The following is a 144,179-nucleotide window of genomic DNA, read 5'->3' as shown; positions in this document are numbered from 1 at the left end:
ATTCTTGGTACACAACGGCTTGAGGGCGTTTTCATCGCACGATCTTCCATAATAATGCAAATGTACTCTTTTATATAAAATCACCACTGCACTGACTATACATCTCTTTGTAACACAACAAAATTATGGAACACTTCTTGGGTGGGAACAGTGATAATCATCATCCAGATTTACATTTTCTATTCTTTATCTTAACTCTAAAATGAATACAAATATTTTTTTCTTCTTTTTCTTCGAAACATTCTATATAAAACCATCTGAATAATAAACTTAAATCAAATACTAGTTAAAAACAATATTTCATTTTGCAAAGACACTCTCTCAATATTATGGCATAATCCTGAAACAGAACTTTCTTATTCTTCTACTCTAGGCAACAATATTCTAACAAATATATTCATTTTAGATATTTTAATCGATTCTATTACAGTAACAAAAGAACTTAACTGAACAATCTAGCAGTGGATTGTGATATAGCTTTTTTAATATACACATTCATGTTCTGGTCTATATCTGTTTTGTGAGACTTTTACACTTCACAACAGCAGGTGTGTGCCGTGTGGCAGCTGTAAAAATGTTACTTCAAATCAGTGTTGTTTTATTTTGGTCGTTTGAGATCATTGATTCCAACACTTTTCAGTAACGCTAAAGCCGGTGCTAGGGGTGTTTATGATGTTGCACTGTATCATTATCAATCATTTACGGACTCAATCTTACCGAGTTTGTAAAAATGCCTCCGAGAATCACATTCTTTATCAAGAATTTTCTTTTTTTCTTTCAAATGCAATTTTAAATTTACGAAGGGCCATAAAACTAAACTCCATGATCAGATTTTGATGATATATAATGAGTACAAAACACTTGTACTGAGTTTTATCACAATTCAATGTAAAATTTTCCTCAAAATGGTAATCGAAATCCAGTGCTATGAAATAGATTATTAATAACATGTACACTATATCACTTACAAGTTTACATGATAATACAAACAATTATACAATTACACAATATTCAGTTACAACACAAACTACAACAATAGAGAAAGTAAGTGCAACTTTACAATACATTACAACAAAATGCTTGTTTCAACACTCTAAGAGTAAATGCCGCCATACATTATGTATTATTTATCTACATTTTACATGTTCCTTCTTCTACACCTCTTTTCCGAGAAAGCCATGAAGCATTTATAATTTGTTATAAATGCACTAAATCTAATTTCCGTCCGTTCTACCTTTAGTGTTTGTATAAGCTCAAGAATATATATGCTGTTATAGGTATTTTATAATTCCCGAGTCCCAAGCACAAACTCCCGGAACATATTCATCGCCCTAATGATTTAACTATTCGGCAGGATAACGCCCTGATAAAAAGTCATTGACTCTTCGTCTCATAGCACAGAATAAGAACAAAATTGTGTTGTTTAAGGGCATGATCCTTAACGTTATAAGATGCAAACTTTATTGAGATGAGAACCGTGCATAGGTAAGAAAACACACTTAATCTTTCCCAAATATGAAGACAACATTGCTTTTTGATATTTTTTGTTGTTTGCCTTAAAATGGTGTTTTTTAAAACACTTGTCTTGCGAAGGTATGAATGTCTAGTCAGATGTGAAAGTGTTGTTGACAAATGGTTATAGTAATAGTAATTCGCAATATTGTTGTTTTTCAAAGGTTTCTGATAGAAACACGCAGTAACGTTTCTTGTGTCATAACATAGCGCACGCTTATTCATTTTGCCATTCACTATCTTTATCCATCAGTTATTAGTAAGTAAAGGTCATTGATTCATCCAAACATTCTGAAAAAGGCATTTGTTATTTGGAAACATCATGAACTCCCATATTGACTATACCGTAGAGAAGGAAGCTGTGTTTTTTATATTATATCATATTATGTATTAACACAATCAGTAGTTTTATGTTCAATGTCTTGTCCATATGTATTTAAGATGATGTAAATCAGACGAGATTTTCCGTTAATATTAAATGTACGTTCCAGAATAAGGAAAGTGTAATTCCGTTTAAGTAAGAAATCAATAGCAAAATAATCTTGCTAGAAAAATCAAACAACAAATTCACTGTGTGTGGCCGCTCTGTGTTTGAACACTTCTTCGTACTGTAAGTGAGGTTAATGATGTATGTGCGGACTCCATCACCCTCTTAAACTCATTCCTGAACAAAGACCCTGTCAAACAATAAAGGAGAAAATTTAGGCTGTAGTTACTCCAATACATACACCTCATAATCACGCTTGATAGTTGGTACTTCGCTAAGGTATGCTCATCAACAGTTTTGCCTAAGTCAATCACGTTTAAGTAAACACCATAAGGGACAGTTGTCACAAGGAAAACGGTGCAGATGGTGAAAAACATTTTGTAATTAGATTTATTTCTAGACGGCTGCCGGGTCATGTCGACTACAACTCCTTCACTGCTGTGTTGCACACGACGAAGTGCCCTTCTACTCTTAATCAAAGAAACTGCTACAATGACGTTTCCTAAAACAATGAGTGCAAAGGGTACAATAGAGCCGATGATAAGAAGCAGTTTTCTCCATACGAGGTTATAGAATTCTAAATACTTGCCTGGACGCAAAGAGCACATTTGAATAAGTTTCATACGTGTCACATTATTTCCCGAAATGTTAACCCGTCTTTCCATTAAGACACGGCCGTAAATTAAATGCCCGTTTAGTAACATGACGATTATAACCAAAGAAATACAGATAATAACTGCATTTCTAGATGTCATCCTAGGTTTGGCTATAAATGGAAATAATGTGACAAAAGCTCTTTCAGCTGTGATCAAAACAATGGTCCAGTTAGAAGTCATTCCAGACGTGTGCACTATCCATCCAGTAACTAGGCAACTGAAGGAAGACGCTGTCCTCGTATCAATACCAAACACAGCATTGACGGTTTTATTCAAAGATGCCGAACATAGCAAAGTTGTATCACACACAGCCAAGATAATGAAATATACGGATGTTGATTTCTTACGAAGTTTACGCGTGGAAAATATAATCAAACTAAGAATGTTTCCTAAAACACCCATAACAATTAAAGTTATTGGAACGAGTTTCCAAATCCAAGAGGCTATGTTACACTCTAAATAGCCTGATTGTCCACATTGAAAGAAAACAAGGTTGTCGTTTGTAATCTTCGGCATTATGAATTCAAAGCTAATGTGTTGTTAGATGTTACTAAATTGTCAACGAGAAAAACGAATTATTGTTTGTTCTGAAAGTTTACTTATAATGTATAGAAACAGATAAAATCTCTTAACATCTATGGCAAGGAATGTATAAGAGCCCTCTTATATCTTGCCATCCTTACTTTTTCCAATAATTTTTGTAACGTAGGAGAATATTCTGAAATCGGCAAATTTTAAATACTATATTGCACTAAACTCTCAGCATGTTTTCAGTAAAAAACAAAGTATTTCTTTATTTGATGCACATTAATGCGGAAATCAAAAATCATTCAAAGTGAATATTCTTCGCAAATTTATCACAGTTTTAATTCTAAAATAATTTATTTCATAACATTTATCTTGGTGCCGAATCAATGCAACTTTTTACAGTTTAGTTTAATGTTGTTAGTGTAAAAACTATGTAAATATTTTCTCTCCCTTATTCGTAAGTTATCATCAACTGAATCATTTGGGAAAATATTTTAGAAAATAAAATTGTCATGTGATTTCATTTGGGAAATCCACTTGACACTGAATTGAAGTGAAAACGATAGTCGCCCAAAAATTACCTGCACCTGCTTTTACAACACTCTTTACACGTGTACATATATGCCCGCCAAAGTAGAAAACAGGCAAAAAGACTTGAAGCAAATATTTGTAACACATATTTTGCATGTTTAGACCAGTTTACAATATTACTTTTATAAGTGCGTGTATATTTTCCCAAGAAATGTGATATAAGAAAATAATAGTCATTTATCATAATAAATTTTCAGAATCTAAATTCCTATACCTATGTATACATGTGTATAGAATGCATCTACCTGTTACTTGCAGGTACCAAATCATTTATAATTTCACGACAACAATGAAATGACGTGGATAAGCACATAGTTCTGACAATCATAATAATTTACAAATGCTCAATGATGCACAGTTAGACATTTTTACATACCATTATATGTTATTTTGGTTTTTGGTTGATATATGTGGATATAATACCTGCCAAGACCGGCTCGGGCGATATTTTATCCTCGCAGGTAATATGTCCAAATATATCACTCAAAAACCAAAATAATAATTTTATTACCCTCCCCCAGCCGAGTACGACGATTTTAAAATAAATCAATTTGCTATTTTAAACGTCAAGAAAAGATTCCCTTCAAGGCAAAATGACGTCATCGGAGCGCAAAATCGAATCGAATGCGCATCGTCACAGCGCATATAGTTCACAACGTGGGGTATCCAAAGAGAATATTTGATGTGTATATTACCCGTCTTTGTACAGACTCAATCAAACCGAGTCTGCAATTCTTCTGTTATTTTGTTGTGATTATTGCTTCCGAGGGATCACTTTGTTTCCGGAATTTTGTACTTCACAACAGCAGGTGTCAAGTGCCGTGTGGCAGCTGTAAAAAGTTGCCCCGTACTTCACTTCAGTGTTGTTATATTTTCTGGTCCTTCGGGATCATTGATGCCAGCACTATTAAGTGTTGAGAATTGAGTACCGCTCAAGCCGGTGCTAGGAGGCGTGAGGGATGTTGCACTTAATCATTTTCCCTCATGTACAGACTCAATCAAACCAGGTCTGCAATTCTTCAGTTATTTTGTTGTGATTAATGCTTCCGAGGGATCACTTTGTTTCCGGAATTTTGCTAGGTAATATCAATTTCCTTCGGCGGATCAATATCCAATCAAAAATACGGAAAAAATCTTGAAAGGTAATAAAACAATATATAACAGTATATAAACATGTACTAATTGATATATGAATTTACTTATTTAGGTGGACCATTACCTGATAAATTGTTATAATTTTACTCGTCAACTTCTAGAATTACATTACTACATGTATTTGTTTACATGTTAAGTTATTTTAAGAGAAGCTAAGAGCGAAATTTATCCGCATCCATTCTGTGTATTCTTACTGTGTTATAGTTCCTCTCCGATAAGATATGATTGTTAATTTTATTAACGAACCTGGCGCCGGATGAATATATTTGTCTGTCAAACATAACGTATCATAGTACATTATTTCAGGACATTCCTACCACCTTGATTAAACTTTTTAAAGTGAGAGTTTGATCAACGTTGTTGGGAAAATTTGTTATATATTTCAAAAGGTTGAATATCTTAATGCCGATCGAACATAATTGATAATCACAAATATATGTTTCAATAATCTTATAGCTTCCTTATGTCTTTCATTTTCAGCAAGGAAAAACATTGTTTAACAATGTTTAAATAACGGAATAATAGTATGTTAGATGCTTATAATTGCTAGGAAAAGTGCTGAATGTGAAATAATTTGTTATAAATAAGCAAAATAAAAACAAAGTGGCATTTTGACTTTCATACAAAATACTTAATCACTATAACTGTATTAAAAACCACGGCTTCAAGGTCTTTTTATGTCCAAAGAGCTGTGATAGTTAAAACTTCTATAAGAGCCTTTCACACGTTTTACATAGAATTCACCAGGTATTTCTTGAATATAAAAACACTTTATAATGATTCAAAGACTATCATGATACATATATAGTAAAAGATAAAATTAATGTCGAGATTTAAAGTAGCTGGGGCAGTGACAAAACATTTGGAGCATCCCTCGTAAATTTCCGTATTGAATAAACAACCATTTGCTAACCACTTTGAACCAACAAGTAACTTCTATATCAACCATCGATTTCCAATAGCAACCAGTAACCATATCATGACTTTTAAAGCAACCATTGACTCTGCATAACTAAAAGTGACCTCTACATCAATGCTTAATCTTCCTTAGCAGCGAGGGACATTTTACTTGTAAACTTTAACAGATCTGAACTTTGATATTACAGCAACAGTTGATCTTCCCTAACAACTAGGGTCAGTTTACCTGTAAACTTAATGCAGATTTGAACTAAGATATCAATCAGGTGACACATATTTTGAAATAATTCCTGCTTATTATTCATAGTTGTCAATATTTATTGTTCATTGTCATGTAGCGCCTTCATATTCAAGTGTGTTATATAGGAGACACTATGGTCCCTTTGTTTTTATTTAAGTTTTCTATTATACTGACTTTCAGCCACAGGAAATCGTTTTCTTTAGGTCAGATTTCTTTATTGTAACATGGCCGGCAATAAGCTGAAGAAGTGCAGGGAAAACCGTATGATTTAATGGGACATCAGGTGTTTGTACGAATATGTAATGTTTACAAGTATGAACATTATTATAGACACTGACACTGCATTCTTTCCTTAAGAAAATGAACTGTTTCATAAGTGTCGAGGATAAAAGTCATTTCGGTATTTGCATTTCAAAAAAGGTATATGTAAATCCTGTGATCAGCAGAACATTTCAGTGAAAGGAGGGGGGGGGGGTAATCCTCTTTGGGGATATTTTGCGTAACATTTTGCCGGACAATCCTATATAACAAGATCAATTTAATATGTCACGCATGTTATTCTAGAAAATTCGCATCTATAGCATGAATACTCAAATTTAAGGTTGGTTTAGTGGTCATTTCTTATTATGTAAGGCTATGGGAAAATTAGTACAGTAGTCTGACCTATCTGACCTACACGATAATGCAAACATTATGAGGTGGTCACGACTTTAAGTGACGCTGGACGAGTCATTTGTTGGTGACATAAAATTCAGGTATTTCAGTGTACATAGATTTTCAAAAAAATATATATATATATTATAAAACAAAAAAAATTGTTGTTTTTATTTTACACTTTGAGATCATCTGTTTTTTAGTTTTTAGTGTTAGAAATAATTTCTAAATCTCTAAACCTCTAATGTCTTAGTCTGCCATATTGTTATAGTTCTCCTCCATATCTCTTAAAATATTTTAAAGAAAGAAAAACATTGCTTAACACATCCTGTCCACCATTTCGTCAAATGACTTTTAATACATTATTAACTATGTGATCAAATCAACAACCTCTAAAATAATTACACCCTTGAACTTCTGCATACTTCAAATAACAATTCATAATCATCTTATTTGTCGTTGGTAGTGAAATAAACAACACACAATAATGTTGTTTTTAATGAGGCATGGAAAGCGTATATCGTCTAAATCAATAAATAGTTATACAAACTTTTTACCATTATACATGAAGTATCATCGATAGACATAGATTGTGACTAAGTCCGTCCGTTCTGTTCTGGTTGTTCATTTCTGCTTGTTACATATTTAGTTTACCAAATCAGATGTTCATCGTGTAATTATAGCTTTTTTGGGTGCAATTTAAGTTGCACTTTTATAATACATCTAATTACTAAATATAACTAAAACTATGTTTGGTTATTTGTATATAGACTAGTAAAAGAAATAATGACGTCAAAATTGAATGTAGCCGGGGCAGTGACAAAACATTTGGATCATCCCACGTAAATTACCATACTGAATATAAAAGTTTCTATACATGAGTGATGTATTTATTATCGGAAACTTAGTATTTCTTTATAAGGCAGTAGTCGGAAGGTATGTATTTTTGGCGGCAATAGTGCACGAGTTTCTTGTAATTAGTACAGCGGGCATTCGAGGTTTATTTGTCAAGCCGTTAAGATGTGACATTTCCGAAAATATTGAAATATTTTCGATTATATAATACAGAAAGTTTCTTTTTCAGCATTATGTACAGCTCGGAGCAAAGTAAACATGTGTCTTTATACGCAAAATAAATAATATCAATGGACTTTCAAAATCGATGAGGCATTTTCATTTAATTCCGTTTTGATTCACTGTGAATTATTTTGTTTCCTTTTTCCATTATGTCATAAAATTTAAGACCACTGAATTTGGGTTTTATGTCAGGTAGGTTCGAAGGAGCCGCTGGTCTTGAGCCTGGATTCATCATTCAACAATTCCCCCCCCCCTTCCCACGTTGGAGTAGGGTTGGGTATCCCGCTCGCAGCAACCTGACTTTTCGAACATTTTCAAAAACTTCTGTTTTTACAAAACTCTCTTTGAAAGTTTATATTTCTTTATACAAGTATTTGGCATATTTTAACAGATGAATTTGCTTAGAAAATTTATTACTATAAGTCATATGGAAGCTTTTTTGGACGTTTGTCTTAACAAAAATTGATATGTAGATTTATATTCAGAATGTTGTCTTTGTTGGTTGGGAAAATAAACGGTTAGTGGAGACGGCTTACAAATACTCACTCTAGTCTCTTTAAACTCTGTGTTGTGTTGTTTATTATTTCAAAGGTGTATTATTAAAGAATGTAAATGATTTATGTTCGTTTGAGTGTAACGAATAAGAGCATAACTTTGTATAAACTAAGATAGATTTAAAAACTTGAATTGTTACCAATAAGATATAACCTAGACGGATATATGTACAACCGCAGACTCGGATATAAAATGTTTGCACATTTCTGCTTTGTAGGAATTGTTTTTTGTATTAAGAATGCGGCTTGTGATTCAGGTAATGTTGAGCCGGGTCAATGTGTGTCGAGATTTGATTATGATTATAAAGTGCTGGAGAAATTATCTCAGTTTGAAAGAGAAATTAAGGAGCTAAAGCAAAAGGACATGTGTGAAGGTTGGTCATCATTTTTCATTTTATTCACAAATCTTATTATAAAATGTATAAGTTGTATCAGCATTTCATTTCTTTAGTTTTGGATACGCATATGATCAAGCAATCCTCACGTTGTAATTATACCTTTATTTTTCAGACTTGTTTAGATGACAGGTGTCAAGTGTCGTGCAACAGCTGCAAAAAGTTGCCCGGTGTTGCTATATTTTTCTGGTCCTTCGGGACCATTGATTCCAACACTTTTTAGTATTGCTCAAGCCAGTGCTAGGCGACGAGAGGGACGTTGTACCTTTTAATTACATCTGATTTACAGACTCATTCAATCCGAGACTGTAAATTGTCGTGTAATTTTGTTGTCACACTTTATTCAGACTTTTAGTTCAAATTACAATTTTGCTATTGTTTGAACTAGATCCATACCTTTCGATATATATCGATGTGTCATAAAATTTCCATTGATCGTCTGCCATTCAAAACTTGTTTTAGAGTGTACAGAAGATCTACAGATGGTAGAACGATGGAAATAACATAAATAATGAAAATCCCATTACGTGTTTGATTTAGCCTGTTCATGGCAGATTTTTTTCACGATTCCAGCACCGGCTTATTCCGCTACCTGATTTCAATAATCTGCCGAAAGGATCTGTTTTCCTATAATCTATGTATTTGTTTTTATTCTAGATAGTCAAAAGGTTGCGTTTATGGCACAGCTATCAGGTACGCTCATTAACCCGGCAGTGAATACTGTAGTTGTTTTTGATAGAGTCAGTACAAATGCTGGAAATGGATACAATTCTGGATCAGGAATGTTTGTCGCCCCAGTGAAAGGCTTATACAGCATACATCTAGTTGCAAGCTCAAGATCAAAAGCAACAACCAATTATGTAAGTTTGAGACATCATGGTTTTTTACAGTCTTAAAAATGATGCTTGCCTTTACATTATGCCTTTTTCGATGACTATAATATACAGTATAGAATGTAAAGAAAATTGTTAAGGACAGGAAGTTTCTTTTTTTCTTTTGTTCAATATTTTTTGCCCGTTTAAATTGTTAATAAGCAGTCCTTCGCAACTATCTTAAACATTAAAACTTAAATTGCTTTTATAACAAGGGTATACAACACAGTTTTTGTAACAAATACTACACTGACAGCATATGTTTCATTCGTACTATATCAGATAATTATTGTATATCTAAAATCGAATGAACATATGTTTCTTTTTAGCTTCATCTGTACATTATGCACAATTCCTCTCAAGTTGGTTATATTTTCCTTGACCAGAATTCTGACTACTCACTGATGAGATCAACCGCTATCATACTTCAACTTAGCATTGGCGACACGGTGTTTGTTAAGATCGGAAACACAGGAGCAAGGGGCCACCTGGTAGGCTGTTGTTTCCATACGGTTTTCAGTGGATTTTTAATCAATTGACGTTTTCTCGATTATAAGCAATCAAACAGACTATGTCACAATACAGACTATTGTAAGATGTAATACAAAGTTGTTGACGAATATGCTTCAATTAAGAAAAATAATATGAAATATAAACGTGGAAAAACTGTGCCCTATAAGAGCTTAATTTGCAAACAACTCTGCGTTTGAGAAATACCTTATGGTATAATTGATTTCTGACAGCAAAAAGTAATTGATACATAACATTCATGGAAACAATCAATATTCAATTGGAGTAATAGTCGTTTTGTTTAGAATAATTAGAATAAAACTTTTTTTATGATTTACCAATAAAACTCACTAAAAACAGAAACTCATTTATTTTTTCTCAGGACCACCGTTAGTTAAAACCTTTTTATGTTTTTGAGAGCATTACTGATTTATCCGTGAACATTTTATTTGATAATTTCACAGTTCTACCGTTCTACCTTTAGTGTTTGTATAAGCTCAAGGATATATGCTGCTATAGGTATATTTTAATTCCCGAGTCCCAAGCTCAAATTCCCTGAAAATATTCATCGCTTCAATGAGTTTACTATTCGGCAGGATAACGCCCTGATAAAGTCACTTACTCTTTGTCTCATAGCATGGAAAATAGAACAAAATTGTGTGTAATGACTTGGATGTTGAATGACATGATCCTTAACGTTATTAGATGCAAACTTTATTGAGAAGAGAACCGTGGAGATGGTAATAGAACACACTAAATCTGTCCCAAATATGAAGACAACATTGTCTTTTTGATATATCGTTTGTTGTTTGCTTAAAATAGTGTTTTTATAAAACACTTGTCTTGCGAAGGTATGAATGTCTAGTCAGATGTGAAAGTGTTGTTGACAAATTGTTATAGTAATAGTTATTCGCCATCTTGTTGCTTTTGAAAGGTTTCTGATAGATACACGCAGTAACGTTTCTTATGTCATATCATAGCTCACGCTTATTCATTTTGGCATTCACTATCTTTATCCGTCATTCATGAGTAAGTAAATGTCATTTATTCATCCGAACATTCTGAAAAGCCATTTGTTATTTGAAAATATTATGAACTCCCATATTGACTTTACCGTAGAGAAGGAAACTGTGTGTTTTAATATTATATCATATTATGTATTAATACAATAAGTAGTTTAATGTTCAATGTCTTTTCCATATTATGTTTTTAAGATGATATAAATATCAGACGAGATTTTCCATTAATCTTGAATGTACGTTACAGAATAAGGACATTTTAATTCCGTTTAAGTAAGAAAACAATAGCAAAACAAATCTTGCTAGAAGAATCAAACAACAAATTCACTGTGTGTGGTCGCTCCGCGTTGGAACACCACTTCGTACTGTAAGTGAGGTTAATGATGTAAGTGGGGACGCCATCACCCTCTTAAACTCATTCCTGAACAAAGACCCTGTCAAACAATAAAGGAGAAAATTTAGACTGTAGTTACTCCAATATACAACTCACGATCACGCTAAATAGTTGGTACTTCGCTAAGGTATGCTCATCAACAGTTTTGCCTAACTCAATCACGTTTAAGTAAACACCATAAGGGACAGTTGTCACAAGGAAAACGGTGCAGAGGGTGAAAAACATTTTGTAATTAGATTTATTTCTAGACGGCTGCCGGGTCATGTCGACAACAACTCCTTCACTGCTGTGTTGCACACGACGAAGTGCTCTTCTACTCTTTATCAAGGAAATTGCTACAATGACGTTTCCTAAAACAATGAGTGCAAAGGGTACAATAGAGCCGATGATAAGAAGCAGTTTTCTCCATACGAAGTTATAGAATTCTAAATACTTCCCTGGACGCAAAGAACACATTTGGATAAGTTTCATACGTGTCACATTATTTCCTGCAATGTTAACCCGTCTTTCCATTAAGACACGGCCGTAAATTAAATGTCCGTTTAGTAACATGACGATTATTACCAAAGTGATACAGATAATTACTGCATTTCTAGATGTCATCCTAGGTTTGGCTATAAATGGAAATAATGTGACAAAAGCTCTTTCAGCTGTGATCAAAACAATGGTCCAGTTAGAAGTCATTCCAGACGTGTGCACTATCCATCCAGTAACTAAGCAACTGAAAGAAGACGCCGTCCTCGTATCAATACTAAACACGGCCTTGACGGTTTTATTCAAAGATGCCGAACATAACAATGTTGTGTCACACACAGATAAGACAATGAAATACACGCATGTTGATTTCTAACGAAGTTTACGCGTGAAAAATATAATCAAACTAAGAATGTTTCCTAAAACACCAATAACAATTAAAGTAATTGGAACGAGTTTCCAAATCCAAGAGGCTATGTAGCACTCTAAAAAGCCTGATTGTCCACATTGAAAGCAAACAAGGTTGTCGTTCGTAAGCTTCGGCATTATGAATTCAAAGCTAATGTGTTGTTAGATGTTACTAAATTGTCAACAAGTTAAAAAAATATTGTTTGTTCTGAAAGTGTTATAGAAACGGAACCAAAATCTCTTAACATTTACGGCAAGGAATGAGAGCCCTTTTATATCTTACCATTCTTACTTTTTTTCCAATAGTTTTTGTAACATAGGAGAAATACTCTCAAATCGGAAAATATTTAATACTATATTGTACTAAACTCTCAGAATGTTTTCAGTAAAGGATAAATTATTTTGTTTAATTTGATATACATTAATGCGGCAATGAAACATTATTCAAGTTATTATTCTTCGCCCATTAATCACAGTTAAAATCATTTTTTACTATTGAAAAAGACCAAAAAACTGAAAACAGTTTTAATTCAAGTATGTTTATGTAAATGCATTTTCTTTTCCCACTTCGTACTTTATCATCAACTGAATCAGTTGGAAAAAAAGATTATGGGAAATCAAATGATTATGTACGTCCTTTTGGAAAATCCATTTGATGTTGAATTGAAGTGGAAACAATAAATGCCCAAAACATACCTGCACCTGATTCTACAAGTCACTTTATACATGTACACTTAACACATGTACATATATGCCTACCACCGGCAAAATGTTAGCAGTAGCAGTAGCAACATTATGAAACGCAAAGTTCGCAGTAGTAGAAGCAAAGCTGTAGCAGTAGCAAAATTATAAAACGTGAACTTTGCAGAAGCACACCAGTAGCAGTAGCAAAATGATAAAACGTGAAATTAGCAGAAGCAGTAGCTCACTAGTGACAGTAGCAAAATTATAACTAATTTAAAACATGAAAACATGAAAAGTAGCACAGCAGTAGCATTAGCAAAATTATAAAACGTGGAAATGGCAGTAGCAGGAGCAAAAATATGAAAAGTGAAATTAGCAGTAGCACAACAGTAGCAGTAGCACAGCAGTAGCAGTAGCAAAATTATTAAACGTGACATTGGCAGTAGCACAGCAGTAGCATTAGCAAAATGATGAAATGTGAATTTTGCAGTAGCAGTAGCAAAATTATTAAACGTGAAATTGGCAGTTTACTACATCCAGTTTGTGATTCTAAATTGTTAAAGACCGTGTATGTTGTAATTGACATTACGCAGCCTGTCAATCAAGTTGGCAGGGGTGTTACAGATAAACCAATCGGCGATCGTTATCAGTTTCACGCTAAGATGTCTGAGAAGTCCGCCATTTTTCTTAGACAAGCGTTTTGTATAAGACAATGGTGCAGCAGTATTTATATTGAAATTATCAATTTCCTGGTTGGGGACCACCAAAACCGGACAACCACCAAACCCGGACGGTCCCGAAAATGCCTAATTTAGTATTTTCTTTGTTCAATGGTTGTAAGTCACTTTTTTATCAACAATAAATGCATGTTTTTTTCTAAAATTAAGTAAATAAATTTATTTCAATCTCCGTAAAAGGTAATATTTTAATGTCTATTTCAAGAATGTTGACGTTGAAATTTGGGGGTCAAGAAAGAAATGCCTGACCTCATATACCAGCCATAATCATTCGCAGAGTAAACAATAGAATATCCAAAACTTCAGCATTTGTTGCTGAAATATTGTACATCATGTTAAAAATCAAAAATAAAAACACCCAAGCTTTTTATCATGGTACTGTAGTGTAGACAATTTAGGTAATTTTGATACCCTCCTTGTCAAGCCTCAAATATAAGTGTCAATACAATCAGAAATAAACAAACTAGTGTGTTAGTAAGGAGAAGAACCTAGCTGAACTGTGTCAAATTTTAATATCTCTAGGTTTAAAATTTTAAAATCTGTACGGAAAAATGTTCAAAAAGTGTCCGGTTGATGGTCCCCAACCAGTAAAGCTATTTAAACGGTTTATCTAAGTTACGAAATATCCTGACATATTAACAGATGGAGTCAGTTCATTTTACAAAAACAAAACTATTAGTAACTTTCTATATATGAAGATAATAAGTTATATAGCAGGTACGAAAGTTAAAACTGGCTATACCACATTCCATTAAACAAGGAAAAAGTTTAAACAAATACTCTATTCCTTCCTTCATTACAATTATGTCAATTCATAATCACATAATATATTAAAAGGTCTCAGAATATCGTGTCAAAATCCTGCAGTAGAAAGAAAAACTTGCAAATATAATGAGAGAATATGTAATAAATATTTTAGGTGAAGTTATCCTATCTAAATATTTCTATTAAAGCTATATGAATTAAGATTAAATATTAAGATACATCTGCTTCAATAACACCTTATCTGATAACAGTTTTAATTTAAAGCCGAGGTCTGGTATATTCGAAACTTATTTTGAAGTGAATAATATTGTGTTTTATCACGAAAATATCTAATGTACAAATATACATATAATCATATATCATACAACAAAGTTACGCATGGGCAATTTTCTCATTTAATTTTGACAATTTATGCACAAATGCATTACATACGTATAAGTGATTTCGCACATAAAACCACAAAACCATTTGTTAATGTTACTGTTTCATTGATATAATTTTACTTTTATATGTTCCGCTACATCAATTTTAACTATCTTTGAATTTGTACACTAAAATGATATTTTGTCAGTAACATCTTCCTTGAAGTCAGCGAGATATATAACAAGATCTTTGCCTAACGTTTTATTCATCATTAATGCGTGAATGCAGTTATTTATTACTTTTTTGAATACCATAATACATTGAACTATTCAATAAAAGCATTACAATTTTATATATACCAAATTATATAACATACATTCATTAGTCACTTAAGCGGCATGACAGTTTCGCGTAAACGTCGGCACTGTCTTTTGTCTAAGGTTCTGAATGACCGTGTCACGTAAATTAGTGGGCGGAGCAATCTCTGTTCTGGCGTAATGTCAATTAAGGTTGTTACCAATCAGTAGTCTATGATTAATGAGGGTCCATCCGCGAGTAAGGGCACACAATGTAGCTTCCGCTGCCGATTACGGACCCCGGACATGTCACCAGTCAGGCCCTTAAAGAGTTAATTTCAAATTACAATGTGGTGATAATTCACCTCCATGCAATTTCCACGGAGTATTAGCCATATATATGAATTTTGACCCAAAAGAAGGTCACTGTACGGCGGTCAATGAGAACCTAAATGTACAGTAACCTGCGGCAAATTGAAAGGGTAGCTCTTTCAAGAGCTGTTGGTGCCAGCAAAAGGTCTGCCGTTTAAGCCGTCTAACCGTGCTAGGGGCTCACGCACCCTAGCACACCATCCTCGTCGACCCAAAGCCTACTTTGTAGGGTTACTCCCCTCGGCTTTAGTCAGGACATCGGCAGCTGATACGCAGCACAAGTTCCGATCATTTTCGCCGTCCCCAGTGTCGATGCCTGTGTCTTCTCAACAACGTACAGGTACCGAGGGGAAGAGAGAAGTTGTTACCACATTTAAGTAAATTTATTTTACATGTATATAACTATGCATCTAAAACAATTTTCTAAACATCAAAGAATATGTAGCATATGTACTGTAAATAGTTGTCCACATTATATGTAATCAGTTAAATATATGCATTCCTTTCTTATTGAAAAAATTGAATTAGACTTAACTTTTAAATTAACTTTCTGATTACCTCTCTTTATTAACATGAAATGTAAATTCGGTAATATGTTAACAAATAATGTTTTTTTGAACTTACAATATTGATAAATCTTCATTTGAGCATTATATTTATGATATGAAACCATAAGAAAATGAGTTACAGGATCTTTAATTTCTTTTGTAGTTGATGTTGAATAACAAAATATGTACACTTAAAATCCTCATATTGTGGAAGTTGTAATACGTGTGAAATTTAATTGTTGAAAATATATTATTCATGTCACTGTTCAGCTATTTCTGTGCTATGCTACGGCCACTACTACTACTGCATTGCTATTGCTACTGATGCACTTCTACTACTACTACTGCCACTGTCACTGACACCATTACTGTCACTACCACTAATACTGCCACAGCCACTCCACTGCTTCTGCCATTGCCACTGCTTCTGCTACTGCTTCCCCATACAGGTACTGTTACTGCCATTGCTATTGCTACTGCTTTGTTTTTGCAACTACTACTGTCACTGCTAATCAAAATGCCACTGCCACTGCTATTGCTTCTGCTACTGCCACTGCCACTGTCACGTCTACTACTAATTACTTCTACTGCCACTGCTACTGCCACTGCTACTACTAATTACTGCTACTGCCACTGCTACTGTTACTGCCACTGCTACTGCTACTTCTGTGCTATTGCTACTGTTGTGCTGTTGCTCTTGACACTGGTACTGCCACTGCTACTGATGTGCTATTGCTACTGCTGTGATTTTGCTACTGCTACTGCCACTGCTATTAATACTGTCACTGCTACTGTCAACGTCACTGCTACTTCTACTGCAAATGCTGCTGCTGCGCTACTGCTACTGCTGTGCTACTGCTACTGCCAACTTCACGTTTAATAACTTTGCTACTGCTGTGTTACTGCTTACTTCATGTTTCCTTCTGCTGCTACTGCTTCTGCCTACTTCTCATACATACCAAAGAAGGAAATAGGCAAAAAGAATTTAAGCAAATAATGTAACATATCTTTTGCATTCCTAGACAAGTTTACAACTTTATATTATCAAAATATGTTTCAAAAGATTTCGTGAAAGAAAGATTTATGATCATTTTGAAAATAAATTTTGAGAATCTTAATTCCTTTACCTATGTAAACATGTCTGCCTACCAAATATACTACTCAACTTTTGCTAAGCAACATATGTTTGAATGTGATTTTTTTTGGGATAATTTTATTAACCCCTTGCAAAAGGTTTTAAATGTTAATTTACTGTTTTATCAATTCAGCTGAAGGACGAATTTAACCCTATATAAGGTATGGAAAGCGTTTAACGTCTGAATCAATAAACAGTTATGCAAGCTTTTTACCATTATAGTAACATCACTGATTAATTCCGTCCGTTCTGTTCGGGTCGTTCATTTCTGTTTGTTAGATTCTTAGTTTACAATATCAGTATCATTTTATGTTCACCGTGTAAATATATTTTTTTGTTATAACACATACATTACTTTGTCCCAGAAGATGTTAACTATTTTTTAGATCGTCGACATTGAGTGCAATTTAAAGTTGAACTTTTATTATACATCTAATTATACATCTAATTGCTAAATATAACTAAAATTATGTTTGTTATTTGTATATGGTAAATGAAAAATTGACGTCGAGATAAAATGTAGCCGGGGCTGTGACAAAACATATGGATCATCCCTCGTAAATTACCGTGCTGAATATAAAACGTTCTATACATAAGTGGTTTGTATAAACTACGATAGATTTAACAACTTGAATTGTTACCAAAACGATATAACCTAGACGGATATATGTACAACCACAGAATCGGATATAAAATGTTTGCACATTTCTGCTTTGTAGGAATTGTTTTTTGTATTAAGAATGCGGCTTGTGATTTAGGTAATGTTGAGCCGGTTCAATGTGTGTCGAGATTTGATTATAATTATAAAGTGCTGGAGAAATTATCTCAGTTTGAAAGAGAAATTAAGGAGCTAAAACAAATGAAAATGTTTGAAGGTTGGTCATCATTTTTTATTCACAAATCTTATTATAAAATGTATAAGATGTATCAGCATTTCATTTCTTTAGTTTTGGAGTACGCATATGATCAAGCAAGCCTCACGTTATAATTATACTTTTATTTTTCAGACTTGTTTAGATGACAGGTGTCAAGTGTCGTGCAACAGCTGGTGTTGCTATATTTTTCTGGTCCTTCGGGACCATTGATTCCAACACTTTTTAGAGTTAAAATTGAGTATTGCTCAAGCCAGTGCTAGGCGATGAGAGGGACGTTGTACCTTTTCATTATATTTGATGTACAGACTCATTCAATCCGAGTCTGTAAATTTTCGTGTAATTTTGTTGTCACACTTCATTCAGAATTTTAGTTCAAATTACAATTTTGCTATTGTTTGAACTAGATACATACCTATCGATTTATATCGATGTGTCATAAAATTTCCATTGATCGTCTGCCATTCAAAACTTTTTTTAGAGTGTACAGAAGATCTACAGATTTTAGAACGATGGCAATAACATAAATAACGAAAATCCCATTACGTGTTTGATTTAGACTGTTTATTGCAGACATATGTCACGATTCCAGCACCGGCTTAGTCTGATTTCAATAATCTGCCGAAAGGATCTGTTTTCCTATAATCTATGTATTTGCTTTATTCTAGATAGTCAAAAGGTTGCGTTTATTGCACAGCTATCAGTTTCTCTCATTAACCCGGCAGTGAATACTGTAGTTGTTTTTGATAGAGTCAGTACAAATGCTGGAAATGGATACAATTCTGGATCAGGGATGTTTGTCGCCCCAGTGAATGGCTTATACAGCATACATCTAGTTGCAAGCTCAAGATCAAAAGCAACAACCAATTATGTAAGTTAGAGACATCATGGTTTTTTACAGTCTTATAAAATGATGCTTGCCTTTACATTATGCCTTTTTCGATGACTATCATATACAGTATAGAATGTAAAGAAAATTGTTAAGAACAGGAAGTTTCTTTTTTTTCTTTTGTTCAATATATTTTGCCCGTTTAAATTGTTAATAAGCAGTCCTTCGAAACTTTCTTAAACATTAAAACTTAAATTGCTTTTATAACAAGGGTATACAACACAGTTTTTGTAACAAATACTACACTTACAGCATATGTTTCATTCGTACTATATCAGATAGTTATTGTATATCTAAAATCAAATAAACAATGAATTTCAATGTAATGTTTCTTTTTAGCTTCATCTATACATCATGCACAATTCCTCTCAAGTTGGTTATATTTTCCTTGACCAGAATTCCGACTACTCACTGATGAGATCAACCGCTATCATACTTCAACTTAGCATTGGCGACACGGTGTTTGTTAAGATCGGAAACAAAGGAGCAAGGGGCCACCTGGAAGGCTGTTGTTTCCATACGGTTTTCAGTGGATTTTTAATCAATTGACGTCTTCTCGATTATAAGCAATCATACGGACTATGTCACAATACAGACTAAAGTATTGTTAGATGTTATACAAAGTTGTTGACGAATATGCTTCAATTAAGAAAAATAATATGAAATATAAACGTGGAAAAACTGTGCCCTATAAGAGCTTCATTTGCAAACAACTCCGTGTTTGAGAAATACCTTATGGTATTTTTGATTTCTGACAGCATGGATTTTTCAATAATCAGCAAAAAGTAATTGATACATAACATTCATGGAAACAATCAATAAACAATTGGAGTAATCGTCGTTTTGTTTAAAATAATTAGAATAAAACTTTTTTATGATTTACCAATAAAACTCACTGGAAACAGAAACTCATTTATTTTTTCTCAGGACCACCGTTAGTTAAAACCTTTTAATGTTACTGAGAGCATTACTGATTTATCCGTGAATATAATATTTGATAATTTCACATTGAAAACAAAGATGTAGATAATGTTATCTATGTATCTTGTGAAAATTATCAAATTAAATATAATTTCACACTTTTCAAAGAAAAAACTCATTTCTAAAGATTTTTCCCATGTGGTACCTGGCTTTTATCTTTGCAGACAAATCCAACATTATCAGGGTTGTTTACAGCAAAGGAAATTTAAAATTCATAAATAACTTAAATTTCAAACGAATTGAAATATGAAACTTACATTAATTCATTCAATTTACCAGTCACCAAATATCGTCTCTAATTTTTCATTTTATTGTAACAGTCTGCAAATTGCCCTCCCATCATTATGGAATAAGGCAATACTGCTCTTTATGTTATTTGATTTTTTTTTAAGAATATGGTCTCCAGTTAATTTGTGTTTATTGAACCAGAGGGATTTGTCCTTTAGTGAATTCTGAGGTAACAAATCACTTCGCAAATTAAATGAAGAACACTATTTGAAAGTAAATCAATCATATTGTTTTGTAACACCTATAAAATATACAAAACTGAATAAATTTTATAATCAATATTGTTGTAAGAAAAATAAAAGATTGTTCTTGTAGGACCATGGTTTGTGTTTTTACTTTCATCAATATGATCTTGAACATACTTAGTTTCAGTATTTCTGCTTGAATACAGTTTTATTGTCCTAAGAATATGTTGTGTGCCTATATAATTTGTATCAATACGCAAGAGTATAACCCTTTTTTTCATTCTATTATGTTCCCCACCTGCAAACACACTTAAGGTCATATTCTGCTTTTCATTGAATGACATGTATAGTCATGTTGATCGTTTCATGTTCACGGTATTATGAACTAATATGAGTACTACGATAATAAAAGATTATGCTTCAACAGGTGCTTATAGGCGTTGCTAGTTGATTGCACTCACAATTACATCGCTAGTTTTGTCGAAATCTCAGCGATGGGATGCCACATAAATAATATCATATTATATTTCATTAATCGTTATGGAAATAACACCAAGTAGGAGAAAATTGCATGATATCTAAAGCAGCTTTATGTAGTACAACATACTTAGTATTCGAAATACAAAACTTGCCAGATGTCTCTATTGTATTTAAGGTCGGTTTTATTTCCTTCTATGAACAAGATATGGAGGATCTTTTGTATAATAACTTAAGACAAGATATAAAGTTATAAACAGGGTAATATACTGAAGAGCATTTGAGCATGGAGAGAATGTTCGCTTCGTTTCAATTAGCGTTTGAAAGGTCAATTTACGATATATAAACATAGTTATGTTTCTTAAAATCCAAACAATAATTTTTGCATCAAATATATAGCTTTATACACTTTAACAGAAGGTTCTGATGTCAAGTCACAAATCTAGTTCTAAATGCCCCCCCCCCCCATCTTTCTCGAGCCGTTTTTCGGGACTCTGTAGACGTTAAAACACGAAAAAATATACGTTTATTCTATAAAATGGTTGGTACGTTTTGTTATCATTTGCCAAATATCTGATATGCATGATCACTTTTTTATAAGTGAATAAAGATCTTCCACGTACCAGTCATTTTAAAACCATATATTACATGACATTTGCGCGGAGGAAGGTAGTCTAGTACAGGTGTAACTCTCCAGGAACGATGGTTAGGAAACTACCCGCCTATATGACTGAAATACTGTTGGAAAAAGGCGTAAAAATGAAACAAACAAACAAACAAACAAACATGACATTTGTGCTATGCTGCTTTGTACTTTATTGTGTCTAACAGCATTTCTACACAGACAAAATGCACTAATCTGTTTTGCTTTGGCAATATGATTACCACCTGTTATATTATAATATTTCTCTCTTGCTCACGTTTGTTTGTATATTATGCAACGAAGGAATTTGTTTATTACTCAACCTCATTTTGAATTTTTTTCATGTAGGGCTAAAATGATAAAGTTTGTCTGTTTGACCGACTAAAGATAATTGAGCATAAAACCGTAATTTATGCAGTTCATTGCACTATTGTAAAATAAAGTCATATAATTTAATCTCAGGAGGACCTATTTCGCAAAATTAGCTTATTCCAGTATCAATTGATGACTTAATGGGAAAGACTGTTTTCATCTTAGTCATAATCACAATTCATAGCAACAATTCTGATTGTATTACAAAATAAAATAAAAGACAATAGATAAGATGAAGAATTGATAACAAAATAATAATTTGGTGTTTATCTTTATATTTTAATCACGTTATTTTGTCAGGTATCATGTATTTTAGTATTTTTACATACAAATTTAAACTTTTGTGCCTATAATATGATCTATACACGGAGCAGGTATCTAAAATGTCAACAAAATAAGAAAGAAAAAAGCGTGAAGCAAGCTCGCTATCGTATATCGATTAGAGCACTGTAACACCGCACTTTGGGGTCAAACGCACTTTGGGGTCCGACCCCAAAGTGCGTTAAACTTCGCACCGCACTTTGGGGTCAAACGCACTTTGGGGTCAAAATCGAGAAATTGACCCCAAAGTGCGTTAATTTGCTACATATCAACGCACTTTGGGTTCCAGAGGTCTAAAGGTGTAATCTGAGTTCTGCTTAAATACTGAGAACTGACTTATTTTCGATCTTCGATATTGAAATATTTGAGGTGGAATTCAAGATGGCGGTCAATACTTTGATGATGCTAAAGTGATAAAAGTTTCATTAATTTTACCACTTAAAATATCCAATAATAATAATAATTTGTTCATATAACAAAATTACGGTGGCATAAAAGTGACATTTGCATTTATTTTTATTTAAGTTTTGCATACATATTTTTATTTAAGTTTTGCAAACATATTTTTTTCAGATTTGCATTCATATTTTTTTTTTTGAGCTTTGCATTCATATTTTATTAAAGTTTTTCGTACATTTTTTATTTTGGTTTTTCGTACATATTTTAGCCAATCAAAACAGCCTTTACATCTCATAACAGCCCATAGTTGAGTATAAAACTAGCACAGTAGTTTGGTCACATTTTGGCCCATTTTTTGGAATCGGCCCAGTCGTTTTTGGCCGCGCAAGTCTGGTTTCGGCCGACCTTTTACGGCCCATTTTTTAAATCATATGTATTTTATATTATTAGTGTATTTTTTTTTAAGATTAATATCTACTATTATATTAGTGTCTATTTGGAAAGGGCTGTTGATTGGTGAATGAATATGCACCACTCAACCCCACCCCCTGAGTATAGCGGGGGAGGTGCATTGACTTTAAACCAAGCCGACCACTGGTAAAATCTTCGCCCTGAGGGGGATATTCAGATAATAACATTCCTGCCTTATGCCCCGGAACAGCGCAGACATCACACGATTCTTTTTTTTTAACCCGCACTCCCCCGGGGGCAAGGGAAGTGGTTACAAATGACTGGTGTATTACAATAATGCACAATAAAAGATCTAAATAGGTCCTTATATTCCACTGATTTAGAAAAAAAATATATATATATATACATGTATATACATGTACATGTATATATCAGAGACATAGATAATATCTATGTCTCTGTATATATACATGTATATACTAAAAAAGTGTTATCTCCAAAAATGAAAATGTTGGTATTTACAAATGGCGTTTGCAAATGGGTACTGTAAATTACAGACGGCGAAGTGTTTGAAAATGGTGTTTTACAAATGGCGTAATTATCCAAACCTCTACTTTGCCAATGGCGTCATGTAAAATTATGAACGAAAAAAAGTAAAAAACAAAGCAAAATAAAATATGTACCAAAAACTCAAATAAAATATGTATGCAAAACTAAAATAAAATATGTATTCAAAACTTAAAAAGAATATGTATGCAAAACTAAAAAAAAGTATGTATTCAAAACTAAAAAATAATGTATGACAAACAAAAAAAAAAAAAAAAATATGTACGAAAAAAAAAAAAAAAGTATCAAAAAAAAAAAAAAATGCAAATGTCACTTTTTTGCCACCGTTCAAAATATTTTAGTACAGAAATCGTCTATTCCTAAAGTTTAAAGATGCTGCGAAAAATATCCCGTTCTGTCAGTCATTTACTTGAAAACTTTTGGTGCAATGTTGAGCTCCATTTTAGATATGTAAGGAATGAAATGAAATGCAGTATATATTTTTCCCCCTACGTAACAACCGTTCGCCATATACTTTTTTAATGGGAAATCTTACATACTTCTTTAGAAAGATGAATTTTTATAATGTTAAAATAATGGTATCAGAGACATGTAAGATGCTTGTTACCTGAACAAAGTAGCGATAAATGTGAAATTATTTGTCATTAAAGTAGTCAAAACAATGTAGTATTTGACTTCCATAATTATAAAACATGTAAACTACTTATCACTATAACAGTACTGTACTCATCATTGTCAAAAAGCAACAGATGAAAAAGATGGTTCAGGTAATTGGCCAATGTGTATTTTTTTGATAATATAAAAGAACATCAAAATAAAAAAGCTGAAGAAAAACAAATAAAAGCATAATGGGCCTTTAAAATGTTATTTTTAAACCTCGGGGAGATCGAGACCCAACATATCCCCTCTATACCCCCAGTGAGAATTTTACATTATTCTGAAGCTCGCTCTTAATGTGCGACTACTTAAATAGTTGATATTTTTGACTGCCTGTACGGACTACTACTTAAAGCCGCATCTTCACCTAGTCAAGTTTCTAATGTGTCACATTTAGCTAAATGTTTGGCTATTTTAAAATATTATCAAGCAAATTTTTTAATGAAATGTCTTACTAAGATTACCCAGAATTTATACCTTTGTCTATGCAAAGGCTATCATATTTCTGTAAAATGTGTAAATAACAAACGGGAAAATGATGCATTTAGCTAAAAACAATGGAGTTAATGAAAGGTGTACATTATTTTAAAATAAATGGAAAAATTTAGAAAAAACATATTTTAAGCTTAATGCTGCATGCCTCCAGATGAGTCAAAATATTTCAATAAAATCAAACTTGAGAAATATGTACTACGATTATAGGAAATGTAAAATGATTCAAGATTCAAGTAATATTTTACATGTTATGTGCGGTTTCAATATTTACAACTATATTCCTACTGCGTTACTAACGCATTAAGGGCTATTTATGCATATATTGACAACTTTTTGGTAATTTACGTAAGTTATAAATGCCATTGATAATGTGAAAATTGCTTCCTTTTGGTTATTCCACAATATTATACATTCAAATGAATTTTCAAAATTTTCATGAAAATTAGCGTGAATCTGGAGGCGTGCTGCATTGATACAAATTCTTTTTTTTGGTGATTTATTTTGTGAAAGTTCTTCACTTACTAATCAAGACCATTTAAATCCCTATTGATTTAGGGCACATGTTTTGTGTCTATTTAATACCTTGATTTTTGTTTACCATTGGCTTTGACTACACTATATAATTTAAAACATAATGAACATAAATTTTCTCTGACCCCAAAGTGCGGTCGTTTGCCTGATGTTGAAAAATGCATATGTACCTGTTTAACGCACTTTGGGGTCGAAATTGGACCCCAAAGTGCGTAACGCACTATGGGGTCCGACCCCAAAGTGCGTAACGCACTTTGGGGTTCGACCCCAAAGTGCGTTTGACCCCAAAGTGCGGTGTTACAGAGCACGATTCTTTCGAGATTATCGTCAAGCGAATTTCAACAAGGGGATTACAATACACACTGTAATACACACAACACAATAACAGATACATTAAAGAAGAACAATATTTTGTATTTGCCGCTACAAACCGTTTTCTTTCAATATAATGCAGCCGGCGTACCCAGGGAGCACACTACCAATAACAACAAGCGTTAGGTTGTTGTCTCCTTAGGCAACTGAGAAGCTACAAGATGTCAAACATATTAAAAAACAAGCGAAAACCGTAGATAGTGTAGAAATCAAAGCACAGAAGGCACTGAATTTGTTTGGGTCTCAGAATGTCAGAAAGGTAAAGGTTGTGTATAGTGCCACCAATGCTTTCCAGCATTTTAATTGGCTATAAGACTAATTGCAACACTGATATAAGATCCAATGTTTATTTGACTTACACAATTTGAAAAAAAATGAGTTGCCTTTACTGGGATTTGAACTCCAGACCTTTCGTTTCCTAAGCAAGCGCGCAAACCCCGCGACCAGGGTGGATTGACATGGTAATGGCCTGAAGAAAACCGTATTATTCTAGTTAGGGTTTGTAACGACGCTAACTGTTGTTTAACACTTGTGTAAATAATCATGGCGCTTTCTATAAGCATGTATATCTATAAAGAATAAAACAATATTAGAAATCTTCGACCATTCGGGTATTATTTTGCTTGAAAATTAATCCGCTTGTCATGTGATCTCCAATAAATTTTTCGGCCTAAGTGTTACATATAAAGGGAAGTAACCGCTTAAAAAAGCGGACTACTTTCGGCACTTGCAATTAACAGCATTAGAGTCTGAAATTTCGCTACCGTTATTTGTTTGGTCTGACGACCCAAACAAATAAAAACAACTGGTAAATTTGATAGATTCTAAGGTTGTTAATTTGAAAACAAAAATTTAATATATAAACACTTGATCACACGATCAACTGACACCAAAAAGTTCTGTGACTTTCTTACAAAAAATAATAAGAGAATTAAATCGGATATAGTTTCTCAGAAAAATGAGCATTTGCATTTTTTTTAAAAAGATGTTAACATTTTCTTCTTAACTTGTACATTATCTTTATTATTTTGTCGGAAAGAAGAATAATAAAATCAAGAATTATGTATTCAGCAATGAATAGAAATGATCATTTTACATCTTTTATGAATGTTTATAAATCTGTAAATAGTTTCCAGATTTTCTTGAGATTTTACACTTCAAAGTGACATACATATTCTCTAACATTGTTAATCTCTGTTTCTGTATTTTCTTACATTCAAACAAATAACCTATCAAGACTGACATACTCTGCATTTAAAAACGAGGCAATTAAACTTTTTCTTTGATCGTTTATTAGTCTCTTATTTTGAACTTTAATACAAATCATTATGTAACCAAGTGATATTCTTTAGGTTTTTTGTTATTTTCTAAGAAAGACTACTCAGTGGACCATGTTTGATTTTATTCTAAACTTTGCATGATTATGTCCCTTTGACCAGTTATCCATGACGTTTCCCTGGTCACCTGAAGTCTCAGAAGTTGCTTCTGTCGGATATGGGTACACATAATTTTTTCTTTGATTTGTTTTGAATTTTGATACAAACACAATATGAAACCAACTGAGATTCTTTAAGTTTACTGTTATTTTTCAAGAAGGACCATTCTGTGGACCATGTTTGATTTTATTCTTAACTGTGCGTGATTGTGTCCCTTTGACCAGTTATCCATTACGTTTCCCTTGTCACCTGAAGTCTTAGAAGTTGTTGAAATTTCTGACATGTATATGTGTTTTACTTACTTTAGATGAATATTTAAATATTTAGCATTGGGTAATTTGTAAGAATAATCAATACGAGTATTTTATACTTTCTAATCCTAATTGATTATGACATTTTACATAATTAAACGTACGGAGGTATTTTGCTCATGGTAATTGTACTAATTTTTTTGCAAGTTTGCTATAAGGAAAAACAAACATGTAGTACGTTTGTTATTAAAGTGATATTATGATCATATTTTCACTGTCTCAATTGACAGCATATTTCTAATGATTGATGTTATTATGATGATTGATTAACAATTGATATTGATTTTTAACTAAAGTGAAAATATCCCTAAAATATAAAAAAAGACTGCCCCAATTTTTATATAAATTGAGCGATACAGGTTAATTCTGATAGATATTTACAGACAGTTCCTTGGGCTATGTGAGTTATTTATCTTTCGTGTGAAATAAATACAACATTGAAAGGCATTATGGAAAATGTAAAGTTATATTGACTCTTACTTGTCTATTCACTATATACACTTGGATGGACAAATATCAGTTTAACAGCCTTTGATTGTATTGCCTTTGTACAGCTTTAAATTATAAAGGAATTTTTAACCCTTACAAGGAAATATTGACTGGGAAAGGATTGAATAAAAACTATATGGTTTTGCTCTTACACCAATTATTTGATGCATTTAAATTATGTTAATCTATAATTTTGAATTGAGCTTGCTACTGTTTTAAAGTTTGGTTATACTTTCTGTTATTCTTGAACTGATTTAATTGTTTGCTGCCATTTATATAAAAATGTAAATACAAGTAAAAAGAAACAAATACACAGTTATAAGGACATCCGAATCATCAGTGTTCTATAATTAAGACTCTTAAGAAGTACAGGACGATAGTTAAGCGTGTCATATAGTTCTATCTATCCTTCGTTGTCCTACATAACTTACCTTATACCTTTGGTCCTGATGACATAAATCAAAATCAAGAGTTCATTGTGATTATTTGTAACCGTGACATGTTATCATTATTGTCATATCACAAATATCTCTGGACTTTGAAACTTAACTTTCGTGATTAATATGACTGTACCTTATATAATAATATTGTAAATTTGTTGCACCAATGTTATATAGATAACGTTTTTGACATGAAAATGTGCCCTTTTAATGTATCCTTATTTGCATACTTTACACGATGTTAAAAGCCAAGCAAAACGTACTATTAAGGCAAGTGTCATTGCGTGCCGGCAGTTTTATGTCAGAATTATTTTTTTACTTCAAAAATTTCAGTTTGATAATTTTTTTATATAATTTTGTTGTTCTTTTTTTCAGTTCGTATAAAAATGTCGTCTGGTTTCATACAATATTTGACTTAATCTCTTGTATTCTTTTTAAATAGATAAAGTAGATAGCAAAATTTAACATTTTCTTTTCAGGAACATTGGCAAGATCACTAGTACTGTAAATAAGTTACAGTTCACCGGAAAAAAACATATTAGAGCAAAGATCAATCATCGATAAAAGCTTGAACATATTGATTCTAAGTAGGATCAACGTTACATGACGCCAAAAGTTTTGGGCTGGAAATGTTAAATCTCGCTACTGTATCTTTACAGAAAAGGGCGATACAAGACATTTAGTACGATTTGCATGACACTATGTGTTATTTTAAGTGACCCAAACAGGACGCCGTACATTTAAGCTATAATATAACTTTGACAACACTAACTCCCTGTGCAAGACATTTGACGGCCATTATAGTGGTAACTTTAAATGGCCATTTCAATTGCCAAGATTAAATTTTTCAGTTGGTCTCCAACTTAATCGGATTCAGCATACCCTAAATAGGTAAAATATACCAAGATTTTGTACTACAAAATGCCTCTAGCATCTCAAAGAGGGCAAATTTCTCAAAATCAGTCATTTCTACCTCACATCTTATTATGACAGATTAACATAATACATGTATATTGTTATTTTAATCTTATATAGCCTTATATAGGGATGATACCAATTAATATATTCGAAATATGCAGATCGTATAATGATAGACTGATAACATATAAAAACACATTGACATCATATATTGTTCAGTTGAATTCACTTAAGGAATCTTCCACATACTATATTCATGAGTGTAGATTGTATAAAGAAAAGTTGGTTCAGTATATTGCTATTTAGGCATAACAACGTTCAGTTTTATCATTATTAGACAGTCAAGGTTTTCCATACTTACGCATTTTAAGTGAGTATATGGATAAGCTAAAGTCAAGCAACTTATCAAGTTTATAGTCCGCATTTATCTTAATGCGTAAATATTTGAACCAAGTGATAACAACGAAATCCGTACTAACAGGTGGTCAGCACGACACATCCGTATTGCTGAGGTCATGTACGCTTGTGTTTAAGTTAATTAATTGAGATCTAGATCGAGCAATGAATTATTTCCCTCTCTTCAACAAGCGTAATGTTGTGAATCGAGTACATCGCCGGTCATGTATCTTTTTTTCAGTAAATCCAATATGCAGAGATCGGCAGCCAGACTAATGCCTACGTCACATTACAAGCGGGGACCGGCCGATATAGAGGGATTGGTGGGACACCGTTGATAATTTGAGATCGGAGAGAAACATTTCAATCATGTCCGGGAAGAAGTAGGCGGTCATTCTCCCTCTGTGGTCAGTTAGGTATTCGGACGGTTTCCGAAGGGTACTCGCCCGGCCACCCGGTGAAAACCCTTGGCGTCTTTTGTCTGGACACCGGTCGATATTCTAAAGGTACCCGGCAGACTACCGTACAATAAATGTCCAGTTGCCTTCCGTTATCTGGCCTGTTTGCAACAATCGTACGGTGACGGTGAAGTATACGTGCGATATCTGGTCGGCTGTCGGACGGTATTTGTATGGCATGCTATCCCATTTTCCGGCCGTTATTCACACCCCCACTTTTGTTGGCAATTTTTCTTGCCTTCTTCTCCTCTGATTTCTCCCCATCCCTCTTTTACTTTCTGTTTTGGAAGGTATATTACACTCTGAAATCAAAGTTTTCCATAAAATATTGTATATGAAACTCGAAAACTTTTTTAAACCTCCATGGACGTGTGTGAAAACTGAGAGAATATATAGAGGATATTTGTTTAGTTCAGTGTAAGATCGGAATATATTTCACCGAGTGAGCACCAAAAGGTATATTTCACGAGTGGCGCAGCCACGAGTGAAATATGAACTTTTGGTGTTCACAAGGTGAAATATATTTCGATCTTACACTAAACTAAACAAATTTTCTTTTTATTATATGCAAAAAAACCTTTTAAAAAGACATTAAACCTAATACTGAATGAAAAGTGCGCCAAAAAATAATACAACGTGACGTCATTTACGACGTCACGTCATTTAGTTTGTTCCCAGTACTATGCACGCTGGTATTTCACTGAAATAAAGTAAGGGTTTAAATTCAAAACAGTGAAATTATCAGTTTTATATCACTGATATATTTCTATAAACCACAGAAAAGCATGTAATATTGTGTGTAATTGAGTTTCTAAATACTCGCCATCAGTTGCCCGTATAGGCGAGTCCTCCAAAAGAGTATTAGATCTAGTCGTTCTAGATGTTGGAGATCAGCGCAAGATACAGATAGCAAGGTGACAAATTTCAGAAAAATGTGGAAAACAAGATCAATTAGGAAGGCGGCGTTCAATGAACGCAACCCCGACACTATCTAGCAACACAGGATGACCAACGTCAAAGAGCCAAGCAGGACCACAAACAATCTTCTCCTTTTTTACCTATCCAAGTGTTTAAGCACTCATACAGGGGACCTCGCTTAAATGTCTCGTCTGAAAGATTACTAGTAATTTAAGTTGGTCATCCCGGAAATCGAACCCACAATGTACAGATTACAAGGCTAGCGATTTAACCGATTCAGCTCTGCACGCTGGGTAATGAAGAATGATTGTGTTATTTATGATTTATCCTTAGGACGTTGGCTTTAAGCCAACTTGAATATACATACCAGAGTACAGTTCAGCCACCGCATCGTTCCTGGACAGTCTGTCAAGCAGTTAAACAGTAATAATCTCTTTCACTTTCGCAAGGTACTGATAACATCTGTACAACGAAAATGAACCTCCACCGTCGTCCGAGAATTGAACACGGGTCAAAGGCTTTACCTGCCTTAAGGTCTGTTTAATAACCCCAACGCTATCCTTTCGGAAATTTTAGGATCATACATGCGACGTACTGCGTCCATCCAGGTCAGTTACCTGCCGAGACGCCTTCGGTGACCGCTCAGATACTGCTCGGAAAACTGGAGGAATATTTGGCGTCCGGGAAGTAAAAATTCTAACCGGTATGTAACCGATAACAAAAGATGTCCGGCCGGGTATCGGATGGTATTTTACCGTGTCTGTTACGTTGCGCTGGCGATGTACCGGATGCCGGAAGAAAATAACTCTGCATCAAAATTCTCCGATTACCCGTACGGTGCCCCACCGGTCACTTGACACCGGAGGGTCACCGGCCGGAGACCTTTAACAAAATTGGCAATTTCAGCCCGTTCAGACATCTGTAATCCATCCAAAGTCAAGAATAGACACTGAAATGAATGACGGTTTGGATGAAATATTAGTTTAAAATAATATAAGTTTCCAAGAAAATTAACACACCTTACATACAATTTATTCATTTCGTATAAAGAAGTACAAAACAATCCATTGCAGCATGCCATTTACTTGCTCAAAGCCCAGGGGGGTCGTTAAGAATAAACCCAATGCCATTATTTAATGGTTGCACATTTAAAAGTTCAATCACACTAAATATGAAATAATAATACTTTTATACATACAAGTGTATTATCATGTTACAATTAACGTAAGTAATAAAAATGATATGAATAAAAATTATCATAATAAAAATACCACTATATAAATGTCTTTTTGTTATTATGTGTTCTTTCTTTTTAAAGTTTATATTTCTATATAATTCCTACCAAAATGAAGTTACGTCAAAGATTATAACGGATATTGACTGTTAAGTACCAATATTTATTATCATCATGTGCTTACTTTTTTACTAAGAATCTCAACATACTTGATACGTTAATAATCACTTGAAATCATAGATAATCATCCCAAGTTTTAACTGCCATTAAAGACGTTAATGCACGGCCAAGTGTATCAAAGATTGTAATACATGGCAGAAGAGTGCCGAAAGGTGATAATCAACCCTGACTAAATAATGCCCATTATGTCCATTCATTTTGAAGGCCGATTATCACCTTCCGGCTCTCTTCTGCCCTGTATTAACCTCTTATTATTGCAAGTTTTCTTCCTTTTAATGTATACCAATGAGCGCAGTTTTTATGCTGAAATATATATTAAAAAGGGCCAATAACTGACAAATTATATAACTACTTAATACGAATGTGTAGTAGAGTTGCCATTGAAAGTATCTAAAGTTAATTGTCACTCCTGGAAGTGTCTGGTTATTTCGAGACTTTCAAATATCGTTGAAATTCAATTAAAGATTTTTTACCATTATTTTTGGGAAATGTCTCAAATATCATCGAAACTCAATTAAAGAATCTTTTAAATAATTCTACACATGATTTGACTATTCTCGCATTTTATTGCACTACCTGATTTGGAATGTGTCTCATCGTCATCACTCTCATTTTTATTTTCAAGATTTTTGGTGATTTCGTCTTTTTCTGGGTTATTCGCTGTTTTATTCATATTAGATTTTGTCTCCTCCCGTGATAGGCTTTTAAGATCGTTACTGTCTCTAAGGAAGTTGTGAAATAATTCTTCTCCAAATATTATGTTCACATTCTTCTTTCCCCTAAGGCTTTCAAACAGCTTGACATTTTTGTAACTTACGTCGATAACATTTTCTAGCTTTTTGTAACGTCCAGAGTCACCTAATTTAAGTTTTGAAGACAAATGTGGACTGTTGTCGTGAACAATGATTACTAGGACTTTCTCAAATATACTTTCTGAAACATACAAAAATAAATGAATAATTACAAAAAAAACACCCAAAACAAGGCACCATGTTTGGAAACTTTGCACTTTAAAGTGATTTCTAAACTGTTTACTTGGACTTGGCTGGGTTGAATGCGATTTATTTTGGTTTTATTGGCGACGGAATGCTTCGTTTTGTCGTTATTATGAACAATTAATGCCATGGCGTGTTAATTAATTTTATTTTGATTCCTAAAAACAAGAAAATAAATGTGTTATTATATTTGTATTTAAACAAAATGTGCATTGTGATATTGATTTTTATTGTCATACTTAAAGACAAATTTCTTTGTGGTCTATATTGGTTGGAATGCACTGGAATTTTCATTTTTTGTTTAGATTTTTTTTTCTGATCTTCACTATTTATTCATTTGGGGGGGATTATGCATTATTCATTGTTTTGTTTTAAAACAGTAACAAATAAAAGCGTAAGACTAGCTGCTGGAAAAGTGCTGGTATATTGTTATATCATACATGATTTTATTATTTGATTATAAATGAAAAATTGAGTAATATTGATACAACAATTTGCATATTAGCATTTTCAGTATTTCACCGTCAAAATATAATTTATATAATTTTCACTGCAGTGCAACATATTTCCGTATCTTCACCTGTGTTTCAAACCACTCAATCACAATTAATCCCATATTAATAGAGAAATGTTTAATATCCCTGTATACTACTATTCTTTTAAAATTAAGTAATATTGAATAATACAAATAACATACATGTATTATGTTTTCCTTATGTTCACCGTAAAAATGTTTATATCATTTTCACTGCAGTGCAACATATTGTCCATATTTTCACTTGTGTTTCATATCACTAAATGACAACTAATCCCATATTTAAAGAGAAATGTTTAATTTCCCTTTATTTTACTGCCCTCTTCATATTATATTATAATTATTATATCATATCATATTATATTATATTGTATTATAGGTGGTTGAATCCCCTAAGAAACAGACAGTTGTCAAGTAAACAAATATCTGTCATCAAGTTTTAATTTAACAAACTAGGCAGAATCCTCTGATATTCGTAGAAAATATGACAACACAAAATAAATATGAAAACGTGTTTTTTTATTGTGTCGCCTTGAAAAAGGCGACATATAGGGGTTACTTTTGTCGGCGGTGTCGGCGTCGTTGTCGTCGTCGGCGGCGTCGTTGTCGGCGTCGTAGTCGTTGTCGGCGTCCCCTAAAGCTTTTCCGGAGCATAAGTCAGTCATTATCAGTTGGATTGACTTCAAACTTGATATGCATGCTTCTTATAATGACCCGAAGTGCAGTGCACAAGAACGGGTACTCTGCACTTCTTATTTTTTGAGTTATTGCTCTTTGATAATTTTCGTACTTTATTTTTGTCCAGGCCATTTCTCATAAATTACAAAAGCTTTAGACTTGAAACTTAATAGGATGATAGATCTTATAGATAAGAAGTGCAGTGCACAGAGACTGCTTCTCTGCATTTCTTATTTTTTGAGTTTTTGCCCTTTGTTGATTTTCAAATTTCATTTTGTCGTGGCCATTTCTCTTAAACTATATTGTTCACAAGGCGACACATCCGACTCGCGGAGTTCTAGTTGTTGATTATGTTTTTTATTTGTATGAATAATGTTAGTGATAGAACTTTTTTGTGGAGGTATGTGCATGAACGAATCAGATCTTCAAGTCAAACAGAAACAAGTTAGAAAAATTGTCGGGCCCAGATCTTGATTTTTTCCCAGTGTTGTTGACGGTTCAAGTTCTTCATTCCGTTTACATTGTCTAATAGTTTATCTAAAAGTTTAGCCCTAGATATATTTATATTGATACATGACAAATTATTTGGCTTAGGCTTTTATAGTTTTCAATATTAAAACTGTTGTCTGATCTACTTTTAAACTATGTCATTTTAGGAATATCTTCGGGCTATATCTTCTAATTCTAAAATTTTGTTTGCAAGTGACTACAGTTCATTCAGTTGTTCCCATGCGTTCATTTACTTACCTCTCATAGAAATATAATGCCGTGTAGCAAGGCAGCCGGAATATATAATGACCAAGATCATGCCAAATAAACCTTGAAATACCCTTTATTTTAATACTATACATAAAATATTCAAAATATTTTTGTTAACTTAAAACTGGTAGGATATCAAAATGCAACAGACGTCGCTGTACACATTGTTTAAAAACAGTTGAATCTTAAATTCATTTACAAGTACCAGCAACACATCTTGTTATGACATAAGGTATTATATGACATGTAAATCATCTGATGTAATAAACTCCATTATATGTAAAAATATCCAAAACAGTGCTGGGCAAACTAGTCAACAATGTTCCGAACATATGAATAGTCATAGTCTTTATATAAAGCATTATCCTGAAACCACTGCAATGTTTTTGAACATTTAAATACCAATGGACTTGGCTTGCCCGGCTATAGACTACAGGTACATAATTATGTAAAAGGAAATCAAATAAAAAAAAGAAAATATATAGATTTCTATGCCTATCAGTGTCATTTCTAGTTGGACGCCGCCATTTTCGATGTTATTCAAAAATAAAAGGTTGGGTATTCTGATAACGGAACAATCGCAACTTTTAGGCTTAATAATAATCATCGAGGTGTTCCGAGTGAAAACGGAAGCGGTGCATCAAATACTGAATTACACCTTTAAAACGGAATTTGTAAAATAAAAATAACCAATTTTTTCTGAATTTGCCGTACATAGGAATTGACTACTTTCAAATTATTTGTCAATTACTCAAAGTGATTTTAGCTCGACTATTCGCAGAATATTCGAGCTAATGTAGTCACTTATTTGTCCGCGTCGGCGTCCCTGTGGTTAAGTTTTTGCGTGTAAACTGGTATCTCCATAACAACTGAAGGGAATGAATTGAAACTTCACACACTTGTTCTCTGTGATTATCTAACATGATTGGCACAAGTCGCATAACTCTGATTTGCTTTTTTGCATAATTAGGCCCCTTTTTCGACTTAGAAATTCTTGGTTAAGTTTTTGCGTGTAAGTGGTTTTTTCCATAACTACTGACGGGAATGGATTGAAACTTCATACAATTGTTCTCTGTGATTTTCTAAGATTGTGGGCACAAGTCCCATAACTCTAATTTGCTGTTTTGCATAATTATGCCCCAAATTTTCGACTTGGAAATTATTGGTTAATTTTTGCGTGTAAGCTGGTATCTCCATGATTACTAAAGGGAAATGGATTAAAACTTAACACACTTGTTCTCTGTGATTATCTTAGATGGTTTGCACAAGTTCCATAACTCTGATTGCTTTTATGCATAATTAGGCCCCTTTTTCGACTTAGAAATTCTTGGTTAATCTTTGCGTGTCAGCAAGTATTTCCATAACTACTGATGGGAATGGAATGAAATTTTACACACTTGTTCTCTGTGATTATCTAACATGATCGGCACAAGTCCCATACCTCTGATTTTTTTTCATAATTATGCACCCTTTTCGACGTAGAAATTCTAGGTAAAGTTTTTGCTTGTAAGCTGGTATCTCCATAACTACTGAAGGGTTTGTGCCCCTTTTTTTTTGGAACAATTTTATGCATTTATAACAATAAAGCAGTGATAAGCTCGACAAAACATCTTAAAAACAAGCCTTTGTACCTTTTTCGGACAATGTTATGTATTCATATAGGTAAGCATTATTATACTTAATGAAACACACTTGTGACAACTTTTCGAATGGTCGAGCGTTACTGTCCTCCGACAGTCCTTGTTGTATATATCTTAGTCAGTTTTACTTGTGTTTTTACTAAACGTTATACATAAAGTATTAAGATTTTAGCAGGGTATTATTTCTATATTTTCTATAATGCGCGCTAACATTTGTGCATGATCACTATTGGACTATAGGTGATACGCGTTCAATGATGACATAAGCCATCCACAAAGTTTTGCTACTGTTCCAGTAAATTGGACTTCATATTCAAGTACAATAAATTTTAATGATATTCGTCTTCATTTATTATTATTACTAACAACAGATAAAAGAAAACAAACTTGGATGGATTGATACATTCGCGAATAAAAAAATTCAGCAAAATTATCAATTGAATCTTGCTATTTTTATTTAAAAAAAAACAACAAGGAGTCAAGTTAAGTATCAATAGGTCACAGTGTACTGAAGTAATTGAGACGAAGCAGAAATTTTTTTTGTAAGCAAGTGACCTTGATTTTGCTCCTAGATATCTAAGTAGCCATCCCAAGCTGCATCGTAATATAAGCTACCAACACAGCAAGTTTTGGTGTCAATAGATCTCAGCAAATTGAAGAATCTATATGGAAACTGAATTTTTATTTTTGGCAAAGTTGACCTTGATTTTGTGCACAGACACCTAGGGAGCATTTCCGTGTTTTGTCTTAATATAAGCCGCACACATACTAAATTTGGTGTCAGAAAGTCGAATGAAACTTAAGTTATAATGCAGACTTAATTTCTTTCTTAAGCAAAAGTGACATTGATCACAGACAGACATTTGATAGCAAACCCGAGTTCATCTTGATTTAAGCTACCCACACATCAAACTTACTGTGTATAGTTCACAGATAATTCAAGGAAATTGAATTTCTATTTTCAGCAACAGAGACTTTGACCTTAATCATAGTCAAGTGGGTAGTTATCCCAGGAGTGCTTTGATAAACGTTACCTATAAATCAAGTTTGGTGTCAACAGGTAAAAGCAAACTAAAGTTATTGAGCGGGAACTTATTCAAAATTGAAGCAAAACTGACCTTGACCTTTATCACAGAATATAATATGATAAACAAGATCGACAAGGAAAGGCGGCATTCAATGAACGCAGCCCCCACCCGACCCAGCGGCAAGGAGCCCAGGAGGACCCCAAAGAAAAACAGGACAGGGCACAAGGCAGAGCACGGGCAGGCAAACCACTTCTTCAGAATACATATTTAGTAACTGATAAGGAACTAAACGAAAACAAATAAATGATTTAATATAAGGCCCATAATGTCAAAAGGCACAAGGGAAGGGGACATGAGACACGGGGAAGGGGGGGGGATAAAATAAATAAAAACTAGGGACAAAGGGAAGATACTTACCGTAGGCGAGAAACAACAAGAGACACGAGCAAAAGTGTCACTAAAACAGTATAAAACAACATAGACATACATCTGAGGAACACAGAGGGGCGCCGCCTTGGAACGGTCAGCAGCATAATAATGACTACTTGGGAGTTTAAACCGGTTAATGGTGCACCAAACCTCGCTCTTAGCCCCACCATGTTCCTATAAACGAGACAGTGTAAATAAAATGAATCCCCGCCAAGTGAAATTCTAACAGTTGTTATGGTTACAAAAGGTTAAATAAGTAAAACACCAAAATGATCATGTAAAAACATATAAAAGTAAACCCAATGACCATAACAAAAGTACTCGATGTCTTAAAGGAAGACAGAGCAACAAGAAAATCACCTACAAGGGCCCGACGAAGCAAGACAGAAGACAAACATTAAGGCAATTCAGTCCCAAAGGGCTTTAAGAACTGTCCATCATATAGTCTCCCACTTGGTCCGTCAGATGTAATCAAAAGAGGAAAGCGTAGTGTCCAACTGTAAATGGGTTGAACACTAAGCATGTGGTAAGTCTTAAAATAGTAGGGTCATAACCCCTTTTAATAAAACGTTTAATAATTTTAGTAAACACAACAGAAAAATTACAATGACCCAAGATCTTACGAAGTTTGTAAACAACATCACCGTAAAAATCAGGCTGGCCAATCCCTTGTCGCAGAAGTGTTTTTAGATCACTATTGAATTTTGAAATTAAATCAAAGATACGATTGTAAAATTTTGTAAAATATTTACGTAATTTATAATAGCGGTAGCCCTGTTTTAGAAGCTTACCGGTAATGAAAATATTTCGCTCGTTAAAATCCTTTACGTTGCTACAAGCTCTAGCAAATCTAATTAACTGAGATATATAAACCCCGTAAGATGTTGCGTGCGGTACGTCTCCATCCAAATGAGGATAATTTTACTTAAATCAAAGTAATCTCTTTTATCATAAATTTTCGTGTGAATCGAATTGTTTTTGATAGTGATATGAAGATCCAAAAATGATGTAGTTAAATTTCAAGAATTCGTTTTATTAATTTGTAGCTCCGTAGGATAAATATTAGACACCATTTGATCAAAAAAAGAATTATCTAAATTAAAAATGTCATCAAGATATTTGGAAGTGTTATTAAATACTGATATAACATCTTGTTGTGTATTTTCAGAGAGACTCAACATAAAATCTCTTTCATAGCAATACAAAAACAAATCGGCGACCAGGGGTGCACAATTAGTACCCATAGGAATTCCTATGATTTGTTTGAATAGGGTATTACCAAACCTGACATAAATATTGTCTAAAAGAAAAGAGAGTGCTCTACAAACTTCGTCACAGGTCCACATAGTATATTGTTTAACAATACAGTTTGTAAAGAAGGCTTTTTGAGAGTTACATGCAAGAAATGTAACTTTTTTCCCGTGCAAAGGGTTTTCTGAATAAGGGAAATAAGTTTATCATTAATTAAAATATGTGGCAGTGTAGTATAAAGGGTAGCAAAATCATATGTACTGACAGTTGAAGATTGATAGTTCTTTATTTTCAATTTATCAAAAATTTCACCAAAATTCTTAATTTACCAAATTAGATGTTTGCCGTGTTTTCTTACACTTTATCACAGTATCTTGTTATATGTGTTTTAATGGCAGTCAAAGAAAACGTAAATAAATAGAGAGTTAACTTATTGTGATAGATGTAGGATTAGCAATGAATCTGGCTTTGTAAGGTTTTTTATGTAATTTAGGAATCCAATACATAATGGAAGTTTTAGTTCTTTTTCATCGATTCGGACTTTTAGACTGGAAATATTAGTGACATGATTGTTAACAAATGTATTTTTCAGAAGCAGTAGTTTTAGAATACGCATTAGTGCTATTAAGTTCTTTTATGTAAAACGTTAATGTAATGGATGCGTCATACAATTATGATATTATTAGCCGCCTTGTCCGCTGGTACCAAAAAAATTTTGAGTGAAAAGCTAGAATATCCTTTTTCAGATGTCTTTAAAGTAAGTCTCGGTTTTAGGTGGAAGAAGATGTTCATTTTCACTATAAAAATTAATACGTGAATCAATAATTTTGAAAATGTTACGTTTCCAAGTAGCTAGAGCATTACTATCAGCATTTTCACGTCGGCACCATTTACTTGAAAAATCCTCAATTGTTTCAGCAATCTGACAACGACAAGCATTAAAATCAATTTCTGAGGGAATTCTGTATTTAGGTCCTTTTAAGAATAAATTACGATATCTTTTGTCTGCAATAATATCAAAATTGATAAGTGATAATATGGCCAAAATCTGAATTACAGAAATTAGAAGTATTGCAGTCTCAAGTAGTTGGAGTATTAGACTGAATGTCTAAGTCAGAGACCACTTTGTTGTAATTAATATGGTATTTCTAACAGGTTTCTTATATTTATAGCAAATAATAGGTATCTCAGAGTTTTTGAAGTATAAAGGAACTGAATCAGTGACACGTTTATCACGAAATATACTGGGTAAATCGATGAAGTCGATACCTTTATTAAGGAAAGTAACTTTTAGGAAATGCCTGTCGTGGTCAGAAGTGTTGTCGATATGAGATCTTAAGACGTGCTGAGTATAACTTTGAATAAGATAAGCTGCTGTGTATAAAGGATCTGTTTGAATAACTATATTATCTGCCTCCGCGTCTAAGATTTTCAGAGATGATAATGAAAGAGAAGTAAGACGTGATAACATTGCATGTTTACCAGAATTTTTTAAGATATTATTTAAGTCGGTGACAGACAGGGTAATTTTAGATTTACGTTTGATGTTGCCATTTTTACGTATTCCGTGAGATCGGGATTTACGTTTACGAATATTCAGAATAGAAAATATATCAATGTTAGGATCTTTAGAGATGTTACCTTGTTGAAAAATATTGTCATTTAGGCCAAGTGGGAAAGGCGTTTGTAAGTTTTTAGTCTGGATAGCTATTTCAAACTGCCGGTTGATATAAGTTATCGATACACAAAGTTTAGCGTAAATAGAATATGATAGACAATATCAACAATGAATGGCGGCGTTCAAGGCCTTAGAAAAAGTTTTTGAGCGGAGACTGAATTTCTATTTTGGGCAATATTGACTTTAGCATTGATCTTGACACCTGTATAGTAATATCGAGTGGCGTCTTGATATAAGCCACACATAAACACACACACGCACACACACACACACACGCGCACACACATGCACGCACGCACGTACTCACATCAAGTGTGGTGTCAATAGGGCTGAGCAAACTAAAGTAATTATAAGGAAACTGAATTTCTATTTTTCTATAATATAAACTACCCATATACAAAGCTTGGAGTCACTAAGTTATTAAGTTGAAACTTAATTTTATTTTGTAGCAACAGTGACCTAGACCATAGTCACAAACATCTGGGTAGCAATTCCAAGCTGTCCCTTGATATTTATACACCATACAAGTTTGGTGTCAATAGGCCTAAGGAAACTGAAGATATTGAGCGGAAACTGATTTCCTATTCTAGCAACAGTAACATTGACCTTGATTACAGACACCTGTATAGCAACCACAGCCTTCCTTTTAATCAAAGCTACAAATACACCAAGTTAAGCGTCAACAGGGCCTAAGCAAACTCAAGTAATTGAGCGGAAACTGAACTTACATTTTTAGCAACAGTGACTTTGACCTTAATCACATACACTTGAGTAGCAATCCTTTGCTGCCTCTTGATATAAGATACCTATACACCAAGCTATGTGTCAATAGGCCAAAGCAATCTCAAGTAATTGAGGAGAAACTGAATCACTTTTTTTAGCAACAGTGATCTTGACCTAGATCACAGAAATGTGGGTAGCATATCCAAGCTGCTGTATGTAATAAGCTACCAACACACCCAAGTTTGGCGCAAATAGGCCAAAGCAAACTCAAGTTTTTGAGCGAAAACCAAAGTTGACGAACGACCTCCCCCCTCTTCCGACTTAGCATCACAATAATCGGGTTTCGTTGAAAAGCTGGATAAAAATCAAAATTCATTTTGTTCATTGTAAATAGCGCGTATGTGTAGATGATAAAGATTTTAAGTGCTGATATTTTAATATGCTCAGCCTACTAAATAGCGGTGCTTCAAAAGTTTATTTTCTCTTATTGACTTAGCTCACACTCAATCTACATGTTCATGTTCACTCCTATATAACAAACAAAACAGAACAGAAGCTTTAAATCGGTCAAATTTATAAATAATGTCGGTATAATATCAAAGACCAACCATCGTACATAAAGGGGAAGAATATATCGTATCGGTTGTTACTTAAAATTTAGATTTGACAAAATTCTTCATAAAAATTACTATTGACACTTTGCATGGTTTATAATTATGTTGGCTAGAATAACGTTGCTTCTTGATAAACGAATCTTATCTTATTTTTTTATTTAAACATTTCTTGAATTTAACTGTATCAGTAAAAAATCTTTTCAAATGGTACATTTCTCAAATGTGAAAGACTGACGTATTCGTAAACAATATTTGTTTTTGTGTTTCGCATGGTAAAAAGTCGTGTTTAAGTGACCAGCCTATTTGCAGTTTAACAACACGGATTTTTTGAATAACATTCTTCGGACCAAACGGGAACCTAAATGCTAACAAAAGAGAATGAAATGTTTGAATTTTCTTCTTCAGAATGCTTCGTCGGACTCCTGTAGGTGATTTGCTTGCTATCCAGCCTTCTTTAAGGCATGAAGTACTTAAGCTTTGGTATTTCCTTTATGTGTTCTTTTCATATACATCTACTTCTTTCTGCGATTGACTTATATTTTACGTTTCGTAACCATAACAATTATAAGAATTTCGCTTGGCGAATACTCATTATACACGGTCTGTTGCTATGAAAAAATATAGTTATTTCTAGCGAATGTGCAATCTGCGTATGGCTACAAATCATTGCCCTGTGTAGTAGAAGTTCATAGACAGTTTTAAGTGAGTTGAGGATAAAAAGTAAACGATTATATTACATAGCATTTAGAACGATAAAAAAGATGCATTTGTAGCTTTGTGGCCATAAATAAAAAGATATTTTAAAAAGATAAAAAGAAATTGCAATAAAAAGATAAGGAAAATATTTGTTTAAAATTCTTTTTGCGGCCAAGTCGGACATATAATTGTTGCAAAAATGTGCAAATATATTTACTATAAACAAAAATGGTCTATTTTATTCTTTTTGAAATAGCATATAAAAGCTAAAAAGATTATATAACATCAAAGTTAATAACCATTCTGGAAAAAGGCCAGACCATGTAATAATGCATGTATTTAGTATTAAGTTAGTCTAAAAATCTGGAAACAAAGTGATCCCTCGGACGCAATTTTCACAACAAAATTACAAGAGAATTGCAGACTCGGTTTGATTGAGTCTGTACATGAGGGTTAATGAATAAGTGCAACATCCCTCACGCCCCCTAGCACCGGCTTGAGTGGTACTCAATTCCCAACACTTAATAGTGTTGGCATCAATGATCCCGAAGGATCAGAAAAATATAACAACACTGAAGTGAAGTACGGGGCAACTTTTTATGCCCCCTCAAAGTGGGAGCATATAGCGTTGCACTTGTCCGTCTGTCCGTACGTCCGTCCGTACGTCTGTCCGTACGTCCCAAAATCTTGTGAACGCAACTGCTCTTAAACCGGATAGCCTTAATGTGTAGATGGTAGTAAAGGAAGAAATTTTCGCTGCGACCAAATTTAACAGAATCATGGCCCTTAGTTGATTTTTTCACTATATACTATGTAGCAATTTTGTGAACGCAACTCCTCTTAAACCGGATGGCAGATTTTGCTTAAACTTCCAGGGATGAACAACCTTAATGTGTGGATGGTAGTAAATGAAGGAATTTTTGCTGAGACAAAAATTAAAAGAATTATGGTCCTTTGTTGATTTTTTCACTATATTCTATGTAGAAATTTTGTGAACGCAACTCCTCTTAAACCGGATGGCAGATTTTACTTAAACTTCCAGGGATGAACAACCTTAATGTGTAGATGGTAGTAAAGGAAGGAATTTTTGCTGCGACCAAATTTAACAGAATTATGGCCCTTTGTTGATTTTTTTCACTATATACTATGTAGAAATGTTGTGAACGCAACTCCTCTTAAACCGGAAGGACCAGAAAAATATAACAACACTGAAGTGAAGTACGGGGCAACTTTTTACAGCTGCCACACGGTACTTGGCACCTGCTGTTGTGAAGTATAAAATTCTGGAAACAAAGTGATCCCTCGGAACTTATTCTTTTTCCGATTGGACATGGATGCCAAGATTTTGCTTAAACTTCCAGGGGTGAACAACCTTAATGCGGAGAAGGATTTTTTGCTGCGACCAAATTTAACAGAATTATGGCCCTTTGTTGATTTTTAGTTTTCAACTTGTGGCACATGTAGTCTAAAAATATTTGATCTAGAGTCATAAGATTGACAACAGTGGCGTGTTGGGGCATCCGTGTCCTATGGACCCATTTCTAGTTACAGCTGCCACACGGCACTTGACACCTGCTGTTGTGAAGTATAAAAATCTGGAAACAAAGTGATCCCTCGGAAGCATTAATCACAACAAAATTACAAGAGAATTGCAGACTCGGTTTGATTGAGTCTGTACATGAGGGATAATGAATACGTGCAACATCCCTCACGCCCCCTAGCACCGGCTTGAGCGGTACTTAATTCTCAACACTTAATAGTGCTGGCATCAATGATCCCGAAGGACCAGACAAAATATAACAACAGTGAAGTGAAGTACGGGGCAACTTTTTACAGCTGCCACACAGCACTTAACACCTGTTGTTGTGAAGTATAAAAATTTGGAACCAAGTGATCCCTCGGAACTTATTGTTTTTCCGATTGGAATTGGATGCCAAACGTTACATATACAAAGTTCTTTTACAAAATCTTGAAAAGTTAAGAAAATTTCCATGATCGGTATTGAAATAACACTTTTTTATCCAGTTTATCATAGCACAGGCAGAGGAATTTCGTATGCGCTTTTGGAATTAGTCAGTGAAGCATAAAATCTTTAAACATACAAATCACGATTTTACGTATTTACCTCTGTAAGTCATAATTTCCGGGTGACATAACTTGACATGACGTTTAACATAGAAAGAGAATATTAGAATCAATACACATCTAATTTAATTTAGGAGTTTAGGTCTTTAATAATGACACTCGCAAAAATTCGTACACGGTTAGCGAGTACTATAAAGGAAAATATATCAAACGACACATTTCAAGACACTAAAGATGGTTCCCCATTGCCTCTAGTTTTTATTTCTTTGATTACCCCCCCCCCTTCCCCCGGTCTCCTGTCCCCTTCCCCTTTGTGGGCATATTATTCTTTTCTTTAAATTCCTAATCAGTTACAAATTATTTATCATTCAATGATTAAACTGTCCGTGCTCTGTCTTTGCCCTGTCCTGTTTTGGTTTGGGGTCCGCCTGGGCTCCTTGCCGCTGGTTGTTGTTGCTGGGTCATATGGGGGTTGCGTTCATTTAACGCCGCCTTTCCTTGTTGATCTTGTTTACCATATTAGATAAAATCTTCTTTTTTTTTTCGTTATTGCTTTTTGCCTTGCGCACGCATGCGCAAAATTTTATTTCCGTTTCTATTGAACTATTGTAGAGCGAAAAGGTATATTCAAAATATGCTTCGTCTTGCAAAGATATACACAAAAGTAAGAATAAAATAAAAATCTTCGAAGTTGTTCGTGTTTAAAATGATTGTGTCATTCTTATTTTTATAAATGTTTTACCATTATTCAATACACAGCAAATATTTCTTTATAATGCACGACAAAATTGATTATTTAAATAGACTTTTTTGACAATGACATTTCCAAAGTAACGGATGTTGCATTTTGCGCATGCGCATTCTGTGTAAGCCAAAAATCAATAGTGAAAGACTACATATTATCCCTACTCTACAATTTCGTAAACAATTTGGTGAACTCATAAATCATAAGTATAGAATAGGTTTTGTATAAAGAAATGATAAAAGTGTACAACACTAATTTGCTGATTGCATTTCTAAAGCACTGAACTTCTAAATAAGTGGTCGTGAATACTAAATTTGTGGGCAATATTCTCTTTCTATTCTCATACTTAAAGGCTTTAATAGACGTGATTTGAAGATATGTCACCATGGAAACAGTAGTTGTGGGATGAATTAATATGGTAAAACGTAAATTTATATATTTTTAATATCTACAACAGATATGCAAAGCTATGCAGGACTAATAATCCACGATCAAAAAGCGCATACTAACTATGTTTAGATATCATTAGAAGATTTATGCATCAGTTATTTGAATTGAAACAGCAGTGTGTTAAAAATAAAATTTTATTACCGCTGTACATTTATGGAACTTTTGCATATACCAGTCTCATCAATGTTTATCAACTGCGTGAAGTGACAAATAGTGTGACGTGCAAGTAAACGGTGTGTTTCGAGAAACCGGATAAAAATTTTGTTATTTCACTAGTAAACTACTTATCTAGAAAATGTTCTGTTTGGTAGCACGTTCAAATCAGATAAAGGATAAAATCAGGTAAGCTGAATACTAAAAACCCAATATCACGTGCTCCGTTCTTTTTCAGAATGATAATTAACCTCGAATTCATATGTTATTATATGAACTTTCAACAACAACTAAGTTGAACTCTTGAATTCTTGTAAATAGATACGTTTAATACTTTCTTACATCTAAGGGGCTTGATCGCAAGGAAGTATTCTTAAAGATCATCTTTTCCCTGACTTTAAATCTCGGCCACAAATCTATAAAGGCATCTTTTGCTTTTTTGTTAAATGCTATTTTTTTATATTTTTCTATTCTTACATTAAACTTACTTAGAATTGTCTATGATTTTCTATTACATTTCAATGCAGGGCGATGCCCTTCTTACCTATGCAGATAGCGCATGAGCGATAAAATACTACTTCCGGTCGATTTGTTCATAGCAATGGACTGGGTCGTAAAAAGGTCTATAAAAAAGAAAGTACATACCTTCAACATTTTCTAAGTAAGAATCGAGCATATGTTCCAGGCGACATGTCGTTATCCTGCATATGATTATGATGCTTGCTTGTTTCTCTGTGACTAAAGCAATGTTGTCGATTCTTTTAATTGTATATTGTTGAAACGTTTTTTGAATTTTTTCGGTTAGTGTTTTATGGATGTCAGTGGAGAAGTTATCGTCTATTTTATCTAACCAGTATAGGGTAGTCTGTTAAATGAAATATGCGATCGTATAGTTGTAAAAATCTACTGAAACATATATTTTTTGTAACAATGAATATATCATTTTTTTCAAATATGAAACGACGTTTGGTAGAATGTGTAATTACTCAAAATCAGCATTATAATATGTAAAAACTAATAAAACATGGTGAATTAACATATAGGAAATTATCCCTTATATATGGGCATAAACAACTCTCGGTGGTGAGCGAGTCTCACACCGACAGGGTTTATGTATCTTAAAACGTTACATTTGATGGCCGATGTGGGGGTTGCCGTACCCACAAATTTCCCAGGCCACGTCAAAGGACGGAGGGAAAAGTAATGTAAAGACGTTGACAGAACGTCATAATACTGATAATGAACATAATAATATGCAAAAACTAAAGTTGGTGAATTAAATTTAAAATAAGGGAATGTTTCCCATATATAAGGCTATAAACCACTCTCGGTGGTGACCTAGTTTTCTGCGACAGGGTTTGTGTGCCTTAAAACGTAATCACCCGTTTTTCAAAAATAAGTATAATCAAAATGTATCTATTTCATAATTGTTCCTTTCTTAAAAACTAATTAAATAAACAAGCTCATCGTTTGTTCTCAATGTAAAGGGCACTTCGCTTTTTATTATGTGTACATGTATTGATTGCTTTTCTCTAAATCCAAGCGTGATGAAATCTATCATACTTACAAAAATATTTATTAACAAACATTTACCTTTTCACAAGGATTACTTAATCTAGTGCCCATTTTACCTGCAATGCATATAATAAACAGTTACTTGAAATCGTAAATATTGAATTGATAAATTTTCTTTACTATTCGCACAAATTGATTTAACCAATTGTCGAAGTCATATTTGTTAATTGATCAGTAATGTGTTTTCAGAAAGCTTAAACGGACGTCTTCTTTGCTTCAAAAATATTTGCTTTGGTAAAATATTTCATTTGCTGCTCGAGATTGCCATGTTCGATGTGTTAATCGAATACAAATTATAATGGCCAAATAATAATTACGCATTTAAAATAGTGACAGAACGAAAGGAAATGATGACCATTTGATATGTGAAGAATACTCTTAAATCAGGAACTGATTTTGATAGTCACCTGGCAAATTGCTGATTCAACAATACATAGTTTCATTGAGCTTATTATAATGTTGTAAAGAAAATAAGTAAAAGTTCCATTTTTTTTTTGTCAATTCAACCATTAATTTTGTCAATTCAACATGTTGTCAAAGTCTGTCCTAACAAATCTGAAAATTTCGTTTTTTATTTATTAAGGTCAAGGTAAAACTCAAAGGTCCAATGTTAAAACATTTGTTAAATTATTTATCGTAGATTTTTCTTTCACAACTGATTTCAAAGTGCAGCAACTTCTTAATGGATTGAGATAGAGTCAAAGGCTTTTCAGTGTTGGTTACGCGTACTTTAAGGTCGACCTGAGGCCAATTTTAGCCTCTTAAAGTCTAAAATTTTCTTGGAGATGAGGGGGTCGTCAAACCCCCAAACAGAAGGGGGCACACCCTCCACCCCCCCCCCTAGATGTATCTATTTGATTAGACACATCTAGACAAAATAAAAGGGATCACTACCACCATTTTGTCAAGACGGGTTACTTTGCGCTGCCGATTTTCTTGTAACACTGTTCCATTTTCTCACCCTACCGTCGCTAAGGTATAGAAATTAATAAACAACCATATATTTAATGATCACTTACGATGTTATAAACAATATATTACTCTTCTTTTTTCAGCAATGTTCGGGCGCTTAAAAGTACTCGTGAAAACATGAAAAAACACACACACACAAAATTAAACATACATTAGAAATCGCACAAAAATATTGTATATTCATGCAAATCTGGCAAGAAAAATTAAAGCTTGGAACAGTTTCAATATATGTTTGACATTGCTTTGACTTTTTCCAATGTGTCTATTTCACTAACCCCTCCGCAAATGACAGGCATCCGTGCCCAAAAAATGTGTATGAAAATCATTTCTATATATAATCACGGGTACAAGATTGAGCTAAAAAAAACGTATGCCCATACACTTTAAATTCATATAATTATACATAGTTTGGGCCTAACTTATCGTTTTACACTATAAATATGTCCATATAGATATATTGCATCCTTCGCCCGCAGATCACAGACGACAATACGACAGTGCGATGGCGACAATGCGATAACGAGATAGTACGATTACGACAGAGCGATAGTGTTATCGCACTGTCGCCATCGCACTGTCGCATTGTCGCCATCGCACTGTCGCATTGTCGTCATCGCACTATCGCATTGTCGTACTGCCGTCATCGCATTATCGCACTGTCGCCATCGCACTGTCGTCATCGCGTTATCGCATTGTCGACTATCGCCTTCTGGTGGACGGTTCTAAACTGCTGGCGAATAAGCTGACGATATAGAATATGGGATAATTTTACTTTTGTCAATATATTTTTCTTCTTGTTTTTTCTTTTCCTTTTTATTACTTTTTTGTTTGTTTCTTTTCTGTATACTAATAATGTTTAAATGAAATCATAAATTAATAAGACGAATCCTTTTATATATAAATACTGAAAGAGTTATACATAGACGGAAAATGTAATAAATTGTGTAAAACTTAGGATGATTGTCCATATTGGGTAGAAGACTCCTATTGATTTTGGGGTCACAAGATCATAGGTCAAGGTCACTATTACTTTAAAACTGAAAACAGTTTCCAGAACACAACCTAATTTCTATTTGGCCCATAGTGTTCAAACTTAGGATTATTGTCCATATTGGATAGAAGACACCTATTGATTTTGGGGTCACAAGGTCAAAGTTCAAGGTCGCTATTACCTCAAAACTGAAAACAGTTTCTAGAGTATAACTTAAGTTCCATTTGGCCCACAATATTCAAACTTTATTGGAGGATTGCACTTTGAATGAGGTAATACTTTATTTAATGTATGTAATGTCTTACAAATGCTATTTATCAGATACATCGGGGTGCAATAGAGGGGGTACCCTCTTCTGCACGGGGATTTGAATGGTGACTGCCGCCCCACTCAACTCTAAGAAAAATTTGGACTTGTGAGAGGCTCAAAATGGCATCAGGTCGATCTTAAGGTAACGTGTAACCAACGCTGAAATCCCTTCACTCTATCCCGACCCATCGGGAATTTGCAGCTTTGATGGAAAAATTAACACAACATAGTGATTTTGAAATGTCCCCTCATTGTCATGGTAACAGGAAATTAAGATACAAATGCTATGGCTCAGTAAACATTTGTGCAAGTTTGATCAGTATTAAAGCATTTTTTTCTAGTTTCATAGTTGATTGATTGATTGGGTTTTACGTCGCACCGACACAGTATAAGTCATATGGCGACGTTCCAGCTTTACTGGTGGAGGAAGACCTCAGGTGCCCTTCCGTGCATTATTTTAGGCACAAACGGGTACTTGCGTAGAACCACCGACATTATACTTTCATAGCAATTTGAACTTGTGTAACAGGGGGGTTTTCAATGAAAACAGCCATTTTTCACAAAATGCTTATGCGGGAATGGGTTAACTGGTCAGCAGATTCTAATATACATGTGTACCTAAAGCACCGTACGTTAAGTCTGCTGACCATATAGTATAAGAAGAAAATATGGCATAAACCATAAACCAATTTTTGCTAACATTTCAAAATAAATTAAAACTTCACTGCAAATATCATTGTCCTCTGTTCATAAGCAGTTTCTCAAGCTAAAATCACTTTGGCTATATATAAAACAAGTGGACACAGAAATCTAGTATATATTTTATATTTCTTTTTTTTTATTTAATCATATTTATTTACTATCTTTAAGAAATATATAAGCGCTATGTTCACCAAGCACCAAAAATGGCTCGATCTTAGATATTGATAAAAAATCTAAAGAAGCGTCAATTTGATAGGTAGTTGGTAGTTGGATATTCAAATAACCTACTACCTAATAGCTGGTAGTTGATTACAAAATGTATTCTTAATTCGCCACTACCTACCGGCAGGTAGTTGGTAATTCGAATTTTGCATGTTTCCCTAAAAAAAAAACCCAAAAAAACAAAAAAAACAACAACACCAAAAAAAATAAATAAATAAACAGTAAGAATTTTTCCGGATTAAATATAATGGATAGATGTGTTTTTCAACATTGAAACACATTGTCTCACTATGTCCACCAGCGGAATCAGTTGGCTATAGTACAATATACTGATCAGTTAAAGTTATAGTAGGATCTGCTGTTAAGTTAATCTTATAGTGAAAATTGTTGACCACTTATGTTAGATATATAGAAAAAAATATGTGTTGACGTAAATTTCTAATTACATGTATCTTTATTTACAATGTAAGTAATATAATATAATATAATAGTCTTTTTCATCGTACTATCTCGTTATCGCATTGTCGCCATCGCACTGTCGCATTGTCGTCATCGCACTGTCGCATTGTCGTCATCGCACTGTCGTATTGTCGTCATCGCACTGTCGCACAAACGCATTGTCGCCCTCTGTATTTTAACGTATAACCACGATAATTCATAATTCATACATCTTACAAAACATTAAAACCACTGATGACGATCTATGAATATAATTTGTTTGTCTTTTTTATACAAATAATAAACAATCATTTTAATATTTTTTTTGCATCTTTTAAATGTCAACATAAGATCATGTTCATCTGAAATATTTCTATTAAATTGTATATTAAAGTTTCACACAATTTATTACATTTTCCGTCTATGTATAACTCTTTCAGTATTTATATATAAAAGGATTCTTATTATTAATTCATAATTTTATTTAAACATTATTAGTATACAGAAAAGAAACAAACAAAAAAAAATAAATAGGAAAAGAAAAAAACAAGAAGAAAAAATTTATTGACAAAAGTAAAATTATCCATATTCTATACCGTCAGCTTATTCGCCAGCAGTTTAGAACCGTCCACCAGAAGGCGATAGTCGACAAAGCAATAACGCGATGACGACAGTGCTACAGTGCGATGGCGACAATGCGACAGTGCGATGGCGACAGTGCGATAACACTATCGCTCTGTCGTCATCGTACTATCTCGTTATCGCATTGTCGCCATCGCACTGTCGCATTGTCGTCATCGCACTGTCGCATTGTCGTCATCGCACTGTCGTATTGTCGTCATCGCACTGTCGCACAAACGCATTGTCGCCCTCTGTATTTTAACGTATAACCACGATGGCCCTAACGGTATTCCGTAGTTAAATTATATTTAAAGTGGACGCTATGTACAGTTTGAATTATAATAAATGCTTGATTAAAAATAGAATAGTTTAAAATAGATCTAGACTACGGTGGCACAAAGGTGACATGTGTGTGTTTTTAATTTCGTGAGGACGAGATACTATGTCGTGGCCACGATTTACTAAGTCGTGGGCACGAGATAGTTAAGTCGTGGAAACAAGATACTATGTCGTGGCCACGAGGAACTTTGTCGTGGCCACGAGATAATAAAGTCGTGGGAACGAGATACTATATGACTTTTCCTAAATTACTAAACATGTGCTATAGTACAAGGATACCCCTGATTCACATGCCTGTAAAAACGCCATTTATACACGTAATTGATTGATCAATGACTTTACTTTAAGTGTCATTGTGACTCTGATTTTTGACCCATTGACCTTAAAATTTTTAGGTGTCATTTACATCCCGATAGGCTATCTACTGTCCATGGACAATGTCTCTTCCAGATACTATGTCGTGGCCACGAGGAACTTTGTCGTGGCCACGAGATAATAAAGTCGTGGGAACGAGATACTATATGACTTTTCCTAAATTACTAAACATGTGCTATAGTACAAGGATACCCCTGATTCACATGCCTGTAAAAACGCCATTTATACACGTAATTGATTGATCAATGACTTTACTTTAAGTGTCATTGTGACTCTGATTTTTGACCCATTGACCTTAAAATTTTTAGGTGTCATTTACATCCCGATAGGCTATCTACTGTCCATGGACAATGTCTCTTCCAAATGAAATAAACCAGGACTTATTCCTTCTCAAGTTATCGTATAAACAAAGTTAACAGGCCTTTGTACGTACAAACTGCCAATTCTATTACAGAATTAGAATTGTCACCACAAAGGGCTATAATTAAGTCAAAATTAAATTCTGAATTATAGACCTTGGAAGATGACTTTCTGGTATATATATATATATATATATATATTGTAATCTAATTTGTTAATTATCTAGTGCGCATGACTTAGTAACTCGTGGCCACGACATAATAACTCGTAGCCACGACATAGTATCTCGTGGCCCAGACTTAATTATCTCGTGGCCACGACTTTGTAACTCGTGGCCACGACATATTATCTCGTTCCCCCGACATAGTATTTCGTGCCCACGACTTTATAACCTCGTGGTCACGATTAAGTAGCTCGTGGCCACGACATAGTATCTCGTGTGCACGAGATAAATAAAAACACACATATGTCACCTTTGTGTTACCGAACTAGAGACATTGTTTTGAGAAGTGTTTAATTATTGTCAGGCTAAATTACCGGGCAAAGCACACTCAAACAAGAATCCATAATAAGTTGTAATTGACGATATTTAAGCCTAATTGTTAGTAAAGTCAATGGCCTTGAAATGTACGGGAGCATATGAAAATTTTGAATGATGGAGCAACCCAACAGAAAAAAACATAGCATGCCATTGCAATTTTATGCCATTTTATGCCACATCATTATAAATACATACACTCCTGGTCAAATATTATCAATAACATTTTTCTGTATTTCCAGGCAGATGCATGTATTCCAATGTAAAAATAAACTAAAATCTTTTCCGTGCAAAATATTTTTAAAATATACTTATACAATCAAAACCAATTTACACATCAAAGTTATATAATACATATCAATACAAATTCACAGTATGCACACGAGTAGTAACGCGAACCATTTTTCAAAAGTGCGTGTAATAAAACGGCTTTTGTCGTTTTATGGACACATGGACTGAACTAATTAAAATCTAAACAATGAAACAAATGGATGCAATACTTTATGATATCATTTTGGACGCATAATTATAATTGTTAGCAAAAGTGAATAAATGTTTAAGTTACAACGTTTAAATAAACTAAAATAATCTCACTTACTGTTCCAGTTTTTTCAGCCTTAAGTATTCAAACTCCATGTAAAGTTAAATAACCGTTTATGATCATATATAAGTTGTCATGTGTCACTGGTAAGAAATTTCAACTGTATGTAATATGCAACAATCATTTCAGTCTAAAACACCACAAAAGGTTTCTTAAATTACTTTGTTAGTTATTAACAAAGTAACATACTGAAGCTTCAAAGATTTATTATTTAGGTATAATTCTTTAGAATATGCTTACCCGCGATTTTTTCGTGAAATATAATTCATAGCATTTACCGTATATCACTCATAGTTTGAATGATATAGCTTTGTCATATCATTAAAGTTTGCGTTTCAATTTTGATGTTTCGATAGATTAACATAAATAATAACTGTTTCGGTTTGTTCTAATAGTATTATTTTGAGATAGAAATTCCACTGCTTCAAATAATTAAAATAAAATATATCTTTATGATGACTTAAAATCGGCCATGTTTTCGCGCTTCAAGAAAACATTCGAAAAGAACTCTATATTTAAGAATAAAGAATGAAAAAACTCTCATTCATGATGCCATTTATGTTAAAATCGAAGTGGGAAATTTCCAACGACTTCGCAATGCGATCATAAATACTGTTTTTCTCTTTCCTCATGGAAACAATTATAAAGTTATAGCATAAAAAGCATAGCATTAATGTCGAGTTCTTGATTGTGCTTCGAGCATAGACTTGGTTTGACTTAAACGTCTATACTATTGTTGTCTGTCTATATCTCCTTTTATAGTGATGATATTTCTAAACTGTTCATTCATTTTTCCACCTCTGAATATATTTATCGTGATATTACATGTATGCATTAAGCAATGATTCGTTGCATATTCGTTGTACATAGAAACTGTAAAAAGAAATGGATAAAAGAATGTGCTTATTATACCTTTTAAATCCCAACAAAATGTACGTGCTTGCGTGTGCGCGAGCATGCGTGCCCGTGTGAGTGTGTGTGTGTTGGTGCACGCGTGAGAGTGGTTGCGTGCGTGCGTGTGTACGTCTGTGTATGCGTGTGTGTGTGTGGAAGCGTGTGTGCACGTCAATCAGATACATGATGTTTTGGGATATGCAAGTCGAAATTTATCATAAGTTTACACGTATGTATGCACCTCGGTTTATTCTAGTTCTCTTCACACATATCAAACAGTGATTTCACAGTCAGTTTATCTCCAGTTATATTACAAGTTATCCTACAATAAAGCATGACTAAACAGGTAAAGCTGGCTTGACTATCACGATTCGCTCAGGTTTAGTAATAATGGGAAACGGTAAGTAAGCTTTGAAAGCTTTTCTTTTTTCTTTTTAAGTCGAACTTTGTTTGTTCTTGTACAGAACATGTTTTTGACATTCGTTATATCTGTATTCATTTTTGTTAGGAAACATTGTGTGATATTTAGGCCATCGTCCTGCCGAGATATGCATAAATACTTAAAGATAATTTGGATTATTTGATAATTTGAATTGTATTAGTTCTTTAATTCAATAATAGAAAATTAAATATGAAACTTTAAGGAAATTTCTATGCTGAAATAAATTATATATAAAGGGCAATGCAAAGCTGATTTTCTTTTCTTTAACGGCATCCTGTCACAAGCTACGTTTGCCATATTTTTCATTTCTTAAAGGATTGTCTTTATGCTTGGAAGTAGTATAAGGTCGGTTTGGAGGTACGTACTGTGCAAGTGCAGCGGCCATTTTGAATTATAGTTTAAATGTCATTACGTAATCTTTTGTTGGTTTAATTTCAAAGTATTGATAATTTTATGACTAATCTTATTAGACGCGTTCTATAAAAAGTATACGACGAAAAAGCAAGAAACAGAATGTATTGTTATTCAGATAATTCATATTTGACGTACATTATATATATATTATTTAGGAACGCTGTAGTGTTTATTCATGTGGATTAAATGTATAGATACCTCGGCAGTCTGAAGAACAGCCTAGTCCCCGTCTGCAGCGGGAATAAATGTGTACCTTTAGACCATTAACCACCCATGACCTTGATGCTGTGCCATGTGTATCATCAGCACATTTATTCATCTTAAAATTCTATTTTAGTTATTGACCATTTATCATCCATATTCAGAAAGATACATTTGTAATTACCTCTTATTTTTGAAATTTTAGGTCAAGGTACTGGTAAGTATTGATAATTTGATACTTTATTTATTGGCTGGTTGCCCTCTGTAGTTGATAATGGTGACCATTTATAACAATTTGATTTTTTCAAAAAGAGTAGTTCTGAAGAAGTGGACACATAATTATTGAATCTTGACATTTGACCTCTTAGTTTTTTTTGTCAAATCACAACTGCAACATTGAATACTTTATTATACGGCGGTAATTCAATTACAGAATGAAACTATTATCTCAAATATACATAAATATATGCAAAAAAAAATATCTGATACATAATAATATCCGTTTGAAAAAGAAAAAGGTCCTCTCAACTCATAGTAGTAAAATTTAAGTGTGATCGTGACCCTGGGGTAGCAAACTGGATTTTTCTTGGGGGTAGCAACCTAGTTGTTGCTCTCTGCAGATTTTGTCATGGAGTTCATTTGTGCCAAGTAATTTTAAAACCTTTGAATTGTCAATAAGTTATTGAGCGACCTGAAAAATAGATATTTAACATTGAACCTTTGAGTGTGACCCTGAACATAAGGGTAGTGACTAGATTGTTGTCCTCGCTACAAAGTGTCATAATGGCGATCCTTTCTGCAATGTTATCTTACAAACAATGCAGCGGTTTAAATGTTATTGTGAGGACACGAAATTTAGATTTTTACACTTTACCTTTAAGTGCGACACCGAACTTTTGGGGTAGCAGCTCAATTATTGCTATCTGTACATCATCTCATAATGGTGATCACTGATGCCAAGTTATTGAATTTGTTTCAACGATTAAAAGTTATGGAACGGACACAAACTGTAGACTTTTAAATACTTGACCTTAACCTTTGGGGATAGCAAACAAATATTGCGCTCGGCACATTGTCTTATAATGGTGATCACTTGTGACCAGTAATTTTAAAATTCAGCGATTTTAAAGTTATAGAGTGGACACGAATTAATGAAGAACGTTATAAATGAGATTTGTATATCTCTAATATGATTAGGTAAACGTGGCAATACAAAAAAAAACAGAAATACAAAATTAAAAAGGAATAAACACAATAAATTAAAACACAAACAAATGCTTTTTTAATTTCATAAACTTAGCAAATGCATTTTCATTCATATTGTTTTGAACATATTTCACACGATGCTGTCACATTGATTTATGTTTATAATGACTGATGATACACTTGTTTTAGTCATGGTTCTTGTTTTATGATTTTTGTTCTTTAAGTCACTACTAACCGATCATTTGGCCTCTTCTGGCATGGATTAAATTCTTCAATAATGCCTTTCATTTTTTTCCCTTATATTATTTCATGACGTATCACGCGCAATAGAAATATCTTCTCAAGTTCAACGCCATAGCCTTCAGGGCTATTTCCAACTGAGTAAAAAAAGTCGAAAGGTCAGTGCTAGAAAAAAAAGAATACCTCCCAATGTACATTACTTGTAACTGTGTCCGCAGCGCACAATGCCACTGGGTATTTTTTCAATATATATATTTATTTTATGATAACTGTTAACATTTAGAATACCAGGTGATTACAGTCAATCTTACGCTTTTTACGATTCGGAACCTGTTTATTGGAATCTGACAATTCACTTAAAATGTAAACCAGTTTTCTATGCTGGAATGGTTAATATCATATTTAAGTTAAAGATTATATTATACATATATACATCACTTTTTTTCTAACATCACAACTCCAAAAACTTAAACATCTAAAACTAACTCATTAAAACTAAGAAAAAAACTTCTCAGCTTAAATACCCTTCTGTTTGCGCAGATAGGGTGATGTAAAAAAGCACTGTTGCGCAACCCACTTGCGCAAACCAGTATGGCACACAATTAATTATGAGATCTAACCATTGCGGGACATATTTTAAGTGCTTACATGGCCTAAACAATGTTCAAATTGGTCTGCAACAGGTTCAGGTCTACATACTGTTGAACAATACAAACATTAAGCATATAATATTTACATAAATGTACATATTAACACTCAATAAATTAATTATTTGTTCAATTATGCAACTGTCATCGCAAATTAGACTGATACACTTTCTTCTAATTGACAACTCTTTAAACTGTTGATTGTGATGGAAAATTCTTTAAACTTATTATCAAATCTAATCGCCCCATCTTTACAACATACAGCCCAACATTTAAACCAAGTAACATATATATAGATAAAGTAATAGGAATTCAATCAAGTCTGATATGTCTAAATTATGCTTTGTTAACAACAATTGAGATGCTGAAAGGCTGAAAATAACTTAGACCTTTTACTTTTAGTCTGTGGGACTTCTTATTGCGCGACATCTACCTTTTTGGGAACTAGCGTGCCTAGGAAAGCTGATTCCGCACGACCTTTCCCATTGCGTGACCTTTCCTTGCACGCGACAATACCAACTTTGGAATGAGGTATGATCATACCTAAAACCAACGGAGCTGTATCAATGACCTAGACTATTGTTTACTCAATTGTTTTAATACAAAACTGTGTATAAGGCATCAGAAGCATTTTAACCAATATAAAAATGTTGTCCAGATATATCATCCTAACAAAAATACTTCTAGTAAAGGACTAGTTAAAATCTCACAACACTCTACCACATTTAGTCTTTGCTGACTCTGGAAGCACAACCTTCACAAAACATTACAAAACAAAATGAATAAGCACATTGCCAGTATTGATTACTATAATATAATATAAAAAGACGTAGTAATGCGAACTAAAAAAGCGTAAACACGCAAATCAAAGCGTTATTACATGAATAAAGGTGTTATAACGCGAATCAAAAGACGTCATAACGCGAATAAATGTGTAATAATGCGAACCAAAAGTTGATTTTATGTGAATCTACCAAGAAGGCGTTATAACGCCACAATAATACCATATAGATTCATATCAGTGGCTTAGAAAGGTAAGAAAGGAAGAACAATGTTTATCTAAATTAAATGCCCAGTTTGAGAGTTTTTTTCCCAATTCTCTAAGGATACGCCCTAATGCGACAGTCTGATATTTTTTTATCTCTTATTAGGAGACACTTTCAACCAATCAGAGGTTAAGCTAAGGATCACCGAACTATTAGATCCTTTTTCAAATTTGAACAGTCTTTTTTACAAACACAAAGAAGACAATGTATCCTTATTATGACTTAACTGAAACACTTTTACTCTTTTAAGTGTACCTCGCATATATTAATTACAATACACTTTCACCCTAATGTTACTTATATCTTACCTTTTTCCAAATCTGTGTACCCAAAGCCTATTACAAATAGCCTAATTAGTAGACAAAATCACATGATTAGGAGATACTATCTGGTTATAAGATGATTATACAAGACATATCCGTAGATAATTGAAATTATGACGCACATACAAAATAAGATAAGAAAATATTAAAGATGAGATAAGATAAAAATAAGATAAGATAAGATAAGAAATTTATATACTATTTAGTGATGTGATACATGTAAATTCAGAGTAACTGCATTTACATCCGGCCCAATGCACCTATACTCTTCAAATCACCTTGTATTGACACATTTTAGAGAGCATTCATTAGTGTATGACAAATAGTTTATATCATAACTGCGCGAATGGATTGATAGTTATTGTAAATGCATATAATATAATTACATACTAGTCTTTATCTTGAACAATTGAACAATTGATTCAGAATTTTTTTTTCATTTTCACGTTACCAGGTCATTTGATTAGTATTTATATGGTTTTAAATAATGCCTTATGATTTGCGTAATTACACATTTTGGTTCGCGTTACTAGGCCGTTATTCAAGTCTCTTCACCTTTTGTTTCGCGTACGTACGCCTTTTGATTCGCGTAATAACGCCTTTATTCACGTTGCTACGCCTTTATTTGCGTTACTACGCCTTTTGTTTCGGGTAATTGCGCCTTTTGATTCACATTATAACGCCTTTTATCGCGTTAATATGCCTTTATTCAAATTACTACGCCTATTGATTTGCGTAATAACGCCCTTTGTCGCATATAACGCCTTTATTCGCGTAACTACGCATTTTGATTTGCATTATTTCGCCCTTTTATTCGCGTTATAACGCCTTTATTCGCATAACGTCGCCTCTATTCGCGACACCTTTTGTTTCGCGTAATTTTGTCTATAGGTTTACGTTATAATGCCTTTATCGGCGTAATAACGCCTTTGCATTTTAAACTTCTTTTTTGATGGTGACGTCATCACAAGTCAAGGCTCTGCGAAGATCACCAAAACTCTTCTGGCAATCAATAGACCAGTCAATGGTCTTGCTCTTGTAAAGGAAGCGAATATGTATCCTCCTATATGAAGAGAAACCAAACAGATCACTGAGTTGTTAAATCGTTCGGCCTTTTTCAATTTTCAATACAACTTACTTTAGAATTTTGCCTGCTCGTTCCCTCTTTACATATTACACGTCCTATAAATAACACTTACCATTTTAACAGAAAACATTTACTTAGCAAACTCATACAAAAGCTAATAATCTATACCAAGCCTATCTAAATGTTCATCAAAAGGGCAAACAAAGTTATCAAACTCATCAAAATAAATTTAATCATGTCCCTTACTGATTTGATACATTGAAGGTAAAATTGATGAATTTTGCTGGATATTTCATTTAATTGGTAACACCTTTGTTTTTATGTATGAATGGATTGTCTTCATACTTGAGAAAAGTGTCATAAGGACTATTTCATGAAAAAAATTCAACTCAATTTGACTCATTAAATTTACCCTGACCTTGTAGGTCAAATTACAGTTTACAGTTTCTAGCTGTAATTTGCAATAACTCTGTTATTCCTCAATGGGCTGCTTTCATACTTGTGCGAACAAGATATTAAAAGATGATTGAGTTTGACCTTGACCTTAATTTGACATTGAGATTAAACTTAAACTTACTTCATTTTTTCATCAATTCTTTGATAAGTATTATAGATTTATGGTTTCGGTTAATACCTAGACAAAATAACACATAATATTACAAATCTGGCTTGATTTGAATATGACCTTGACCGTCGACGTCAACAATTGTTTTATTTCAAATTCTTAAAACTTTGTTATTTAATTTTGGACTTGCTTAATACTCTAACAAAGGAACCCTTATGACAAAACCCGATTAATAAGGTATCAAAAATGGCATTGACCTTCATTTCACATTGAAAGTCAATGTCAAACTTTTAAAATCAAATATAACTTTTCATCTGCTCAACCTACCGCTAAGTGATCAAGGTGAGGTATAGTGATGGGGTTATGTCCGGCATCTGTCGTCGTGCGCCGTGCGTCGTCAGTATTGAGGCTTTTTTGTTGGATCATAATCAATCATTGCCAGAATGTTTGTCTTAATGGAAAACGGTCAAGTTCATTCATTGTCACCGGAGCTAAAAGAAGAAAATATCTTGCTAATACTCTGGAGGCTACTGTTTCGATCGTTATAACCTGGAATTAGCCAGGAAGTTGTTTTTACTTTCGGTCAAAATATCCTGAAAATCGGTCTGAAAAATTATAATGGTGTTTTCAGGGTCGAGTTTGGATTCAAAACAGTGTCACATAGCCAAAATACGGAAAAAACCTTGTACAGACTTTAGAGGCTACTGTTTTGATCCAAATATCCTGGAAATTGGCCTGAAAGGCAGAAAGGTTGCTTTAATAATTTCTAGGTCAAATTCAAATATAGGTCACCTGGAGTCAAAAACTTGTCACACGGCCGAAATATGGAAAAGCATTGTTTACACTTTTGAGTCTGCAGTGACTGTTCTAATTTAAATATCCTGGAAATTTGTCAGTAAGGTTGTTTTCATAATGTATAAGTTAAGTTCGAATAAGGGTCACCTGGGGTCAAAAACTAGGTCACACAAGTCAAATATGTAAAACCCTTGTAAATACTCTAGGGGCTACTCTTCCAGTCAAAATATCCTGGTAATTGATCAGAAAAGTTTTGTTGGTTAGTTCTAGGTCAAGCTTGAATATGTGTCACTTTGTGGCGAAAACTAGGTAACACAGCCCAAATAGGGAAACACATTGTTTGCATGATATCGTTCCAGTTCAAATTCTCCGGAAATAGGTCATATAGATTAAAGATTTCAAAGTGAAGTTTGAATATTGGTCACCATGGGTCAAAAACTAGGTCACACAGTCCCAATATACAGACTAATAGACATGATAGTCTCGCTCTATTGACATTGAGACATTGGAATGGGATATTGTTTATATTTGTTACAGAAATATTGCAAGTGGAAAATTTCACTAACTTAAGTTACTGGAATTCAACCAAAATCTCATTTTCTCCCGGTTCTTTTATATGACTGTTCAACAATATGCAACTATTGACTAGTGTGTCGTTGAATATAATGTAATTCACCGTGGCAAGTTCTGTTGACTACTGATTAAAACCAATGAGATTGCAGCTAAATGTAGATCATATCTATGCGCTGAGTGCTCGTGACCTAGCTACTCAGTGTGGTATATTTGAACTATTTTTGCAGTGCGTTTCTTTTTCTATGATTTAATGGGATTGAACCATATTGTTGCGTTTCAAAATAACTAAATATTTTCGATTGAAATTGCATTTCTTCTTTAACATTGTGTATTCTCCCCATATTTCGATTATTACAGGCAAATATATTCAGAAAAGGACCTGTTACAAGACAATAGACAATATGGTTTTGATAACCATGCTATATATCACACTGTGTAGTAAGTAAATATCCATATACTCATTTTCTTACTACTTAGTGTAATATATTTCATTTTCAGACAAACCGATTATGATTCTCTATTTCTGGACTCTTCTGTACATAAAATATATTAAAAGTATATAGATTATACATGTATACATGTAGCCCAGTTTTATTGTTTTCCATATTTTCAAAGTCTGAATTCTGATTACATAATAATATTACCAAAGATTAGTTATTCGCTATGAAACACCTCCATAAGTTTACGAAACGAACATTGACTTTGCCATTATTTACTTCCAGTAGTCCCTCAATTTTAACAAGAATTGATTGTTTGAATTAAACGATTCTCCAAGTGGATTCATACTTACCGTACGTAATCTTTGACTTCTTTCTGTTTACTTTTTTATTACGAACCACTTTTATTCTTGTGTCTTTTAAATTTGCCATTACGAACTACGAATCCCTGAACACTTTTTATCGGGACTTAATTCGTTTTAAGGAAATATTTTTGGAGATTTAGAAATATATATATTCCCTTTAACGGAATATGATTTCGAAACTACGAGAATAAATTCGTGCGAACAAAAAATTATTTCATGCTAGTAAAGCCAGTAAATGAGCTCTTTTGATTTTTGGGTCAGTCGTCACAGGTCAAAGTAACAGTGACCTTGATTTCAAAAATCATGCAGGGCTATTTTAGGAAAAGGCCCTGGTTTAAATTTGGGAAAAATCATGTGGCATTTTGTAAAATTGAGAATTTCCCAAAAAGAAATACCTTACAGATGGGTTTTAAAGGGGCTGCTTTCTAGGTGACAGAAAGAAGAAAATTTTCTCGTATTTGACAGTTTTTGGAAAAAAAGCCTCAGTAGAAGAGTATACTTTTCAATTGATAAATATTTTTACTTTACTGTACATAATCATATTGATTAAAGCGCAACCGATGTGTAAATTTATACTTTAAATCGCCTTTTCATGTAAATAAAAATTCATGCCCCATACGTTCCCAGATAACTTAAACAAGAAAAAGCGAAAAATTACAAACACCAATATTGTGATCTCTTTCTTTCTCGCTTCATCTCCACAAATAGGGCCTTGTTCTATCAAACTCTAATCAAAGAGACTAGTATACACTGAGTTATCTTTGTGACAAGTGATAATGAGAAAGCATATCACATTACACAACACCTACTGTCTGTACTAGATATTTTTAGGTTCATTCATTTATTCAATAATCTCAAATTTCAAATGTATAACAACAACACTTTTTTACACTGTGAGAAGATATGAAGTGTAATTTAAATATCAATTATATTTTTAAACACGCATTATTTGAATAATCCTTTCAACATGTAATACTTCGTTAGATTAAGAACAATTTTGCAAATTAATCTATCTGGGGATTTACTCAGTCTGCCCGATCGTGTAATTACACCTGCACTATTATTATTGTTTTTGCCTTCATTAGACTGATTTTGACACACTTGTTTTAGGTACTGAATTAATTGGTGCTATAGAAAATAAAGATTTTGAGGTCTTATTTTGATCATAATGTACTAAATACACGGAAACATAATATTTTTATAATAATTGAATCATGTTTCGAAATTCATATTTGGAATGAACACCTTTAACTACCTAAACCTAGACTTACTTTACGACATACCGGGTATTAGAAAAAATATATTAGCGTTCCACTTTAAAATTGTTTTATTCCGACTGACAAGGCGGTCAATGACATAATTATTGTTTACCGTATTCATTATATAAATGTTTTACAAAATTAAATTAAGAGCACTAATGCTTATTCTAAAAGCTTTGTTTCTGAAAATGATATTTTCTTACACTTTTTATAATGTACATGATTCTAAAATTACAAAAACGTCCTTAAAAGACCGATTCGTTGCTAATTTTACATATTGTACTACCAGTAATTTATCTATTTTATTGACTTTTTATTTTAGATTTTTAACGTTAAGAATCATCAAGCTTCCTTCATTAGAACTAACGATTTCTCTACCCTATATACAACATTGCCACATACACTTATTAATGATGAATTGTTATCTTTAATTGAAAAAGAAACATTTTCAAGAGAAAAAAAAATACTTTTAATGCTTGTAATCCAAAGAAGGCTTTATTTACCAATGGTATCATTAAACAACATACAATGTGGACCTGTGACGAAGTTTGTAGAACTCTCTTTTGTATTAGATAATATTAATGTCAGGTAGGTAGGACTGTTTTCAAACACATAATAGGCATTCCATTCGGAACTAATTTTGCACCCCTTACTTATTTCCATACTCTATGAGAATCTTTCTTTTACTTTACGTCAGGAAATAATACAACCATTTAATTACACTTTCCGCTACTTATATGATATCCTTAACATGAATAACCATTGTTTTAATCAATTGGTTACGAAAATATATCTCATTGAACTTCAATCGAATAAGACTATGAGAATCTTTCTTTTACTTTACGTCAGGAAATAATACAACTATTTAATTACACTTTCCGCTACCTATATGGTATCCTTAACATGAATAACCATTGTTTTAATCAATGGGTTACTAAAATATATCTCATTGAACTTCAATCGAATAAGACTATGAGAGTCTTTCTTTTTTTCTTTACGTCAGGAAATAATACAACCATTTAATTGATTATGTTTTATGTGAAAGTAGTTTTTTTTAAGTATATACATAGGTTTGAAGTAAAAGATCCAAATATTTTATCTGATCATTGTGCTGTTGAATTTAGCTTAAAATGTAATATGAATTTAAATACTATTCATACGGTAGAAGATGATAAAAATGAAAAAGGTGTTCCTTTCATGTATAAATGGGACAACAATAAGCAAGAAGAATATATTAATATTTTGTCAAGTCGTAATGTTGAAGAAAATCTTAAAACTATTTCCCAAGACATTATAATTGCAGAAAATAGTTCGCATATAAATGATAGTTTGAAAAAATTATGTAATGTTTTAGACGATATTTGCTCCCCTTTGTTTAAAAAGAGAATAAATTCAAACCCAAAAAAGCCTACCAATATAAATGTGCCTTATTTTGATGGAGAGTGTAAAAATTTGAAACAGAATTATTATAGATGTTTAAATATGTTTAGAAATTATTCATGTGATGAAAACAGGGTAGCTATGGTAAAGGCCATGGGTGAATATAAAAAAACTGTTAGAAAAAAGAAATTCCTTTATGACAAAGATCAGTCTAAAAAACTTGAAAATGAACGTATTTTGAATGCTAAAGCATACTGGAAGATGCTCAGAGGTACTGTTGTAAATACATGTAATAATTGTAGTTTGTCATCGAATGATTTTCAACGTTATTTTAAAGCTATAAATGATCCTGATTCAGTTTTTTATCAACCAGATGAAGATGTTTTATATTTTAATAATAGGTACTTGGATGGTGAATTAAATATTATGTTTTCTGAGTTAAATATACCATTTAGTAACCTGGAAATAATAAAAGCATGTAAAAACTTAAACTCTGGGAAATCAGCAGGTTCCGACTACTTATTAAATGAATTTTTTAAATACGGTTCCTGTTCAACTCATTTTGTTAATACTCTAAATAATCTTTTTAATAAAATATTTGATTTAGGTTACTTTCCGGAACAATGGACCGCAGGCTTTATAGTACCGCTTCATAAAAAGGGTGACATTAATGACCCAAGTAACTATAGAGGAATTACTTTACTAAGTTCTTTTGGTAAATTATTTACAAAAATTTTAAATGATAGATTAAATACTTGGGCAGAAAAATATCACGTCTACATTGAAGCTCAGTCCGGTTTTAGACAACAAATGGGAACCATAGATAACATTTTTGTTTTGCACGGCCTTATTACGTATATGTTGAATAACAATAAGAAACTATATGCTGCGTTTGTTGATTTTACTAAGGCTTTTGACTATTTAGTTAGAGATATTATATGGTTTAAATTAATTAAATATGGTGTAAGAGGTAAAATGTTAGACGTTATTAAATCAACGTACGAAAGTGTAAGGTCCAGAATAAATATCAAAATGTTTTGAGTGAAGAATTTACATGTGTGTTAGGCCTCCATAAGAAGATTCTTTATCATCTTTTTTGTTCGACATGACTGTATCTAAATGATATAGAAGACTTTTATATTTTAAATGAATTTGAAGAAGCTAATTTAGGTTTCTTAAAATTGTTTTTACTTTTATATGCAAATGATATCGTTATTCTATCTGAAACAGAAGAAGGCTTACATAAAGGTTTATTGTTACTGGAGAATTATTGTGATAAGTGGAGATTAACTGTAAATATCAAGAAAACTAAAATAATGATTTTCAGAAAAGGCAGACTAAGACATAACATTTCATTCGTATATAAAGGAGAAAATTTAGAAATTGCCGAAAAATTTACTTATTTAGGAGTAGTCTTTACAACTGGTGGATCTTTTAATACTTCTTTTGAAACATTATCTGGTCAGGCTTTGAAGGCATTATATAAATTACAACTAGATTTGATTAAATTCCCATGTATAACTGTGAAACATAAACTAGACCTTTTTGATAAATTGATCTCACCAATTTTGAATTATGCTTCAGAGATAAGCGGTATATATGATTGTTGTAAATTAGAAAAAGTGCATTTAAATTTTTGTAAAAAAATGTTAGGCGTCAGACAATTTTATTTATGGTGAATTAGGTAGAACAAATTTGAAATGCAGAAGAATTGTAAGTGTAATAAAATATTGGCTTAAAATTATACAGCTTGAAGATATAAAATATGTTAAAATAGTTTATGATTTATTGTACAGAGAGTTACAGGTAAGACCTAACAAAAAAACATGGGTTAGAAGTGTTAAAGATTTATTACAGTCGCTTGGTTTTAATGATGCATGGTTATCTCAAGGCGTAGGCAATGTAGATGTATTTATTAGTTTAGTAAAACAAAGAGTAAATGATGTTTTTATCCAAAATTGGTTTTCAGAAATAAATAACTCAACTAGAGCTCGTACATATGTAATATTTGCAGATTTTAAATTTCAAAAGTATTTAAACTGTATTAATATTGAAAAATTTAGAATTGCTCTGTCCCGGCTAAGAGTTTCTTCACATAGACTCGAGATTGAAACCGGCAGGTGGAATAAACCTAGTGCTATACCTTTTGATGATAGGAAATGTAAAAATTGTTTTATTTTGGAAGATGAATTTCACTTTATTTTAGAATGTTCTCTATATATTGAATTACGAAAAAAATATATAAAAAAACACTTTTGGAAAAGACCAAATATACCTAAATTTGTTACATTGATGAATTCAGAAAATGAAATAGAAATTAGAAACTTATCAATGTATATATTTAAAGCTTTCGATGTTCGAAACACTATTCTTTATAGTTAATCAAAAGTTTGTCCCAAACGCTGTATAACTGTATCTTACATACACTTATTTTCGTTTTGTTTTGTGATTTACTTCCTTATTAATAGGATGGTATCTTTCCTTAGTATTTATTTACAAGTATATGAATTGAGACATGTTGATAGTATATTCTATCTCTAGTTTACGTTTTCTGATTGCTAAAATACTGTGTAACTTAATGATATATGTTTTATAAAGTGTGACATTGACCATTTGATTGTATTGTATGCTTTGTTATATGTACTGTGTATGCATGGACATATTGTCCAAATGTACTTTGAAATAAACTTGAAAACTTGAAACTTTAATCACACTTCCCGCTACCTATATGATATCCTTAACATGAATAACTATTGTTTTAATCAATCGGTTACGAAAATATATCTCATTGAACTTCAATCGAATAAGACTAAATTTTCAGACATTACCATATCTTTTTTTAGATTTAAACAGTTCTATCATTAACAATACTATAGTAACTTAAATAAAAGAGTTTTAACAAGATAGATATTTACCTCATGATACATCATATGGGGTATCTTTTTTATTTTAATAGATTAGCTAGGGCGTGCAATCGTATGGATGATTTTAATGGACAAAATTTATTAATTACTAGCAAACTTCTGAAATAAGGCTAATGCTATCATTCATTGCGTTAATATTTTACTAAATTTTACTATCGTAATTCAGATTTATTTTTGAAATTTAATTGTACCACTTGTATTAGCAAGCCTGATTTCTATGGAGATGTGGTTTACAAACTTCGTTGGATCATGGGTCACAGTAATTTTTCTGCTGCCTTCACTAAAATCATCAAACGGTTTATCAAAAGAGGTAATGACCCAATTATTTTAAAACATACCGCATGCTTGGTGTTCAGCCCATTTACGGTTGAACGCTACGCTTTCGTCTTTTGATTACATATGGCGGCTTAAATGGGAGACACTATAATGGACAGTACTTAAAGACTTTGGGACTGAATTGTCTAATTTTGTGTCTTACTTCGTCGGGCCCTTGTAGGTGATTTTGTTGTTGCTATGCTATCCTTTAAGGCATCAAGTACTTTGTGCTTTTACATGTATTGGTTGCTTGCATGTTTTGTGATGTCTACCTTGCTAGCAAAATTGTCGTAAACGGAATTTTCTATCGCCCTCTCCCCCTTTCGCATATTTATTTATAATCCGTTCTTTCCCCTTGCACCCTTGTCCCTTTATTTCCCATTTTGGCCTTTTCTTCACTAATTACGTATCCCTCTTCTCCTTCCGCCGCCCTCGTGTGTCCTCCCCTTATTCTGGTTGAGTGCTTCTTTGTTCCCTGCTGTTGGTGCTTGGGTCCTGTGAACGTTGCATTGATTATCGCTATTCTCATTTATAAAAACTTTTCTAAAAGGAAATATCTTTATCTATATTAAAATCAACTGATTTATGCAATTAAACTAAATGACGACGATTTCTTTCAATGGTAGATTTCGGTTTCTCAACTATTAAAAATATCGTGGTCGCGAAGCTTTTTAATTAGTCTACCATGTAAATTCATGTTTTTCACGTGTACCCCTTACCCTTACTTAAATGAAAGCAAATTTTGTGCACGTCTTTTTCTGTTATAATTTTGCTAAGCGCTAGCAAGGTAAGCTTTCTCTCTTTTTTGAAGCGCTTCATAATAAGTGTTGTTGACTCTAGTTTTGTGGCGATTGTGGAAGGCTTGATTTAATTTGCCAACCAAATGACATAAGTCATTGTGCGTAAATGCCGCACGATAGGTCATCATCGCTTCATACACATTTAAACAATTAGCGCTTAAACTTCCTCATAGCGCGTTCTGCTTCTGAATTCCCTAATGGATATCGTGTACTTCTGGTCACATGTTCGATTCCGTATTTTATACAAAACTGTGACCCTACATCAGAAACTATGGTATCGCCTTGGTCATGTCACGATAATATTGACTTAAACTACCTCCACCGACGACGTTGAAGTAAATCTCTTTAATTATATACTAGTAAATCGCGAAACGCAAACTATTAATAATAAATATGTTTGTCCACGCCAGTCAACACGATATGAACTTTATCTTACCGACTTCTATAAGGGAATATGAAAGATTACATTTCTTCTCTTTTGTCACAAATATCGCAGTTCTGAATCATTTGATGTATGTTACGTGATATGTTTATATACCAAACTGATTCTTTTGCCCCTGCTCTACATTTTGAAATGCCTCGGAGAGCTTGGTGGAACTTATAAGATTGTCTTGTCTGATGTTTGTCGGAATAATAAGTCTGTCAATTCTCATTAACAAACCTTTATTCACAGTAAAATCTGAGGTTGAAGGTTTGTACAACTTTGCAATTACACGCAATTACGCATTAGGCCTACAAAAGTATGTATATTCAATTAATTTGCTACACACATAGTTGTTTTCTTTTTTGATGTAATTTCCTCCAGCTTTTTTCTGTACCTGATAACTACGCCTAGTTCTTCTTTTTAAATAACACATTATCTTACCTATGTGGGAGTGAATGCCTTTGACGGAAATGATACTGGTTTAAAGTCCCCATAATCTTGTTTCTAAAAAACAACACTTCTGTTAGCATATTTGCAAGACTTTGTCATGAGTACAGTTTACCTATTTGAATCATTATGAGCTGACACAGAAGTATTGGCCAAACTAAGCTTGATTTTATTTTAAACTTCTCGTTGGCTTGGGGTTTGGTGCACCATTTACCGGTTTAAACTCCCAGCAGTACTTATGATGCTGACTGTTCCAAGGCACTTTTGTGTCCCCTCTTGTTGCTTTCCTCGTCTACGGTAAGTATTTTCCCTTTTGTCCCTAGTTTTTTTTTTTGTTTTAATTTTCCTCTCACCTTCCCCGTATTTAAAGTCCCCCTTTTACTTTGTGGGTGTACTAATCAATCAATTGTATTTGATTTCCGTGTCGGTTACTACTATTTATTTTATGTATTAGTAAAGAGATTATCCTGTCCGAAATCTGCCTTGTGCCCTGTCCTGTTTTTGTTTGGGATCCTCCTGGGCTCCTTGCCGCTGGTCCTTGTTGCTTGGACGTGTAAGGGCTGAGTTCATTGAACGCCGCCTTTCATTCTTCATCTTGTTTACCATATTTTCTTAATCTCAGCAAAATTGACCTTTTGTACTCAGCAGATCTCTAACATGTTTTGAGTCTTCTGCCAATGATGGAGAAAAATTCCCAAATTGATTGACTGTCCCCCATGTATGTGTTTTAGAGGACATAAGTTTCTTTGTGGCCTTCCCCTTATCGGGTCTACTGATTTTTTTTCCTACTTAGTATCTAACAACCTTTTTTGACACTCTTTTTTATTCATTGTTTATTTGCTCCGGTTTTGTTTGTCCGAAACTGTTCCAAGACAAGTGTCATGTTCGGCTTTGACGGCGTTATCATAAGGACATCATTTTTCAGGCAAATAAGTCCCTCAATGCCCTCAAACAGAGACATCGTTTTTGAAAGTACTCTAATATACTAGATAACCCAATTGGTGAGCGATTAAACGCATATCTGCCAAAATGTGTGATACATGTAGTCAACAATTTTCTTTCTTGAGCAAGTTATATTTACTAAAATGAACTTTTAGCCTCTAAAAATATTTTTCTCAAGTTAAATGACATATTAAGCTTTGTTCTGTAATCGGCAAAGACAAACTTTAAAAGTCTCACATTTTTATTCAACTGTGACAAATCAACACGTATGTAAGCAAGTAAAGTAAATCTGCTGTTTCCATACGCTCTAGTTAAGATTAATGTTTCGATAGCAAAGGTATAGACACACGCATTGGCATATATAAAGCAAACGGCTGCGCGTTTTCATTGAATGAAATACGGTATGACATTTCAAAAGATCCTCTCTAAATAAATTAGAATGCTTCTTTAGAGAGAATGAGAGAGCATATTAAATTACACAACTCTTGTCATTCGCATGTTTTTAAAGAATTAGATATATTTTTTCGTGTGAAATATTTTTTTACCAATTCATCTAGTAGAATTTTTTCTAACGTAAAGTATTAATGTGAGTTCAAATCGATGAATGAGATATTCGTCATCTGTGTCAACATTCAATGCTATTTCAAACTCAACGATATTGAACATTATAGCATAAAAAGGTCATCTATGTTCATCCATTTTGATAATTCTTAACAAGCACTTAATAGCAACTTTAAGAAACTTACCAAACCCTCCATATACATATGAACAATAGAGATATTGGTTGTTTTCCGTATTAGTAAAAATTAGTTTTAAGTGAAAAATAGCTTTGTTGGCTTGTATCGATAATGTTTTTGACACTTATGTATACCAAGTTAATCAGGGCGAGATTTATCTAGTAGATTAATTTGAGATTGAAAGTTGCGGTATGCAATTTATCACTCTCTGAAGCATTTTTGTGTGTTTTTTTCACTAATAGAATTTAAATCGTCAGCGTTGAGCGAAATGAATATAGTGTTACGAGCTAAACGCAGCAGAGAAGATAACGCAGCAACAAATTTACTTAAAACAATTATAATAAAGCCTATATACATAACAATAGTTATCAGTAAATTCTACTAATATTTCATGCCAACAGCACACCTCTAGAAATTAAATAATGTTATTCTTAAAAATATGACTATTCTTAATAGGTTAGTAAGTTTTGCTGAAAATGGAATGTTACATATGCCGAAAGCCTTTTTATTCATCTTCCAAGCTGTTCTGTTGTTTTTATAAAAGTATAAAAATTGACTTTACTAAAGCATAAATTATGTTCTCTCTGCTTAACGTAAGAATACTACCAGATGTATTGATGGAAAATCCTTAACGTGAAAATTAATATTTGATCAAAGAAAAGCATATGTAACATTTAGTATTCTCTTTGCCCTTCACTGTATACGCCAAGTTATTACAATTCGAATACATCTATTTTACCCGATGGTATACAAAATTATCACATTAACGTTTAACTCACTGTTTATGTTTTTATTACAATATTTGATTTTTATTTGTTTTAACTTTATTTGTAATGTATTTATTATGTTCGTTGTTGTATTTTGTTACAATAATAAACTCACCTTATATCCTATTGCGTAAAATAAATATGCCAATTCTAGCATTTTTCTTTGTTTAACTAAACCTAAGGTGTCTAATGAACGAAGTAAATTTTACGCAAAACAGATCTTTTTATAATTAAAACAACTTTACGTGCCCTTCATTACTTGATATAAAACATTTTTCTTCCGATATGATAATTGCACACCTTTTGTATTTCAACATCCGTTTTATAATACACTTTCAAATTGGCCAATATTCGTAGTTATACCCCCACCACAAAATGTGGGGGGATTATAATGGATTCGCTTTGTCGCGTCGGTCGGTCGGTCGGTCGGTCGATCCGTCCGTCCGCACTCACAGGAGAGAAATTATGTGGCTAGAGGGACAATAGGTAACTGTTCTTTCTCTTTGATGTCATTCATTCCGTAATGCTTTTATGTGGCTATTTTCTTTTGGGTGGCTAAAAAGAACAATAGAGAGAACAATAGAGTAGCCACATAATTACTGTCCTGTGAGAACGTCCGTCCGTCGATACGTCCGTCCATCCGTCCGTCCGTCTCCATTTTCGTGTCCGCTTAATAAATCCTATACCAATTGAAGGATTTTCTTCCAATTTTGCTCAAATGTTTACCTCAACTAGGGTATGTGCAGAACCCATGTGTCAGCTCAAGGTCAAGGTCACACTTGAATGTGAAATATCGAACAATCAAATATTAGACAGTATGTCGTGTCCGCTCTGTAAGTCCTACACTAATGAAAGATATTCTTCAAACTTGGCTCAAATGTTCACCTCAACAAGGGGATGTGCAGAACTTATGTTGCCCATGTGTCAGCTCAAGGTCAAGGTCACATTTGAAGGTCAAATATCAAACAATCAAATATTAGACAGTATGTTGTGTCCGCTCTGTAAGTCCTACACTAATTGAAAGATTTTCTTTAATCTTGGCTCAAATGTTCACCTCAACAAGGTAATGTGCTGAACCCATGTCACCCTTTTGCTGGCTTAAGGTCAAGGTCACACTTGATTGTCAAAAATTGACTTAGAAAATATTCTTAAATTTTATTTGAATGTATTTGAATATTTCTGAAACTAGAACAGGTATTTGCTTGAAACTTAAAATATATATGACGTGTCACAATTAAGATATGCAGGTCTACTTTCATTACTCTGAATTTTAACAAAGTTATGCCCCTTTTTATGTCTTCAAATTTACATACAATCAAATATTAGACAATATGTCGTGTCGGCTCTATAAATCCTTTACTAATGGAAGAATTTTCTTCAAACTTTACTCAAATGTTCACCTCAACAAGGTTATATACAGAATCTATGTTACCTTTGTGCCGGCTTAAGGTCAATGTCACACTTGAAGGTCAAAATTGACTTAGGAAATGTTCTTAAATTTTGACATGTACTTGAATATTTCTGAAACTAACACAGGTATTTGCTTGAAACTTAACACATATATGAGGTGTCACAAATAAGATATGCAGGTCAAGTTTCATAACTCTGTATTGCATTTTGACAAAGTTGTGCCCCTTTTTTAAGTCTTAAAATTTACATACAATCAATACTAGACAATATGTCGTGTCGCTCTATAAATTCTATACTAATGAAAGGATTTTCTTTAAACTTTACTCAAATGTTTATCTTCACTGGGCAATGTGCAGAACCCATCTTACCCTTGTGCCAGCTTAAGGTCAAGGCCACACTTAAAGGTCAAAAATTGACTTAGAAAATGTTTAGTACATTTAGAAAATGAAAGTTTATTTGTAACTGTTTCGCACATGATTTGACAATATATATTTATACTATTACCTGTTCAATTTGTCTTTTTTCACCAGAGATAATTTCTTTTTATGTTTATGTATTTGTTCCACTAAGTTATTCCCTTAACCACCTTTCCAAGTCGTCTTCTGTCAAGGACATTGATGGGGGTATGAATCGCATTCAGCGATAGTTCTAGTTTATTTTAAATTGCTCATTATCAAAAATATGTAAAGCAATCTGCAATATACTATAACTTGACAATTGTTTTAATTTAATATTTCATATATTCATTTTCATTTTAATAGGGAATCTTGCCTTTATGTGTGTATTGCATTTGTCATTTTACAGCATGGAGGAAACATTCAGATGACTTCGAATGGACTGACACAGTAATTTGCTTTTAACTACATATTACAAGCTATTTATTTGTTACCAATTTAAAGATAAGTTGTATTTTTTCGGGTATTTCCGTCCGCCTAGTTTCTGTTATTGATAATGATCGATACTCATATTATAAGATCATTATGCCTAAATGTGATATCTTTGCAAATAAGATAAAAATAAAGGAGACTGATTGTAACTTAAATAACAATAAATGAATGAATGAATAAATGTAATACAATATAGTATGATTAATTATTGTCAATTTCATTCCATTTTAGTACAGCGAAAAGCTTAAATATGAAGTTCGCGGGATTCTGTCGGGTGCGTTGTGTAAACCTTCATTGTTAATGTTTGGCCCGTCTGGACATGGAAAGTCAGCTTTCATCAACTCCGTGTCAACTATTAGCACAGACAGAAAATCAAACAAAACAAACAGTGCTTCAACTACAAAACACGCAACATCAGTGGTAGGTTTGAATACGAATTTATATATATATATAGTATGAGGTCGAGCCTGTTATGTTGAAATAAGATGGCTTTGGGCGATATCGAGGGTCTTTCTCTATATAGTTCTTGCATGGTGCGGTGATCTTTCTTTGTTGTTCCTCATCTGTTATATACGCCAGTAACATACTTTATTTAGAAGATAACGCACACAGCTTAAGAAAAAGTGTGCGATATTTCATATAAATCACAAGCATGTGAGTAAACTTGGTTGATGTATAACTGTGACCGTAGAAAGAAAAAGACAATGGTCACTAGACTGTACCAAAATTTAGGCTGGAAAAAAAACGAATTTATTCAAATTGGGGATAGGTAATGAGTTACTGGGGTTATGGCTTTCAGTTAAGACAAAATTTGTCTGGTGCATGAACGTACTTGTTTATGAACCTTCTCTTTTTTCTGAATGTAATTTAGGGATAGGAGGCATTGTCTTTCATGAGTAGAGATACTTTCCATATTATCCATTTTAAGTTCTTGAGAAAATAACAATTATCGTTTTTTTTTTAAATAAGTTTTAAAAACCCATCTTTTGGCATGTCATTTGAAACTGCTGATCAAACTGCAGTTAGTATACTACTTACGTGTCACATTTATTTACAGCAATGTTTTTATGTGTTTTGGGCAAACCTATCATACTTCTGATTGGATCTTACAGTATCGGTTTAAAATAGAAATGGCAAAAATATGTCACTCACATGTAGCGTAAAAAGTAGCGAATTTAATCTTTTAATAATAAAAATTTAAATTTAAATTTTATGTTTAATAAAAAGTCTCATGTATTTCTGTTATGCGATAAAAAGCAGTTATAATATATCGAACTCGACTTTAATGTAAAAAAGTCATGACCTGGGGCGCCATCTCATGTTTTCCCTAAAGACAATGTTCTCGGCCTTACGGACTCGATCATCTTACGGACTCGACAATTCCTCGATGCCGCCCCAGGTCATGGTATTTCTACATAAAAGTCGAGTCGCTTAACAATAACTATAACAAATTGACCAAGGCTGTAACAGACGATTTTGTTATACTATAACTATTTTATCGTAGGATAGACAAAAATATAAAAAATGCTTCGACAAAAACATTTCAATTCAAATGTTTCTTCAATTAATAAGTAAGTTTTCCAAACTGAATTTCGCAGTACATCCTAATACAAAAAATGAATTACAACGTTTATAATGTATGTCCCTGGTCCAAACAAAACCGTTTCAAATCCTTCGGCTAAATACCTAGTATCTATTTCCTATGCCCTACCCCCAATTTGAAAATATTCCTTATCAACCTGAATTGTTAGAGATTCACTTGTTGTTTTGTTTTTCTACATGAACCATGTGAACTTTATATAACGATGCTTTATCTTATAAAAAGACCTGTAAAGATCAATCATGCGTCCAAACGCTTTAATTTTATTTCTTTTTTTGTGAACTGTTATATTTACCATACAAATTACTGAGTAAAATGTTTGTTTATTAAGGTAAGTAGAGACAAAGTGATTTTTGTATTAAATGTGAATGCAAAACACTTATTTCTTTACATTTTGCTACATTTGTGAAAAATTTTGACATTAAGTGCTACTTCAATCAGGAAATAAGCACCTAACATGCTAACTAGTTTTAAACTTTATAAAACACATGTATGCCCGTTTGTCAAGAGGGAAAAAATTGTTTCTGAGGCATAATTTACCTTTAGGTCATATTTAAAAAATGTCTGACAATAAACTCATTTTATTTTTACTAGAATTTTGATAAAGATTTCAAAGTGATTGCTCTTCTCATCATGCACATGCCTCACTACCTACCTTCATATATTAAAACCAACCTATTACATCAATAAAGTGTATAAAATGTGGATTTTTCATAAACTAAAATTTTTCCTCGTTATGCGAGTGGTAGAGATGCGGTCACATGCTGCCAGTAGAAATTATAAACAACAAGACAGTCTGAAGATAAGCTAAAACCCTTCTGCAGTACCTTGGTGGCCTTTAGCCAACCATAATCTTGATGTTTGCCATGCATATTAAAAGCACATATTCTAATGATAGTCAAAAATTTTCAGCGGTTTAAAAGTCATGGAGCGGGCACGAAATGAAGACTTTTTGACACTGGACAATTAAGTGTGACCTTGACCTTGGAGGTAGCAACCTAATTTTTGCGCTCTGCAGCTCGTCTCATAATAGTGATTACTTGTGTCCAGTTATTAAAAAATAACAGTTGTTTCAAAGTTATGGAGCACTTTAAACCCTTGACATTTAAGTGTGACCTTAATCCTAGGGGTAGCAACCGAATTATTGCGCCCGGCACTTCGTATTATAATAGTGATCACTTGTACCACCTTATTTTTAAAAGAATTCACCAGTTTAAAAATAATGGAACGGAGACGAAATGTAGACTTTTTAACATTTGACCTTTCATTTGTGACCTTGGGTAGCAACCCAATTATTGCGCTCTCTGCACAGCCCCTTATAATGGTAATTAATTGTGTCAAGTTATTTAAAAAAAAAACATCAGCGGTTTAAAAGTTATGCAGCGGACACGAAATGTAGACTTTTAAACACTTGACCTTAAAGTGTGACATTCACTTTGGGAGTTGCAACCCAATTATTGCGCTCTGCACATCGTCTCATGATGGTGATTACTTGTATCAAGTTATTTAATTTTTTCAGTGGTTTAAAAGTTATGGAGCGGACGCGAAATGTATACTTTTAACACTTGACCTTTAAGTCCGACCTTGACCTTTGAGACGAAACCCAATTATTGCGTTCTTCACATCGTCTCATAATATTGATCACTTGTTCTAAGTTATTTAAAAATAATCAGCGGTTTGAAAGTAATGGAACGGACACGAAAGTGTTACGGACGGACAGACGGACGGAGAGATGTACCGACTGACAGGCAGAGGACATTCCTATAATCCACTCCCCACTACGCAAAAGGGAATGAAAAAGATGTGTTTGCTACGCAGTTTAATGTCTTTTGCACGTTTCCAAAGAAAAGTCGGAAAATGAAAAACATAAATTGCACCGTTGATCCGCTTATTTAGAGCTAGTCTGCGTGAAAAAATAATAAGAAAGCTTTCAAAATTTATTAAATGAAGAATTTCATTTTTGTTATATATGGTGGCTGATTTGTGCTTTTCGTGTTTTCGTCCGCGAATAAATAAAACATCGCCCCGAGCTCCCGCTAATTAGCGTGTTTTTGTCTCGCGACCCCACCAAGCTAAATTTCGGGAATAAGAAATTTAAAATGGCCGTCGCACAGAGCGAAAACACGCTAATAAGCCAGGGCGCGGGGCAAAAGTTAATAAATTAAATGTCGGCCCGCAGGACCGCAAAGCGGGATTTTAGAAATAAGACGGCGGGGGCGAAAGGTCGAGAATAAACAAGGGCGCCAAGCGAAAACACAGGACAGTTATTAATGCGCCCCGTCATTTAATTTCTTAAATCTCGCTCAGCTACACCCCGCATGGCGAAGTTTTATTTATTAAACTTTTCCTAGCGCCTCCGCTTATTAGCGTGTTTTCACTCTGCGCCCCACCATTTTAACTTGTTTATTCTCGATTTTTTCGCTTGGCAGGGTCGCGGAGCGAAAACACGAATGGCACAAGTCAGTCACCATAGCTATATAATAACACAGTATGAATATTTTGATGAATAGCCATTTGATGTGTATCAAATTGAAGTTTATGATCTCAATTAAAGCCTTAGAGCCTTAAATCATACGATAAAGTCTATAAAAATGTTATGCGCATACCCCGCTTCAACACACAATTTAAGTACACATCTGCTTAAGCTATGGGGCGTGGACGGTAACTTGCACTATCCAGTACTGTCCATGAACAGGTTCAATCAAAACCGATCCTGCAACATTTTCAAATTTGCCATGTTAGGCTTACTTTAGGGATTCTGCTTTTCTCTATTGTATTGTCACACCAGTGTTATTTGTGCCGTGTGGCGGCTGTAAAAAGTTTCTACGTACATTTAATCAAAGATGTTATATTTTCGACACTTGAAAATCGTTCAGCACGTCATTATTGTTGTGAATACATGTATTGTCGTATCTTTAGTCACATTGAAGGTTCCATGATAACCACCATATGAGCACTTCTGAGGATGTTTCTAAATTCCAAAATTTAACCATTTCCGTGTTTAAATGTTGAATTCTGCTTAAGCCGGTGCTAGGGGGCTAGGACGGTAACTATCCAGTACCGTCCATGAACAGTCTCAATCAAATCGAGCCTGCAACATTTTCAATTTTGCCATGTTGGGCTTTCTTTATGGATTCTTCTTTTCTCTAATATACTATTTCATGTTTTGAAAAATAGTAACTATTAAAAATATAGCTACTATATCACCAAGCACTATAGAATGACCGAGTGAACAGTGTGTCGAAATTTTTCTGCTCCTTTAATTTTGGAACATCTCGCCTATTATTCCTTATAAGAGCTGATTCGGAGACTGAAATAGCCGATAACAAATCTGTTACGCATATTTATTTAAAATTTTCGAATGAAAAAAAAACATCTTCCATAGCTGCAAAAATGCCTTTATCTTTACACACTTATTGCATTATACTGATTGAAATGGATTGTTATTAATAAATGAGAAATAAAATAGTTTCGCAGGTACGATTTTGAAGACTTGTTTTACACATTTCGGATAGCAGATACAAAAGGCATTGTGGAATTTGAACGAGACAATAAATACCTTGTTGAAAACATTGTCAGCATCGTTAATGGACATTTTCGTCCAGGAATAGAGGTAACGGAATTAAATAAAAAAATAAACTTATTATTTTGAAATGAAATTAGGCACAATTAGCTGCACATTCTGAAATAAGTAATAAAATTGCAAAAGATGTTTTCTAAATTTACGGATATCTTCCAATTGTCTAGTTTGTTTTATATAGGAAGATTGGTAAATATTTGTAGAGAATCTTAATCGATGGTGATATTTTTAACTTTTCAAATATAAATTTCAAAATTGTGATGAAATAAACATGTTCAAAATAAAATTGCCAATAATATGATTTTTAAACTACCAAAACTGATCGTAACTTAAAACAGTAGGACATAATGAGAAAAAAATGTTCTAGATATCAGGACAATACCATAGCAATACATTGGCTATAAACGCACATAAATGAAGACAGTACTATGTGCAACAGCTGGTATGACCCAAGCACCGATTTAAACGGTATTAAATAACCAAGACTAGAGTTCTAGAACTAATGGTTCCAAAGAATACAAAAATGTAACAACACTAAGCTTCGTACGAGATATTGTTTGACGCAATTTACACATATGAATAAACGTTGATACATCGGAAGAACCAGAAAGAACTCATCAGTGAAATAAGAACATTCTCTTACGTTAAACTTTATAACAATTAACAACTTCAGGTTTTAAAGATCGAAATCAATTCATTTCTCCTCCATTATTATTAACTACAGACACAGAACCAAAAACATTTTAGACGAATTCCACCTTATATTCCAGGAACTGTTAAAGTTACAAATAATTTGACATCTTGTCAAGTAGATTTTTTCTACTGTATTTAAGAACTTAAGCAATTGTTACATTAAAATGTGTTTTGTATGTTAGCGGATCAAAACCGTTAGATCCTTGAACAAATCAATTTCAAACCACTATGTTGTTTGACGTGTGTTCTCTCCCCCTTTTCCACAGGTCCTTTTATTTCATGTTCTAAATAATACAGAAAGTTTTACTCTTTTAATTTAGAAATTGAATTAAAAACTACTGTGGCAGTAACCAGATATATATATAAAAAATTCAAAGCTGATGTTCATCTTTTACGATATTATTTCTTTAAACGTTATATTTTGTTTTGAATTCCTTTGTTTTACTTGTATTTAACTCTGCTTTTGTTTTATTAAACTCTTTTTTGTACTTACATTTATATAGTTCAAAGGTGAAGAATTCCAAACGAATGGCGACTTTTACATCGATTTTCCAGTGGAATCTGACAAAGTGCATTGTGTGATTCTAATGTTTAACATGAAAATCTTTGTAAATAAAGGCGCGCTTTTCAAGCTAAACTACCGTACGTTAGTCACAGATTTGTCAGAAGAATTGAATCGTTTAGGTAATTCTTGACTGATATTATTCAATTCAAAAATCATTCTAAACATGTGTGTTCGCATAATATTATGTGTTTAGCATTATCTGATAAATGCATCTCGTTTGTTATTGTTGACAATAAAACGTGTTTGTGTTTATGCACAATATACCTTTTTATACGTTCTCGTTTCAAAATTATGTCAACAAAGCTTTTCAGAAAATTTCATTTCAATTAGAATTATATTTCCGCTCACCTTAACATTGCTTTTAAAAAAACACATTAATTTAACAATTGATTCTCCTACTTAAAGCATCAACTTTGCTTATTTTCTACATGAATCGTTCATATTTATGAATATTTTCAACTGGATCATATCAGTCACTGCTTTTTCTTTTAAGATATTCCAAGGATCGTAATCCTTACTTATGCAGACCAGGTAGATGAAAAAGTAAAGAATGATATTTCATGCATATTCTACAAAGAAGAGGTAAAAAAGGCAGTTTATACTGCCAGCGAGTGGTTAGGCGTACCTGTAGAAAACATACATCCTATCGTTAATTACTCAAACACAGTGTATGCAGATCTGAATCATCGCCTTCATATTCCGATTCTGCTTGCTTTACAATCAGCTCTGTATTATGCCAGGGACACGCTACATAAAAGAAATCAAATATAAGAAATGTTTAAGCAAAGCCCAATTTTTACGTTTACGTAAGGCGATTTCCAATTATATAATTATTTGTTGTAAAATATTCAATTCTGTTTTACCCTTTATAGCATGTACAATTTGCTTCAATTCACGTCTTAATACAAGTTGACTACCATATTTGAAAATGATCATAGATAATTTGGAAAAAGGTCATAGCCAACGGTTGTATATAGAATATTCAAACATTAAAATCAAGATTTTCATTTTTGTAGATCGCTTGCATTTGTTTAACCTTAAAATGTGAGAAGCATATTATCTTTTATAATTACTTTTCAAAATTCATAATTAATATTCTTATGTGATATTATTACAGTGGTTACTATACAAGGCTACTCAACGTTTCTGTAGAGAATCAAATTATCCTTCTAAACTTGTTGAGCTTTTAAATGCTGTCTAGTCGGGTCGGTTTTGCAAAATCTTAAGCAGCATATTAACTTTTACTATTCTTGAGAATATTGGGAGCTTTTTTAATATGTGGATTTATTTGTATTTTAAGCATATTAAGCATTGAGAATGATCATAAAGAAGTTCCATAGAATCCACAAATTTAAAAAAAAATAAAGAAATCAATAATTTATTTTTTGTTTTCTTGCATAAATTATTGATACAATTCAAGATCAGATCTGCCATGTACAAAATACAACCTCTAAATGGTTAGCCGGTCCAATGTAAGCTGGATATTTAGGTCAATACCTCACATGAATTAAACCCATAGTCATAAGGGGTCAACAACGTAAACTTTACCAACACAATGCCCATATTTTGCATTAAAAGTACACACTTATCAAAAGAAATACCAAACACTTAATTTAGTAACCTGTCTTACATATGACCACTTAACTCGTTAAAGTATCTTTAATGCTTTCAAATGTTAAGTACAGTATAAACTTCTGACTGAAAGTTCTAAAGATGATAGCTCGATACGTTTAACTTTGTTAAAGTAGGCTAAAGCAACATGCCTCTAATTTGATTCTAATTCTTTGTTCATTTCAAAAATGTACTTAAAAGTGAAAAACTTTGATATGGACAAAGAAAATAATTTACTCATTGCAAGCAGTACTTGCAATCCACATGAATAACAATACGAGACCAAATGATCAAAAGTAGTCATAGGGCCTTACATTGCCTCAGAAACGTAGTAGAGATTCTGACAATAAATCAGTCCTTAATCACATAACATATGAATTATTTCTATGTACTTGAATATTGTTTCTTTTTACTTTTTTCTCAAGCTTAATTTTCTTGAAATAGTTTGCTCATTCGAATGCATGCATCTTTGAGAGGTTAAAAAGTACTTGTAATGAAAAAAATAGTGAACAACATTTGTCTGGTCGAGCCAAACTGGCATACTTAGGGCTGCATGCTGATGATTATAAAACTATGGCCCTGTTAAACGTTGTATTCTACATTTTTTACTTTAGATGAAACTTTTTTTCTTCTTTTTCTTTCAAGGATGTTGTTACTTTAGTGATTTATTTCATATTACAAATGGCTGTCTATTTATATATTCTACTGATATTTTCTGTTTCAATTGTATTGACAATGTAAATTCATGTACAGTAATGTGTGTAGCGGGTGACACGAAAAAGTGTTTAATATAATACATGTATTAATCTTATAATTGTTTTATTTTAACAAAGTTTTGGCTTATTTTACTGGGTCCGGTATTAAATCAGTCAAGCTGCTATCTCCACTGACGTCTGTTATTATTTCATGCCATTATATGGTTTACTAGAATAATTCCAAGAATTACACTTTGATCAATTAATGAGATTCTTAACACGGTTTACATATTGTTCTACCAGACGGTCTTACATCTCTTACGACCTAGTCCGACAACTATCTGCCAGTCTTACGTTTCTCAAAGGTCTAATCAAATTTTACACCGCGACGATGGTGGAACAACTTATAATTCCTCCGTTCAGTATGAAAATTGACGTCATATAAGTGGTTAATTTGAGTATGAACTGCGAGTATAAAGGATACCATTTTGCTGTTCTGATTAAGTTTTTTCACACAGGAATCGAACACGAAATTGAATTCTTACAGAGTCTATATTCTTTTTTTAACTTGAGTTATAAACATCAAATTTAATCTCTGATCAAATGCTCGCTTCGAGACTGTGACTGCCTTGACCTTATGTTGCACGACAAACACTGTCGTGCAGGTTTAAAATTACGACTTCGGTTTTCGTTTCTTTTTATCCTTTTAATTGTTTAACTTTGCTGAAGTAATCAACAAGTGTAAGGTTAGACATTTTGTTGAGAAGCATGTAACAACAGAAAACATAAAAGCGAATAAAAACAGTGATAATCTATTACTAATACACAGTTCGGACGTTTTGAAGGTTTATGAAATAAAAGGGTAAAATATGTAACCATATGCCAATTTGTTAAGAACTTGCGTGGTTTCAGCAATTGTGTAGTAAAAAATAAACATTGTTTTATGGGATGATTCCAAAGATAAATTGAATTGGTTAACAAGCTACAAGGAAATTAAAGGTCGAATGATATATATAGATATGTTTGGCTGATTATTTAATTTCATTTGTTCAGGAAACTATAATCATGTAATGCATATAATAATTTCATTTGTTGATTTAAAGATGTTAAAAATATACCATGCATAAATTTTATTTTATTTATATGATAAGAAAATATTGATAAATGCTACACAGAATCTGTGTAAGTATAGAATAAAAAAGTTTTGATCTTACACAAAGTAGATATTAGTCGAACACGATAACATTTACATTATTCGGGTTGTGCGGGTTATTCAATTATAATTATATTTCGCATTTTATTGCAATCTAGAAGAATATACTATATATTTGAAGAGTGTAGAGTAGTGGTTACAAAGTTCAGGTTATGAAGCTCTCAGGTGATATACATGATTTTTAGTTGAAATTTGCAATTGTGCTCAATTTTTGAGTTTGGTTTTAATTATCAGAAAACAATTTTATAGTTTGTCACGTAAGTTTTGTTTTTCTCGTTTTTGAACCTTTAAGTTAATTGATGTTTTGCACATTTGAAACTTATAACGTTTAAGACAAATTGAATGTACATGTATTTGATTTTTTAGAGTCACTAAACAGGTTGAACAGTATTATTAAGGTTATTATATTTGAAATTCTGAATTCAATTCGCCACATTTGTAAAAAATTCGGCTCATTTGTATACACCTATTTTCTTCCATTGCTATTTATTCGGTCATGTAACTAATTATCGACTGTGTTGACTTAAACTTAGTCTGTTGAATACAAATCGGGGTAAAACTTAATGTCCTCAAACACCCTTGTGTGTATAAAATTCACAAGGAACTGAAATCCTGTTAATTGAAAAATATCTTGAAACAAACAATTAAAAAGGGAAAAAATCTCTACAATAATGGACCGAACACTCGACACCCCTATTTGTTAATATAGATATAAACTGATAATGAGAGGAAAAGCGAATTCGAGCTGTATGTCATGTTTAAAATTCTTCACACTATTAGTAGTCACAATATGAAAATATACTGTCATTGAATAAAAAAACACTTTTAATTGTTAAAATGAAAAGTATATATAGTCATGGAGTTTTGGATGTTTTTAGTTAAGGAACATTATCGAATAAAAAGAAAAAATTAATAATAAAAGTCTACTGCGAAAGATGCCTCTCAGGGCTAAAAATAGAAAAAGTCTAAACGACATCTCTTCGTAGATCGTGATGAAACTGAACAGGATACCCTTTAAATACGAGAGACGGTCAGAAAATATCCGGACTTTTCATGCTCCTCTCTTTCCGAGTGCAGCTATATACACACATTATATATTGGTGAAAACTACATTCATTCGCCAATAACGTGGTCAGTTTATTTTCAATGATAGCTGTGTATACACAGTACTTTGCCCTCTGATATATGATAGGTGTTTCGTCTATCATGGACTCTTTGTTAGAGGAACAACGGTCTGTAATAAAGTTTCTGGTTGCAGAAGGTGAAAAGCCCTGCCACATCTTTCAGAGGTTTAAAAAAAATTTCTGATAAATGTGTATCATGTTCAACCTTCTACAACAGGGTTTCTCAGTTTCGTGAAGGCAGAACAAGTGTTTGTGGGCGGCCAGCTGAGGCGGTGACCCCAACAATGGTAGCTTTTGTCAACGAAAATCGTCGAGTAACTTTGGAGGAGGTAGCCAACAAGTTTAGCATCGGTAAGGCATCGGCACACAAGATTTTGCACGAACACCTAGGCATGAGCAAGGTAAGTGCCAGGTGGATGCCTTTACAGCTGTCCGCAGATCAAAAGGCAACCAGAGTAACCAATGCAAAAAAAACATTTAAGTCGTTTTAATCGTGAAGGAGATAAGTTTTTGAACCGCATTATCACTGGAGATGAAATGTGGGTTCATTATTCCGAACCTGAGACAAAAGCTCAGTCAAAACAGTGGAAACGAGCTGGTTCCTAACCTCCTAAAAGTTTAAGCTGTCTCCTTCGGCTGGCAAAGTCATGCTTGTTGCCTTTTAGGATTCACGAGGAATGATACTTACTCATTTCATGCCAAAATGTCAAACTGTCACCGCCAAGTACTATTCTGAAGTAATTCTGAAAAATCTCAGAGAAAAGCTGAAGCAAATGCGTCCCAAGTTAGCACAGGAAAATGTCCTCCTTCACGATAACGCCCCCTCCCATACCGCCGCAGCTACAGTGGAGGTTATCAACTCCTACAAATGGCAATTGTTGTCTCACCCTCCTTATAGACCAGACCTCGCCCCTGTGACTTTTATTTGTTTCCAGAACTGAAAAAATTGCTTGCTGGAAAGAAATATAAGACCAGGGCGGCTTTGATATCTGCTGTTACACAGTACCTAAATCATAGGTCTTACGTCATGGTTCACAGCGGGAATACAAAAGCTCCAACGAAGATAGCAAAAGTGCGTAGACGTAGGTGGAGAATATTTTGAAAAAGAGTAGAAAGATTTTTTTTTAAATGTTGGTTTTCGAGAACGAGTTAAAAGTCCGGATATTTTCTGATTTCCCCTCGTAGGACCTTATAAAATTGCGCACATGGTTTCGGTCTGTTGAGCCGCCAATGCTTAAAAAAAAGTTAAAAACTGCACACTAACTTTATATGAAATCAACAAAAATGAACACATGAGAGTACTTGACTGAAATTGTTCCAGTCTACATAACAAGATGGCATTTTAGCTAAAAATGGAAACTATTTTGAAAAGAAATCAGCACCTTAATTATTTGGTACAGTTTGAAGAAACTCCTCAGGAATGGTTCTTCGATAGTTTTCTATAAGATATGCTCCGACGAATCCAGTCTCCTAACAGGCCTGGTTAACCACCAGACCTGAAAAAGAAATACCTTTTATAAAAATTAGCATAATATCACTTTAACATATTACTCAGTCACCTGGCCGATTTATTGTGAAGAGATTGAAACCATAATATAGAAATGTTATACCACGTTTTAAAACCAGAATATTTGTTTTATAAAAATACGTTTTGATATAAATACGTAAGAGGAAGGTATGCAATATCGAATAACAAACTACCTTGTGGTAGAAAGTTTGGAAATTGGAAAATTCGCGCAATCAATCTACTTGACATGGTGTTTCAATGTTGAAGAACACATCTTTTTTCTATATATCTGTTACCTTTATTCAGAAAAGTACTCTCTGTTTTGAGGGGAAAACATGCTTAGTTCTGTTGGTGGGTAGTTGGAAATTCGAGAAATAACCAACTAGGTCCCCTTCTTTATTGTACGTTTAACATTTCTGCTAAATCTTGATCTCTTTATTTGTCTTTTACCTAAATTTTAAATTGCTTGTAAAAATTTTCAGTGATGACTTTAAATAGCCATTTCAATACCTAATATCAAGCTTTTCAGTTTGGTATCCACCTTGATCAGATTCAGCATACGCAAAATGTGTGAAAAATATACCAAGATACGACTTATTGTATTGTACTGCAAAATGCCTCTATTAGAGAGCTAAATTCTCAAAATCAGTCATGTCTATATCACGAAATAATATATTTGATAATAATTTAGAAATGATTTGAATGAAATAATATTATAATAGATGAAGGTTACACATAACAGTACATACTCGCATGAAACCAGAGATTATTTGTCATTACGCTTCTTGAATAGTAAAAGAAAATCTCTTAGTACGCCGATCTAGGAGCAGCACTCCACTTGTTTTTAAATTCATTTAATTAACAGTAACACAAGTGACGCAAGTATTTGGCCTCAATACAAATGAATATTTCGTGCTAACCATTTGTTCGTACGGATGTCTTTCCTATCCCTTAGTTCAAATATTTACATATCTTGATAAAATAATGTGGACTATAAACTTGATAAGTTGTTTGACTTTAACCTGTTTTGAATATATTGTGAACCTATTACATACCGGATTTACATGACACCAATATTGTATTGTTTAAATATGGATTTAAGACCATTCTCCATATATACTTTTGTTTAACTTTTGTTTAACAATGTTTGTTTTCAATATGATCGTACCATGACTTATGATTTATGTATTACGTGCTTTGTATTATGACTATGTACAAATATGTATACGTCAATAAATTATATCTATCTAAATTATATCTATCTATCATATCAGTAACCTCTTATTTTAACGATTTCATTATTGCTATACAGTATATGTTTTCAAATCAGTTTGACAAATCATCTGTTTTATCATTTGTTTTGAATTTCAAAATCAATTAAGGCCATCTAATTGGCATTGGCATTGTTAATATTACATGCATTTAAGTACATTTAGGACCGGTTATCCTTCTCAAGTGATTGCTCGAACAAGCTTTACTGGCCGTACGTTTTTACATACGGACCAAAGTCACCATATATAATCCAACACGACATTTTACGAATATAACCCTTTTGCAACGGAGCCATTCAAATATGTTTTCTTACGTCTGTTACAAGAACATTTGAATTTACTGTTATTTTCCGCAGGGAGTAAATGTTAAAAAAATATGCATTATAGTTGAAATGCCCTGTCTTGGCCAATTAAATAGCATTTGAGACACCTAGTGTCATGTAAGATTTTACTTAATGTCTTGTGTCACCCTTAACTTGTTTTTAGATTTAGTATGGAGGTGCAATTTAAATAATGTTTTAACTCAAATTATTATAGCTATAAATAGTGCCGACAGTAAGTGATTGTTCTCTTATGTCTGAAGCGAATGCTGAGGGTTTGATGGATAAAGAACATCGGATACGGCGTTTGCATACAAATAAGAAAATTTAAATAAATTGAGGTTAAAAACAAAATGAAGGCAAAGTTTCAAAGTCCAGATATATGTGATATTACAAAAATGATATCATGTCGCGGTTACAAATAAACTCAATTAAATCTTGATTATGATTTTTTAATCAAGACCAAATGTTGAAGGTAAGTTTGTAGGACAATGTATGGTAATAAGTGCTACATCGTGACACGCGCTTTATCGCCCTGTACTTTGTGACAGTCTTGATTATATAACTATGATGATAATGAGATTGTTATAACTTATATACTTTTTTATTTGTATCTAGATTTTATATAAATGGAAACATTCAATGAAATATCAGTTCAACAATAACAGAAAGTATTATCAGTAACAATTTTTTTAACAGTTCAAAACTATAAATGTAGATAATTAGCAAATAATTGATTTAACAGCAAAAACATATATCTGTTTTATTCAAACCTTTCCCAGTCAATATTTGGTAAAGGTTTAAAAATCTGGAAACAAAGTGATCCCTCGGAAGCATTCATCACAACAAAATTAAAAGAGAATTGCAGACTCGGTTTGATTGAGTCTGCACATGAGGGATAATGAATACGTGCAACATCCCTCACGCCCCCTATCACCGGCATGAGCGGTACTCAATTCTCAACACTTAATAGTGCTGCCGAAGGACCAGAAAAATATAACAACACTGAAGTGAAGTACGGGGCAACTCACAGCACTTGACAACTGCTGTTGTAAGTTTCCTTTATAATATAAAGTTGTACCAAGGATATAAATGTACCAGGGATAGCATCTATCTGCTAATAACAAATATATTTTGTTTGTTGCAACATGCTATTTAAAGCACAATTGCAAATAATTTGAACAGTTATCATGAACAAAAAACCTCAAAACGTTTAATGATGTAAGAAGTCATAATCTCTAACATTAATTTATCAATAAGTTTGAAATAGAACAACATTCTTTTACTGATTACTCTACAATACAATACAAAACAAAACTATACAATACAGCTTTTTGCTTCAAGCATTATTCGCCATTTATTGCATAATACACTGATACGTTACATAGTATATATATTCTTTATTTGAGTCTCATCCATACATAACAACATAAAACAATTCAATGACATAATTTTTTAAAGTAAAAGTTATTTATGTACGGCCATTCTTATCAGAATTACAAGAGACTATAAAATTTTAATCTAATGGAAGGGAGGCAACTCTGCAAGAATGTCCAATGTCCCTTACAGAGTTACCTCTCTTCTCATTCCATATGCATGTGCATATTACAATTTAAAATTGCTAAAATAAGAAACTATTGCTAATCTTGTTCTAAAATACATAAAGTGTTTCTGGTATTATTGCTTTACAGTAAAAATCCTTAAATTGTTCTCTTCCTTAAACCCGTACAATTACACTGAATAACAATAGATTCTTAAACTATAAAATCATGTGGATAAAATTATTTCGCATCATTGGAAAGATAAAACCTATATGAGTAAAAATAAAACATTATTCAAATTTATGTGACTGTACATATAAATGTCTTCGCCAAAAATAAAAAAAACAAACAGAAATCTTTAACTATGAGATTTACCCTTTCAAGGGGACCTCGAGTTTTCAACCTTTCTATGAGTTTAAAAGTATTAAAAATTTACTAACCATAAAATCAGGCTTAAAATGCACTGATCAGTAGCTAGTATTAGTTGTAAGAAAGTTTTTCGAATTACAGAAATTTACAGATATAATTTTGAAGACCAGATTTATTTTAAACAAATACAATGAATATAAAAGCAATTGTAACAAAAAATTGAAAGGAAAAAATGTTTTGATGTAGAAGTTAAAAAAAGGAAACAATCATCTAGAAGCGGTGTGTCATTCTAATCAGGAAATGGTAGAAATAAAAGCTAAGAACAATAGAATGTTCAGATTGTTTTTGAAACTGAAACCTAGTAAAACAAATTCCCATACGAAGAGCTATGGCATATTGATCCGGTGTTTGCACGATAAATTGGAAACGGGAGTATGAAAATCTGTCAATACATGAAAGAACTGTTAACTGTACTGATAGCTGTAGAAGATGAGATACATGTTATGTTACACTGTCCACTCTATTTACAATTCAGGGAAGACCTATTTGAATCTGCGAGAACAATTGTTAATAATTTTGACAACTTATCTTTGATGTGGAGAAAATGCATAACGTTTTTGTTAATCCATTTTGACTAAGTTTACAGCCAAAGCATGCTTTAATATTTTAAAACATAGACGTTCTTTTACTTTATTGTAGGTAACTATTTTCTCTTATTAAGTAGGTATTTTAACGATAGAGTGTTGTGAATCTACAGATTGAATTTATTTATTATTACATTTTAGTATTTTATTTCTTTAAATTTCATTAGAATTGTTATACATCAGACTAGTGAATTGTTTTACGACTCGTTATAGACTTTTAGACACATTAGTAGGAATATGAAAGCTTAAAATGATAGATTCACAGCATTCCCAATTCATTTTTATAAGTGTGTATAGTATATAATCATATAAGATGTAAATATGATCTTTTATTATATTTTACCTAAGATGTAAGCTTTGCTTACACGTCTCTCTATACATTCTATATTGAATGGCATATGTACTTTTACCAGTTTTATTCATTTTTATTGTGATATATGTGTTGTACATGTGATGAGACGTAAATAAAATATTTGAATTGAATTGAACTGAACTGATTAGTACAATTTATAGTCAATAGTAACAATATGCAAACACAAAATGTTATGAAATTGCGCGAGCGGTGGGATGTTTGTTATATAACCATATAATTGTATCCCAGTGTCATTATCTCACTAGGGTTTAATTTACACGAAACTCGGGGACGGTATTTATTTTGTAGAAGGCACTTTTATATTTATAGTCCATCAATACAACATAACAATCGTATCAACACTTAGCATACCTTACGTATAGCATGGTATGATATAGAATAGGAACGAGCCCAATTATGGATTAAACTCTTATTCTCGAACACCTGCATGTTTCACTGTGCTGCTAATTATGATCAATAACAATACTAAATTGCTCAATCCTTAATAATAAAATGATAATTTCTAAGTTGTAAAACACATATACATGTCACAATGACCAACAATTTCTGATAACACAGTGACTTTAGATGACCCAAACCTTTGGAGAGAAATGTCCTGGATGAACAGATAGCTAACTGGTCAAAGGGACATAATTTCAAAAGTTAAGAGTAAAACGAACAAAAGTTCACATAGTGGTCTTCCTTGGAAAATAACAATAAACCTAAAATTCACTTGGTAATATAATAGGTTTATAACAAAACATAACATAAGACTAATAACCGATCAAAGAAAATGCTTCTTTTAAATGAAGAATATATCCATCTTGATAGATTATATTTTTGTGAGAAAATACAGAATATTGTCTTTAAAGTGCAAACTCTCATTAGAACCTGGAAACTATTTACAGATTAATAAAAATTAGAAAAATGATCTATTAAATGCAGTATATATAAATCTTGATCTAGTATTTCTTTTTTACAAAATACAAAAAGATTAAAGCACAATTAAAGAGAAAAATGTCGATTACTTTACTGGTAATTACTGGAAATGCAAAGTATTTTATCTACCGTTTCAGCGCAAAATTGACCCTTATCAGGGTTACACAGTTGAAACTATATCGAGGAGGTTGATATTGTTGTAGTTTGCACTTTCACTATAAGTCGAATTTCAAGCAAGTAAAGGGACTGTAAGCGACTTTATATGTAAATGTTTGTGTAATAATCCTGTAATAATCCTCGTAATTTTCGACACAATTAATGGAAGAAATGAGAACTAGATTTGGGAAAATTAAAGATTTACAACATGAATTGTACCTTTTGAGAAATATAAAACAAGATTTTGAAGAAAGTGTTCAAATCTTTGGTGAAATCTTTATTAATCGTGCTCAAACCGCTTATGAAAATTTTTAACTAGGCAATAAAAATTTCATTGAACATTAATTAGTGGAATTGCTTACATATAGTCTAGCGCATAATTATTTAAAACTTAAACTTATAGGAGAAAAGCCAAACAATTTACAAGCTGCTATTACTTGCGCTATGAACAAAACTCAGAACTAAATTTTCTGCTAGAGTAGGAAAGTTTTCTAATTCTAAAAATCACAGTTACAATAATTACAAAGCAAAATAATTTTAATAAGTATAATACATGTACACGAAATATTTGCGTTTACTGTAAGAGGTCAGGCCATCATGTGCGTAATTGTCGATATAGGAAACATGAAATATATTCTGTATTTCACCGTCGAAATTTTTCACGATTTTGGATAAATAATAGCAATAATTATTTGAAATCAAAGATTAAATTCTAGAAATGTAATAATTTTAGACATATTATGCGAGAATGCCGTAAACGGATTTTTTAAAACAGAAACAAAATAAACGTTCAGAAAACTAGCAAGTTTCGGAACAAAGTGGTCTCTGACAGGAACGATAAAATACACAAAAAATAGTATAGCATTAGCGTGTAGTCCTAATTCATGTTTAATTAAAAAAATCAAATTATAAATATAGATCGTTAGTTGATTCATGTGCTTAAGTTTGTCCTCTGCATCGCAGAATATAAAGAAAAAAGAAGAATCCTCCCAAACTTATAAAACAGAAAATAAATTTATGTACAGTTGATGGTAATTATTCACACATAGACAGGCATATAAATCTCACTTTTCTAATTGGGAAAAACAGAGGGAAAACAGAAATACCATAACAATTCTATGTATATTCTAAAATGAATAGAAATATTTTTTAAGTCGTGATTGATTAACACGTTAGATTATATTTTGATTTAGGCTGCTTGAGATTAATGACACTCAATTTGGTTTACTTTCTGCACTTAAAGTTTTCCAAGAAGTCATATCACATGTCTTACAGGCATTTTCAGTAAGTTATCCTGATGACATGCTTATTTTTTCGATGCATTAAATGATCATTTATCACATATACAAACAGAATTTTCAAAGTTAAAAGAGCAAAAATTTAAGCTTAAACAGAAAAGGTGCAGTTTTATTCAGCCAAAAACAATATACCCTGGTTTTATTATTAATCATGAAGGTATAAAACCAGACCAAGATAAAGTAAAAGTTATAAGGTCACGTCCGGTACCAAAATGTGTTAAAGATGTTAGATCTTTACTTGGTACTGCTTGTTTTTATAGAAGGTATTGCCCTAAATATTCTAAAATTGTTGAACCTTTAATTAATTTTACTAGAAAACGTGTTTTGTTTAAATGGGCAAAAAGTCAAGAAAGTTTTGAACAATTAACGAAAATGTTAACACGTATTCCACTATTAGCATTCCCAGACCCAAATAAGCCTTATATTCTCTTCATGGACTCTTCGGATTAGTGGTCAGAGAGCATGTTTAAGTCAAAATTGTGATAAAGATGGCACCGAAAAACCTATATATTTCCTACCTCGCAAATTGAGTGAATATAAAGGAAAGTACAGTACCATAGAAAAAGAAGCATTCAGTATTCATTATTCCTTACAAAAATTAGATGTTTTGTTTACACAATGCAGAGTTTACAATCTTTACTAACTGCAAGTCTTTAAAATGTCTTCTTTAAGCACCAATGCAAAACAAGAATTAAGGTTTTAGCCTTAAATATGTCTGCCTTTAACTGCAAAATTCAATATTTACCCGGCAAATTAAATTTTATCGCCGATTTCTTTTCTAGACCTCCAGCCAATGATAAAAATTCTAACAAGTCTGATATTGAACTTAATAAGCCTTATATTAATGACAAGGCCTCAAATCAAATACTTATTTAAATTATGATAATGTAAATGCTGTGAAAACTGATGAAAGCTATGAAGTAAATGATTTTGACTATTCTCATCTTAATCCTTAACAAATACCAAACAAAGAATATCAAATTCAAGAGCCAATCATAGAAGATATAAAAAAATAGAAAAAATTAAATATTGCCTAGAAGCAAAAGAAGATAAAGATCAAACCATTCTTGAACTGAAAATGTTACTACATCACGGACAGTCAACTAAATCAGTTGCAGAGGAAATATTTAGAAATTGACCAAGTTCTTTATTATCTGCATAATGTAGATGATGATCCTAATCTTAGATTGTTTGTTCCGCAACACTTAAAACACCTTGTCATTACTCAATATCATTTAAATAATGGTCACTCAGGAACATATAGGTATTTACAACAATAAAACAAACATATTTTTGACCAAATATATTCAAAGAATTATATCAATATGTTTCTAAATGTGTTGATTGTCAGTCGTGTAATCTTACGAGAATGAAAGCACCAATAAACGAGACTAACATACTTCCATTTCCTTTTGCCACCCTTGGTATTGGTTGCTCTGGATCTTATGAGCAAACAATAAGTGGCAACCGCTACACTATATGTTTTATTGACCTTTACAGTGGCTATCTTTGCAAAAATAATTCAGGGAAATCACAAACATTGGGATATTTATCTTAACATGTCATTGCAGCACTTTGTTTCAATCTCTCTAGAACTTTTTTTAAGTTTAATTATTTGAAATATTTTTACCCAAATTTGAGTTTTTTGGTAAATTTTTTAAAAATGATCTTTAAAATTCGTTTGGTTTTTTTAAATTTTTGATGGGGTTTTTAAAGTTATATGCATTTTAAATTTTAGAAGACGCAAAAAGACATGACTTTTAAACTTTAAAAAATATATGCGTAAATTTTTAAAGAATCCCTAAAACAAACCCCAACCCAAAGAAAAATTGAAATTTTTGGGAAATGATGGGTTTTTTGTTGATTTTGTTTAAAAAAAGGAAATGGATAGTAAAATTTACCGTTTTCGAAGGGGGCCCACAGGGGAAACTTTTAAAAAATTTTTTTAAAAAAATTTTGTAAACAAACAACCAAAAAGGAAAATGTTTTTAAAAAAAATAAGTAGGCTAAATTTTTAAAAATAAGGGCCCATTGTTGAAATAATGGGTTAAGAAAATTTAAAGGGGCAAAAATTTTTGGGGAAAAAATCACTGATTTTTGTTACCGATGAAAACAAAACTAACTCTTTAACAATAGTTTTTGACGATTTTGCAGCAACGGGGCCAAAAATTCCAAAATTTAAATACTTTACATCTTCATTTTTTAATACTACACCCAAATTTAAAAAAATCATAAAAAAAATAAAAACCGCCAACAGAAATTTTTTAGCTGTTCAAAACGGAAAAACTGTCAAGTTTATAAAATATTTTAAAATGGGGTTTGGGGGCAAAAAACATGCAATTTGAAATTTGGGGACAAGAGAAATTTCCGGGTAAAATTTGGGGGGACAATGAAAAGGGGTTTTTAAAATTTGAAATAAGAAAAAACCACAAAAAAGAGCTTAAGTAGAAAAATTAATTTTGTTTACCAAATATTTTACCTGTTACCTAAACATTTAAACAAGACTTTAAAAAATGTTTCTTTACCAAAACATTTTAAACTTTATGAAAATTTTAAATTTAAGTAAAGCTTATAAATTTTAAATGATCATTTTTTGATTTTCCAAAACCCGTATAAATGAATTTCTCAAAAAATAAAACTTTTTATAAAGACATTTAACATTGATAATACAGGCATTTAATTTTTTCAAAAACAGCCCTTTTTGCTTTTGGAATTTTTAAGGCCCTTTGAAACTTTTTTTAGTCATAGGGTTTAAACATTTCAAAGGGGTAATGCATAGAGTTAAAAAAGTTTATGAAAATTTTTAGAAAAAATTTTAAAAATTAACTCAAAATTTGAGTAAAATTTATTGGGACATTACTTTACAAAAAAGGACCTAAATCCCTAAAAAGACATAAATATGGGTTTTAAATATTTAAAAAATTATTAAAAAACAAAAGAATAAAGAATCCAAAAACGGCAAAGGAAACATTCAAAGGAAGCCACCCCGACAAAAACCCAAAAAGGGCACCCAGGAGGCACCAAAACCCGGGAAACAAAAGGGCGACTAAAGGAAAAGGGGATACGTAATGTGGGGATAAAAATTGAAAATTTAAACGAAGGGGGCCCCAAAAGGGAAATTTAAAAGGAAGGGCTTTTTAAATTTTAATTTTAAAAAAAATTGAGTTTAAAAAAATAGTTTAAATAATAACATAATTTTAAAATTAAAGTTATATCAAGTTTAAAATTAAAGTTATGTCATTAACAGTTTGAAGAATCATAAAGTTTTATAACAAAAATCATAACAACAATCTCTGTTACTGTATGATTGCAACAAATAACACATGGAATGACATTTACCCATTAGGGTAATGAAACATACATGTAATCAAACAATACTGTGGGAAAATAAATTTCCCTGCTAAACACTAAGAACCTGTGAGTTTCAAACTGCAATTGCCACATACATGCCCAATGCCCTCACACCGCTTTGTTCATGGACCAATTATGAACCTGCTTGGCAGTTTTTAAACTTTATGTCTAAACGCCAAATGATAAAAAATCGCTTAAGCTGAATGACCAACTATTGTCCATGTTTAAGACGACTGCCTGGACAAATCGAAATGAAAATTATATCGACATATACATATTTGCATTTTCACCTTATGGTCAAAACATATTTCAAGTTTCAAGTCAATCATCCAAGAAATATCAAAGTATTTTGCGTCACAAACTTCCATACAGCAAACACTTCAATCAAATTAAATCTAGACAGTCAAACCACAAATACAGTTTCTCTGTGACAAATAATTTTGTCAAGAGCTGATGGTCTGTTACATGCTGTGTACTTTAATCATGTTTCCATAGGCACTTTTACTCTCACTCTTGAGTTTCAGGTGTATAAGGACATCTGGCTCAGCCTCATTCCTAATCTGCTTTGTGATGTACTCCACTTCTTAAGACAACTCCCACACTAGTAGTTCTGTCATGAGTTCTATAAATGTACCTGACAGGCTCCAAATGTATCTTGACAAAGAGGCAATTTGCCTGCTAAGGAGAACTTCTGGTGCTTGGTAAGCAGATGTGCCAGGCTGTAAACTGTATCCAACTAGAGTTGTCATAACAATATCCATGGTGTTCAAGGTCCATATCACATTGAGGTCATTTGCTCTTAGATTTTTTTCTGGTTTTATTTCCCTATGAATGATAACCGGTACTTATTCATGCAAGTATGCAATGGCCTGTGAAATATTCAATGAAACCTGCAACTTTACTGACATATGTGTGATACTAGTTTCATCAATACCAAAGAGGCACTTGTCCAAAGTCATACCATCAACTAATTCTGACACCAAGTATAGTCTATCAGGTTCTATGGCAAAGGCCATCAGCAGAACGATATTTGGATGTCACAGCTGACTATGAACCTGCAGTTCTCTTTTAACTATTTGTTAAGCGATTTACAACTATTTCTTTCACGGCAACTTTGGTGCCAATCCAATATTTTTCACAAAAGTGTCAAATGCTCGTTTACCAATTTCCTTTCCAAAATTCAGATCACACTACTTTACTCTCTCCAAATTGTATGAGTAAAACTTAATACAGGTTCTTGACCTGAGATTTGCAAAAGACTTTCCCCGTTTGTTTGTGCGATAGGTTTGTGTATTGTACTACTAAAATAAAATAAAAAAATGTAAAGTTTTTTTTTTTGTTTTTTTTTTAATTTATTACATACTTAAGAACAGATTTATAGCTAGAAATGTTATAATTTCATCAAATGTAAAATATAGATATTAGATATTTTATGTTAGTGCTACGTTTGATGAATTAATGAATTGGACCTTTATATTTGTCATATAAATAATATGGCATCAGAGGAATATACGTTTTATAAGTTACATTTATTCATTCTAATAGCATAACTTGGTTAAATATATTGTACAAAAACGTGTCTGGGTGCCTTTTAGACGGGGTAAATCGTTACATATTAATTTATATAAAAATAAACATGCACTGTCATTAAAAGTACTGAAGTAGAATTTACATTTCATAGTAACAATGAGTAGAACCAAATGTGTCTATCTAAAGGCGAGAGAACACCTCTAAATAATTGCCAATAAGGAATAACTAATCTATCATCTGTCATCGATTGGTCAACAATAGGCGATACGTTTTCACTTCGTCGAAAGTACGTTTTGACTTCGTCGCGAGTACATTTTGACTCTTAACTGGAGTACGTTTTGACTTTTCATCTTGGGTACGTTTTGGAGAGAGGTACATTTTGACCGTATCCAAATCACCCTTAACCACTGAAAACGAACACAAACTACTCCAAACTACCCCCAAAAGAACCTGTAAAAATAAAAAGTAATGAAATTTACTAACCCGATCACTTTCGCTGCCCTCCATGTTCGTCGAAGTGTTACACAGGGTTGAGTATTATTCATCTCCAAAGTGTTAAATAATAAGTCTTAACTCTAAAGTACTTAGTACCAACTGTTAAGTGATAATGTCCACCTGTGCTTCTTTAGTCTATTGCAGTGTTTTGATAATAAAATATTAGTTTGGATTAAACATGTGGGTTTTTTTTGTATAAGTGTCAAGATATCGTATTAGTATTTATTCACAAATTTCAGCTGACCAAAAAGAGTTTCCATCAAGGCAGATTCAGCCGATGGTCAGTTCTTTCAAAAGAACGAGACGTCGGAAAAAAAGTCATTACATTGAAGTAACAGTCTGAAAAGACATTTTTCCGAATATTTGTCACCTGAAATTTGAAATGCTTCCATTTTTTGGACTTAAAAATCACTGACAACTTCTGCAATTTTTACTGACTTAATTGCTCCCTTTGAAAATGGTTTAAAGTTTTCTGTCGCGTACCTTACGGGTGTTATGTCGTACTGTGAACCGTACCTAATAAAACAGTACGATATACCGTAAGAATTGTATACTGTTACACTCTTAATTGGCAGACTTTAATTATTAGACCTGTGCATTAAAATTGTATTTTATGAATATTGGACGATGTACAATTTCACATATTTACCAGGTCAAACAGAGAGAGCAATTTATTTGTCAATAATCCTGGGGTCGATGGTGATGTACTCGGGCAATGAGAAATTTCTCTGTGAAAACTGATCTAAGTCTTTTAGTTTTAAGGTTATTATAATCTCTCGCTGTAGGTTCAGAAATCATGATGAAACCGAGATGTCGCTAATAACTGGATCTGTTATCTAAGAATGTGGAGTAAGATGGACCAACCTGTGACCAAAAGTGAGTTTAGAAGGGCATAAAACCAGACAAACTAACAAAAATCGTTAAATGATCATGCCAAAAGACTGCTTCAATAGCTTTAATGATATAATCGTTGGCTTAACCAATCAATACTTGCAAATAATCTAACATAACTGGTTAGATAGTACACATATTTACAATTTCTTTACTCATTTGCAAAATTTTGTGGATAGGTATCTTGTCATGAGCTTCACATTACGCATGTAGTACAGATACGGTGCATATAGTACAGTCAAACATGAATTGTTGATTTTTGTTTGTAGTGAGATCCATATTTTCATGATGCTGAATATTATAGAATATGGGAGTCTCTGGCAGAGTGGTTAAAGTCTTTGACTTTGACCCTTTTCCCATGACTGCTGTGGATTTTAATCTAAAGTTGTACTTTGGATTCTTTCATCTGGTAGTTTAAAGCCTGTAAGTGGTTCTACTCCTGTGCTCACTCGTGCAGGAGTGAACTGAAAGTTTGAACATTGCTATTTCAATTGTTGGTACTGAAAAGTAAAATACATAGAGGATATTCAAGTTTTATCTATAAATACAGGATTTATTTTACTTGGGTGGTATGAAAATAAATATGTCCTTAAATGGCAGTAGACACAAGTGAATCATGACAATTTTCATACCATAAAATGATAATAAATCATGTATTTCCAGAAAACAAACTTGAATTTTCTGTGTAAAATTTACTTTTTCTCTTCTGTTTTTGTGCCTTACAGTTCATAAGTTTCCCTTGGCTGAATAAAACCTTTACACTGCTGAAAGCTCTATACTGTTGGCTGACCAACTTCAAATTCTCACTTTGATGTACCTCAAATAAATATAATGGATTGTTCCAAAATGCAAATTGGAAAAGTCCATTTAGGAAATTCATCAGGTTAAGGGTTAAGAAGACACCAGTGAAAATATGCAAAATTTGCTTCAACACTATTTCTAAATATTTCATTGATAAGTACATTCATATAAAATAAATATTGTATAAATATATATATAATAAATATATAATCATAAAGTTACACAAATACGGTAGAACCATAATAAATTATTTATGAATAGATATATATATATATATCTATAAAATATTCATGGCTCCTATACAATTACAATATAATTAAAACTTCAATTAACATACATCAATTAACATGTCTCGGTATAAATTTGCAATAGCGAAACACTAGAATAAAAAGAGCTTTTAAAATTTAATCTGCAAAAATTTAGAAAATTTAGAAAACAATAAATTACTGCCAAATAACTAAACCTGAATCAAATAAACTATAATTCTAATAGAAAATAGTATTTTACGAAATAGCAAAAATTTATGAAACAAAATCACTAGAAAATTAAATTTACCTTGTACAAGCTGTAATTTTATGACAAATATAATTTGTCTGTCACCGTCATAGTGACCTGTATAACGTCCAGTGCATTGCAATATATCACTTAAAATTTAGTCATTATATAGCAAACTACTGAGTACTGAGCGGGAAAACGGATCGTGCAAAACATGAAAAATCGATTTGCACGAAATAAAGCTGGGACGGCGGGAAAAATAGTTATGTAAAGTAAAGGCCCGTCCTTCAAATACAGACATAATACATATATCTGGTTCATAAAACAAAAATGTAACTTTCTTATTACTGAAAGGATTTTTGTGAAATAAACGGCAAGATGTTTTAATTGAGACATGGAAATTTATGCAAACCATAAAAATACTCTAAATAATAATTTCACCCGAAAACTCTAAATTGAACAAAAGATGATGCAATCTCACATCAATGAATATAGAGTAAAAATGAGGTTCAGCGTGAAAATATAATGCAAGATTTTACAAACGTACTTTCACTTTGTGACAAATTTATTTCAGGTGTGTGATGAAAGACTTTCAAGTGTGTTAAATTTTAATTGTGACACAGTAACTGTTGGTTGTTTGCAAACTGTATACAGGTCTTTTTTGCACAGGTATTTACATTTAAGTTTTCTTCTGACATTGATATATGTTTTATTTTGCAAATGGGAAAAATTCAAGACTTTAGTTTTTACACAAATTCGGCTAATATTATATAATTTGGCATCTCTTTGAAAGAAATGAAAATCATACCTTTTTCCCAATTTTATCACTAAATATCCAAATATAAAAATTGTGTGCAATTTCAGACAATTTCTCATCACAACTTGATGTAATGATGTGCAATAGTCAACAAAATTCCCATCTTGCATTCACCCACTGTTTGTTTCTTTTATCTTGCATATTACATCTTTTTTTTTTAAACAGAAATTATAAAAATTTATATCTTTTCTTATATATAGTAGCGTATGAACTTACAAACTTCATTCATAACGGTAAAATGACTTCATCCTAAGAACGCAGTTTATTCACAAAAGTCGCGCGGCAATGACCTCTTTTAAAGCACTTGACTGTATAAGAAAGTTTCTTAGGTTAGTCATAATTTCGGAAGATAACATTTTACGGACATTTAGTTTTAAAATTTAAGGACTATACTACCTATTTCAATGGAACCAAAAAGGGGCTGAATGGGTGCTAAGTGTTCAGTTCTGGGCGTAATTGTTCTTCCATCATAGATATTAGAAAGATAGAAAAATGTTTAATGTATATATATCATAGATATGGTTTAAAATATTTGTACTTGTACAATTTTGACCAAACAGTTTTCTCAAAGTATTTATTTGACATGAACTAACATAATTATTGGCAAAAATATGTTCCCAATTTTTCTATTTCAGGAGGTAAATGTCAAATTGGTGAATGTGAATTGAACAGGATCCATTTTGAGAATGCTTCAGGGTCAATGTTGATGAAATCAAAAGAAATAAAGGCTAAAATGTGAGACTGTCAATCCTTGAAACAAACAGAAATGTAATTCAAATAAAGATAAATGGTTTAATACCGAATGTCTTCAAGCGCGAGGAGAATTTAAAAAAGCAAGAAATAAATATTTACGAAACAGGAAATTAGAGTTTTTAAGAAAAAAACGTTTATATATACAGATAAAACGTAAACAAAAAATAAAAAATGAACGTTTAGAGGGCAATCGCATTGCAGAGCTCGCTAAAAGTTATCCAAACTCATTTTGGAGAAATATTAATTTGCAATATAAAAAAAAATGCCATCTGATCCCGTAAATGTACAGTTTCAAGATTTATTTGTACATTTCAACAAAACTATATGGTGAACGACCCGAATCGAATGAAAATAATTTTAATGAATATGAAAGTCAGGAAAACTATATCCAAGATGAAGATTTGGATATTGAATTCACAGAATCGGAAGTAAGAAACGCAGTATCTGCCCAGAATAATTCTAAAAGTTCAGAACCTTATCGCAGAAATATTTCAAACATCATTCGAACTTATCTCACCTTTTTATTAAAACTACAATAAAATATTCCAACACGGATATTTTCCAGAAAACTGGACTGAAGGGCTAATTATACCCATATTTAAAGGCGGAAGTCAAGAATTCAAAAATTTTAGAGGCATCACACTTAATAACATTTTGTCGAAAATTTACTCAAAACTCTTAGTAAGTAGGTTTACTAAATGGGCCAAAAAGCATGAAAAATTAATAGAAAATTAAGGCGGGTTTCAACAGAATAAATCCACTTTCGACAGTATTTTTGTACTCTATTCACTTACTCCAAAAACTATATCAAATAAAGAAAAAATTGTTCGTTGCTTTTCTCGACTGAGAAAAGATGTTTGATAGAATTGACCGTGTACTACTATGGCAAAAACTTTTGAATGCTAAAGTAAGTTCTAAATTTATTGTTTCCTTAAGGTCTAAGTATACCTCTGTTAAATTTTCCGTTCGTTATAACAATGTCAAGACTACTCCAAAAAGTTCATACATAGGAGTAAAACAGGAAGACCCGTCAAGCAGTTTATTGTGTATATATTTCCTTAATGATATTTTGGAAAGTACACGGAATAATTTAGACGGAATAATTAATTTTGGTGATATGCAAATATTTCTATTATTGTTCGCAGATGACGTTGCATTTTTTCTAAAAACCCTATAACATTACAATCATTATTAAACGATATAGAATTATACTGTAATAATTACAATTTGAAGCCTAATGTTAATAAAACAAAAATAATGATTTTTGAAAACGGTCGTCACAAAAAATATGATTTTTACTTATATAACACAAAAATCGAAGTTGTCAAATCCTTTAAATATCTAGGTGTACATCTATTCAAGAACGGACAATGGAATAGAACGTAGGAACGTATAGCACAACATGCGCTCTTCATAATTTGTTTATTATCTTTAATCAAGTACATTTACCCGTTTCACAGCAAATAAAATTGTTTGATTCTCTCGTATCATCAACTTTGAATTACGCGGCGGAGGTATGGGGATCACACATCGCACCCGCTGTCGAAGTTATTCATTGTAAATTTTGTAGAAAAATTTTAGGAACTAAATTATCCACAAACCGAGAAGCGTTATATGGCGAACTTGGTCGAACACCTATGTATATTCAACGGAAAATAATGATGATCAAATATTGGATTAAGTTATTATCGCTTCAACAAAGTACTATCCTTTTCAAAACATATTCTATATTAAGAATTGATGCTGACAATGGACAATCTTATAATGGTAAAAATTTGGCTTACACTATTAAACAAATATTAGATAAATCTGGATTAATATTTGTATGGGAAAACCAATATTACATACATGTAGATTTTAAAGCAATTAAATTCAGAATACTTAGTTTGTATTACAAAAAATGGTATACCTTGATAAATAATTCCCCTCGTCTTGATACATACAGTTTATTTAAACATACTTTTGATTTAGAAAAATACTTAAGCGTAATTAAAGAACCAAAGTATAGAATAACCTTATCTAGATTCAGAACATCGTCCCATAATTTAGCTATAGAATATGGAAGATATCGTAATATTCCAAGAAATGAACGTTTTTGTGAAAATTGCCAATTAAATCAAATAGAGAATGAATATCATTTTTTACTTATTTGCTCGAAGTTCTCCGATTTGAGAAAAAAAGTATCTTAAACGGTATTACTACACATGGCCGACTAAGCAAAAGTTTATTAATTTAATATCTGAATCATCGTTAACTGTAATTAATGTTTTAAGCAAATTTATATATCATGCTAACACTTTAAGAAATTAATCCTATTAAATGTGATCTGTATTTTATTCATATGATTGTTAGGCTCTTCTGATAAAAATCCATGTACTTGTAATGCTTGTGTTTATATATTTTGTACTTGTTATAAACATGTATTTGTTTAATGCAATAAAGTTTTGAAATTGAATAACAGCCGTGGTGCATTTAACGTGAATACCTATTGAATAATACTTGTACGTGTGTTTATTTTAGTAAATGACTACAAATAAATGCTGGTGTTAAATATTGTCTTTTTTAATATTTAATTAATTCATTGTTTAAAATTCATTTTATCCCATTATACACATATAAAAATATTGTTCAACAAGATTGTAAAATGATTGCCCGATCGAACTTCACCATTTACAATATGCATGAATACAGATTAACACAGAGTGCACCGTTAATACTCAATGAAAACACTGGGATAATAATTCTTAATATTTAAATTAAATGACGTATTTGACGAACTGATGTACTAACAAACAATTAAACTGACGTATTTATCATTCGGCAGGTGTAAGCTGGAGAAAATTTAGGCATATGTCCTACGTGATGATAGTTCAACCTCGGTTGGCTCGAACTACGATCTCTCGAACAAATTTGCACAGACCCTCTGAGTTCGAGCGAACGAAGTTCGAGAATATACACCTTTTATTAACTCCATTGTCTTTAGCTAATTGCATCATTTTCCCGTTTTTTTTATAGCAAAGACAAAAGTTTAAATCATGGGAAATCTAAAAAAGACATTTCAGTAAAAAAAATGTGCCTGATAAAATTTTGAAAGGGGCCATTTATTTAGCTTATTTAAATGTGACATTTAGAAACTTGACTAGGTGTAGATGCGGCCTTAAGTAGAAGTAGTCCGTACAGGCAGTAAAACTATTTTATTATATAGTCACACATTAAGAGCGGAACTCCATAAAAATGTAAATTTCTCATTGAGGAGTATTGAGGGGGTGGTGGGTGTCGATCGCCCCGAGATTATAAAAATAAGGTTTTAAAGACCCATTATGCTTTTGTTTGTATTTCTTGAAAGCTTTTTAATTTTGATGTACTTCCATAGTATCCAAGTTACTCATTGGCCAATTACCTGAATAATCTTTTTCATCTGTTGCTTTTTTGCAATGAGTACAGTTATAGTGAATTAGTATTTATATTGAAGTACAATACTACATTGTTTACATTTTGCTACTTTTCTGACAAATTATTTCGCATTTATCGCTACTTTATTCAGGTACCAAGCATCTTATATTTCTCTGTATATCTTATATACCATTATTTTAACATTATAAAATTCATGTTTGCCCTTTCTAAAGAAGTATGTACGATTTCCCATTAACAAAGCCTCTGGCGAACGATTGTTACGGAGCTTACAAAAAAACTCAAGTTTGTTGATAATAATAATAATAATAATATAAATAATGTATTTGTAAAAATCGCTATAGTCCGATCGAGAAATTAATATTTTGCCAGAACATTGTAATAGAGTATATTTATAGTTCCTTGGAAAAATATAACTGTTTTTTATTTAAATGCATCATATTTAAATAAAATCAAGATATCAAATAGACGCAAAACATGTGCCCTGAATTATAGTAGAATCAATAGGGATTTTAAAAGATCTTGATCAGTAAGTGAAAAACTTTCATACTTAATATAGGGCTCAATATGGCACCAAAAGTTATCAAGTAAAAGACTGACAGAATATGATATTTTCGCAGCATCTTTTAATTTTAGGAATACATTCACAATTTATGTACTAGAGAACTTTGTTCTATGGACACAATTTTCAGATATTTCAAATGGTAAAATTAATGAAACTTTTATCAGCATCAAACAAAGTACCGACGGTCATCTCGAACTCCACCTCAAATATTTCAATGTCGCAGATCAAAAATAAGTAAGTATTCAGTATTTAAGCAGAACTCAGTTGACACTTTCAGAACTCTGGAACCCACAGTGCGTTGTTATGTAGCATATTTACGCACTTTGGGGTCATTTTCTCGATTTTGACCCCAAATTGCGTTGACCCCCAAAGTGAGATGCGAAGTGTAACGTACTTTGGGGTTGGACCCCAAAGTGCGTTGGACTCCAAAGTGCGATGTTACAGCGCTCTAACGCTCGGTATAATTACTTAACAGTTACAATGTGAATTAAATCACATCTTGCGGTATACATCTCACGGAACTTACCAAACATTTATCGAAGGTTAATATACATATTATGTACATTGACCGTATAATCCAGCGTGAATATGGTTCCGAAGTATGATCTCCACACACGAAAATAAAAATAGATCAAATTGAAAATGTCCAAAGAAGAGCAGCCTGATGGATTAATCTAGATTATGGTCAGACCTCTAGCGTCACGGACATGCTTCACTCCATTAAGCTTCGAAAACTGGAATTCAGACGTAGATGCTAGTTTATCCCTTTTCTATACGATTCACTATGGTATGGTTGCTATCCCCATAGAAGAGTATGTGACACCCCTCTCCCGAACATCACGCCATGGATGGTATCCCCTATGTTATAAGTAATTCACAGCAACTTCAGACTATTTAAATTTTTCTTTCTTTCCTAGGACGGTATATTCCTAGGACGGTATACAACTTGAACCACCTAACCCCTGCAGTTGCCCTACTCCCTACCCAAAAGCAGTTCAGTGCAGCCATATAGTTTGCATATATCATATCTCACCCTAGTTTTCCAGCTCCCCCTGTTTTTAACATTTTAAATATTATTTTACCCTTTTTTTAAACAACTCTTTTTTACTTTCATGCGATTTTGATACGCAGACATATCTACGGCTCCGTGAGGGGTTGGACATTAATGGAAGATAGATACATAAGTATGCAATAGACAGGTTAGTAAAGTCAAAGTATAAGCTTTGTTGAACAAACACAAAAGGCTGTTAGAATTTTATGACTTAAATTGAGGATAATCTTTACATTAAATCTAGATCTTTTGGCCCTTCATTCACTCCGTTGTGAAATGCTTTAACTTATACATGTTATTGAATAGACAAAAAGGGAATCCCTAAAGAACGTCCAAAGTGGCAAATTGAAAATGTTGCAGGCTTGATTCGATTGAATGTGTTCATGGATGGTACAGGAAAATGATAAAAAGTTTTTTTGTACACATTATAAGACTTGTAGTAATTTGATTTGTACAAAGAACAGTTTAAGGTATTCCACATCATGAAAGAATCGTTCCCCAAGTTTCGAAACATACTCCCAAAAATAAAGAATTAGTTGTTATTGTTCTTTAAACGAAAACTAAAAAATTATAACATAATAAAGTTAACATTATTGTCATTTACCTTCAAATCGATTCCAACTGAATGAATACACTTTTTATCAGTCGATAGAGGAGAAAATCAATTAAGGCCCTCTTACAAAATACCAAAAAAAAAACAATTTCGGGTAATGGGTAATTTTAGTAATTTGAGTGGGTGTGTTTTTTTTTTTTTTTTTTTTTTTTTTTTTTTTTTTTTATTGTTGTTTTTTTTTTGTCATTTCAATATGCGTTTTATTTAATAATTTCCTATTAAACAAGTTTATCGATAAATAAACCATGAAAAATTGACAGTGAGCAATGAACATGATATGTAGAACAAAGGAAAGTCAATGTTACTTTACAGATTAGTTCCCACGTATCGAAAAATCTATAAAGTGTTCAAGGCAAGATAGATTAAACTTAACATGTATAGTAAATACTAGCAATGCAGAGAATCTCGAATTGTGTACACCGACTTTATTGTATAGTAGTGATGCCAAAAAATAATCACCAATAATGCCATATAAAATTTTAATGTCACCAATGCCATTATAATTTGTATTTCTTTTATTTTTACACTCGTTGTTGCTACATGTACCTCTGTTAGGCCACCGTAATAGCCATTTGTAATAATAATACTGATGATGTCGGTGGTGGTGGTGGTTTACCTGGATTTCTCGTTACTGTTCAACTAAATTTGTTATTGGGAGATTTCATAATTAACGAAATGTATGTACTAGAACTCGCTTTGAATGAGTGAGTTTTTATTTAAATCATACCGCATTCCAAACCGCAAAATGTAGCATGATAAGCACCGTATGAAATAACCTGCCATATGCTGATACTGACTAATCAAAATATATAATACATGTGCCTTCGGGATAAAAAGAGCGCGCACACTCTTTTTCTTTACACAATATATAGTGGGTTAATAAAAACATAATGATCCTGCAGTAATCCCAGGAACGGAGTGCGTCTGTAAACTAATAGCTTGTTACACAATCGAACTAATATTAATTCTGTATAAACTAATGAACTTGCTCATTCAAACCAAACATGCAGTAAACATTTTAAATTGGCATTGTTTGACATCAAAGGTTTCCATATTATCTACTAAACTGTACAGTCTAGTCTTAAACAGCATATGAGCCGCATTATAACAAAACAAACATAGTGCGTTGGCGACCAGCATGGATCCAGACCAGCCTGAGCATCCGCGCTGTCTGATCAGGATCCATGCTGTTCTCTATCAGTTCCTCTACTTGCTATAGGGTTTGCAAGCGAACAGCATGGATCCTGATCAGACTGCACGGATGCGCAGGCAGGTCTGTATCCATGCTGGTCGCAAACGCATTACGTTGGTTTTGTCATGGCGCGGCTTATATATATGTCAATTAACCTCACATTGGTTTTGTTTGTTTTGGTTTTTTTTGTCTAAACTGATGAGACATCTCATTGACGGTGATTGACTTTATTACAAATATGTTAATGAAGCACAACCGAAAATATTTACATAAACATGTGCTTTACATGCATATGTTTAAAACATTAAATACATAATACATATGAAAATAAAATCAAAGAAATGAACAGACACAGTTTGGTTAATATCACAAATGGTTAGGCATCAGATTGATAAAGTTTCCTTGTTTTCTTATAGTTTTCTCATATTGCCAAACATATCAGGTTACAAAAGTATTGAAAATTATTTTACTCTTTTAGAAAATAAAAGATATCAAGAGTATAAACGATGGAATTATGAAAATAACTTGAAGATAATTCCTTTTATAGTTATGCTGTTTAGTCGGATTAGTGCTTTGGCCCATTTCTTGGTAGGGAGAGGGTGAAGGTTGCGGGTGAAGGGGGTATATTTCAAGTATTTATTTACAAGGGCGGAAAAAGACACTGGAACCATCTCCATGTTTTCAAATTGAAGCAAGATATCTATAGAAATAACACATGAACAGATCTAACCTACAATTTATACAACATATTATCTTACATTTACATCTGATATGATTATAACTGGTACATCTGTGTCAAACAAATACTTTTTTCTTTTGCTGTAACGTTAAATATTTTAGCGGTCTTATTTAATACGGGTTTTCTTCTTTATATGGTGTTGTTGAACAATTAAAATTGTAGAAATAATAATATTGTTTGTTACTTAAATTATATACCATTTTAAAGACGTTTAATAATTTAAAAAACGAGGCTATTATAAAACTGGACCGTGTTTGTCATTTAAATTGTTCACCTAGTTTGTCTTATGTCACAAGCGACATTGTCAATTTGACATCGTTAAGTCACGATACATTACCATCTAAATTCCTTGTAAACATTTTTAAAGTATGCTACCACTTTTTTCTGAACTGATAATGCTCAAGTCAATCGTTGTTCTCGCAGAACATGTATCAATTTACATTGAACTGAAGAGTTTTATATGTAAAATTGGCACTCCGGAAAACGTTCAATAAATTCAATGTTGTTGAATGTTCCGGTATTGCCGACGAACTGATCGACGGCGGTCAAGTTCAGCTGGAGTTATTCGTTGACATGTTCGGATGGTCTCAGGCCGTGTAGGTGATGGAATAGGTCCGCCAATACATTCCTCATGTCGTCGGCACCGACAAAGATAATCGTGAGTAAAACTGTCCGTCGAGCTATCATACATAATTCTCATGCAATCTGTCGTTGGACTTCGGTTATGACTACAACGTGGCTGAAATTAAAATTGTCCTAATTGCAAAGTGATGTTTATAAGTCTAAATATAACAAACAATTTATTTATATAATATCGATATTTTTCACTATCTTTAACAGTTAAAAAGAACTCATCTGATACATATCGGAAAACAAGTTTTAATCTAACAGGGTATCTTTGGTAAATAAATTTATAAATTTCTTATTTATAATTACTTCCCTGCTATATGATTTAACTTGAGTCATAGTTCTTTTAAAGGGATTTAAATGGGAAATTGTTATCTTAAAAGAGGTCCATTCAGTATGTCAAATATTTTCAGTTTCAGCTGAGCAAGTTTTCTATCAAATATACATTCAATATTACGTGAGTAAACATACCTTTCCACAACTGTATTCTATATAGTTATAGTCCCCGTCTCTCCAAGACCTGTGTGCGTACATCTGTCTGTAACAGCGGCATCTGAAGCATCGAAATATTAACTGTTATCTCAGGATGTTATAAAGCTAAATACTACACCATCAGAACAATAAAATACAAGTCATCCTATTGCCTTATCTTAATCGCAAAATTTAGTCATGGTAACAAAATATTTTGACAATTGCAATATTCTGAATGATAGCTCCCTCAACATTATTTAGAAACATTGACACATTTCCTGTTAAAGTATAGAAGCATGAGGAGTGTGACAGCCGTTGTTTCAATGTATGTACACATATAGGTTAATCAATTATCATTCATAAATAAGGTATCTAAAAAGTTGATATTACAAACTTAGGTCCTATTATTCAAAATAACCTTCAAAATAATCATGCGCATCTTATTTTTATTATATTTTGACGATAATTCTAAAAGGCTTATTAATGAATGTACATGAATAAAATAAACCAGGACATGATACGTTATGTTTCCATTCATGTTTTCGAAATAACTTTACAAATTTATTGAAAATAAATACAAAAAAATTGAGTTTTATTAATGATAAAAAGATCCCTTGAAATCAATAAACCAGTACTGAAGGTGTTTACCTAAAATCGTCTGCAATTTCAAACGTAAAAGGTCCTCTGCCACGTGTTATAAGGGCAACCTCGTTCTGCCGACAAACTTTGTCTGGTTGATGCAACGTACAATAATTCATCTTAACTTCAACTTCCTGTCCTGAATAATAAACGAAAGACATGTACTTTAAATCAAAAATTATCTGCAGACAAAATTGTTTTGTAAACCACCACATGAAGAATGCTTAATTTTTGTTTAAAAGAAATTAGATTTGTATTTTATGCAGATCCAACAACCCCTTGTTTTGTTTGTATATCAAAGTCCAATAGTGGGCTAATGTACACTTTTTGTGTATGAAAAGCGTGAGGCGAGGGATTTTATCAATCAGAGGGCATCTGCAGATTTTAATGCTAAAACAAGTGCATACATAAAATATACACAACTAAATCGGTATTTCCGCTTAACGCTTTTTTTGTATTTCGGATAATGAAATCAGCTGATTCGATGCTGTTAATTTGCTATAGTCAGTTATGTTTTGGCATTAAGAGTTTTGCATATAAAAAAACGTGCAACCAGCAGAGCGCGTGGTCACGAGAAGCTATCTGTTGATACATGTTGTGCCCCCGTTGTTGCATACATGCGTGTGCATTTTTTATGCAAAAATGAAACATAATTAATGATCGAAATTACTGACAATAATCATATATATAAGACTGTCGACATAAAATGCGATGCTAGATTTTAAGCTCCCTATCACACTTGCTCTTGTAATTATATAAAACATATGCAAGCGGACCGCATTTGCAGACAAAACAATAAATACAAATCAAAACATTGCTTTTATCGAGATTATTAATTAATGAGCATGAATGAATATAATTTAAATTTACTGGTATTCACCAGAACAAGCACAATTTCAAGCGCATTACAATACAATTTATTACAATACCTGCATTTTTAAAGACCTTGATGATGGATCGACCGGTGTCTGTCCAGTCGGTGTCACATGGTCTACCAGGACATCTACAAATCTGCTGTTGACTGTTGAGAACCTCGTGAGATTCTGTTTCCGTCAAGTTATATAACAAATGGCAGAGTCCACTGTATGATGTACAAATGGGTATCGACTGTAAAAATATAAGAATAATCCTGTGTCGTTCTATGTTATAAAAATTGTAGTTTCAAATAACTTTGGAAGAATGAAAATATAAAAGAAAAAAGTGTTTAAATATATTGTTATACGTATTACTTTTTTCTAAAATATCAAATTTAATATAAAAACACTTTTAATTCCAAAACTATAATATCCAGAAGAAAGAAAAACAGACATTTTACCTGTTTATTTTAATTTATACATTAATTGAATTAATATTTCCCAATCCACGAATACGCACCCCCCCCCCAAAAAAAAAAATAATATTGTTCAAATTCAATTTTAACGAATTCAAAGCACTCATATTTCGTGACTTACTTCATCATTTGTAATATGCACAGATTTTGTCCTCTAAACTCATTTCAGATGATATTTTATTATGATCAAGCATGAAACTATAAATCTTAGATAAAATCAGTTAGAATATACGTTTCATATCTGATGATTATCTTTATAAATCGGAAATTGTGTTAGTATTTCGGTTAAGTACCCGAAGTGGTTTTCCCTTTTCCTTAATAAAATACTCTTTAAACTGGAAAAAAAGTAGAAGTAAATAAAATAGTTTGAGTACAAACGATCTTTTGAAGTTAGAGTAAAACCTTTGATGGCATTTTTCTCAAAATTGAGTATTATTGCAAAAATGAGTGAAAGTTTAGTACGGTGACTGTTATTTCCTTATTGCATAAAAGTTATTTACGTGATAAAACTTTATACGTATTTTCTTAACACCTTTCATTTGAATGTCAATTCATTTTGCTGTTGCAATTGTCGATAAATTTAATTTCTGTTCTGTTGTTGTTGTTTTATTTTTTAGATAATCATACTTGTTGTAAATTTATATTTTCTGAAAAAAGATTGCATATTATATACTCATAAGCAAATGCATGTTTGCCATATTTATTCAGTTATTTGAAAGAAATAAAATGAGCAATTGTTTCTCAAATTTCCTGGTTATTTGAACGGGAAGATTTCTCTGTTATGAATGCAAAAACAAATAGTTGTAAATCGCAAAAAGGTAACATCATTAACGACCCCCATGGCACCGGCCTAAGGAGGTACTAGATTCAAGGTTGTAATGTTGGTTTATATCACTGTTATCTTTAGAGGTTTCCAGCTAAAGAGATTACTCAGGAAAATTTTCATTTGCCGAGGATGCTGATGGAAATTTAACAATAATTGAATATTTGAAATAAAGGACATAACCTTTTCTACTATAAATAGTACATATAGAAATGCTTATTGTTTTGTTTGATATTCATTAAATAATGTATTGATACAATAAACTATGGTATTTTTTATGTTTGCATTACTTTGATGTATGTACATTTTTCTCCTGTGTTTATATTTTGTTCTATTAATTACTTACAAATTTAGTGGGGTTTTTTTTCATTTAGTGTTCATAACGACAAAAACTAATTATAAGATGGGAGGGTGATAAAATCTTGTATATATATAAACCATACCATTCATAATAAAACAGTACAAATTTACTATTGATATCTCAATCGTACTTTTAGATTTCTTCGTCAAGTTCTTTTTTTTAAACAATAAGAGATTTTTTTATATAAAGATAAGTCCTAAAATGAAAAATTTACAAAATATAATGATTTTGAATTACACGCGACAATCTTCGTGTGAAAATGAAAAATAATCGCAATGCATTATTTTAAAAATATGTTGTAAGAGCTGTAGTTTCAATAATGTAACTTATGTAATTAGTTATATAAAAACATAAAATATCTTACCGGTTGACTAGGGGTCTCCGGCAGAATTATGTTACCCGCAGTGGCCCTAAGTCCCCATGTAAAACATAAAAATATCACAAGAAATAATCCGTAGCTTTGCATAGTCACAACTTCCATTTTTCATTCATAAATTATATTTACCGATATGTGAAATATCCCGCGTAGATTTATACCGCTTCATTCAAGTGTTTTTCTTCTTGAGTGGGTTGGTAAACACGTAGTTTGACGAATAGACGTGAAGTCCGTTATTTGATATCATATACACTCATGCCTGTTTAAATACTGCACCTTAATGTCCGAGTTTAACCTAATAAAAAAGGTAATGGGCTATGATTTACAGCACGTATATTTCGTAATTTCTTTAAAATGAATGGCATCTGTTATAATGTTGATAATTATCCAGACAACTTGCAACATTTTAACTATTGCATGGGTCTCAAGTGTTTATCTCCAAAGAACAGTACTTAAGTTAAATTCAGTTTAAAAAAAAAAAAAAAAAAAAAAAAAAATACGCATACTAATTTCGTTGATTTAAATATACGAAACATATCATTTTACACATTATCTGTAGAAAAGTTTAGATAAATTGTTAAATTGCATATCAGGCGAATATAATACATTCAATCCATGTGTGAAGATATAACCGTATTTTCATCAGACTAGATTTATCATACATAGTTTATTCTATAAGTCAATAAGCCTATAAGGACAATTACAATCATGATACCAATGGCCAACATATGTACATTCTAATTTCAACGTTTAGAAAAATTCAAACAAAAATATTTTACCAGGATCCAATTAGTATAGTTATATTACAATAATAATGTCCCACAAGAAATACCTACGGATGCAATGCACGAATCCTATTAATATTTTCATACTGATTTGTTTTTTGTGCTCCAAATTAGTAATAATGCCGATAATCACCAACAGCTAAAGATTCAGATTTGGTTAATTGCCTACCTTTGTTACTAGCACATTTTTGTGGTCTAAATTAGGCTCTATATTGTTGCACGGTCAGCTATAGCTTTTCCATATTATAACCAACTTTGACCTCGGAAAACAAGGATCATTTCTACATTATCTTAAACAGATTTCATTCTGTGTCATATAGAAGTGTATTACATTTTTGCTAGAATAAGGAAAAAAATGTTTCAGAATAATAGAATAATTATTAATCCGGAAGAATATTTATCAGGATCGCTACTTTCTGGTCGACCCTCTTTATGAATGAATTTCTATGTTAATGGGAGGGAAAATATACAAGTAAAATTCCTAAAAATATATTTTGGAAAATATTTGCGGTCTGTATGAAACTGATAAGGACGCTGTTTACATATGAGTTATCTGGGTTAACCTTTTCATTCACTTTGTTTACTGTCAGACGTCTGCGGAGAAATAAATCTCGTCTGCGAGAAAACATATCTTGATGTCATAGCGGGGGTTTTGCCACATGAGAAGTTGAGCTAAATTGTTCAAGTGAATGAATGGCGGAAACCTACTGATAATATTTTGATATAAATCAGCCGTGTTGAAAATATATTGAAGTCCATTTCCGCTGGGTCGATTTACAGTTGGGTTATATTTTTTATTATAGAAGATTTATTATAGAAGATAATCTGCCTGCTTCAAGATCTGTATGTATTAATTCTTGAATTTACCGAGAAATATTTTAAGGATGGTCGGATTAATAAAAAGATATCCTTATAGTTTTTTTTCTCTCTACTATGTCGGTGATTCATGAGATATTTATTTTACCGATATATTTTACACTAACAAGAAAAGTTCAATGGACTTAGTTTTCAACACTCAAATCTATATTTCGTGCACTCTGAAGTTGATTTTTTTATCTCAACCTAAACATAACCAAACCATAGCGTATATATACTCAGATTCTCCCTTTTTATCAATAAATGATGCATTAGACATCTAATCAAAATCAGAGACGATCAAATATCCCTGTCCCTTTATAAAGGCGGTGCCCCAAGGAAACGTTTGAATAAATGCAGGTGGAGCTCTACTTTGTTGAGTTCTACTTTCAAGTTTAAGTATTGCTTTCAAATTCAGGGATAGCTTTCTAGTTAGAACTTTGCTTTTGAATTTCAAGTTCGCGATTTGCTTTCAAGTAATAGCTTTGCTTTCAAGTTCGAAATTTGCTTTCAAGTTCAAACTTTGCTTTCAAAATCGAGCTTTGCGTCAGAAAATTTAGCATAAGTAGTTACTTTTAATGTCTTGTTTAATTGTAAAAGAGGCAAGGATCGTATACAATTAAACACCTGTACTGATAAAGGTGCTTTAAAAACACATAAAAACACATCTGACATAATAATTGTCAATATAATATAGTGCGTTACTCACTGTATTCATTTCCACTGAAAAAGTGGGAATGGGGGAAAGTCGCCATGTCATATCGAACTTGGATAACCTACCTTTTAACTAACATAATAAATGTTTAAATATGACATTAAACCACAATTGAAATATCACATTACTGACCCGAAACCCATCTCCATTCTGTAGTGCATGATATACGACACTCTAGTATGATGAGGAAGACAGAGTTCAGTCATCACATGAACATTCTACAGTACAGTAAATACATTCTATAGTGATTCATAATCTGCCGAATCCGCAATGCTTTTTAACGGTTTAATGTCAGTAAATGAAATTGGCATGATGCGTTAACCATTTTAAAAGCGTTAAAAGTACACAGGGATATTTGTTACAAACATAAAGAATTGCCGTTCCTACTTTGAGGAAAAAAAACGTATAATTATGATTTAAATGAAATATCATCTGTATTAAATGAGAAACACAGACAGGAGTTTGTCAAATTTATTATGTTATTAAGTAGTACATTTAATGTAATCGTTTTATAATCTTAACAAGTATATATAGATATCAACACGTCAACTGCAAACATAGAAATATCAGCTTATGACTAAAATCATTCTTACATTTACGGCATATAAAATATCAACTGAAATATACATAATCAATCTTAAATATCTTAAAAATGCACTTTGTAATGTACGTTTACAATATAAAATATAAATTCATAAAAAATAGCATAATCATTATGTAGCATGTGTAAGTGTGTAAAAATAAAATTTAAAAAAAAATACAAACTAATAAAATGTTGTACTTGGAAAGACATATAAATAAAATGAATATAATCTATGTTAGTGATATGTATAAAAAGACTAGTCTTATATTTAACAATATATCATAATTATTATAAATAATCAAGTATAATATTATATAAAATTTAAATATCAAAAAGTCAATATCACTTGATAACGACTACGGTCAGCTGATCGTAAGGAAAATAAAAATATATGTTTCCCTTGTCAAAAACACATCTGTCTCAGCAGATATTCAAATATATTTACATATTTCAATAATTTAAATATCAAATATCTGTCCTGTGATTACACTATAGTCACTCAAAAGAATCAGATGTGGACAGATTTATTTAGCAGTATAACATTTTCCTTTAGCAGAAAATATTGCTACTTATTGTTCCCAAAACAATTTAATGACACAGAAGACGCTTCTCTTTGTTCTTAAAGCACTTTACGGGCATAAATATTGCAAATGTTTGCGTTTTGATCTCAAAACAAATCAATGACATAAGTGTGGCTTCTCTTTGTTCTCAAAACAATTTACCTATATAAATGTAGCTACTTTTTGTTTGCTGAAATGTCCTTACATATTCATTGTCAAAAATGTAGCTCTTTTTTGTCTACAAAACAACAGATCAAATTAACAAAGAACAGAAAATGCTGCTATTTTTAATCACATAAATATCTTTTTTCAAACTATCCAATGTCATATAATATTTTCTTAGTTTCTTGTTATCAACAAAACAGTCACAATTATCCAATTGCCTATAATATTGTCAAATTTGTTCGAAGAAATGCCATCAATCTTTGACAACACTGACAGTTTCAAACGCTTTAGCCACACCTTTTGTCTTTATAGTATTTTCCATATCTCTTACTTGATCACTAAAATTTGATGTTTCTGTTGTCAACAAACCGAACAGTTTGTCTAATTTTGTAAGGTCTGGACGAAATAAGTCAAAGACAAAGCGCAGAGGTTTAAACCCTAATTGTTCAAGTTTAGGCACCATAAAACCTTTACTTTGCTGGTATTCAAAAAACGATACAAAAACCAGCTTAGCGGGGTACACTTCTTCGTAATACTTCTTGAATAATTCATGGAAACTGAAAAATAAAATTACATATACATAAATATAATGCATTAGTACTGAAAATTGCATAGGAAGCAACAATATATGAGAAAAGAACAACTAAATGTAGTCACTTAGATAAAGAAAAAGCACTACTTTTACTCAAAGGGACACCACTGCAGTTTTTTGTCATGACAGAACTTAAAACATTTTTCGAGATTTATGTTCCATTTGATATAGGAGACTTCTGCAAAATTAAAATTTCAGATAATAAGCTGACTCCATTTTTCCACTTATTGTGAAAAAAAATGGCCCAAAATTCAAAAACATTGCAACGCTTTTCACTAAAATCAGGCTAAAACAGCACAAAACTATGGTTTTCAATTTATTTCTGAGTCCAGACTTATTCATATTTTACACATTTTTCTGTTTTAAGTGCTCAGTGGAATTCCTTTAGGAAAACATTTAAATTAGGAAAAAGGGGTCTTTTCTTGGAAAAAGAAAGTCTTTTTCTTTCATCCATTGAATAATCATATAGATTTTTATACACTACTTTTATTTTAAACAAAGAGGGAATAATTATTTTTGTATTCTGACAAGGGAAAATTGTCTCCTTTCTCAACACAGAATCATTGTATAAAAGCGGTGAAAACTGAAGGTCAAAGTAACTATACTAGTATATAAGAGCCAGACTAAATGCATATACAGTTTAAGGTATTATGAGTACTGAAGTACATACATGTACAGTTATTCTTTGCACATCAGACAGGAATATTTTCTATTTACACCAGTGCTAAAAACTCTTCCTTGCATATGAGATAGGATAATCCACTGTTTACACTGGTGCTAGAAAAACTTGTCTTCCACCTCACATTTCATTCACAAAAACAGTGAGTATAATATACCTATAATCATGGTATGTTCCATTTTCTTCTTCATCAGTGACAATAATAAACGTCTTCACCACCTCCTTCTTCTCATAGAATGGCCACAGACTGGCAGCTGGAGTTGTCCCCCCTCTAGCAAGAGTGTCAACAGCCAGCTGAAGAACCTTAAAGCATAAAAAATATAACAACGTCAATAATACCATGTCTTAAATAAGTTTCTAAATCAGTAAAATATGGTAGCTTGTTGCATCAATAGTATGCCCAGAGTTTAGCCAGGTGGCTCATACTTGTTTAAAGGGACTTCACTGATTAAAAAATTTTTTTTTGATAAGACAGAACTTGAAATAATTTATAAAAACTTATGTACCGTTTGATTAAAGTCTTCACCAATAACTTGTGTGCAAAATTTCAGATAATATTCTCACTCATAGTAATTATTATCATAATGAAAATTTACCCCAAAAATGAGAAGCGATCCAAAGCTTTAAAAAAAATTGGGCTACAAATAACATAAAAATACAATAATCAATTTCTGAGAATATTTCTTAATAAGTGTTTGCAGTTTTTCAAGTGTCCCACTTGATCTATGTAAAAATTCCAATGTTATATTTCTACACATGGTTTTGGACCTCAGTGGAGTTCCTTTAAAGTAATAAGATGGGAGGGGAATTATTCAACTGATATATACCTTGGAAGTTGTAAACAATCAGAATATGGGGGATTTTGCCAGTACTTCAGAGTTATACATGGGCCACAGTTTGTGAGAAGTATAATACATTTGAGCCGCGTCACGACAAAACCAACATAATGGGTTTGTGACCAGCATGGATCCAGACCAGCCTGCACATCCAAACAGTCTGATCAGGATCCATGCTGTTTGCCTACCAACTCTATTACAAGAAGAGAAACTGACAGCGAACAGCATGGATCCTGATCAGACTGCGCTGATGCACAGGCTTGTCTGGATTCATGCTGGTCGCAAACCCATTATGTTGGTTTTGTAGTGACGCGGCTCATTTGTGATGTAACAGGGATTTCTTCTGGTAAAGAATAATACAATTAGCAAGTAGCAGAGAATAAAAGGGGTATCCATTTGTCAGGGAATATGAGGTAGTTTCATGAATTTAAAGAGTTACCAGTGAAGAACATAGCATACATTTGTACATATTGGAGAATTTGTGACATGTCGTTAAAAAAAGGGATGGGCAATTTTGACATATTTATGAAGAACACTGTAAAGGAAGGGAATGTGTGAAAGAATATGCACAAAATCAAATGTTTCAATGCTTTTAACACTTGCCTAAACCACCTTAAAGCCTCAATGCTAGAATGCAATTCCATTAAGTATGATGAATCCTTACACTCTAACAGGATATTTTTTAGTACAATTAATTAACAATAACCAGCTCAAAATTCATAAAAGGGCTGGTCTATCACATACCTTTTTGGGGGGTTGGGTTTAACATGGGGCCAACAAAGTAAAGGTCATATGGCCACTTTCCAGTTTTTCTGGTGGAGGAAGCACCTCCATTTTTTACTTTAGGCAGGAATGGCATCTGAGTCAGTGACCCTAACCAATCAGCCACAGACAACCCCCATCACATAATAATAGCAAGGTAAAAGTTTATTTAAAATCTTAATCTATTTAATTGTAATTTCTATATTCTTATGCTACAAAATTAAATACAAAAATCTTAAAATCTATAGTTACCTCTTCAATAGTCTGAGGAAGATATGGAGCAAATCTGTTTTCATCATCAAAGAAACACAACTTGGCAGATGTAATTGCAGTTAAGAGACCAGCAATTATTGAGCTTGTCTTGATAGCTACCTCCATAGAGCCTGATGCATCACCAATGACAACGATTGGAGACTCCAATGACAAACTGAAATACATGTACATGTACAGTAAATTTTCTTAACTAGCTTCACTAAAGATCATCCCTTGCCATGTGGATAAACTCTTAGGTTACAAATCAGTTGCTCTTAACAGTTACAGATTTGAATATGTCTTTGAATGTAGAAATTTTTTATATAGCCAAAAAGATTATTACACATAATTATGTTGAGGAAATTATTCGGCAAAAAGTATGCCATGCGGTTTGAACCAATAACCCCTGGATTACTTATCCAACAGATGTTTTTAAACATAGCAATTATTACCTCCCCTGGCTGCCATTTTGGGGGTCATTTCTTATATATCATATGCGAAAGATAAGATGAAAATCTTTCATTATTTGATCATCTTCATAAAAACTGATAAAATTCATTTACATACTGGTGCTATAATTAGGAAATAATTATATAAATTTCAAAATAATTGTTGTAGAAAAGTTCAAATGTGCAGGAATATAATAAGGGAGTCAGATAGGACTGAGTGATCATTACAAGCATTTAATGATACAATCTTGTTTTTACCTCGATGCAGAAGATTTTCCTATTCAATCTGTACATGCTAAAAAAAATTGGAAAAATTATGTGTTAAACCATAATTAGTCTTGAGTAATTGTTTTTGACATTATTATACCTTATTCCACGTCATTTTTCTGTGTAAGGGATTTTTGATGGTGCTTGGTTTATCTGAAATAATCACTTGATTGCCCTCTCTGTTTAATAGGGGAATAGTATGAAGCATTGTTGTTAGAATAATATTTTGCGGCATATGTATATAAAAATTTGACAGGTCACCAAAATCAGCAGTTTTTTCAAATTATATTTTGTCAATTATACAGTATAGAATATTGACCCCAAAAATGGCTTCCACTTTTGGTAAGGGAGGTAAGTACTGTAAAAATCAGGAACTACTGTATCTATACCCAGTCATTTTAAGCTCAGTTGGCAGAATCTAGACTTTCATAATCCCTGATACTCATAGAACCCAAAATCTCAAGTTTGAAAACATCAAAACTTAACCAGAACTGATTTGTTAGTTCTATCTTATGTCCCAGATTCTGTAGAGTAAAAGAAGAACCCATTATTTAACAGATTCTTGTTTTTACTCTCTGAACTTAGGCAGCAAATGATGACGATTTCTTTATCACCTATATAGTGACATTTTTAACTAGTCTTTTTTTATATGTAACATGTTTATATTGTACAATATTATACCTTATATCCCTCATTTTGTCCTGAGCTAATGGCAGGAGATCTTTAAAGAACGGTGCCTTTGTTTCATCTAAAACTCTATCCTTCTCTGTTTCCCCGAATATTTCAAAGCCCCACTCATCAACTTCCTTTTTATAGCGGTGTAATTTCAGGAAGAGTAACCTCTCCAATAATTTTCCATTTGGCAGTGTAATTGTCTCCCCTGCTTTAAGTCTTTTCTGAATAACTTTATCAACTTCAGTACATCCAAGATATTCATAGTACCTAAAATTAAAAAGGAAAATATAATTGAAATAAATACTTTAAAGCTGCTCGCCTCCAGATGAGTTAAAATATTTCAAGAAAATAAAACTTTAGTAAGAAATACTGAGATTTTCAGAAAAGTAAAAAGATTCAAGATAAGAGTAATAATTTCTATGTAATGAGCGATTTATGACCCATTTTGCAGTATTTTCTCCCATATTTCTACTGCGTTGTTAACGCTGTAAGGGCCATCTTTGCATATTTTAACCTCATTTTGGTGATTTACATGGGTTGTTTATGCTGTTTGTAATATAAAAATTATTTTCTTTGTTTACTTCACAATATTTTACATTTTAATACATTTTCAAAATTTTCATGAAAATAACTTGAATCTGGAGGTTTAACATTAACATTAGTCAATATATCAGTTGAGTATATTATATAAGGATCTTTTACCAGTTCTAAGAGCCCAATATTTATTCATAAAAGGAATGACGTCATTTGAAAGTGTGTGACTTGTCTTACATTGGAGAGGTGAATTGACTATTGTTTTTTGGTATGGGTTGTAAAAGTTATGAAATTATCCAAATGGCAAGAAATAATCGTATTAATCCAAATTATGTTTGAAAATTATTGTTAAAATGATTAACATGTTTGGTATAAATGAATGGTATTTGATTTTGCAGTCCAGTGTGAAGTTTGAGTTATATTTACAATATGACTTTCGTTTACAATATGATTGTAGACATAAGCAAACTCACACTGGTTTAAAGGAAGAAATTATATGTTGGTCTTGCAAAAGAAAATCTAACTCACCACAGTAATGTATCCAGCTTGCTCTCGTACGAAGCTATCCTTGCCTTTGACTCCTCGGTCAGTTTATCAGAATCAGGAACTTTTGACCTTATATGGGCATACGGAATTTCAAACTCCTTCAACAGCTCATTCACGTTATCTGGACTAACTTCTTTACATCTGTGTACAAGTGTGTCCTCGGGTGCTGGTGTCCCGTAACAAAACTCCAGAAACCAGTCGAGTGCAGCAAAGTCCTGAAAAACAAAAATTCAAAATATCACTGATTTAAACCTTTCTAAAAAGCAATTTATGCTCTTTTTAAAAGAGGAAATTATTTTTATTACAAAAAATGAATATTGTGAAAGAGCAGTCTCTTTTCTCTTATTGATTTACTTTTTACTACAACAAAAAACAGATTGATGGATGCATGGATGTAATTATGTATGTGTGTAATTATGTATGTGTGTGTGTGTGGGGGTATGTTTGTGTATGTATGATATGTCATGTCATATGTGATTCATGTTTGTCACTGGATATCATATTCATGAGAGATTTTTCTATACATGTATTTATCAGATCCAACATTATGTGTGTACAATATCGACATACAATGAATAGAATATATTTAAGAAATTGTCTGAAATGATACAATGAAAACATTCAGCATCATGTTATGAAACTCAGAAGTGATGAAGTGTTAACTAACAGTATTCTTTACCTTCTTTGGGTGAAAATGGCAAATATCAGCCAGTTTCTTCCAAGGTTCCTTGGGGAAATGTAGGGCATAAAATTCCAATTCCTCCTTCGTGAACCTCTTTACCCACTTCTGTATGTGTTTACATACTGCTCCACTAGCTGTACCATTCTATATAACAACAATAATGTCACAATATAAAGACATAAAGATAATTTTAATTCATTAAATGTAACGGAATGTCAGTGGATACAACTTTGATCCTAAATTAACTATTAAAGGGAAGTAACTCATTTGTCAGTTTATGGTAAGTGTTAAAATTTAAGTTATATTAAAAGGTTAAAAGATATACTACATCATAAGTTTTACATGTTGATGATGTGATATACAGAATATAACCGGGCTGAGATATATACTTGTGTATGATGTATATGACTGAAAACTGAACAAGCACTTCCATTTTTGTTTTTCAAGTCATATACATGTAAGCCACTATATTATTATGCAAACAGACTTTACAGTGGTGAGAAGGAAGTCAGGAACTTTTTGCACTCTGCAACACCCACACTTTAAAACGGGTAAATTTTAAATATAAACAAGAGCTGTCAGGTCTGCTCGACTATCCTCAGTGCTTGATAATGAAGAATTTTCCAAGTTCAAAATGGGCCAGAATTGTGTCAAAATCAATGTTAGAATTATAGGTTCAAGAGAGTGACCTCCTATCATGCTTTGATATAAGTGTGTGAAGTTTAAACCAAATCCTTTCAGTAGTTTTGGAAACTCCAATTTGCACACAAAAACTTAACCAAAGTTTGGCGCCAATACCTAGGTGAGTACAATAGTTCTCGCATTCTTCGAAAAGTGGAGCTAGAAAGGATGATTATGTTCTGCTAGAAAATTGTGTTTTTGATAAACCTAAATAAAAACTCAGAAAATAGACTGATTCTTATAGAATGGTAGTAAATTAAAACTTTATGTTCAATAAGTAATGTTAATATGTTACATTAGTGAATATATTTATATAATGTATATTCATAAATAAGAAGTTGAGATCTAAAAACATTTTCAAGAAGAACAAAAATCCAAATTTTATTTTATATGTTTTTTAGTTTTTACATAAAAAACAAGTGAGATGATAATATTTAAAGGTAAAATGAGCCGCGTCACGACATAACCAACATAGTGCTTTTGCGACCAGCATGGATCCAGACCAGCCTGCGCATCCACATCTGCGCAGTCTGATCAGGATCCATGCTGTTCCCTATCAGTTTCTCTACTTGCTATAGGGTTTGTAAGCGAACAGCATGGATCCTGATCAGACTGCGCGGATGCGCAGGCTGGTCTGGATCCATGCTGGCAGCAAACGCACTATGTTGGTTTTCTCGTTACGCAGCTCAAATACTGACAAAGGAAAGTTACATTATTAATATTACATAATATTATCATGAGGATTATCAAAATCTTTATCTACCATGACTCCTCTACTTTGCTCTATCTTTAACTATAAACATGTGTATAAGCTAAGTACTATAAATAAATACTTACACTGGGTTTATTTTTATTCAGGTTATCAATATCTGACTTCAATTTCCCCATGGTCTGTGGTTTGACCTTTCCAGCTGACATCTGTAGCCTTTTCATTTTCTTTTCCAGGACTCGAACCTGCCTCCCAGAGTCCAACAGGGACAGTGCTTTAAGAACCTCATTAAGCCCAAATGATTCCTTGTTCTGAAGGAAAGCATCTGCCAGATCATAGTCCTGTCTCGCCCAGGCTGCTGCCAATGCTCTTACTCTAGCATCTGTTAACACAAACAGGTGTTTTAATAATTAAGGCTAACTTAAACTTACCATAAACTGAATAATGGGTAATCAGTCTGTCAATTATTGAATTTACATGTAATATACACATAACTTATTAAGCACTTGTAAAGATTTGTTTTTGCTTGTTATATAGGTACAACATTTCAATCCCTTTACAATATACTAGTAATTTATAAAAAGTTAATATCTATTTTCACAAATTGACATGACACTCTGAGCAAAAAATAATAATGATTAAGTGACACTATGATAATTCAGCCATTTATCCCTAGTCAGTGTTCGCGTTTATTGAGTAAACATATAAATTTACTCGGGTAAATTGCCAGGGAGGAAAGAAAAAAAGGGCCGTTAAGTCCCTGCGATGAAACACTTTTTCCTCGTTTTAGGCCAACCTATCAATGGTATCCGTGAACATCAACAGTCACTGTCTTCAATATGTTTTGACATAAGAGACTGTTCTGTTGTTAAGTAGGAAAATGTTACCTACTATGTACCTTATATGTACAAAAATATAAAAGTATTTAAATAAACCCTTGTCCATTGCTTATATTAATGCTAGATATGAAGTAAATTTAAGTAATCAGCAGTCTCTTTTCCACATTCTTTTGAGACCATGGAGACCGTTTAAAACTGTAGACCGTTGATTTGCAGGCTCTTCAACATGACAAATTGAACATGACTGTTTTTTTAGTTAATTGACCTTCAGCCCTAAACTTAAATATTATTCAAGAGCACACAGCCGTCAAATTATAGATAAAGTACACAAATTTGATTGTATTAAGAAGTTATGCAAACATTGACATTTTTGTGATTGAGGACTCGTCCCATCTAGAATTTGGTTGTAACAGATCTATTAGCACTGAGTCCCAGGTACTAGGTAAAGTTAGGGTAAATCGCTAACACTACTAGTAAACCAAATGTTTTGTTGTATGTTCAAGTTCAAATCCTAAATCATATTATATTCAAAAATTACATTCACTTCCTTGAGAATTCAATTTATATCAGTATGTGTAATGCCATAATATCTTAATGAATATTTCAACTCAAATGATGAATGAGTTTACCTCAAGTGATGAATGAGGTTACCTCAAGTGGAGAATGAGGTTAACTCAGTGGTAAATGCAGTTAACTCAAGTAATGAAAGATTTTAACTCAAGTGATGAATGAGCTTTACTCAAGTAGTGAATGAGGCTAACTCAAGTGATGAATTAGGTTAACCCAAGTGATGAATGAGATTAACTCAAGCGATGAATGCTGTTAACTCAAGTGATGAATAAGTTTAACTCAAGTGATGAATGGGGTTAACTCAAGCGATGAATGAGGTTAACTCAAGTAATGAAAGATTTCAACTCAAATGATGAATGCGGTTAACACAAGTGATAAATGAGGTTTACTCAAGTGATGAATAAGGTTAACTCAAGTGATGAATAAGGTTAACTCAAGTGATGAATAAGGTTAACTCAAGTGATGAATGCACTTAACTAAAGTGATGAATGCGCTTAACTCAAGTGATGAATGCGGTTTACTCAAGTGATAACCAAGTATAACTCATCTTAAGTGGTGAATGAGGTTAACTCAAGTAATTAAAGATTTTCAAATACATGTACATGTAAGTGAGGATTTACTATGAAAAAGAGTTGGCTAGTAACAGACAATTCAAAAGGCAAATTTCAACTTACTCAAGGCAATTTCAACACCATTTTTCTCCAGTACTGCCATGCCTGCAGCATACCTGTCTCTATTCTGTGTCTGACCCTGATAATGCTGGTCAGCTGACACACTCCCAACAAAATAAGCTGTCACCTCTTTATCCACATCAAGATCAGTTACAGTATTAGTTTCTTCATGGTCACTACCATTACTGATACGAGACCTTGACCTAAAACCTGCTCCACCTGTAATGTGAATTAAAAGACAGTTAATACATGCATTGATGGACAAATTCAAATTAAGGAAATTGAACAAAATAAACAAAAAGTGGCAGTGTTGATAAAACATGCACAGTGGATTTTGGTTGGCTCCTTCAAGTATATGTATGTCATAAATTAACTCTAGTAATTCTTCAAAGCCTTTCATTATAAAAATTGTTATTCAAATAATTGATTATTCATAATTCTGAGTGTAATGTTACAATTATGGATACATGCAAGTGAAAATGTCAATCAATGTTTGACAGTCCATCCCACATTTTCTTGTGAAAACTCACTGCATGTTTGTTGAATAGAAAAACAACAACTGATACCTAGTGTTTAATATAACCAATGAAAAAATATTAACATATTGTTTTAAATGTATATGTTTTAAAACTTTTCCATGGTGATTTCATAATGATTTACTATGAATGTTTCGGAAAATGGAGAAGTGATATTGATATACACATGTATCCCATAATTATCATTTGATGGCTATTGGCAGACTAATGGCAAAGATGGCACCTTAATTTTGGCCTCCATAAATTTCATATTATATAATTTCTCTAACTTGGATGCTGCCTAAACATTTGTCATGGTTCAGAACTGTTCACAGTGAACATCAACATGGTGTAATAGTAATACAAGATGTCACATGCAGGTCAAGGATGAATTTCAGACACACTTATGTTCATTCAAAAATATGTACGATGCATAGAAGGTAAAACTGAAAATTGAGTGCAAGGCATCTTTTGTCAAAATTGTGAAGGGGCCTGGGCCTGTTGATATTGTGGGAAAAAAAGCGTGATATGTCATAAAATTGTGAAAAAAATGACATATTACTTGGCATTTCTTGACATTTTGAAACCGGAAACCGTTGATTGTAATTTCTGACTTGTGTAAAATCTGCTTCAAGTCAGTACTTTATCCTGGTTAACATACGCAAAAACCAAATATATTGATTAAAACTATTTCTGTGTTATTGCAATACACCCATAAACACTTTTCATATGAACTACGTAAATAACCGAGGTACATGTATATTGAGTGAAAAAATACGAGTTGTTTCCCTTATCTTCGAGTAAAATCGATATATCTCTAATTATTCTCTTACGCTAAAACAATACAAATTAAGCCATTTTTAAACCGCTAGTTTTATAGTATCTTTTTTTGAAATTGTGAATTCTTTCAGCCACTGGGTGAAAAGTGCAATTGTACATTTGTATACTGTATCTTACTTCTTGTAACAGTCTAGCAATTTCTAGTTGGAAATAACGGTATTATTTTATTTTTCTATAAAATGCAATCAAAACAACATGAGGATCGAAGTACACAGGTCTGTTAAAACAGTTCAAATGAAATTATAACACAATTACCTCTTCCTCTGCCTGCAGATCGACCTCGTCCTCTGCCTGCAGATCGACCTCGTCCTCTGCCTGCAGATCGACCTCTTCCTCTCCCTCTCCCACGGCCCCTTCCTCCTCTACCTCTTCCGCGCATGTTAGATTAAAATTATATCAGGCAAGCACTACAGTATATTTATTTTTCCAAGGCGGTACGAGAGCCTGGGAGGACGAACGGATTATCAATATCAACAATTTTAAATCGGCCTAGCAATAACTAGGTGTCAAGAAGAAAAAACTTTCTGTATTAAGCTATGTAACTGTATCCATTTAAGTGTTTATTTTTCGCTGACAAACCCATTTTATATATACATTTCACATGCTATTCTTGCACAACAGAAGCACATAATATTTGTTTACATTTTGTGCCTAACAACACATACGGAAGTAACTACTGATAAAAATAGTTCTTTCATAAACTGGAGTTTTATAAGAGAGTCAAGAACCTAATCTAATCACAAAGATTATTTATTTTTATAAAGAAGATAGATTAATATTCATACAGTTAATGCACGAATTTATAGATATATTTTTAGAATAAAGTAAATAAAATGTATTCATACGTCTTCCGGGAAGGTAAAACTGCTTGCGAATCATTTCATCAGAAATAAATAACTAGAAACAACTTGTCATAGTTGTGCAACCGTGTTTAAATATAGATGTGATGTTTTCATCAAAAATTTGTTTTATATCCAATTATTGTCTCATTGCAGGAAGACGGATATTTAAACGTTTTATCACGGACTTACATGTACAAAATGGGGTCCACAGCACTTTCAAATTAAGTCACAATTAATTAAGTCCTCACGGCTGCTTCTTTTTATATGTTTTCATCACAACTTTCATTGTTTAACATTTTCACAGTAACAGACTCAAGGATATTGAAAAGTGTTATTGATGAAAGTACCAATTTGTATGTGAATTTGTAGAGAAAGGAAGAATTTACAATTTATATGCATGTTTAATTGTTTTTGCCACATATATATTTAGCTCCATGTTTTTGCCTACTTCAGATGTTATTTTTTTCTTTGTAAAAAATATCGTTCAATACAATTAAATTTGTTGTCGTAAAAATCATTCTTAAAACTTTATTTATGGATCAATATTTAACATATATGGTCTTGATATATCTTCTTACAACATAATTTCTAACAATACGTATATACATATACAGTACACTAGCTGGCAACTTTTTCATTTTCTATTTGTTAGTGATCATACCTCTGAATACAATTTCAAGTAATTTACTCCTTAAAATGTTTACAAATAAACAATCTAAAAAATCAATATCCTAACAAGTTTTTAATAGAGGGCCGAGTTGACCCGTGCCGAGTTGGTATAGGACCTAGTTGACCCTTTACCTCGATCTTGCCCTTGTGTGGATTAAGGACGCCAAAAGAAAATCGTTGCCTCTGGTGGAGTTTGAACTCACGACCTCCGGATTAGGAGTCTTGTGCTCAGCTCCGGCTTGTCCCACTCTTTCTCAATTAATAATCAAGAAGTAGGCCTATACATGTATATTCAGGAATTTATAAAGTAAAACACTATACATACAATTAAAAAAATTTAATGTATATTTAGAGTTGAGAGGATTTCTAAAGATGAACTTAGGTAACTAAATCTTAATTACTTCAGCGACCTACCCTAGTTTGTGAAGTCTTGTTGGATAGGGCGCTTCTTGCTAGAATACTGAACAAACACAGCAGTAATATTACAGTACTTTTTCTGCCCCTTCATATCAAAGAAAGGAAAAATAAACCGTGTTCACTTGTTTAGGTTAAAGGGTTTCATCAACACGCGCCACTATTTAGGTATCACTATATGGTTTGGTTTAAACATATTTATTTCAGCTCGATTGCGGAACAAGTTCTTGCAACTTATATTTATCACTTTTGATGAACCAACCAGTACTGGTGACATATGTAGAATGACATATGTAGAAACAAGGTCGTGACCCGAGTAGGGCTCGAACCCAAGATTTCTGGGTTGAGAGGCAGCTAGACACCTTAACCACTTAGGGTACCGCTCCCCTTAGGTTACACTATATAACATCATTTAATCAAGAAGTCGTCGGTCTGAGCCGTTTTGTGTGTTTTTTTTTAGTTTATTTACACTCGCCATTGATTGCCCTAGCTTGTTGGCGAGTCCTCCAGAAGAGTTTTAGTCATTTTAGATTTTTTTTCTGGAAGATAGTGCAAGATACTGATACAGAAAGATGCCCCAATTCCAGAAGCTTCTCCTAGCTGGTTGTTTAGCGTGCCAAATGTAAGCGTTGAAGCACTCATACATGGGACCTCGATTTAAAGTCTCTTCCGAAAGACTGATAAGTAATGTTTGTTGGCCAGCCCGGGAATCGAACCCACAATGTCGAGATTACACGTCTCGCTCTTTAACCGATTGAACCATGCGGGCTGACTAACCCGTTCTCGGATCACGGCTATGTTTTATCATATGACATCAGAATGTAAAACGGACTCGGAAGTGATTTATAAAAGTAGCAACACGGACTTTTATTGACAGTCCATGGTTACAAGAACTTGTTTTGCATTGAATATATAAATACAAATATTTTTAGAAAAAAGATAATAATAATTCATAAATATGCGCGGCATTCTTATGACTTATTCCTTTTTATTTAACGTAAACTTCATACCCAAACCCGATGAATAAACATATAACTATAAGGCTAGTCTTAGATTAAAACAAGATAATTTTTATAATTTAACAACGCCCCTAAAAAATGATAGTATGATGACAGGATATATTTTATATATACCTGGTTACATGTACCTTAATTAATGTGTTGGTTAATAAATTATAAATCTTTACTTAACTTGATGTTATCTGTTTATCATGAAATAATGTTATGAATTTGCCATGCGCGTATCGTGTCGTAATACGCATACATATTTTTAAACATTTCATATCTGCTGATTAAGCATAAAGTTTTGTTGAATAAGCAAATACTGCTACCCAAGTGATATATACCAATCTAGTACGGTATTCTTACTATGTATGCTGAGACAAATGCAAATATAGCATACAATGCCACGTATCTTGTTTTAAAAGAAATTTAATATTATTTTTTACTGAAAATCCTGATCATGCACTTAACCAGATATCAATTATTATATTTTGTACCTATTTCATTCAAGCAACTTGAGATGTTTAAAATAAAAAAATTGAAATAGTTAAGAGGAGCGAGTACAGAACAGGGTTTTCTGGAGGGTGGGGGCTGACATATATGGGTGGAAGATTTTGAGGGAAAAAACAAAACAAAAATAGAAAGAAAAACAATGCAACAGGCGAAAATTGCGCATGTTTGAAGATTGGGCCAGTATTTTGTTCATGTGACTAAAATTGTAATTGATGTCTTTGATAACTCACTAGGAGTGTTGCCCTTTCCCATAGACGGACAAAAATTTTGAAATATGAGGTTGAAAATGGTGTTATTTCCTTGATATTCTAGTGCTGTTCGTGGTATCTTTTGGATGGTTTAACATCACATTGTATTTTGTATGGGTGTGTTTCAGAACTCCCTTGTTGTTAAGTAGTAAGCATTTACAAAATAAAAGCGCGACTGTTAATGAAAATAATTTCAAACACTTGATCAATTTACTCCTCTGAATAATAGTTAAGCGATTTTCCAAAGTGAAGTGATATTAAAATATTGCCTTTCTACCGTACAAAGAAATTTCAAACACTAATATCTAATAAGAATTTTTTCCATCAATGAGTCCATTTTAGATATTATTTAGGTCAGTAAAGTATAAATTTTATTCAAAAAATATAACCGCCATAAAATATTATAAAAAGCAAATGACCAATCAGTTCATCTTAGTAAAAGTAATTTTTAAAACGTGATTCCTTTAACATTATCTTTATAAAACTCGCCACCTTTTTAATTTACAAATCACAATTTTCAATTTCTTAATTAAAGGACTTTCGCAAACAAAGATAGTAAAATATGGTGTACTATAAGGACAAGTCATTCAAGCATGTTGATAGATAAAGATCTCTGCTAAGCCCCAGGCAGGAGATTAACAACTGGATGGCAGCAAAAGGGAGTAAACTACAGCTGACAAAAATATTTAAATAGTTTCCAGCTGGGGGGGGGGGGGGGTTCAGGCCTGAATCCGCCACTGGTTAAACACTTCGCTAGTATTAGTTTACTTTGATATATAAAAGGTCATATAAAATCAGTCTTTTCTTAAATAAACTGCCAGTTTTTATTCATATTGCGCTCACCTATAGTGTGTAGAGTTACAACATAACATACCTACCTTACGTGAAGTCGAAACATGTTGATTTCATATTTAATGAGAGACAATATGCATGTAAATAATATAAACGTTTTATTTCATGCTTTCCAGTGTTTTATTGTAATATATCAGATGATTATATTCTGATAAACCACTAGTGAATTTTATAAAATATAATTTTCACTGTAGCCGGACTATATATGAATGCGGATGAACAGAAAATCATAACTAAATGGAATAACAGGCAGAAATAAATGCCGTCATACGTAAATTTTGCTTCTTTAGGAAAAGAAAGTCAATGTCACCATAGATCATGTTAGAAATTTAACAAAATTAGAGAAATTCAACGGAACTAGATTTCAAAACTGATGATGTGACGTCATGATATAATGACGTCACAAAGGAGAATGCGCGACGTTACGCGGCAAAATCAGTTAAAAATTACTTAAAATCACTGGAAAAGCATAAAATAAAAAGAAAATTTATTTGTTTTACATATAAGATTGAAATATATTTCATTCGTGAACACCAGCTATTATATTTTCACTCGTGGCTACGCCACTCGTGAAAATATTGCATCTGGTGTTCACTCAGTGAAATTATATCTCAATCTTACATGCAAACAAACAAATATCCTCTATATAATGTAGGATAAGTAAAATAAATTACGTTCACTATAACAATTATAATGATCATTGGAATAGACTGCGCTCCACTTGGATGATCTTGTCAAAAAAACAAACAAAACAAACAAACAAACAAAAAAAACCGAAATTTTGATTTATAACAGGATTCAACAATCTGCAAAATGACATACAAGCTAAATGATTTGCATTATCACTGTATCAGTAATCTTATATCAATATAGCTGTTTACAAATAAGGCATTATGAAAAAAAAAATGACAATGCTGGTGTTCACAAACTGATATTAAGAAATAAGTAAGTAAGTAATATAGAACAGCTGATACAATAACGCAGACTAATTAATTGGGATACAGATACTTGAATATCATAATGCCAAAAAAAAGATTGTTCTATAAAGAACTTTGTTCCATTACTGTAGAAAAAAAAAAACGGTAAGAAAAATATACTGTGTATGTCTCGAGTGCTATTTAAAGCAATTTGTATTTCAGAAACCAAAATATCCCGAGTGCTAAACCAGGGCTGGGAATCAAAACTGCGTCGTATCCTACAAAACGTAAACAAACGCCGCCATCTTGGGACGAAAAATGTATGTTTTTGTTTATAACTCTTTTTGTTGGAAATGATTGAAAACCAGATATATGTATTAACACGCTACACTATTTTCCGCTTCGTTCGGTATATGTTGCTTGCACAACTATTTTGTAAAACAAAGTTATAGCGAACTTGCAACTCGAAGCGGAGCAGGATTTTTATGAAAATGTGTGGATACGACGCAGTTCATATTGCTTTATCTATCATTTTTTCCTTCAAATTAATTACATTTTTCTTTCAGAGTTCACCATAAACTTCAAAGCATAATTTTGCATCATTTACTAAAATTTCATTAAAAAGAGATGTTTATTTTCCAAGATAATAATGGTTTTTACGAAATGATACGACGCAGTTGAAAATAAAATATGATACGACGCAGTTGTATTTTTATTGCAGTCTGCATATTGGATAAACTATTTAAATTATGTGCTAGGCATGATAATTACGTCCAACAACATTTCTTGTTTACAACTTAAGTCAAAAGCAGAGGTCACTCAATGGTTCCATAAAAATGGAAATGTAATACAATTCTATTAGGTCGCATTTTAGTACCTATCATAAGCATCTACAAATTCCGAAAAGCTGTATCAAATGCAATATACATTGAAACTCGTGATCGCACACCCATATGACAACATGTTCCAGTTTTGCCTTAGTGTGCTTCTAAAATTGTTGCCGTGAGTTTAAAATTGGAGTGATTACCATTTTTGATATAAAATTCAATATTCCAGTGTACCTCTCCTGGACCCTGTATTAATCAGGAAAGACCTTTTTTTAAGAAAAAGAAAAAGAATTACAATTTTTGAAAAGGTCTCTTGCTATCGGAAGAGAGCTATGCGCAAATTGCATGCCTACCTTTGTTACTTGTAATTAGCAATAATTTCCGTCAATTCCGTTATTTCTTTTATCTTTTACGTGCCGATTTTATTGTATTCATTTTCTTAATAATCGGTGAGAACAGATGAGCTTTATTATTTGAAACTGAACATTTAATTTTTTGAAATCATATTATAAATGGTTAGGCTACAATATATGTTTGCAAGTAGTTTATGCGTTCAGTTTAGTCATTTTATGTTCAGCGCCGCGGAACTTTGCCGCTGATTTTGTTGTATTGCATTTCTTTATCGCCGATAAGGAAAGGTCTACGGAATGTATGTTCTATATTTGCACTTAATATTCTAATTCTCGATTAAAAAACTTTAAATTTTCAAAATCGAGTTACATAGGATACAACTACAAATCATTTTGTAAAGAAGGTGTCCGTTTTGCAAAGGTATTTCACGCTGTGCACCGATAAATTTGATACAGATATAGGCAGACATGATCTTTCACTAGTATTGAAGAAGTTTTCACAATATTGAACAGAAAATTTATGTCACTCAGATTATTGCATCGAATTTTCAACAGGCTAGAGACATGGCATTTTAACATACCTTCATACTAAAGTGTGACTTTTATTTGATAATGAATTGCCTGAAAACTTACACAAAAGTTTTTAGAAAATGATTTCACAGATGATTACCCCCTGTTTACATTGAACATTTCTCTGCTAGTCATACCGAAATAAGAAATGCAAATGTTATTCTCTTTATAATTAATTAAAATATTTAACTTCATGCCAGAAGTTAATAAAAAGCTGCTTAGATGTACAGCTGACAGGTATGTCCGACCGAGGCCGAGCTGTTTATGTTTACCGAATTCAAATCACTTGAACTGAACTGCTATGAATTCGAAAACCACCAGGGACTTTTTATTCTTTCGTGTGGAAAATCTATCAAGCTAGTTTAAAAATGTCGATCGGTTCTCTGCAGGTGCAACATTTTGCCTGAAATAATGCACAAAGGCGCACCTGAGGTCCTCGCCCCTAGTAAAGCTTATGTGTAGAATGAAAGTTTGAAAACAAACCACAAAAATCAGTCATTACCAAAAACATGCAGAACCACAGTTAACTTAGAGCGTAGCTAGCCAAAATGAATTCAAGTTGATAGATTTCTACAATAATTTTGCGAAAAAAATTAGGGATAATATTGAACATACAGGTAAATATAAGAAATTATTTCAGATATTATGATCAATTAGGTAACATATTCATGTTTAACTGAAAAGTAGCTTCCGCAATGTAAACTTTCAAATTAAATGTTATGTTGGACATGACGCAATGTATTCTAAATAATCAAAAGCAACAGAACATTGCTATACACCGCAAATGATCTGGGTTTTTTATCTAGCGCAAATAATTATTCCATAAAATAGAAATATATTGCCAAATTTATCTCTGTTGATAAGACTGCCAAAATTACAACTGCGTCGTATCATATTTTATTTTCAACTGCGTCGTATCATTTCGTTAAAATCATTATTTTCTTAGAAAATAAACATCTCTTTTTAATGAAATTTTAGTAAATGATGCAAAATTATATTTCGAAGTTTATGGTGAACTCTAAAACAAATATATAATTGATTTGAAGGAGAAACGATAGATAAAGCAATATGAACTGCGTCGTATCCACACATTTTCATAAAAATTCTGCCCCGCTTCGAGTTGCAAGTTCGCTATATACCTTTTGTTTTACAAAATAGCTGTGCAAGCAACATATACCGAACGAAGCGGAAAATAGTGTAGCGTGTTAATACATATATCTGGTTTTCAGTCATTTCCAACAAAAAAAGTTATGAACAAAAACATACATTTTTCGTTCCAAGATGGCGGCGTTTGCCTACATTTTGTAGGATACGACGCAGTTTTGATTCCCAGCCCTGTAATCTGAATCTAAGAAACAAAATAAGGATGAAATATTCATCTTGAACATTATGAAGGAACTTACAAAACCTTGTGAAAACATCAGTTCCTGAAACAGCACAAATGTGAATGAGAGCTTTACTTTTTCTCTTGTAGGAATGTCGACTTGACCGCTGTACAGAAATCAAAATGAAACTATAATATCTCAAGAATACAAAGCAATTTAAATGCATAGCAAACAACAGAAAAATGTTATTTATTTCAACATGTTTACAACCATAACAAATTCTACACGACGGAATACTGGCATTTAATGACATATGTGATCATCATAATCAATACATGACATGTTTAACATGAAACAATGTCTGGCATTAAGCGGCACACCTTAACGAGGTATGAGATCTATGAATAACATGAAGCATATAAAAATTACGCAATTACAGGCCATCATACTTCTTGAATACTTCCCGAGGCGTGCCCGTTTGGGCGGAAAGAAGGTCAAGTCATTCTTAATACCAGAGATGATTGGTAGATCTGTAATGACGTATTCACAAGGGCGTGGTCTTGTAAACGGTCGCCTTGGTGATGATGTCGTCGCCGCCTCTGCTGCTGCTAACGAACAAAGAGATGGTATAGATATCATTACAATCCGGCGCTAATGAGGGTACGAATACTGGAGCAGTAGGTAGCGCAGATTATCTGACAAGTTTGATAAATTACGGCGGCCGGTATAAATAGACCTAAATACAAGACACCATGCCATCATACTATTAGAACTGACATTATGAGCACTACTATACAATAGTTGAAAAGACAACAGCAAAGCATTATACATAAATTCGTTCGTTTGTTCGTCTACTAAAATAATTGTTTCAACAAAAGACATATACAAATATCAAATTGACGTTTTCTTCCAGTTAACGGATATCAAAGTCATCTGTTTAGATTAATTAAATTGAATAAGCACATACCAAATGTTGGGCAATTTTTCCAACAAACCAAGATGATTTGAGGAAGTTATAATGATAAATAGAGAATGTCTGCGATCGATTTTGCACTCAAAGTCATTTGCTCACAAACGTCGGCGCATACTGTTAAAACGACTTCTCAAATTGATATTTAAGTAGTACAATATAATTATGACAAAACAAATAAATACTACTTTAAAATTATGAAATACGACATAAAGGATCGCTCGTCCAATACCCTCAAAGCATCATTTGTTCATTAATTTCTAATTTAAAAGGTGACAGAGAGAATCTTTGTACAAAAAGGAAATTTTCGATACAGATGTTTGCCCTCTATCGCTTGAAGCTATTATAATATAAATGAATCTTTAGTTATATCTAAATTATAAGTCACATGTCATAGAACAAATATTCTTAAGACAGAAAATATAATACTACCCAAAATAATGATATTATCTGTACTATTACTAGAAAAGATGGACTTCCAATCGATGAGAAGAAACCATTGATGTTAATGAGATACAGGAAAATCCACTGACTTACAATTAGATATTGTCAACATGCCAATAACTGAAACACAAGTAACGTTTTAACAATAAAAGAAAAAAAAGTAAATTCTAGGTAATTCGATTGTTTCAGCAATGCTTGTCTCGTATTGCAGTAATAATATTAGATATCAAAGGTATTTGAAGTATTATGTAGTATTAAGATTAGTTAAACCCATTGCAATAAAATTTTGCAAACATTACTTTTGATCATTTGAAATTTTTACATATGTCAATATGTTGTATTTCTTTCTTTTTTATTTGTTGCAATCCTCTTTGGAATCCCTTTTTCATCTTAATACATAGCTGATCAAAAGATCGTTTTAAATTAAACAATTCAGCCACAAGTTTTAAACACATAGTAAGTAAGCATACACTAGAATAAAATGAATGAAGAATAACCTGTTGCCAGTGCTATGATGGCTGTTAATTTTATTAGTGAAGACTATGTTGGCAGAAAACGAATATGATTCCGCTAACTTGAATATGAACAGGAGAGAACAGAAAATTTAATACATAAACATCAATGATAAACATGTCACATATCTAGAACATATTAAAAAAGTTTAATCATCTGATTTTTGACATATATTAACACATAATTCATAATGTATAACAAAGACAGTAAGGTAATAAATACTACAGCATCAGGTCATATTATTCATAAATTTATAAATTTCGAAAAACAAATGCCTAAAAAAAACAAAAAACAAAAAACAATAAAAAGTAAATCATGAAATTTTAACAAATATGCGTTGGCATGATAAAAGCGTTTACTAGTAATATATTTCTTTCTTATTTGAGAATAACAATGAATAGGAATGACATATTCAAATAAACTTGAATTCATCTTCAATATTTCTTATGTTTACCATAAACAATATCTTTCAATTGAATATAAAGAGCGTAAAAACACTTTTTATTGGTTCTTTGTTAAAAGAAAATATAATGAAATCCAACACCTTTGATGACGTGTTTCTAAACCCATTCATTAAAATCAGATGGTCACAAAAAGTAATAATGCGAGTTGTTAATATCTTTTGTTTGATCGCTTATTCATATAAACAAATGAAAAAATATATATTGTTTTTTTACTCCGATGAAGCCTTCATAACATTATTAGATACAGCTTTCTTCGCGCGAATTGTCCAATTGTGATAGTTAAGGAAGTTCTAGAGTATTGGATAAGAATCGGAAACTTCTCTAATACAAGGAGAATAAAGCGAACGGTTTGATAGAAGCGTATTCACTACGGCATTTCCATATATATTGCACTTGTGACAACGACTGAATGTTGATTGAACACTAAAGCATTCTATTCAGAACATCGAGGCTATTTAATAATGTGACATTTAACATAAAACATTTTAGAAAAGACAATTCAAATTTGATTTATTTTGAGGATAAAAGGAATATCAGAAACCTGAGGAAAACAGGACAACGGTAAGCTTTGTTTAAAACACAATTTATCATTATAATAAAATTATTTGAGTATGCACATAGTTAATGTCAACCAATCTCACGAAATTAGAAGCCAGAACAAATACCTTTATTCACCACTATTTGTGTCATGTATGAATGTAAAGACTTTTTGTAAAGAGCATTGTATAATTGTACGCCATCAATATAATCACTTTTTAAAAAGATCTTACACATTAGCTGTAAAGCATTGCAAATGTGAGTGTTGTCAAAAACAGTTTACTCCAAAGGTATGTTTTAGATATTACAACTGAATTATTTGGTCTGAAAAGATCGCTTAAATTAACGCAGATGACATTTAAGATAGGAAACAACAAGAATTGACATTTTTTGGAATGTGTTCAGAATATTTTAGATTTAATTAAATATATAGCATCTAGTTTTACAAATCTGCCGTTATATTTTTTCATAGAATCTTTATATGTTATGATAATAAGTTAATTGATGAATAAATCAATTAATTGATAAATAAATAAAT

General features: G+C 32.5%; 6 protein-coding genes across 9 annotated transcripts; 3 read left to right on the top strand and 3 right to left on the bottom strand.

Annotated features, from left to right (window-relative positions):
* The first annotated feature begins 8,394 nt into the window (after positions 1-8,394).
* On the top strand, positions 8,395-10,795 carry LOC132714766 (complement C1q tumor necrosis factor-related protein 3-like). Of its 2 annotated transcripts, none has more exons than XM_060697693.1 (3): positions 8,395-8,747; positions 9,426-9,628; positions 10,027-10,795. In XM_060697693.1, the coding sequence occupies exons 1-3, from the start codon at positions 8,540-8,542 to the stop codon at positions 10,177-10,179; spliced, it is 564 nt and encodes a 187-aa protein (XP_060553676.1). In that variant the 5' UTR covers positions 8,395-8,539; the 3' UTR covers positions 10,180-10,795. The 2 variants fall into 2 exon arrangements, with proteins under 2 accessions (XP_060553676.1, XP_060553670.1); XM_060697687.1 differs by having other exon boundaries at positions 8,402-8,747; positions 9,970-10,795.
* Positions 10,796-17,932: 7,137 nt separating this feature from the next.
* LOC132714705 (complement C1q tumor necrosis factor-related protein 3-like) lies at positions 17,933-20,646 on the top strand. The gene is made up of 3 exons (XM_060697622.1): positions 17,933-18,220; positions 18,886-19,088; positions 19,446-20,646. Exons 1-3 carry the CDS (start codon positions 18,013-18,015, stop codon positions 19,653-19,655), a joined length of 621 nt encoding a protein of 206 aa, XP_060553605.1. The 5' UTR covers positions 17,933-18,012; the 3' UTR covers positions 19,656-20,646.
* A 9,976-nt stretch (positions 20,647-30,622) lies between these two features.
* Positions 30,623-55,181, bottom strand: LOC132714696 (uncharacterized). Its single transcript, XM_060697610.1, has 4 exons — positions 55,085-55,181; positions 48,638-48,675; positions 47,690-47,909; positions 30,623-33,518 (listed from the first exon to the last, which is right to left on the bottom strand). Exons 2-4 carry the CDS (start codon positions 48,668-48,670, stop codon positions 33,112-33,114), a joined length of 660 nt encoding a protein of 219 aa, XP_060553593.1. The 5' UTR covers positions 48,671-48,675; positions 55,085-55,181; the 3' UTR covers positions 30,623-33,111.
* A 21,344-nt stretch (positions 55,182-76,525) lies between these two features.
* Positions 76,526-85,697, top strand: LOC132714685 (interferon-induced protein 44-like). Its single transcript, XM_060697598.1, has 5 exons — positions 76,526-76,572; positions 76,846-77,034; positions 81,684-81,827; positions 82,991-83,171; positions 83,546-85,697. Exons 2-5 carry the CDS (start codon positions 76,915-76,917, stop codon positions 83,821-83,823), a joined length of 723 nt encoding a protein of 240 aa, XP_060553581.1. The 5' UTR covers positions 76,526-76,572; positions 76,846-76,914; the 3' UTR covers positions 83,824-85,697.
* A 27,080-nt stretch (positions 85,698-112,777) lies between these two features.
* Positions 112,778-117,553, bottom strand: LOC132714755 (uncharacterized). Its single transcript, XM_060697677.1, has 5 exons — positions 117,412-117,553; positions 115,463-115,640; positions 114,543-114,672; positions 113,895-113,976; positions 112,778-113,535 (listed from the first exon to the last, which is right to left on the bottom strand). The coding sequence occupies exons 1-5, from the start codon at positions 117,526-117,528 to the stop codon at positions 113,293-113,295; spliced, it is 750 nt and encodes a 249-aa protein (XP_060553660.1). The 5' UTR covers positions 117,529-117,553; the 3' UTR covers positions 112,778-113,292.
* A 2,682-nt stretch (positions 117,554-120,235) lies between these two features.
* LOC132714732 (uncharacterized) lies at positions 120,236-132,872 on the bottom strand. 3 transcript variants are annotated; one of them, XM_060697653.1, is made up of 9 exons: positions 132,441-132,872; positions 130,834-131,049; positions 128,879-129,132; positions 127,358-127,504; positions 126,661-126,893; positions 125,605-125,865; positions 124,208-124,382; positions 122,515-122,660; positions 120,236-121,643 (listed from the first exon to the last, which is right to left on the bottom strand). In XM_060697653.1, the coding sequence occupies exons 1-9, from the start codon at positions 132,562-132,564 to the stop codon at positions 121,340-121,342; spliced, it is 1,860 nt and encodes a 619-aa protein (XP_060553636.1). In that variant the 5' UTR covers positions 132,565-132,872; the 3' UTR covers positions 120,236-121,339. The 3 variants fall into 3 exon arrangements, with proteins under 3 accessions (XP_060553636.1, XP_060553644.1, XP_060553651.1); XM_060697661.1 differs by having other exon boundaries at positions 132,465-132,871; XM_060697668.1 differs by having other exon boundaries at positions 132,489-132,871.
* Positions 132,873-144,179: the final 11,307 nt, after the last annotated feature.

Source organism: Ruditapes philippinarum, unplaced genomic scaffold (genome assembly GCF_026571515.1).
Source record: "Ruditapes philippinarum isolate M1 unplaced genomic scaffold, ASM2657151v2 ctg2229_1_1_1_1, whole genome shotgun sequence".
NCBI classification, from domain to species: Eukaryota; Metazoa; Mollusca; class Bivalvia; order Venerida; family Veneridae; genus Ruditapes; species Ruditapes philippinarum.
Note: the sequence above shows the minus strand (reverse complement) of the source record. Positions and strands in the feature narration are given on the sequence as shown.

Bases quoted from the DNA above. Each gene is read 5' to 3' on its own strand.
- LOC132714696 (XM_060697610.1), bottom strand. From the start codon at position 48,670: ATGGGCACTAGATTAAGTAATCCTTGTGAAAAG. The intron at 47,910-48,637 runs GTAAATGTTTGT...TTCATTTAACAG, and splicing joins TAAGTAATCCTTGTGAAAAG to ACTACCCTATACTGGTTAGA. The intron at 33,519-47,689 runs GTATGTACTTTC...TGTATGTTTCAG, and splicing joins TTACTTAGAAAATGTTGAAG to AAAGTATATTTGAGAAAGTC.
- LOC132714755 (XM_060697677.1), bottom strand. From the start codon at position 117,528: ATGGAAGTTGTGACTATGCAAAGCTACGGATTATTTCTTGTGATATTT. The intron at 115,641-117,411 runs GTAAGATATTTT...ATATTTTTACAG, and splicing joins CGGAGACCCCTAGTCAACCG to TCGATACCCATTTGTACATC. The intron at 113,536-113,894 runs GTATGTTTACTC...TTTTAATTTCAG, and splicing joins TAGAATACAGTTGTGGAAAG to CCACGTTGTAGTCATAACCG.
- LOC132714705 (XM_060697622.1), top strand. From the start codon at position 18,013: ATGTACAACCACAGAATCGGATATAAAATGTTTGCACATTTCTGCTTT. The intron at 18,221-18,885 runs GTTGGTCATCAT...GCTTTATTCTAG, and splicing joins ACAAATGAAAATGTTTGAAG to ATAGTCAAAAGGTTGCGTTT. The intron at 19,089-19,445 runs GTAAGTTAGAGA...GTTTCTTTTTAG, and splicing joins CAAAAGCAACAACCAATTAT to CTTCATCTATACATCATGCA.
- LOC132714732 (XM_060697653.1), bottom strand. From the start codon at position 132,564: ATGCGCGGAAGAGGTAGAGGAGGAAGGGGCCGTGGGAGAGGGAGAGGA. The intron at 127,505-128,878 runs GTAAGTATTTAT...GTTGTTATATAG, and splicing joins TGAATAAAAATAAACCCAGT to AATGGTACAGCTAGTGGAGC. The intron at 124,383-125,604 runs GTATAATATTGT...CATGTATTTCAG, and splicing joins GACAAAATGAGGGATATAAG to TTTGTCATTGGAGTCTCCAA.
- LOC132714766 (XM_060697687.1), top strand. From the start codon at position 8,540: ATGTACAACCGCAGACTCGGATATAAAATGTTTGCACATTTCTGCTTT. The intron at 8,748-9,425 runs GTTGGTCATCAT...TTTTTATTCTAG, and splicing joins GCAAAAGGACATGTGTGAAG to ATAGTCAAAAGGTTGCGTTT. The intron at 9,629-9,969 runs GTAAGTTTGAGA...GTTTCTTTTTAG, and splicing joins CAAAAGCAACAACCAATTAT to CTTCATCTGTACATTATGCA.
- LOC132714685 (XM_060697598.1), top strand. From the start codon at position 76,915: ATGTTTGGCCCGTCTGGACATGGAAAGTCAGCTTTCATCAACTCCGTG. The intron at 77,035-81,683 runs GTAGGTTTGAAT...GAAATAAAATAG, and splicing joins CAAAACACGCAACATCAGTG to TTTCGCAGGTACGATTTTGA. The intron at 83,172-83,545 runs GTAATTCTTGAC...TTTTCTTTTAAG, and splicing joins AGAAGAATTGAATCGTTTAG to ATATTCCAAGGATCGTAATC.